The 144,179-nt window shown below is 41.2% G+C and overlaps 3 protein-coding genes and 1 pseudogene across 5 annotated transcripts; 2 read left to right on the plus strand and 2 right to left on the minus strand.

Annotated features, from left to right (window-relative positions):
• Positions 1 to 312: 312 nt before the first annotated feature.
• On the plus strand, positions 313 to 63,486 carry KLHDC10 (kelch domain containing 10). The gene is made up of 10 exons (XM_036246871.1): positions 313 to 619; positions 40,522 to 40,608; positions 52,151 to 52,372; positions 53,312 to 53,466; positions 55,244 to 55,392; positions 57,299 to 57,383; positions 58,240 to 58,306; positions 58,851 to 58,898; positions 62,007 to 62,146; positions 63,134 to 63,486. The coding sequence occupies exons 1-10, from the start codon at positions 448 to 450 to the stop codon at positions 63,341 to 63,343; spliced, it is 1,335 nt and encodes a 444-aa protein (XP_036102764.1). The 5' UTR covers positions 313 to 447; the 3' UTR covers positions 63,344 to 63,486.
• Positions 63,487 to 93,662: 30,176 nt separating this feature from the next.
• Positions 93,663 to 99,994, minus strand: LOC118620166 (annotated as a pseudogene).
• On the minus strand, positions 95,874 to 129,186 carry TMEM209 (transmembrane protein 209). Of its 3 annotated transcripts, XM_036247218.1 has the most exons (15): positions 129,108 to 129,185; positions 128,064 to 128,200; positions 127,879 to 127,937; positions 126,111 to 126,242; positions 125,390 to 125,628; positions 121,366 to 121,567; positions 112,876 to 113,051; positions 112,192 to 112,263; positions 107,846 to 107,942; positions 106,508 to 106,633; positions 103,670 to 103,767; positions 102,630 to 102,744; positions 102,437 to 102,534; positions 100,583 to 100,656; positions 95,874 to 96,281 (listed from the first exon to the last, which is right to left on the minus strand). In XM_036247218.1, exons 1-15 carry the CDS (start codon positions 129,108 to 129,110, stop codon positions 96,227 to 96,229), a joined length of 1,683 nt encoding a protein of 560 aa, XP_036103111.1. In that variant the 5' UTR covers positions 129,111 to 129,185; the 3' UTR covers positions 95,874 to 96,226. The 3 variants fall into 3 exon arrangements, 2 of the variants coding, with proteins under 2 accessions (XP_036103111.1, XP_036103113.1); XM_036247220.1 differs by lacking the exon at positions 95,874 to 96,281 and having other exon boundaries at positions 100,578 to 100,656; positions 102,437 to 102,499; positions 129,108 to 129,186; XR_004957378.1 differs by lacking the exon at positions 95,874 to 96,281 and having other exon boundaries at positions 100,596 to 100,656; positions 102,437 to 102,550; positions 129,108 to 129,186.
• A 3,384-nt stretch (positions 129,187 to 132,570) lies between these two features.
• On the plus strand, positions 132,571 to 141,583 carry SSMEM1 (serine rich single-pass membrane protein 1). Its single transcript, XM_036246165.1, has 3 exons — positions 132,571 to 132,753; positions 138,684 to 138,738; positions 141,093 to 141,583. Exons 1-3 carry the CDS (start codon positions 132,571 to 132,573, stop codon positions 141,581 to 141,583), a joined length of 729 nt encoding a protein of 242 aa, XP_036102058.1.
• Positions 141,584 to 144,179: the final 2,596 nt, after the last annotated feature.

Below are 144,179 nucleotides of genomic sequence, written 5' to 3' on the forward strand. Positions count from 1 at the left end.
CTATTTCGGATGTCAGTTCTCACGGTTGGAGTCCCGAACCCTGGACAGCCAGGAGTGCCGGTGTCGCCCGGGCTCTTTCTGCGGGCGTGGCCTCTCTCGCTCGGCTTTCGATTGGCCCGCCTGCCCCCGCAGGAGTCGCCGCGACGCGGGCTGGCTTCCGCGGTGGATGCGAATGAGGAGTGGCTGCTTCTGCCTTACTCTCCCCCCACTTTTTTTTAACCATAGCTATGGTTACCACGTCTCTCCCCGCCTCCCTCCACCTGCCAAGAAGACGACTGGCCATTGGCTGCCTGTCACTAAGTCATCCGGTCATTGGTCACTGGTAAAAACCGGGCGCTCCCCCTGCCCCTGTCTCCCGGGTCTCTAGAGGAGCCCAAGAAGGAGGCTCGGCTAGTGCCGCCGGGCCAAGGGCTGCCGGGACCGGGCTGCGGCAATCGTTAGCGGGTCATGTCGGCCGCCCAGGGCTGGGACAGGAACCGCCGGAGGGGAGGAGGCGCCGCGGGCAATGGTGGCGGCGGCGGAGGTAGCGGGGCCGGCGGGGGCAGTGGGGGCAGCGGGGGTCGGGGGACTGGCCAGCTCAACCGCTTCGTGCAACTCTCCGGACGGCCGCACCTGCCAGGTGAGTCGTGGGACGTGGTCCTCTGGTCTTGACAGCTTGCGGGAGCGGCGGGAAGGTGACTGCTACCTTTTCTTTCTTCCTGGCTCCTTTTCTTGGGAGGAGGAAAGGCCCCACATACACATCGCAGAGGGACCGGGGCTTAGAGAAAAGGAAAGGTGTTTTTGAGGTCAGGGAGGGAACAGGAACACCGCGGGGGGGAAAGTATTTTTGCTCAGTTGAAAGCTTTGTGCTGAGAGTTGTGTTTTCAAAGGAGAGTCCACTGTCTCATTGACATTCCCAAGTGTTTCGCTCACTCGGCTTCTAGTCTCGTTCTTTTCCGCAGTTTGATCTTGTAAAAGAAAGATATTGGCTTCTAGCTGTGGAAATTAATTTTCAGAGGGTGCTAAATTGGGGAGAGAAGGGGGAAGAGCGTTCCGAAGAGTGACTTTGTAAAAACCACCTCGAGTGTGTAAAAGTTCGGCGTTCTGATACAAGAAAGGAGGATTAGGCGTGGGGGGTTGTAGGAAGGTGGTTGGGAAACAGCATCAAGAGAATTAGGGAAAACTAGTTACATTATTCATATTTTGGAATGTTCAGAGACAGAACGGATAGTGTGACTGGATTTTAAGGGGAGATAACGAAGATCAAGAATATGCTGATAAAATTATGCCTTGTCTATTCTATAAAAACAGCTGGTTAAGAATTGGAAAAATGTACCCAATATGATTATTTCACATTTTGGCCCACAATTCCCTATTCTCGAGTTCAGATGCTTTAAAAAACAAAGACAAATCAAATCGATGTGTATGTACGAACAGTTGTAAAGATACATTTGTACGTAAATATTCATTGTAGTAGAAGGAAGGTAGGGAACTAAATACCACACAGAAAGTCAAATATTAATTGGGCAATCTTATTTTTACCACAAAGAGAACTATCAGGATGATGTGTTAATCATTCACCATGTTTTTGGTTAATAAAGTTGAAGTTGATTTTATCAGTGGTATATTTAACTGATGAATTTTGAGAACATAATGGTTTTTGAATTATGTTTATTACTGTGCCTTGTACTTCTAAGTAGTCAAAATTGTTATTTGAGTAATTTGAAGATAACAAAGGGAATTTTACACATTCAGTGAGACCGTTGCTTATGTTTGTGATAAGGTTATTGATGTGTGCTAGAAATGCACATTAGCCCATGTTTATGCGTCATTGAAATGAACACTTAAGTACTTTAAAGTATTCAAATGTATAATATACCAGGAGTTGGTTTTGAGTTGATAGTATCAGACTGGATATTTTACAATTGCTAAATAGTACGTGATTTTTAACATGAAAAAGAAAAAAGAAGTCTTTTTTCTTACCCCAAATTAATAGTGAAAACTTATACTTTTGTGTATTGACAAATTAGAAGATAAATCTCTTACGAAAGGCTATCACCAGCTTGTTTTTTATTACTGCAGTCTTTAGGTCTTTGATCTTAGATTAATTATACAATGAGCTTCATAGGCATTTCCAGGCTCCAGTAACCTGGTTGATGCACTTCCTCACTGTCACCACCTGATGGCAGTAGAAGCCATGATTTCTGATAAGGGGCCTCGGTGTGGAGCTGTTATTTCAGTATATCCTTAGCACCCAAGCCCAAGAAGGGCCATTTGTCCAGAGGTAAAGATAAACGTGTTTAAACTGTGAGAATTCATGCAGTGGGGTCATTAACCTCTTCTTTCAGCTTTCTTCTCCTCATTCTTTCTTCCCCAAGTATGTCTTTTCTTCATTCTCAGAATTGAGAACATCTGATATTACAGTATATACTTTGAAATTGTTTCACACCAATGCTTAATTTTTCTAAGTATTGCATTTAAGCTTCCCCTCTCCGTTTGATAGAAAGGTTTTATTTTGAGATGTTTAAAAAGATTTTAGGTGATGGGGAGTGAAAGAAATATCTAGGACTGTTTTATGGCTGACCCTGGAAGTAAAAAATAAACAAATAAATAAATGTTTGAGTCTTTGTAGCTAACATTCTCTTTCCTTTGAACTCTAATCCCATTTTCAGTATTTCATCCTTTCCTACCAAGATGTCCAGATACTGAGCACCCAGCTTCCTTTCTTACTTTTTGCACATCTACCCTCCATCCAGCCCTCAGTGAAACAAAACAAAACAGTCTGGTCTTCCTGGAGCATTCTCGCTCTCTTTCAGTGATAGCACCCTTATCCATGCAGTTATGCAAATAGGAAGCTTGGGCATCCTCTTTAACATTTTCTTTTCCATTGCATTTCAGGTGTAATCAGTCACCAAGTCCTGTTTCTTTTATTTCTGCCCTAACTCCAGTCCATGCAACCATCATCTGTCACTTAGGTCTCCTTTAGGAAAAGATTTCTAAGCAGTCTTCCTGCTTCTACTCTTGCCCAAAATTCGTACAGCATGCTCGTCTTCTGCAAGCACAAACCTTTTCCCATCTCTGTTTACAACCCTTTACTAGCTTTTCATTGCTTTTAAGATAAGGCAAAAGTCCTTAATATGGCCTAAAAGGCACTACATGGTTCTTAGTTAACTCTCCGGTTCATCCTACATCATATGGTCCTGCCCTTTGATCTTTTTCCACCTCCTTAGACATATCATGCTCCCTTCTGCATAGGACCATTGCACATGCTATCCTATCATTCAGGAACCCTCTTACCTACCATTCTGTTCTCTCTCTTTCTCTTTTTTAAACTTTTCTTCCATTGGATCTCAGCTTGATTACACTATGTTTTTTCAGGGAAGCCTTCTCTGACCTGATTTATTCTCTTCCACACTCAAAGCATCATGTGGTTGTCCTGGGCATACTTACCATTTGTGTGTGATTCCTTGCTATGCATGAATCAATACTTTTGAGATACACACACACACATACATATATATTCTTAAATTATAAATTAATGCATTGGCATTATGTGTAAGCAGTTTGTTTCTTGTCAATTTGATTTGATTAACGTGGTTCATTCCCCTATAGGCCCCCCTGACTCTGGACAAATGGATAAAACCAAAGTTCTTAAACATAAAAATAGTGGACTAGACTCTTCATGGTGACAGTACAAATGATATTTTGTGAAACCTTGTTTGAGCTGCTTGTTGCGTGTTTGCTGTCTCCTAAAATACAGTAGTGACTGTTTGCCCCATCGGCCAAGAAATTTCATAGCTTCTTGGTCCTGGATTTTTACTAACTATAATCTCCATACACACAGTTGAAGAATAGGGAACAGTGCTTTTTGTAGAGGCGATATGCAGTGGTAGAGCTCAGGGGCAAGGAGATGATGGGGATAATGGAACCGAAGTTAAGATTGTGATTTACTGTGTGTTTGATTAAATACTATGTATAGTATTAGCTGGGAAAACAGTTAAAACATTGTTGCTAATGTAGGAACTGGAAAACTGATTTAAAAAAAAAAAAAGAGGAGGGAAAATATACCAATTGGTAAAGCTGCATAAAAATAATAATGATATCTTAAAATTTAAAAATGCAATATATGTTCATGATATAAGATCTAAGTGGTACAAAAGAGCATATGATAAAAGGCAAGTTTTCCTTCTACTTTTGATCCCAGCTAATTTGCTTCCTTCCCTAGAAACAACCAATGATAATTTTTTTTTTCCGTATTCTTTCCAGAAAGATGGAGGGGGTGGGGGAAGGGAGGAGGATGGTCACATTTCTTTGTTTGGCTGGGTATTTAAAATGTTTGCAGTTGTGCTATTGCAAATGATGATACAATGAATATTTCTGTACAGATATAACTTTATATGTTGAGTAAGTTTGTCTTTAGGATAAATTCCTAGAAGTGTAGTTGGGAGTCAAAGGATATGTACTATTTAAATTTTGACAGATGTTATCAAATTGCCCTCCACAGAGGTTGTACCAGTTTATGTTCCACTATTGGTGTTGGAGTGCTGGCTTCCCATACCCTTGGTAATAGAGTGGGTTATCAGACATTTTAAAATTGCCGATGTAGTAGGTATATTTTTTTCTATCTTTTCAGTAGGTGTAAGAACTATGTTTCCTTTTTTATAGCATGTTTATATTTTTTATTCATCTGGATATATATTTTTTGTTCATTTTTCTTTCTTTTTAAATCCTCACCAGAGGACATTCTTTTGTACTTATCTTCAGACAGAGTGGGAGGGAGAGAGGGGTGAAGAGAGAGGGAGAAACATAGATGTGAGACACATCGAGTGGTTGCCACCCACATGACCCCAACTGGGGCCGAGGACAAACCGCAACTGAGGTACATGCCCCCAGCGGGAACCGAACCCGGGCCTCTCTGGTCCGCGGGCCTACGCTCTAACTGCTGAGCCAAATTGGCCAGGGCTGTTCATTTTTCTGTTGGCATGTTTAATACTGTTTATGGGAACACTGTTTTTAGGAAATTTTTTGTGTCTTTGATATATGTTGCAGATGTTTTTCACAGTTTGTCACTTGGCTTTTGACTTTGTTTAATAGTATATATTTTTAGCAGAAATGAAAAAATTTACAGTTGTAATTATCAATCTATTTTGGATTTTAAGTTTTGTGTCATAATAAAGGTCTTCCCTATTTCAACATTATTTCTAACTAAAATGAAAATGAAAATTCTGATTTTTTTTCCCTGGTACTTTTATGGGTTTTTTGTTAAGTTAAGCGTACTTATCTGTACAAAATAAGTTGTGTAAAGTATAGAAGTGTATAGGAATCCAGCTTTGCTTTTCTTCCACGTGGCTACCCTGTGTTGAAATATTGTCTATAGGTGTACTTAGTTCCTACATATAATTTTGGGTTCTACAGGACTTTTATTGTTTCATTGATAAATTTACCTATTTATACCTAATGACTTCATTCTTTGATCATAGTCTTCTCTCAGTCTACTTCCCAGGGTTTTCCTAGACATTCTTGTTATGTTTATTCCTTGGTATTTTCTCTTTTTTGTTGCTATTGTAAATGGAGTTTCTACTTCTATTATATCTTTTTTTTTTATCCTCACTCAAGGACTTTTTGCACTTTATCTTAAGATACAGAGTGGGAGGGAGAGAAGGAGGAAGAGAGAGAGAAACATCGAAGTGAGACACATTGAGTGGTCGCCACCCACACGACCCCAACCGGGCCGGGCACAAACTACAACCGAGGTATGTGCCCTTGGCGGGAACCCGACCTGGGCCTCTCTGGTCCATGGGCCGACGCTCTAACCGCTGAGCAAAACTGGCCAGGGCTCTATTATATCTTTTATCTTGTTTGAATATGGGAATGTTATTAATTTCTGAGTATTTTGTACATAGCCATTTTTGTAATTCTAGTATTTTCTGTAAATAGTCATAAAACGATAGTTGTTACTCTGGCTGGTGTGGCTTGGTTGGTTGGGTGTCCTCCCGTGCACCTAGGGGGAGTTGCTTGCTTAATTCCCAGTTAGGGCACATGCCCTGGTTTCTGGCTTGATCCCCTGGTTGGGGGTGTGCAGGAGGAGGTAGATGGATGTTTTGCCCTCACATTGATGTTTTTCTCTCTCTCTCCCTTTTCTTTCCTTTCTATATTTCAATAAAAAAAAAATCTTTAAGAAAAAAATTGTTGTTTTTCTAGGGTTTTGCACTTAAACAATTATAAATTACCAAATAAAGATAGTTTTATCTCTTCCTTTATAATTTTAATACTTCTTTCTTTTTTTTTATCAAGTTGATTTGACTAGTACTTTCCAAAAATATTAAACAATAAGATAGTAGTGGATCTTTATCTTATTCCTGACTTCAATGGCATATTGTTATTGCTTTCCTATTAAGATTAGACCTGACTTTAGATTAAAGTGTACATATTTATCATGTGGAGGTATTCAGCTGTTACCATTTTATTAAGATTTTTTAATGTAGAAGCAAGTTTTGTCAAATGCCTTTTCAGCCCCTATAGGAATTAATGTAATTTTTCTCCTTTGATCTACTATTGTAGTGAATTGTACTAATAGATTTACTGTTACTGGACCATTCTTGCATTCCTTAGTCCACTCACTCTGTAAGCCTGTATTATTTTAAACATGCCGTTGGGTAATGTTTGCTAAACTTGATTCAGAAATTTTGCCTCCTGATAAGCTAAGTTGCTTCGTAGTTTTCTGTGTTTTATCTTTGTTGAATTATGCCACTTTTATAAAAATAACTTCAAACTTTTCTCTCTTTTTCTTTGCTTTTTTCCCCCTTTTCTTTCCCTCCGTGGTTAAATGGCATCGAAGTGAAAGGTTTGGATGAATTGCCAATGAAATTATTTGGACCTTGAGTATTTTGGGGAGATAGTAGCTCTTTAGCAATTATCTCTACTTCTATGATAATTTTTTTAAAATCCTCATCTGAGGATATTTTTCTATTTATCTTCAGATAGAGTGGGAGGGAGGGAGAGAGGGGAAGAGACAAGGAAACATCATAGATGTGAGAGGGACACATCAACTGGTTGCCTCCCGCAGGACCCTGACCAGGGCCAGGGAGAAACCACAACTGAGGTGCATTCCCTTGGCCAAAATCGAACCTGCAGCTCATTGGTCCATGGGCCAATACTCTCTCTGCTGAGCCACACCGGCCAGGGCAGCTACTTCTATGACAATTGAACTGCTTACAATTTATATCTTTTGGAGAAAGCTTTGATAATTTATATTATCCTAGAAAATAATCTATTTCTTCCAAGTTTTCAAAATTATTTGTGTGAAATTGAGCAAGTTTTTTTTTTTTTTTTTTTTGGTTAATCCTCACCTGAGGATAATTTTTTCATAGATTTTTAGAGTGGAAAGGGGGAGAGAGGGAAGAGAGAGAGACACACATCAATTGGTTGCCTCCAGTACATGCCCCCAACTAGGGCCAGGGATCGAACCTACAATCCAGGTATGTGCCCTTGAGCAGGAATCAAACCTGAGACCCTTTGGTGGGAGGGCTGATGCTCTTAACTACTGAGCAACACAGCCAGGGAAGAGCAAGATATCCTTTTATGAGATAAAACAATTTCCTGTGTTCTGTGATTACATTATCACTTTACTCATTATCACTTCTTATTTTGTACATGTAAAGCCTTGAGCCTTTTTCTTTTTTTAAAATATGTTTATTATTATTATTTTTTCTTAGAGAGAGAGGAGGGGAGAGAGAAATAGAACATCAATGTGAGCCCTGGCCGGTTTGGCTCAGCGATTAGAGCCTCGGCCTGCAGTCCCGAGAGACCCGGGTTCGGTTCCTGCTAAGGGGCATGTTTACCTCGGTTGCCGTTTGTCCCTGGCCCTGGTTGGGTCGTGCAGGTGGCAGCCACTCAATGTGTCCCTTTCACTTCGATGTTTCTCTCTCTTTCTCTCCCCCTCCCACTTTATCTGAACAAAAAAGTGGAAAAATGTCCTTGGCTGAGGATAAAAAACAAACAAAAAAAAGAAACATTGATGTGAGAGAGAGAAACTGATCTGCTGCCTACACGCCCTCTACTGGGGATTGAGCCTACAACCTGGGCATGTGCTCTGACTGGGAATTTAACCAGGACCTTAGTCCATGGGACAGTGTTCAATCCACTGAGCCACACCAGCTGGGCGCCTTGCCCCTTTTTCTTGTTTAGAACCAGCTCTTGGATTTTTAAAAATTAGTTCTGTTTTCTCTTTTCTTATTTATTTTTTTCTTTCATTGTTTTAAATCCATCCTTTAGTTTTTCTTGGGTTTATTTTGTGGTTGTTTTTCTCTCTTCTTATGTTGGATGATTAATGTTCTTTTCATTCTTTCCAAGTGTTTAAATTATAAGATTTCTTTTGAATGTTGCTGTAGTTGTGTCCTGTAGGTTATAGGCTACTTGTTACAGTTATTTTATAAATAGCTTGCAATTCCATTTTTTATTTGTTTTCTCTAGCACAAGAGTAGTTAATCTGCCCTGGCTGGTTTGGCTCAGCGGTTAGAGCACTGGCTTGCGGTCTGGAGGGACCCGGGTTCAGTTCCCGCTAAGGGCATGTACCTCGGCTGCAGTTTGTCCCCAGCCCTGGTTGGGTTGTGTGGTGGCGACCACTCGATGTGTCCCTTTCACATCGATGTTTCTTTCTCTCTCTCTCTCCCTCCCACTCTATCTGAACAAAATGTATATATATAAAAAAAATGTCCTCGGGTGAGGATAAAAAAAAAAAAGAGTAGTTAATCCCTTTAAATGTTTTTGTTGTTAATCCTCACCTGAGGGTATTTTGTCCATTGAATTTTTTTAGAGAGTGGAAGGTAGAGAGGGAGGGAGGAAGAGAGAGAGAGAAAAACATTGATATGAGAGAGACACATCGATTGGTTGCCTCTTGCAGGACCCCAACTGGGGCTGGGGATTGAACCTGAAATCCAGGTACATGCCCTTGACTTGAATCGAACTTGAGAACCTTTGGTTTGAGGGCTGAAGCTCTAACCACTGAGCCAAAGTGATGAGGGCCCTTTTAAACTTTTTAACGTTTCCATTTATGTTTTTAATAGCTTTATTGAGATATAATTTACATACAACACAACTTACCATTTAAAGTGTACAATTCACTGGTTTTTAGTGTATTCAGATACATGCAATTATTGCCACGGTCAATTCTAAAACATTTTCATCACTTTAAGAAGAAAACCCATATCTTTTACCTGTCACTCCCTTATCCTCCTGCTCATCTTCCCCTTCCCCAGCCCTAAGCAACCACTAATCTACTTTTCGTCTCTATAATTTTCCCTATTATGGACTTTCTCATATGAATGGGATCATATATTTTATGGGGTTTTTTTTGTGATAGCCTTCTTTCACTTTGTATAATATTTTCAAAGTTTATCCATGTTGCCCAGGTGGTGTGGCTTAGTGGTATAGCGCTGACCCATGCACCAAAAGGTTGCTGGTTCGATTCCCAGTCAGGGCACATGCCCAGGTTTCGGACTTGATCCCCAGTAGGGGTGTTTAGGAGACAGCTGATCGATGTACCTCTCTCATAGATATTTCTCTCTCTCTCTCTAAAAAAAAAAGTCAATAAAAATATTTTTAAAAGTTTGTTCATGTTTATGCACAGGTATCAGTATTTCATTCTTTTTCTTGGCTAAATAATATTCTTTTGTATGGGTATGCCCATTTTTTTATCCATTTATCCACTGATGGACATTTAGATGGTTTCCACTTTTGAGCTATTATGAATAATGGTGCTATAAACATTTGTGTACAGATTTCTGTGTGGACATATGTTTTTATTTCTCTTTGGTATATACCTGGGAGTAGAATTGTTCAGTCGTATGATAATTCTGTGCTCTGTGTTTAACCATTTGAGGAACTGCCAACCTGTTTTCCAAAACAGCTGGAATTTTACATTCCTACCAGAAGTGTATGAGGGTTCCAATTTTTCCACATCGTTGTCAACACTTGCTGTTATCTGACGTTTTTATTTGAACCATCCTAGTGGATATGAAGTGGCATTTTATTGTAGTTTTTGATTTGCATTTACCTGATGACTAACAATGTTGAAACATCTTTCCTTTTCTTCTTTCTTTTCCAGATTTTTTGAGGTATAGTTGACATTGAGCATCTTTTTATGTGTTTGTTGACTAATTCTATGTCTTCTTTGGAGAAATGTCTATTAGAGCCTTTGCATAATTTTTAAAAATACGTTTTAATTGATTTTTTAGAGAGAGAGATAGAAACATCACTGTGAGAGAAGCATTGATTGGCTGCCTCCTGCACGCCCTCTACTAGGGATCAAGCCCACAACCTGGGCATGTGCCTTGACCTGGAATCAAACTGGGACCTCTCAGTCCATGGGATGATGCCTAATCCACTGAGCCACACCAACCGGTTGTCCTTTGCCTAACTTTTAATTGGATTATCTGTCTTTTGATCATTGACCTGTAAGGGTTGTTTATATATTCTAGATATAAGTGCCTTATTAGATATATGATTTGTGAATATTTTTCCCATTCAGTGGTTGTCTTTTCATGTTCTTAATTGTGTCCTTTGAAGCATAAAGTTTTAAAATTTTGATGAAGTGCAGTTTATCTATTTTTGTTGGTCTTGCTTTTAGTGTCAGATCTAAGAATCCTTTGCCTAATCTAAGGTCATGAAGACCTATCCGTGTTCTTTTTTTAAATTTTTATAGTTTCATAGTTTGCCCTTATGTTTACGTCTTTGATTCATTTTGAGTTAGTTTTCATGTGAGGTAAGGGTTATCTCAACCTGCTGTCCTATTGTGTTGGCCCCATTTGTTGAAAATGCTATTCTTTTTCTATTGAATAGTCTTGGCATTCTTATTGAAAGTCAGTTAACCATAAACATATAGGTTTATTTCTGGACTCAATTTTATTCCTTTGCTTTACATGTCTGTCCCTGTGCCAGTACTACACTGCCTCAACTGCCATTGCTTTGTAGCAAGTTCTTTTTTAATCTTTATTGTTGAAAGTATTACAGATGTCCCCCCTTTTTTCCTTAATTGACCCCCTCCTGTAGCAAGTTGTGAAATCAGAAAGTGTGAGTCCTCCTGCTTTATTATTTTTCAGGGTTGTTTGGGCTGTCCTGGGTTCCTTGCAATTCCTTTTAAATTTGAGAATCATCTTGTCAATTTGAAGAACTTAGCTGGGATTCCTGTAGGGTTTGTGTTGAATCTGTACATCTGTTTGGGCAGTATAATAATAATGTTATGTCTTCCATTCCCTGAACGTAGGATTTTTTCCATTTATTTATATCTTTTTTCATTCTTTCAGTAATGTTTTATGGTTTTCAGTGTTCATTTATATCTTGCTTGTCTTTCTTAGTCCTGTTGTCCATGTCCCTTACTATGTTTTCAGCATAGTATTACCTGCAATGAAGATTTCATTTCTGAGTTGGTTTTATTTTTTCCTTCTGTTTTTTTTCTGCCCTCCGCCTGCTTATATTTCATCTCTTTCTGTTGCCTATTTTCCTTGAGTTAAAATTTCTTAAATCTTTTCTGCCCTTGAAACATCTTTAATTTTGGTAAAGCTCATTGTTTTCCAACCCCTATGACCAGCTCTATAAAAGGAACATAAGCTCATTAAAATTTGGAAAATATTAAAAACTTGAAACAAGGGGAAAACCATCTATTGTAATTCCACTTAAAGACAACTATATCAACATTTTGATATTTTGTTTCCCTTTTCGTTCTTTATCAATGAATGTTTTATTTACTACTATGTAAAAATTACATATCTCTTGTAGTAACGGGGTTCTCTTAAAGCTTCTTTTACTCGTAAGCATTTGTTTATATTTTCTGTTATTTTATCCAGTAGAAGAATCTGTTTCTCCTCGATTTATCATATGAATAACCTTTTAGGGTTTTTCCTAGCTGATGTCCTATTTTACTTCTCGCTTTCACAGCCAAGCTTTGAGAAAAAAATTGACTTTACTGTTTATTTTAATTTCTTTTTTCCCCCTCTTCAATCTATTGCAGTCTCACTTCTGCTTTCATCGTTCTACTCACGTGCTCTTGCTAAGGTAATAACTTCCTAATTGCTAAATCCTTTAGAGATCTCCTAGTCTTCATCCTACCCAACCTCTCTAGATTTTGTTTCGACTACCTCCTTAGTAGAACATGGCAATCCACATGATTAGACAAAGTCTTTATTTTTAAAGAGCTCTTAGTTATCCTTTTACTTCTTGAACTTGTCATAGTTTTCCTTTATCTGCTTTTTAATGTTGGTATTTTAAAATATGTCTGTATTTCTTTCTTACTCTGTTTTCCATAGCTGATATCATAATATCCTGACAATGCCCAAATCTGTCTCCAGTGATTCTTTTCCTGGCCTGTTTGCCAATGGATACTAGACATTGACACCCAAGTGATTGATGAGTACCTTATTATTATTATTTTTTGCATTTATCTTCAGATAGAATGGGAGGGAGAGAGAGGGAGGAAGAGAGAGAGAGAAACATCAGTGTGTGAGAGAGACATATAGAGTGGTTGCCACCCACACGACCCCAACCAGGGCCGGGACAAACTGCAACCGAGGTACATACCCTTAGTGGGAACTGAACCCAGGACTCTCTGGTCCATAGGCTGACACTTTAACTGCTGAGCCAAACCGGCCAGGGCACTGATGAGTACCTTAAATTCAACATGTTCAAAAACAATTTTATACTCTTTTCTGCCAAACCTACTCTTCCTTCTGTACTTCTTATCCTGATTTAATGTCTATCTCAGCAATTTAGTGACTCAAGCCAGAAACCTGGAAATCACATTAGATTTTTTTCTTTTGTGTATCCCTTATCTAATTGGTCCCAAAATCTTGTCAATTTTTTCTTCTTACCCTATCTGTCCTGTTTAACCCTTTCACCTCTCCGACCTTATCAATTTCTTTTATTTTGTGTTTCAGCTATATAGAAATATTTGCAACAGATAGTTGCCTTAAATTCTTGGAACAAGGTAGGTTAGGAAAGATTGAAACAAAACAAAACATGCTCTGGCTAGTATGGCTCAGTTGGTTGGGCATCATCCCATGTACCAAAAGGTTATGGTTTTAATTCCCAGTCAGGCACATGCCCGGGTTTTGGGCTTGATCCCTGGTAGGGGGCATGCAGGGGGCAGCTGATTGATGTTTTGTTCTCACATCTATGTTTTTCTCTCTCTCTAAAAATCAATATAAAAATCTTTTTAAAAAATGCAGTTTCCTGCAATACAGGAAATACATTATGTTCAGGATTCTCCACATACCATTTCTTCTTCTTAGAGTGCCATTCTCTTCATTGTCTTTTTTTTTTTTTTTCTTTTTTTTTTTTATCCTCACCCGAGGACATTTTTTGTTCAGGTAGAGTGGGAGGGAGAGAGAGGAACAGAGAGAGAGAGAGAAACATCGATGTGAAAGAAACACATCGAGTGGCTGCCACCCGCACAACCGACCAGGGCCGGGGACAAACTGCAACCGAGGTATGCGCCCTTAGCGGGAACCGAACCCGGGTCTCTCAGGACCGCAGGCCGACGCTCTAACCGCTGAGCCAAACCGGCCAGGGCCTCTTCATTGTCTTTTAAGACCCACCCAAGTATACATTATATGGTTTTTTTCTATTCTCTCTTTTAATACAAATAGCTTATGTGTACTGAGTAGCTACTTTGTGTCTCACCCTGTTCAAGGTATTTTATAAGCATTAACTTATTTAATCCTCATTCTTGTGAGGCAAGTAACTTTTTCATCCCCTTTTGTGATGAGGAACTTAGGCTTAGATAGAAGCTGCATAACTTGCCCAAAGTTTACACAGCTAATGAATGTCAGAGTTAGGATCAGACCCAAAGTGTTAGACTTTAAATCCCATGCTCTTCTTTGGGCCACCACCTTCCTTTGTATATATAAAGGAACGCAATACTTATACTGAATTGTAACTTATTTTGAACTTACTTGCTTACTAACCATGGGCTCTTTAAAGGCAAAAATAATGTCTTTCTATACTATCCCTTTCCACAGAGACTGGAACATTGCCCAGCTTAGAGTAGGCTTTTAGTAAATGTTTGTGAATGAGTTAGTAATTGTCATTGTCCATAGGTATTCATGCAAAAGAGTTGAGCTTAGGTTATTATATATTATATACGTCTAAATATATTTTTAATTTAGGACATACAATTTTTGTATGGCTTTTCTAAATACTTTTTTTCAAGTACAATTTTATGTTAAATATTGTCAGAAATAGTTGTAACATCCTTCCGTCTGTGCCTTGATTCCATCCCTTCTGCCTTTTCAGAACTTTTACATTATTATCACTTTTCTGTCCTGTGTCTTCAACCCCTTTCTCTCCATTGCATCATTACTATAGCATTTGAGCTTGCTCAAGCGCTACCTTTTCTGATCTCTTCCTTTTCTTTTATAGCTTAATTGGTGAAAGCATTAACCAAAGTTGCTGTCTTCATTGCCATGCCTTGTCATCATGTCTTTGAAGCAGGTCTTGCTAAAGTCACAAATGACTTAGATGTGTTGTCAAATCAATGGACATTTTAAAATTTTCATCGTACTTGATCTCTGTTTTGAAACATCCCTTACCCTTGGCTTTGCCGGGCTTCTCTAACATTGGGTTTGGTTTGCTTTTTATGTTTTTAATTCATTATGGTTAATCCTCACTTGAGGATATTTTTCCATTGATTTTTAAGATAGAGTGGAAGGGAGGGAGGGAAGGAGTGGGGAGGTAGAGAGGCATTGATGTGAGAGAGACACATTGATTGGTTGCCTCCTGCACCTGCTCCAACTGGGGCCAGATATTGAACCCGAAACCCAGGTACGTGCCCTTGACTGGAAATCAAACCCATGACCCTTTAGTGAATGGGCAGATGCTCCAACCACTGAGCCACACTGGCTAGGGCCTCCTCATTTTTAAAATTAATTTTTCCCCCCAATTTTTATTAATTTATTTTTGTTACAGATGTTTCTCCTTTTTCCCCACTAGACACCCTCCTCCCCATCCTGCCCCCCTAAATTAATTTTTTAAAACTGATAATTACGCCCTGGCCGGTTTGGCTCAGCCATTAGAGCAAAGAGTTGTGGGTTTGATTCCAGTCAAGGGCACGTGCCTCAGTTGTGGTTTGTCCCCAGCGCTGGTCAGGTCATGTGGGAGGCAACCTATAGATGCATCAGTTGTTTCTCTCTCTCTCTCCCTCCACTTCCCTCTCACTTTATCTGAAGATAAATGAAAAAATATCCTCACTGAAGATTTAAACAAACAAACTAACTAAAATTACTACATAAGCATGGTAAAATTAAATAGTATACAAGGGAGACAAAATCTCCTTTATACCCTGGGTCCCTAGTTTTGTAGTCTCACCCATTTGTTAGAGTTTCTGGTGTATCTTTTCAGAGATAGAATGTGCACATATATGCATATAGGTATGTGTTATCTTTAATTTTAAACAAATTAGAGTACAACATAAAAGTGTTCTTTCTGAACCTGTCTTTTTAAAAATTTTACTAAAAATATATTTTGGGGGTTGGTCTATATTAGCACATTTAGATTGACTTGATTGCATTGTATGGATGTACAATAATTTACCATCCACACAAATGATAGTTATTTAGATTGTTTCTGGTCTTCTGTTTTAAAACATATCTGCAATGCATGGTGATGAGTATTGCCGACTTACTCTTTAATTTGTGTTTTTAAAGTTTTCTTTAAATTATAAAACTTTTAAAAACTCACATATTTATTCCTTTATTTTACTCAACTTTTTCCATCCAACTAGTCTTTAAGTCCTTATGTTTTATTCCCATAGTAATATTAGTAGCAAGGCACTTTTATAAACCTTTACTCATAACCCAATGAGGAGTAGATACTGTTATTGTCCCCTTTTCATAGAGAAGGAAGATGAGACTGAGGGCCATTTAGCTGGCAAGGGACACAGCCAGGATTTGAACATGGGCAATGTGGTTCTAAACTCTGCTCTTCACCACTGTGCTGTGCTCTTCTCTGCTGCCGTCTTTCCCAGTTCTCTGTGATACTACTGTAATGCAGGCCTCCACAGCCTTAGACTGGACTATACTAATCATGGTTTTGTCATTCCCAGTGTTCATTTCCTATTCCCAGTCTTCCTTTTCCTATATACCAAAACAAGATTAATCTTTGAAAACACAACTAGAATTATTGCTTCCCAGCTCAGAAGTGGCTTCTTGTTGCATTTCAAGTCCAGTCTGATCTCATGCTCTTCTGTTTTATATTTGCTATACTGTTAGTGAATTTGCTCCAAGCTTTATCTAATATGTGATCATTGAATTGTCTGTAAGACTAAATAGTGAAATTAGAAGTGTGATGACTAGCAAAAAATGAGATAAGTAGTCTTTGGAGTTGAATGGTGCTTTTTTTGAGTTGTTTCCCTTTTTTACCCATAGTAACTCCTGCCATATGGTTTCAACAAACTGTCAACTCAGTTAATTTAAATCAGATGTGTAATTGATCAAATGTTAACCACAAACATCTTGGTGTCACATAAAACACATTCTTTAAAACACGAAAAAAACCACAAACTTGATGGAGGAATATGAAATTTCTAAAGTGCACTCTAAACTGGGTACTTTAGAAAGAGGTAATATATTTAGCTTTAAATATATGTGCATATAGAAAACAAAATATTGAGAAAACCTTTCAGGAAGAGAAATAACTTCTTAAAGCTATATCAACATTTTCCTACTCAATTATGATTTGAAGTTTGAAACTTATCTCTGCATTTATAGAAAAAATACTTCAATGCAAATGTTTGTGAAATGTTATCTTTTGAAATTTTTTATTTATGAATAAAGAATAGTTGTTCTGCCCTGGCCAGTTTGGCTCAGCAGATGGAGCGTCGGCCTGCGGTCCAGAGAGACCCAGGTTCGGTTCCCGCTAAGGGCATGTATCTCGGTTGCAGTTTGTCCCCGGCCCTGGTTGGGTCATGCGGGAGGCAGCCACGCGACATGTAACTTTTGCGTTGATGTCTGTCTGTCTGTCTCTCTCTCTCTCTCTTCCTCTCTCTCCCTCCCACTCTATCTGAACAAAAAATGGGAAAGTGTCCTCGAGTGAAGATAAAAAAAAAGTATCCTAAGTGAAACAAGCCAAGCAGAAAAAGACAAATACTCATGATCTCACTTACTTGTGGAATATAATGAGGAATAGGGTAGACCCAGAGATGTGGAAGTAGGGTACAGACTAACAACTCTCAGAAGATGGGGTGGTGGGGGGAAAGAGGAGATAAACCACAGAACTTACATGCATGTACGCATAACCATTGGACACAGACAACAAAGCCTGGGATGAGGTGGGGGGGATGGGGAGGAGGGTGTCAATGGGGGAAAAAAAGGAGAAACATCTGTAACAACAACAAAAAAAATTAAAAAAAAGAATAATTGTTCTTTCTGAATATAATGCTTTATGCAGATATCTTACTAGACATCATGTCTACTTTGATATTATTCGTATCTGACATTTTTTAGTTTTGTATTTAAGATATTCTTATTGGCTCTTTGCTTGTTACATTAACAGAATTATTGATTTTTTAGACTAGTTTGTATTTATTTATTTAAATGTTTTTATTGATTCTTTTTTAAAGAGAGAGGAAGGCAGAGAGAGAGAAACATCAATGTGAGAAAGAAACAGCGAATGGCTGCCTCCTGTACGCCCTGTACTGGGAATCGAGCCTGAAACATGGGCATGTGCCCTGACCAGAATCAAACCAGCACCTCTCAGTTATAGAGCTACCTACCTGTCTTTGGTGCTCCTTAAAGGAGTGGATTGCAAAATGTTAGTTCATTAGGCATTGTTAAATGTATTGATTAAAAATCTGTTTTCATATTTAGTCTCCCATGTCTACATTCACCCAGTACATAGTCTTTTTTTTTTCTCTTTCTCTCTCAGAGATGTTTTTCAGGAGAGAGGTTATTCTCTGGATACTCAAGTTAGAGTGCAAGAAATCCAGAAGCCAGAAAAGACCCAATAATGTAGTCTGATTCTTGAGTGAATTATTACTATAAAATTTTATTTCAGTATAATTAGGATACAAAATTAGTTGTTAGTAAGGAAACTGACTGGGTTATTTTGTAGGTTGTAGGGTGAATTTCTATACTCATTCTTTTTTTTTTTTTTTATCCTCACCCAAGGACATTTTTCCATTTTTTGTTCAGATAGAGTGGGAGGGAGAGAGAGGAAGAGAAGAGAGAAACATCGATGTGAAAGGGACACATCGAGTGGCTGCCACCCACACGACCCAACCAGGGCCAGGGACAAACTGCAACTGAGGTACGTGCCATTAGCGGGAACCGAACCCGGGTCTCTCTGGACTGCAGGCCAATGCTCTAACCACTGAGCCAAACCTGCCAGGGCTCCTTTTTTTTTTTTTTTGGTACATGCCCCTAGCAGGTACCTAACCCAGGACTCTCTGGTCTGCAGGCTGACACTCCAACCGCTGAGCCAAACCGGCCAGGGCTCTATACTCATTCTTTTAAAAATTAAAGTTTTGCTGGAGATAAAAAGGAAGGAGATGATACTAAATTAAGAAAACCAGATCTTCTGGAAGTAGTTTACATTTCAAGACAGGCACATTGACACAGCTGCACATAGAGTACAAATGTAGGCAGTCTTTTTAAAAATCTTAAACATAAAAACAATCTATAAACAATAAAAAAGAAACATTTTATCTTTTTCCTTTTTCCCTCTCCTGAAACTCCTTAGGATCATAAAATGTTAAAATTGAAAGACCTTGGAAATCATCTTGCCCTAATTCTACTCAGTGTGGGAATCCCTTTTTTTTTTTCTTTTGTTAAATCTTTATTGTTGAATATATTACAGATGTTCCTCATTTTTCCCCCATTGACCCCCTCCTCCCCACTCCCACCCCCCTCCCGCCTTTTCCCACACTATTGTCTGTGTTCATTGTTTATGCATATAAGTTCTTTGGTTTATTTCTTCCCATCCCCCAACCCCTTTCCCTTTGAGGTTTGTCAGTCTAGCAATGAATTTGTACGTCTTAATCCCTTCACCTTTTTCACCCATTCCCCCAAGCCCCTCCCATCTGGCAACCAACAAAATGTTCTCTGTGTCTATGAGAATGTTTCTGTTCTATCTGTTCATTTTATTTGTAGATTCCATTGTTGATATGTATTCATTGCCATTTTGTTTGTTCAAATATTTTATCTTTTTCTTCAAAAAGACCCTTCATCATTTCATATAATAACGGTTTAGTAGTGATGAACTCCTTTAACTTTTTCTTGTATGGGAAACTCTTTTTTTTTTTTTATCCTCACCCGAGGACATTTTTCCATTTTTTGTTCAGGTAGAGTGGGAGGGAGAGAGAGGAACAGAGAGAGAGAGAGAAACATCGACGTGAAAGGGACACATCGAGTGGCTGCCACCCGCACAACCAACCAGGGCCGGGGACAAACTGCAACCGAGGTACACGCCCTTAGTGGGAACTGAACCCGGGTCTCTTGAGACCGCAGGCCGATGCTCTAACTGCTGAGCCAAACCTGCTAGGGCTGGGAAACTATATGGCCATCGATTCTAAGTGACAGCTTTGCAGGATAGAGTAATCTTGGTTGTAGGTCCTTGCTTTTCATCACTCTGAAAATTTCTTGCCACTCCTTTCTGGCCTGCAAAGTTTCTTTTGAGAAATCAGCTGACAGCCTTATGGGAACTACCTTGTAGATAACTAACTGCTTTTCTCTTGCTGCTTTTAAGATTGTCTCTTTGTCTTGAACCTTTTGCATTTTGATGATGATGTGTCTTGGTGTGGGCCTCTTGGGGTTCATCTTGTTTGGGACTCTCTGTGCTTCCTGGACTTGTATGTCTGTTTCCTTCACCAAGTTAGGAAAGTTTTCTGCCATTATTGTTTCAAACAGGTTTTCGATTTCTTGTTCTCTCTCTTCTCCTTCTGGCACCCCCAAGATGTGAATGTTGGCCCGCTTGAAGTTGTCCCAGAGGCTCCTTACACTATCCTCATTTTTTTGGATTCTTTTTTCTTTTTGCTGTTCTGATTGGTGTTCTTTTGCTTCCTTATATTCCAAATCAATGGTTTGCTTCTTGGATTTACGTTGAATCTGTGTAAATTATTCTTTATTTCAGTTAGTGCCTCCTTCATTTCTAACTATGCTGTTGAATCTGTGTAAATTATTCTTTTTTTTTTTTTTATCCTCACCCGAGGACATTTTTCCATTTTTTGTACAGATAGAGTGGGAGGGAGAGGGAGGAAGGGAGAGAGAGAGAGAAACATCGATGTGAAGGGACACATCGAGTGGCTGCCACCCGCACGACCAACCAGGGCCGGGGACAAACTGCAACCAAAGTACGTGCCCTTAGCGGGAACCGAAACCGGGTCTCTCCGGACCGCAGGCCGACGCTCTAACCGCTGAGCCAAACTGGCCAGGGCTGTAAATTATTCTTTATTTCAGTTAGTGCCTCCTTCATTTCTGACTGTGCATCCTTCATTTCTGACTGGTCCTTTTTTATGCTCTTGAGGCCCTCACTAAGTTCACTAAGGTTCTCACTAAGTCCATTGAGCATCCTTATAAGCAGTGTTTCGAACTCAGCATCTGTTAGGTTACTTATCTCCATTTCGCTCAGTTCTTTCCTTGGGGTTTTGTTCTGTTCTTTCATTTGGGACCTGTTTCTTTGTCTCCTCATTTTGGCTGCCTCCCTGAGTTTGTTTCTGTGTATTACCTAATGAGAGGTATGGGGCTAGCTGAGACCAGATGCTGCTTGTTTGAAAGAACTTAGGAAAACCTGAAGCAGGATCCAAGACAGGCCAATCCTGTGGTTAAGCAAGTGGCAACAGCTTGGGTGGGCCTAAAAGTTGGGTGGGGCGGGGCCTCAGGGAATCACCAGGGCGGGGCAACCAGTGTGAGCCAGGTTGCTGGAGTCCCAGATATGGCAGCTGTCTGCCGCCCCAGGGAAGGGCTCACCAAAGGAACAAAGGCCTCTGACTGCACGCCTGTCCCAGAGAAAGCCCCCTCTCCAGCCCTCGCTCCAGTGCCAAACAGCTCAGTTCTTCCCTGTATGTCTCTGGTGCCCCTGGAGCTGCCTCCCCTCCAAGCTTAGAGGGAGAGAGTCTGATAAGTCCGTGCGTGGGCCCTTTAAGAGGAGCTACCTGGGGCTCCAGCCACCTCCCTGAGCCTCAGTTCTCACTAGTTTTTCCAGCCAGAAGTTATGGGACTTCTCTTCCTGGCACTGGAACCCTGAGCGGGGCACCTGGTGTGGGACGGGGACCCCTCAGTCTTCAGGGAGGACCTTCCCAGCCTAGGTGTCCTCCTGATTTTTATCCGCCACACATGGGTGTGGGACCAGCCCCTCCGCCCCTCCTACCAGTCTGGATGTGGCTGCTTCTTTAATTCCGTAGTTGTAGGACTTCCATTCAGCTCGATTTCAGGCGGTTTTGAATGATGGTTGTTCTGTAGTTTAGTTGTAACTTTGATGTGGTTGTGGGAGGACGTGATACCGCGTTTACCTACCCGCCATCTTGACTGGAACTGGGAATTCCTTTTTTGAAAAAATGTTTTCATTGATTTTTTTTTTTTTTTAGAGAGAGAGGAAGGGAGATTGAGATAGAAACATTGATGTGAGAGAGAAACATTGATTGGCTACCTTCTGCATGCCCCCCCCTACTGGGGATCAAACCTACAACCTGGCCATGTGCCCTGACTGGGAATAGAACCGGGACTTTTCAGTCCATGGGACGGTGCTCAGTCCACTGATCCGCATTAGCCAGGCCAGTGTGGGAATCCTTTCCACTATAATCTTTTTGTTTCCTAACCTTTATTTTATTTTTATTTTTTAGTTGATTTTAGAGAGAGAGAGAAACATCAATTTTTTTTCTACTTATTTTTGCATTCATTGGTTGATTCCTTTTTTTTTCTAAATCCTCACCTGAGGATGTTTTTTCCATTGATTTTTAGAGAGTTGGAAGGGAGGAGGCAGGGAGAGAGAGAGAGAGAAAGAAACATTGATGTGAGAGACACATCGACTGGTTGCCTCTTGCATGTGCCCTGACCAGGGCTGGGGATCGAACTTGAAATCCAAGTATGCGTCCTTGGAATTGAACCTGCAACCCTTCAGTGCTTGGGCCGACACTCTAACCACTGAGCCACACAGACCAGGGCCGTTGGTTAATTCTTGTATATGCCCTGATCTTGGTGTATCGGGACAATGCTCTAACCAACTGAACTACCTGGCCAGGGGCTAAACCTTTATTTTAAAGAGTTGTACTTATTTCAGCCTCTTAGATTCATGGGCTGCTTATTGCTTTGTTAAGAGAACTGTCGGGTAATTTATTGGCTTTAATTATTATAAAGAGTTGCCATAAATTCAACTGCAACTTTTATGAGTTTCTCCCAGCTTTCTCTTCTGGTAGAATATGGAATAAATTTATTTCTTCTTCCATTTAACTACCCTTTTGAAAATAACTATCACATTCTGGGTCTAAATTCTTTTTTATTTTTTAACCTGGGGTCCATCAATTCATGAGTCTGTGGCTGGTCTTCAGGGGATTATATCGTATGTAAAATTGTGAGTATATGTGCATTTTTCTGGGGAGAGAGCCAGTAATTTTTATTAGTCTCAATGGAACCTGATTCCCCACCAGAATTAATATGGCAGACCTACTGGGATGAACCAGGCAATCTGCTTCTTTTGTCTTTGTTGTTATTGTTTTAATTATTATTTTTAATAAGCTTGCAATAAGCCAGCTAGTCCAGAATCTCTGGAACCATTGCACTAGGTAAGGTCTAAGATTCTTGGAACATTTCTAATTTCATTGAGAATTGTAGCTTTAGAGACCATCTGGTATCCATATAGTCTGTGGTGTATTTACAGTTAGTCTATCAAAAGATTCAACTGGTCCAAAGGGTGGGGTTATATTTAAAAATTTATTTCAAAGTCTTGGCAGCCATCACAAACATTAAGAATGTGATGAGGACCCTGGCTGGTTTGGCTCAGCAGTTAGAGTGTCGGCTGGCAAACCAAAGAGTTGCAGGTTTGATTCTGGTCAAGGGCACATACCTCAGCTGTGGTTTGTCCCTGGCCTTGGTCAGGGTTGTGCGGGAGACAGCCAACCAATAGATGTGTCTCTCTCACATCGATCATCGATGTTTCTCTCTCTCCCCTCACCTTCCACTCTATGTAAGCATAAATGAAGAAAATATCCTCAAGTGAGGATTAAAAAAAAAAAAAGGCCCTGGCCAGTTAGGCTCAGCAGTTAGAGCATTGGCCTTCGGCCCATAGAGTCCTGGGTTTGGTTCCCGCTAAGGGCACGTACCTCTGTTGCAGTTTGTCCCTGGCCTTGGGTGGGGTCATGTGGGTGGCAGCCAATTGATGTGTCTCTCTCACATCAATGTTTCTCTCTCTCTATTCCTCCTTTTCTCCCTCCCATTCTATTTGAAGATAAATGCAAAAATGTCCTCAGCTGAGGATTAAAAAAAAAAAAAAAGAATGTGGTGAGGCCCTGGCTGGGCAGCTCACATGGTTAGAGCATCATCCCAGTATGTGAGTTTGATCCCCAATAAGAACACCTATAAGAATCAACCAACGGACGCATAAATAAGTGGAACAACAAATTGATGTTTCTCTCAGTCTCTCTCTCACTTGGAAAAAAATGAATAAATGAAAATATGATGCTATTATTTTTTTATTATTTTAATATTTTATCGACTTTTTATAGAGAGAGGAAGGAGGCGTGAGAGAAACATAGGTTTTTGTTGTTCCACTTATTTATGCATTCATTGGTTGACTCCTGTATGTGCCCTGACCAGGGATACTGCAATCTTGGCTTATTAGGATGATGCTCTAACGAACTGAGCTACAAAGCCAGGGCTGATGAGGATATTTTAAATCAAGAGTGTTCCCAGGATTTTTATTTATTAGATTCAGATTTTATATATATATATATATATATATATATATATATATATACACACACACACACATATATATGTGTATATATATATACTTATTTATTTATTTTTGTTGCAGATGTTTTTTCTTTTTTCCCTCATTGACACCCTCCTCCCAATCCTGCCCCCACCCAACAATATTGTCTATGTCCTTGTTTATGCATATAAGCATATAAGTTCTATGGCTTATCTCTCCTCTCACCCCACGTCCACCTCTTCTGAAATTTGTCAATCTGTACTCCACTTCCATGTCTCTGGGTCTATTTTGTTCCTCAGTTTGTTTTGTTCATTATATTCCACAAATAAGTGAGGTCTGTGATATGTGTCTTTCTCTGATTGGCTTGTTTCACTTAGGATAATACTCTCCAGGTCCCTCCACGCCTTCTCAAAGGATAAGAGATCTTCCTTTCTTACAGCTGCATAGTATTCCATTGTGTATGTATACCACAGCTTTTTTATCCACTAATCTACTGATGGACACTTGGACTGTTTCCAGGTCTTTTTTTTTTTTATCCTCACCCGTGGACGTTTTTCCATTTGTTCAGATAGAGTGGGAGAGAGAGAGAGGAAGGGAGAGAGACATCGACTTGAAAGGGACACATTCACAACCAACCAGGGCCAGGGACCAACTGTAACCGAGGTATGTGCCCTTAGCAGGAACCGAACCCGGGTCTCTCTGGACCACAGGCCGACGCTCCAACCGCTGAGCCAAACCGGCCAGGGCTGTTTCCAGGTCTTAGTGATTGTAAATAATGCTGCTATGAACGTAGAGGTACATATATTATTTCTGATTGGTGTTTCAGGCTTCTTAGGGTATATTCCTAGAAGTGGGATCACTGGGTCAAATAGCAGTTCAATTTTTAATTTTTTGAGGAAACACCATATTGTTTTCCATAGTGGCTGCACCAGTCTGCATTCCCACCAGCAGTGTACACTAGAGTTCCCTTTTCTCCACACCCTTGCCAGCATTTGTTTGATGGTTTATTGATGGCAGCCATTCTGGCAGGTGTGAGGTGATCTCATAATTGTTTTAATTTGCATTTCTCTGATGATTACTAATATTGAGCTTTTTTTGGGGGTATGTCTCTTGGCCATTTGTATGCCCTGCTTGGAGAGGTGTCTGTTTAGGCCCTCTGCCCATTTTTTAACTGAGTTCTTAGTCTTCCTTTTATTGAGTTGTATGAGTACTCTATATATTTTGGAAATTAGCCCTTTATCTGATGTATCGTTGGCAATTATGTTCTCCCATATAGTGGGTTTCTTTTTTATTTTGATGGTTGTTTCTTTTGCTGGGCAGAAGCTTTTTAGTTTGATGTAGTCCCATGTGTTCATTTTTTCCTTTGTTTCTTTTGCCTTAGGCATTATATCAGTGAAAATTCTTCTGCATGTGATGTTTGAAATTTTGTTGCCTACATTTTCTTCTAGGAGTTTTATGGATTCTTGGGTCACATTTAAGTCTGTTATCCATTTTGAGTTTATTCTTGTGTATGGTGTAAGTTGGTGGTCTAGCTTCATTTTTTTGCATTTAGCTGTCCAATTTTCCTAACACCATTTATTGAAGAGGCTGTCTTTATTCCACTCCATGCTCTTGCCACCTTTGTCAAATATTAATTGAACATGATGACTTGAGTCAATTTCTGTGTTCTCTGTTCTGTTCCATTGATCTATATGCCTGTTCTTGTGCCAGTACCAGGCTGTTTTGATTACCAAGGCTTTATAGTAAAACCTGAAATCTGGTAATGTGATCCCTCCTACTTTGTCTTTCTTTTTCAAGATTGCTGTGGCTATTCAGGGTCTTTTTTGGTTCCAGATAAACTTTTGAAGTTTTTGTTCTAGTTCTGTGAAATATGTCATTGGTATTTTGATGGGGATTTCATTGAATCTATAGATTGCTTTGGGTAGTATGGACATTTTAATGATGTTAATTCTTTCAATCCATGAACAAGGTATATGCTTCCACTTTTTTATATCTTCCTCCATTTCTTTTTTTGGTGACCTGTAGTTTTCTGCAAATAGGTCCTTTACTTCTTTGGTTAAGTTTATTCCTAGGTATCTTAATTTTTTTTCTGCAATGGTAAATGGAGGTTGCTTTTTTAGTTTCTCTTTCATTGAGTTCATTGTTGGTGTACAAGAATGCTGTCGATTTCTTGACATTAATTTTGTATCCTGCTACCTTGCCAATTTCATTTATTAAATCTCATAGATTTTTGATGGAATCTTTAGGGTTTTCTATGTACAGTATCATGTCATCTGCAAATAATGACATTTTCACTTTCTCCTTTCCAATTTGGATTCCTTTTATGTTTTCTTCGTGTCTGATATCTGTGGCTAAGACTTCCAGTACTATGTTTTTTTTTTTTTAATCCTCACCCGAGGATATTTTTCCATTTTTTGTACAGATAGAGTGGGAGGGAGGGAGAGGAAGGGAGAGACAGACAGAAACATCGACGTGAAGGGACACATCGAGTGGCTGCCACCCGCACGACCAACCAGGGCCGGGGACAAACTGCAACCGAAGTACGTGCCCTTAGCGGGAACCGAACCCGGGTCTCTCCGGACCGCAGGCCGACGCTCTAACCGCTGAGCCAAACTGGCCAGGGCCAGTACTATGTTAAATAAGAGTGGTGACAGTGGGCATCCCTGTCTGGTTCCTGTTTGTAAGGAAAATGCTTATAGTTTTTGCCCATTGAGTATGATGTTGGCTGTAGGTCTTTCATATATGGCCTTTATTATGTTGAGATATGATCCCTCTATTCCCACATTGCTGAGTGTTTTTATCAAAAATGGGTGCTGGATTATGTCAAATGCTTTTTCATCTGCATCTGTTGATATGATCATAGGGTTTTTATTTTTCATTTTGTTTATGTGGTGTATCACATTTATTGATTTGTGGATATTGTACCAGCCTTGAATCCCTGGGATGAATCCCACTTGGTTATGATAAATTCTTTTTTTGATGTATTGCTGGATCTGATTTGCTGAGATTTTGTTAAGTATTTTGGCATCTGTGTTCATCAGGGATATTGGCCTGTAGTTGTGTTTCTTTGTAGTGTCTCTATCTGGTTTTGGAATTTATATTATGCTGGATTCATACAATGAGTTTGGAAGTCTTTTGTCTTCTTGGAATTTTTTAGAATAGTTTGAGGAGAATGGGTGTTAGATCTTTGAATGTTTGATAAAACTCCCGATGAAGCCATCGGGCCTGGGTTTTTGTTTGCTGGGTTTCTTGATTACATCTTCAATTTCCTTAGTTGTTATTGATCTATTTAAGTTTTCTATCTCTTCCCAGATCAGTTTTTGGATAGTATGTATTTCTAGAAATTCGCCTAGATTATCCAATTTGTTGGCATATAATTGTTCATAGTATGTTTTAATGATCCTTTGTATTTCTGTGGTGTCAGTTGTTACTTTTCCTCTTTCGTTTCTGATTTTGTTTATTTGGCTCTTCTCTTTTTGTTTCTTGGTGAGTCTGGCTGAGGGTCCATCAATCTTGTTTATCTTTTCAAAGAACCAGCTCTTTGTTTCATTGATCTTTTGAATTTTTTTTTTTTTAGTTTCTATGTCTTTTATTTCTTCTCTGACCTTCACTGTTTCTTTCCTTCTACTTGCTCTGGGTTTTTCCTTTTGTTAACTTTCTAGTTCTTTGAGTTGGAAGTTAGAAAGTCAATTAGGCCCTGGCCAGTTTGGCTCAGCGGTTAGAGCGTCAGCCCGTAGACGAGAGTGTCCCGGGTTCAGTTCCCACTAAGGGCACATACCTCCGTTGCAGTTTGTCCCCGGCCCCAGTTGGGGTCATGTGGGTGGCAACCAGTCGATGTGTCTCTCTCAGATTGGTCTCTCTCTCTCTCTCTCTCTCCCTCTCTCTCCCTCTCTCTCCCTCTCTCTCCCTCTCTCCCTCCTGCTCTATCTGAAGATAAATGCAAAAATGTCCTCGGGTGAGGATTAAAAAAAGAAAGAAAGAAAGTCAATTAAGAATTTTTCTGCCTTGGCCAGTTTGGCTCAATGGTTGGAGCATTGGCCTGCGGACGAGAGAGTTCCAGGCTCGGTTCCCGCTAGGGGCACATACCAAAAAAAAACCCAAAAAACAATTTTCGCCCTGGCCGGTTTGGCTCAGCAGTTGGAGCGGCAGCCTGCGGTCCAGAGAGACCCGGGCTTGGTTCCCGCTAAGAGCACGTGCCTCAGTTGCAGTTTGTCCCCGGCCCTGGTTGGGTCGTGTGGGTGGCAGCCACTCGATGTATCCCTTTCACATCCATGTTTCTCTCTCTCTCTTTTCCTCTCTCTCCCTCCCACTCTATCTGAACAAAAAAATGGAAAAATGTCCTCAAGTGAGGATAAAAAAAAAGAACTTTTCTTGTTTCTTTTTTTTTTTTAACCTCACCCGAGGATATTTTTCCATTTTTTGTACAGATAGAATGGGAGGGAGAGAGAGGAAGGGAGAGAGAGTGAGAAACATCGACGTGAAGGGACGAGTGGCTGCCACCCACATGACCAACCAGGGCCGGGGACAAACTGCAACCGAAGTACGTGCCCTTAGCGGGAACCGAACCCGGGTCTCTCCGGACCGCAGGCCAATGCTCTAACTGCTGAGCCAAACTGGCCAGGGCTTTCTTGTTTCTTTAGGTAGGCCTGTAGTGCTATGAACTTCCTTCTCAGGACTGCTTTCGCTGCATCCCATAGATTTTGTGTTGTTTTGTGTTCATTTTTATTGATTTCCAGGAAGTTTTTAATTTCTTCCTTGATCTCCTTGGTAACCCATTTGTTGTTTAATAACATGCTACTTAGTCTCCATATGTTTGAATGTTTTTGCTGTAATTGATTTCTAATTTTATGCCATTGTGATCTGAGAAGATGCTTGATATGATTTCAGTCTTCTTAAATTGTAGAGATTTACTTTGTGTCCTAATATGTGGTCTATCTTCGAGAATGTCCTGTGTGCAATTGAGAAGAATGTATATTCTGCTGCTTTGGGGTGAAATGTCCTGATTTTTTAACCTCACCTGAAGATATTTTTCCATTTATCTTTAGACAGATTAGGAGTGGAGGAGGAGGGGGGGGGAGAGAGAGAGAGAGAGAGAGAGAGAGAAACATCAATGCTAGAAAGACACGACTGGTTGCCTCCCACGTGACTGGGGCCGGGGATGAACTGCAACCAAGGTACGTGCCTTTGGCAGGAATCAAACTCAGATCTTACTGGTCTGCAGCCTGACACTAACTGCTGAGCCAAACTGGCCAGGGCTGGGGTGAAATGTTCTGTAAATATCAATTAAATTCAGCCAATCTAGTTCATCATTTAAGGACTCCGTGTCCTTGTTAAATTTCTGTCTAGAAGATCTATTCAGTGGTGTCAGTGGAGTGTTAAAGTCACCCACTATGATTGTATTGCTATTGATCTCTCCTTTGAAGTACTCCAGAAGTTTTAAAATATATTTTGGTGCTCCTGTTTTTGGTGCATATATGTTTACCAGGATTATATCCTCTTGTTGGATTGTTCCTTTTAATATTATGTAGTGATCTTCTTTGTCTCTTATTATGGCCCTCATTTTGAAGTCTGTTTTATCAGATATGAGTATCGCTACACCAGTTTTTTTTTTTTTTCATTTCCATTTGCCTGGAAAAAATTTTTCCATCCATTCACTTTCATCCTGTGTGAGTCTTTTGTTGTGAGGTTGGTCTTTTGTAGACAGCATATATATGGATTGTGCTTTCTTATTCAGTCAGTTACCCTGTGTCTTTTGATTGGGGCATTTAAGCCATTTACATTAAAGGTTACTATTGATAGATACTTATTAGATGCCATTTTTATTTTATGCCTGTGTTCTTCTCCCTCTCTCTATTTCTTCTTACAGTAGTCCCTTTAGCATATTTTGCAGTGCTGGTTTGGTGGTGGTAAATTTCATTAGCTTTTCTTTGGTTTGTGAAGCTCTTTATTTCACCTTCAATTTTGAATGATAGCCTTGCTGAATAGTCTTGGATTTAGGCCCTTGCCTTTCATTACTTTGTGCACTTCATGCCCGTCCTTTCTGGCATGCTGTATTTCTATTGAGAAATCAGCTGACAGTCTAACAGGAGCTCCCTTGTAGGTAACTTTCTGTCTCTCTCTTGCTTCCTTTAAGATTCTTTTTTTGGCATTGGCCTGTGGTCCAGAGAGACCCGAGTTCGGTTCCCACTAAGGGCATGTACCTCGATTGCAGTTTGTCCCCAGCCCTGGTTGGGTTGTGCGGGAGGCAGCCACTTGATGTGTCCCTTTCACATCGATGTTTCTCTCTCTCTTTATCTCTCTCCTTCCCACTCTGAACAAAAAATGGAAAAATGTCCTTGGATGAAGATTAAAAACAAAAGATTCTTTCTTTGTCTTTAATGTTTGCCATTTTCATTATGATGTGTCTAGCTGTGGCTCTTTTTGGGTTCATCTTGCTTGAGACTGTCTGTGTTTCCTGGACTTGTGTGACTTTTCCTTAGGGAAGTTTTCTGTCATTATTTCTTCAAACAGGTTCTCTATTCCTTTCTCTGATTCTTCTACTTCTGGTACCCCTATGATGGGAATGTTGTTATGTTTTGTATTGTCCTAAAGCTCCCTTAAATTCTCCTCCTGTTTTTTCATTTTTTCCCCCATTTGCTGCTCTATTTGGGCATTTTTTTCTACCTTGTCTTCTAATTCACTGATTCAGTCTCCAGTTTCTTCTAATCTACTATTGAATCCTTCTAAGGTATTTTTCATATCAGCTGTGTTGTTCTTTATTTCCTCTTGATTTTTATTCATAGCTTCTACCAAGCTGATGTAGTTCCCATTGAGCTCTTTATAATTCTCATTAAGTTGCTTTTAGTTCTCACTGAATTGTTTGAGCACCTTTAAAAATCATTGCTTTGGCCCTGGCCAGTTTGGCTCAGCGGTTAGAGCGTCGGCCCGTGGACCAGAGAGGCTTGGGTTCAATTCCCGCTAAGGACACATACCTCGGTTGCAGTTTGTCCCCAGGCCCGGCTGCGGTTGTGTGAGTGGCAACCACTCAATGTGTCTCTCTCACGTTGATGATTCTATCTCTCTCTTCCCTCTCTTCCTCCTGCCCTATCTCAAGATAAATGGAAAAATGTCCTTGGGTGAGAATTAAAAAAAAAAAAATCATTGCTTTGAATTCTTTATCTGACAGATTGCTTTCTTCCATTTCAGATAGTTCTTTTTCTGGTGATTCCTCCTTTTCTTTCATTTGGGTGTTGTTTCTTTGTCTACCCCTTTTTAACCATCTGGTTGTTCTAGACCTGGTGCGCGATGTTGGGATGTGTAGGCGGATTGGTGTGTATCAAATAAAGCTGCTGTACCTCCCAGACTGCTCTGGTGCGTGGCACCTCTTGTCTGCTGTGGGTCCTAGAGGATTGACTGCTGGTGACTGGTATTGGTCTGTCCTGGTAGGCACTGCTGCTGGAGCTGTGGGCCCCACTGGTGCCACAGGCAGCTGTATTGCGCAGACCCCTCCGGTGCCACAGGCAGCTGTATTGCACAGGCCCCACTGGTGCCACAGGCAGCTGTATTGCACAGGCCCCACTGGAGCTGCGGGCCCTGCTGGTGTGGCAGGCAGCTGTATCGTGCGGGCCCCACTGGAGCTGCAGGCCCCCCTGGTGCCCAAGGCAGCTGTATCACACAGTCCCCACTGGAGCCGCAGGCCCCGCTGGTGTAGCAGGCAGCTGTATTGCGTGGGCCCCACTGGAGCCATGGGTCCGGCTGGTGGTGGCTGGGGAGTGCTGCTGCCTGATGGGGCTTAGTTCCTGCTCAGCCTCTGCTGATGCTGTTGAGGATGTGTCTCAGCTGCCAGTCTGTGCTGCTCCTGCCTGAGGATGGATATCTGCTCCAGAGCCTCTGTTGCTGGGGGTATATCTCGGCTCTGATCAGGCTGCTGCTGTGGGGGATGGTGCTGGGCTCCCAGCCACTTGGGGCTTCTGCAGCAGGCACCTTGACAGCACTGCTACTGTGTACTAGTCTGTGTTGACACAGTGGGGCCCACTGGTCTGATGGTGTGAGGTGCACTGGTGGGGTCAGGTCACCGGGCCCTAGCCACTCCTGCTGCCTCCTCCCAGAAAAATCAGGGATCTGCCAAAATGGCAGGGTCTCCTGGCCACACAGGGAGAAGCGCCCTGACGAACCACTTACTATGGTAGCCAGCTGCTCCCCATCCACAGCACAGGAACTTTCTGCCCTGCATTTCTGCACTGCTCAAGGTTGGTCATCCGTACTCCACATTCATTCACATTCTCTCTCACACTCTCACACACTCACCCTCGCTCCAGTCCTGCCTGCTGCCATCATCAAAGCTGATGGGAAGTCCAGATTTAATATTTTAATGTAGCACAGGTTTATGAATTATAATACTTTTTTTTTTATCCTCACCCGAGGACATTCTTCCATTTTTTGTTCAGATAAAGTAGGAGGGAGAGAGAGGAAGTGAAAGAGAGAGAGAAACATCAACATGAAAGGGACACATCAAGTGGCTGCCACCCACACAACCCAACTAGGGCCGGGGACAAACTGCAACCGAGTTACGTGCCCTTAGCAGGAACCGAACCTGGGTCTCTCTGGACTGCAGGCCGATGCTCTCACCGCTGAGCCAAACTGGCCAGGGCTTATAATACTTTTTGATTAATTTGTAATCTGTAAAATGTTTAGGTTGTTTAAAACAATCATTTCTAAGGAAGGAGAATATAGCTTAGAATTCAGTTATTTGTGAACACTGGTTTCAAATGCCACTTCTAGCCGTGGCTGGTATAGCTGAGTTGGTTGGGCATCATCCTGTGCACCGAAAGATTGCTGGTTTGATTCCCGGTGGGGGGTGTGCAGTAGACAGCTGGTCAGTGTTTCAGTCTCACATCGGTGTTTCTCTCACTCCTCTCTCTCTCAAAATCAATAATTTTTTTTTTTTGGTATGTGCCCCTAACGGGAACCAAACCCAGGACTCTCTGGTCCGCAGGCCAATGCTCCAACAGCTGAGCCAAACCGGCCAGGGCTCAAAATCAATAATTAAAAAAAAAAAAAAAAATCAAATACAATGTCTGCATTTTTAAACAGTTTGAGCCTGAACAGGAGGAAGGCAACTCCTCCTGTGCCCCTGTTTTCCCCTAAGACAAAACTCCTCAAGGAACAAGCCTGTTTTTTCAGTAAAGTAATATTTGAATAATTAATTATATAAACCAAAATGAGCCCCCCCCATGTGGCTCAGTGGAGGTCACAGTTTGATTCCCCATCAGGGCACATGCCCGGGTTGCTGGCTCGATCCCCAGTAGGGAGCGTGCAGGAGGCAGCCCATTGGTGTTTCTCACATCGATGTTTCTATCTCTCTCCCTCTCTCTCTAAAAAAATCAATAAAAACATATTTTTTATAAACCAAAATGACAAAGCACAGGTTAAGATTTGTTAACGGGCCATGATTACTTAACTTTTCCTTTTTTCTTGTTTTGGTACGTGCCCCTCGCAGGAACCGAACCCCCAGACTCTGATCCAGAGGCCAACGCTCCAACCACTGAGCCAAACCGGCCAGGGCAAATCACTTCACTTTTTTTTTTTTTTTTATCCTCACCCGAGGACATTTTTCCATTTTTTGTTCAGATAGAGTGGGAGGGAGAGAGAGGAAGAGAGAGAGAGAGAGAAACATCGACGTGAAGGGACACATCGAGTGGCTGCCACCCACACGACCAACCAGGGCCGGGGACAAACTGCAACCGAAGTACCATACCACAGTGCCCTTAGCGGGAACCGAACCCGGGTCTCTCTGTACCACAGGCCGACGCTCCAACTGCTGAGCCAAACCGGCCAGGGCTCACTTCACTTTTATAAAAGGAGCCCTGGCCAGTTTGGCTCAGCGGTTAGAGCTTTGGCCTGTGGTCCAGAGAGACCCGCTAAGGGCACTTATTTCGGTTGCAGTTTGTCCCCGGCCGTGGATGGGTCGTGCGGGTGGCAACCACTTGATATGTCCCTCTCACGTTGATGTTTCTCTCTCTCTCTCTTTCTCCCTCCCACTCTGCCTGAACAAAAAATGGAAGAATGTCCTTGGGTGAAAATGACAAAAAAGGAAAGAAGTCTGTGATAGCCTACTTTTTGCTACAAATGTCAAAGGAGTAATGTCAAAGAAGTTGCTCTCCTCTCCCAAGATTCTGGTCTTATCCCTCAATATATCATGGTTAGCCCAAAGTGTACCATTGTGCAAACTTTTAAAAAATACCTTTTTTCAGGTAGGCATAATCCTATGGGTGCATTGGGGAGTAGAGTGCAGACTGGATTTTAGCCTCCACCCTACGTAGCCACTTGGCGTGGAGCTCTTATACAGTAAGGATCTGCACTACCGTGCAGTGATTCTAAATCCAGTATTAATTTACTTCTCTTTTGAAATTCTTTATAGATACTGAATTGTATAAAGTGATAGGACCATACCACAGGCCTACCCACCTAAGTCAGAATGCCTCGATCGTGTTCTCTATTAGTAGTCTCATTATTAAAATATTATTTATTGTTTTAGATCCATCATTTTGAATGCAGTCTGCCCTATATCCGCATAATGAGTTTTATTTTAATTTTTATTTATTTTATACTTTTTACTTTGAGATATAGTAGATTCACATGAATTATAAGAAATAATACAGATAGAGCCTGGCTGGTTTGGCTCAACAGTTAGAGCGCCGGCCTGTGGACCAGAGTCCCGGGTTTGGTTCCCGCTAAGGCCACGTACCTGAGTTGTGGTTTGTCCCTGCCCCAGTCGGGGTCGTGTGGGTAGCAAAACCACTCAGTGTGTCTCTCTCTCTCTCTTTCCCCGTCTCTCCCTCCCCACTCTATCTGAAGGTAAATGCAAAAAAAAAAAAAATGCCCTTAGGTGAGGATAAGAAATAAATAAATAAATAAATAAAATACTTTATTAAAAAAAAGAAATAATAGAAATAGATCTATATACTGGTCATCCAGTTTCCCTGAATGAAAACATCTTACTACTATTGTACAGTAAACACAACCAGTGTATCTACTTAAATAAAAAATATATATATGTATGCATATATGAATACTTATATATACTTACACATACACACACATATATATAAGGATATATAAAAACATATCCTTAACCAAGGATATGTTTTTATTGATTTTTAAAGGAGAGAGAGGGAGTGGGGCAGGGAGAGGCGGGGAAAGAGAGAAAGAAATATTGATATGAGAGAAACATCCATTGGTTGCCTCCCATACACACCCCAACTGGGGATCAAACCCTCAACCTAGGCATGTGCCCTGACTGGGAATCAAACCCGCAGCCTTTTCAGTGTCAATGCTCCAACCAACTGAACCATGTGGCCAGGGCCAGCAAATCAACTTTGATACCATCTACTGACCTTACTCAGCTTTTATTAGTTTTACAGGCATTCGTGTGTGTGTGTGTGTGTGTGTGTGTGTGTGTGTGTGTTTGTATTGAATTCTAAACAATTTTATCATATGTGTAGATTTGTGTGACCACCTAGTTAAGATATAGAACAAATCAATCCCAAGGCTCCCTCATGTTACCCTTTATAGCTACAGCCACCTCCCTTGGCAGACTTCTGGCAACCACTAATCTGTTCTCCATCTCTATAATTTTGTCATTTCAAGAATGTTATATACATGAAATCATATAATAGTTAACATTTAAAATTGGCTTTTTTTTTCTTTTTTCTTTATTAATGTTAGAGAGAGGAAAGGAGAGAAAAATAGAAACATAGATGAGAGAGAACATCGATTGACTGCCTCCTGCATGCCTCACTCTGGGGATCAGGCCCACAACCTGGGCATGTGCCCTGACCAGGAATCGAATCTGTGACCTCTTGGTGCATGGGTCAGTGCTTAACCACTGAGCAACACCAGCCGGGTGGCTTTTTTTTGTTGTTGTTCATTCAGCATAATTCCCTTGAGAGCCATCCAACTTGTTGCACATATCAGTAGTTTTGATACTGAATAGTGATGCCATGGTATAGATGTACCACAGTTTGTTTAACCATTCATCCATTGGAAAGTTGTTTACAGATTTTGGCTATTATGAATAAAGCTTCTATGAGCATTTGTGTACAAGTCTTTGTTTGAGCATAAGTTTCTTTTTCCCCCAGTTTGCTTGATACTGAATTTTATTAAATGCCTTTTCTGCACTTATTGAGATGATCATATGTTTCTTTTCCTTATTCTGTTAATGAGATGAATTATACTGATTTTTGAATATTAAATCAGCCTTACATTCTTGGAGTAAATTTCACTTGGCCATAATGTATTCTCCTTTTTATGTAACTTTGATTTGATTTGGTAGTATTTTGTTTAGAATTTTTATGCCTATGTTTATAAGGGATATCCTGTAATTATTTTTAATGTCTGTATCAGATTTTGATATCAGGGTTCCATTAGTCTCACAAATGAATGTCTCTGTTCTCTGAAAGTGTTTGTATAGATAGGTATTGTATCTTCCTAAGTGTTTGGAGTGAAGCCATCTAGTATTCTTAATCTTTTTTTATACATATTTTCCATTGATATGTATATTAATCACTTTCTATATATTTCTTCTGAACAAAACAAGGACTTTATCATTCATCTGCTTTCCCTTCTCCCAACCACTCTTCTTACCCTCACAGTTATTCCTGTCAATGTCATATGATATTGTAGTTTTGAATATTAGTAAGCTTTTGTGTTTTTTTTTATTTCACATGGGCACTTAAAGGCTTTACTGGTTTCTCTGCTATACTCTTTTCTTATACCTTGTTTATTATTCTTGGATTATTATTTTTTTATTCCAGATATATTTATTTGAGCAGTTCTTTCACCAGAAGTCTGAAGGAAGCAAAATTTTTGTGTCCGTGTACTTTAAAAAATGTCTTAATTTTACTCTCACACTTGAGTGAGAGTTTGAGTAGGTATAGAATTCTGGGTTTTAAAGTATATCCAGTTGTCCCATCTGTTGAAAAGACTATTCTTTCCCCATTGAGTCGTCTTATTACCCTTGTTATAAGTCATTTGACCATAGACATAAGGATTTATTTATGTGTAGACTCTCAATTCTTGTCCATTAATATATATGTCCATCGTATGCCAGTACTACATTGTTTTGAATAATGTATCTTTGTAATAAGTTTTGAAGTCAGGAAGTGTGAGTCTTTCAACTTAGTTCTTTTTCAAGATTGTTTTGGTTTTCTGGGTTCTTTGCATTTCCATATGAAGTTCAGGATTAGCATTTCTGCAAGAAAGGCAGTTGGAATTTTGATAGAGCTTGCTCAATTCTCTTTTATATTTTAACTTTTAAAAATGATTTTTACTTATTTTTCTTTTATACTGTATTTTGATGAATTTCTTGGCTCCTCTTTCAGATTACTAATTTAATTTGTTCTTTATATTTTTTTCAGTCCTTATTTAAGTTTTTTAGTTCAGTGATCAAAACTTAACTTCCAAGAGTTCCAATTGGTTTAATGCATTTATTTATTTATTTATTTATTTATTTTAAAGAATAATTTATTGTTTTTAGAGAGAGAGGAAGGGAGAAGAGAGAAACATTGATATGAGAGTACAACATCGATCTGCTGCCTCCTGCATGTCTATGGTGTGGGATCGAACCCACACCCCAGGCACATGCCCTTGACTTGGAATTAAACCCAAAACCTCTTGGTGCACGGGCCAGCACACTAACCACCGAGCCACACTGGCCAGGGTGAAGTTTGGCAGTTTAAATACATAACAATTAAAGCTTGAGTAAATAGAACTTCACACCAGGAATATGTATCTACATGAAATTGGAAAAGCATATATTTGTGATGTTGCTGTTTTCTCTTTTATTCCTGCTCTTTGGGAGGAGAAAGAAAACATGGGTTCTGAAGTCAGTGTCTACCTTGTGTGAATAACCGCCAGAGTCAACATTAGCCTTTGCGTGTTGGTTGCTGAGAGAGAAACCGGCCAAAGATGTCTGACAGAGCTCTGAGAAAAGATCAGAAAAGGGTTTTTGATTACAACTTTGGTTTAATAAATTTCAATGATATTCCCTCAGTGTTATTCTAAATTTGTTTTATAATTTTCCAATATAAAATAATATGTCATAGAAATTTGGGATAATATAAAAGAAGTGATAACCCTCAACCCCAGTCACAACCACTGCTAACACTTCAGTATATTTCTTTATAGTATTTTTTTAAATTATAGCTTTAAAACAAAATTAAAGTAATATGATATTGTTTTTCTTCCAGTCCAAAAGTAAGGCCTACTCAATGAGAAAACTTGGAAAATAAAGACCAGCACTAAGGAGAAAAAATAAAAAGCACTCAAAATAACCACCCAAAGATAACCACAATTAAAATTTGATGTATATCCTTCCTGTATTTTTCATGAATATATACACTTTTTAATTTATTAATATAGTATCATAATCTAGTACTATTTTGTACTTTGCATTTTTTATTTGCAAAATAAAAATTGTGAATGTTTTTGTATGTTAGTAAATATTCTTGTATATACTTTTTAGTGTTACATAGAATATGAACATATTTAAGTATGTTTATTTGGCATACTTAACTATCTCCCTATCATTGGACATTGAAAGTGTTTCTAATTTTTTACCATCATAAATAATATTATAGTGAATATCTTTGTCCCTACATTTTTCCATGCATCTGAATGATTGTTTCTTTAGGAATAAATTCCCAGAAGTGGAATAACTGGGTAAAAGGGTATGTACATTTTAATGCTTTTAGTACATAAAAATGTCAAATTTTAAGCTAATCACTTGTTATATTCTGTCTTGTATTGCTATATAATTGTTTTATGTGTCTGTCTTGTCTCCCTAATTAGAATATAAGCTTCTTGAGGGCAAGGAAAGTTTCTTATACATCTTACGTATCCTTTGACAGTGTGTGATTTACAATGTTGGAATTATGAATAATCAACAAATATTGTATTAATTTAAACCTGTGGTTTTACAGGCTTTTGAATGTCATAAACCTGTCAATTTCAAAATATATGTATTGGGGGATACACATAGGCTTGCAAATTTTCTATTTTTTCAAGAAAGGATATTAAAAAACAAAACCCACTGCCATTTCCTACAACCTTCATCTCATAAAATAAAGAATGCTTAATAACAAAAAGTTTCTAATCTCTGAAACATGGACAGATTTTTAAATGGAACATTGTAGCTAAAAAATCAAACAAACAAACAAAAACAGACTCACTGCCTTATCCATATTTTTTTCATTTGTATTAGACTGGTGAATCTTTACCTTAGCCAGTCAGTGCTCTGTAACCAACATTTGGGAACTACTGATTCAAAAGACTTAGAGGATTAAAAGATAAAGCCTTTTGCAAAATAAACTTCTTTCCCTTGCCCACAAGCCTGTCTTCTTCACTATAATAAGTACACACATGCAGGTAATGCCATTTTTAATTACACAGAGTTTGTGTATCTCAGTGTACGAGTGTTACTGTAAACAAACCAGACCTTGCTGATGAACAGCAAAATATATTTCCAATTTCCAAAGCCAAAATATGAGCTTTCTAAGAAATTTGAGACAGGTTAAATGTGATGTAGTGGAAAGAAGGCAAGTTTTTGAGTTAGACAGCCAAGGTTTGAATCCTGACTCTGGCATTGTCACTTATTTTCCTTGTAAAATAAATATCATCTTCCTCAGAGAGTTTTTATAGCCCCAGTTATGGCAGTTAATTCACTGTAATGAAATTATTTGTGTAGACATCTGCCTTCCTCACAAGACCATGAGCTCTTGAGGGTAGAAGTCATAGCTTGCTTTCCCTACTCTATAGCCTGGTCCCAGGCCCAAGGCATAGCAGGTGCTTAATGAAATGGCCGCTGAATCTATACATGATTGTTGTGAGGATTAAATGAGGTAATGTGTGAAAGCTCTTTGTAAACTTTAAACTCTATACAAATGTTAATTGTTTTTATTGCCAATAAGAGCTATCTTTGGGAGCTATCAAAATTTTGGGAAGAAACAAAATGACCCATTTCATAGTTCTATAATGTTTCACATTTTTCTTCTATTATATAAGAAAACAAGTTTTAACTGGGTTAGGGTGGAGTTAATTTGCTTCCTGGGAAGGCAGATGAATCCCCCCACTTTTGGCCAGTGGAAGTGCCAAGAGATTATTTCGTATTTAAAGAATGGTACCCATTGCTTTATCCTCTTAACCATATAACTTATGAAAGGATACCAAACCTGGAAGAGAACAGGAGCCTACATTAATTTTAATCAGTACTTTTAAAATTTTATTTTTACATTTACTGTCTTTTAAAAATGTCTTAGTTTCTAATTCGTTTGTAAAGCTTGTGGTGAATTTTTGCCACAAGATGGCATTGGTGATTATTGAATGCATGTTCTATTGACCCAGAATTCTGAAAAATGGGGCACGTAATTGTTTGTATTCTTTTGGGGATGAGTTGAAAGCTTTCATCACTGCTTACTTACTAATTAAATTTTGTTTTGACTCCTAAAGCAGGGTTAAATGCTACTTTACATCACTTCTTTCTGTATTCAAGTATTGTTTTGTTTCCTGTTTTTCTGTCTTTATAACTACAGTAACTATGTATTATTTGCCATGTGTTGTATGTGTCTGACTTATTGCTGATAATTGTGGTAACAGGTAAGAAGAAAATACGATGGGACCCAGTTAGGAGGCGCTTCATTCAGTCCTGTCCCATCATAAGGATCCCTAACAGGTTTTTGAGAGGTGGGTGTAACTAGCAAGAGATCTGTGCTTCATATGGGTTAAAGGGAACTTTGAATGAATTTTCTAAACTCAAAACTCTGGTTTTTAGAAACTGTCTAAACAGCTAAGATTAGAATAAGAAAAGTCTAGAACTTAATTTTAAGCCTGTGTTTCATATTGACCACTGTTGGAATTGTAATTATAAGTTTTAGGGAATTAAGATCATTCAATATGCATTAGATGATAGAACTAAATCATCTCCCTGATATCACTATTATTCCACTTGACCATATTAAAAAGAACTTTGAATAATTTATAAAATATGGGTGTGGGAAAAACTTTTGTAAATATGATTCTAAGGAAAAAATAAAGATTAATTTATGTGACTATAAAATTAAAAACCTCTTATGTAAAAAATCCATAAATAAAAAGATATAAGGGGGAAGTATTTGTAACAAATGGTTAATATTATATATAATATTATATATAAACAGTTCTTATAAATCAATAGTTTAAAAACGAATGCCCACTAGAAAAATAGCTAAAAGAACATGAATAGCTACAATATTTATTAATACATACAAAAGAAAATGCAATAAATATGAACAAATATTTATTTTTACAATTGTTACGAACATGATAATTAAAATAATAGACATTATTTTCACCTATTAGATTTGCAAAGACTAAAAATAAGAATGCCCAGTGTTGGCAAGATTATGAGAAAATGAAGCTCATATATTGAAGGAGGTATAAATTTAACACAGCCTTTTTGGATTTCATTTGCCAATATGTATCAAAAGCCTTAAAAGTGTTCATATTCTTTGACCTTGTAATTCATACTTTTAGAAATGTTGCATTCCTTCTACTTTTATTCATTAAAAATTATTTTTTATTTTTTATTATGTTTTATTGTTGATAGTATTACAAATGCCCCCCATTTCCCCCCCCATTCCTTCTACTTTTAAAATTTTTCCACAAAAATATACTCCACAGTGAAAAAATAAAATCTCAGAAGAGAGTTGAAAACTGGTTCACGCCATCTCTAGATTAACAAATGATCAGACAAGCATGCTTAATGTTATAATTTAGACTTTGTTAAATTATTTATAAACCAGTATATTTGATTTTGGTAAGAAATTATTTTTTTAAAAAACTAGAAGAAAATCTTGCAGCTGCTATAGATGTTTCTTTATTGAGTACCTAACCTGTTTTTAGCAGCCAAATTCCAAAACATGAAAAGAACAAAATCTATCTTAAATAGGTCAAAATAAGATACTTAGGATGGTGTACTACCCTTTAGCATAAATAAATTATTTTACTGATACAAATTAAGAGGTAATTTTAGTGTTATGTGACGGAAAGAATATTGTGCACACACGTGGCCAAGCAGGTACATTTAATTCTATAACATATTTTTCTTTTTTTGATTTATAAATTAGAATGTTAATTTATTATTTACAATGAGAAAGCTATCTTGGGGTGACTAAATTTAAAGATAATTAAGAAATTGATTAGGATATACAATTTAATATCAATGTTGTACAAATATAAACATTAAAAAAACAAACAAAGGAAATAGTGAAATAATGTTATATCTAGATGATGGGATTTTATTTTCTTTGGTTGTATTCTCTGTTTTTTCAATTTTCTAATCATGGAAAAAAAGAGATTAGCACAGGTAAGTTTTATACCTTTGATCATTCTGTAAGCCCTGAGTTACCTCAAGCAGGGGCCGAGGAAGATGCCCTGGCAGTGCTGAGAGAGCCAGGCGGGGCAGTGACAGCACTAGCGAGTGTCCGGTGGCCGCCTCCAAAGCAGCGCCTTGTCTTAGCGCACACCTTCTTTGGCCTGTTCGTGGTGTTTGGTGCTGTTGACCCATCTGCACCTTCTTAGGTTTTTCTCTTCTTTTGGGTTACTTTACCGTACAATCCTAGATGTTTCCTTCCTACTTCTTTGATTGTTCATTCTGTTTTCTTCACTAGCTTCTTTCTTCCTACCCACTAAAGGTGGGTATTGCTTCAACGTTCTGTCCTCTCCATTCTCTCTTTTGGTTATCTCATCAGCTTTCACAGACTTAACTATCTTCGTTCGTTCGTTCGTTCGCTCATTCTTTCATTCTTTCAATATTTCTTGATTGCCTCCTAAGTGCAGGCACTGTGCTAGCTTAATGATCTAGAGAATAGAGAATCAGGTAAAGAATCAGTTACAGAATAATTTGAGTGTAATTCTTTGTGATAAGTGTCCTGATGAGGTAGAATGGTATGGGAGTATACAGAAGAGGTAACCTGGCCCTGCTCATGGGAGGGTGGAGAGAGAGGATGTTTAGGCCATTAGGATGACTTTTCAGAAGAGGTGTACTGAAAGGCTGAGTGGGTGTTAGCAGGGGAGGGTTGGAACATCTCAAACCATAGGAGCAACCAGCTGGAGTAAAGGCAGTCAGGCAGAAGAGCATGGTCTTTCTGAGGACTGTAGGAAGTTCAGCTTCGTGGGAAAGTGTGGAGAGAAGAGGATGGAGAGCGCCCAGTTCAAGTGGAGCACCACCCGAGGGGAGTTTTCAGGATCTGTTTGTTTTTTTTAATTAATGAAGAAATTTAATTGAAAGTCCAGTTACGAGGTTATTATAGTCATCAAGGTGAGGAATATTGGCACCTACAACTAAGGCAGTTGTAGTAGGAATAGAGAGTGGGAACTGATTTTAAATCTAAGGAAGTGGAATTAGATGAGACTTGACTAATTAAAGATGAGGAGGGAAAAGTCGAGAAAGCTTCCACTTTCTGTGTGAACCATTGTGCTTGTCATCGGGTGCTATGTAGATGGATGGAGGAGCAGACCGAGGGGAAAGATGACAGATTCAGTTTAATCTCCCCAAACCAATACTAGTATATCCTTGAACACTCAGTCTAAGAGTTATTTCCTGGGAGACCTTTGAAGGCCCATCTCTTTGTTCTGATGGCACCCTGTGTACCCGCCTGTATCATAGCACTTATCACACTGAATTATAGTTGTTTGTTTACTTGTTAACGTCTGCCATAGACTGTAAGCTCTGTAAGGGCAGGGACAGTGGGACAGTGCCTTTGAGTGGAATTGAATTATTTTTAAGGCCACTGACAGGGAATAGGATGGGACTGCAATGTAGTATGTTCTCAACTTCTCTCTGGTGGTGGTGACAGTAAACTAATAAGTTGCTGAGAATATGAAAATGCTGTTGTTTAGTGTTTACTTAGATTTAAAAACATATAACTATACTTTTGAAATTTCCACTTTCAAGCCTCTCATTTTGGGAATCCTCCACATTACCTCTGTTGATACTGATTGAACACCATTGCATAGTGCTTGTTTTCTGCCACTAGAGTCTTTCACCCAATCCTGTTTCTTCTCAAAAAGATACTTCTACTAATTAAAATTGTGTGGTGTGAAAACAATGAGTTTCCATTGACGGACCCAACATACCCATTTACCTTTCCATACTTCTCAGATATCACTGAAAATGACAAAACTGACATATGAAAAACAATAAATCAAAATTGTTTTGAAAAATGGAAAAGGGAGCTAGATTTGAAGCTAGATTACCAAGGTCTGAATCCAGGCTCTACCATTTACCAACTGTGTGACTGTGGGCAAGTTGCTTATTTCAGGGGGCTTAATTTCCTCATCTGTAAAATTAGGATGTTGATAATAGTACCTGCTTCCTAGGGTGGTTGTGAGGCCTAAGAGAGAGAATATGAGCAAAGCACTTAGAAGAGTTTTTCCATTTAGCCAATGTTTTCCATTTAGCCAATTCATGTTAGCTGCTATCATTCTTATTGCTTATACCAGAAAATTGGTGGGATTTCAGGATAACAGAAGCAGTTGGAACTATAATGATTGGGAAACAAGAACAGAATAAAATGCAACCTCAAATAGGTGCTCCTGCTGCATGCTAGAAGTCAGGAGACTTGCCTTCTGAAACTCTAAGCCTAGAGTCGGCAAATGTGGAAGGAAGGAGAAGGTTTGAGGAAGATGAAACAGCAGGGCAAATAATTAAGGGACTGTCTCTAAAACAGGTGTTTCCCCTACTCCTTCTCTCTTCATATAAAGAGCTCTCTGGCAATAGCATTAGATCCCAGGATTAAGCTAGAGAACAGCTCTTTGACAAAGTCGGGGATTTGGGGAGTGTTGACAAGCAATGCTGTCATGAATTGGGGCTGGAGAACGGGTATGAGCTCAAAACAGAGCTTTAAGTAACGGACCGCCACCACAGAAGGGGTGAGAAGGGTAGAATGGGGGGGGGGAGGAAAAGAAAGGGCACTCCATCGAGAATTAGGGCCAGACCATCTAAAAGACCAGACCATCTAAATGCAGCCTTCCTTATGTTGGCAATAGTAAGGCAGACTGCTTTTTCTCCACCTCTAAAGAGAAGCCTGTCAGTGTACCCTTACCTGCAGAGACCCACAGGCAGACAGATCTCTCATTTGGAAGTTTGGAGATGGAGTAACACAACTGTTGAGGAAATCCCCATCTCTTATAATTGTCAGTCAGTGTAGTCCTGCATTTATTAATATGAACAGATGATCAAGGCCCACCATATATTTGAGGGAAACTAGACTTGAAAGAGGTGACTAAGATGAACAAATAAAACAGCTGACCATGGTAGAAGCAGATTGGAACTCTAGGAAGTTCTGAGCATAAGAGGTTTCCTCGGAGTCAAAGAGTAAATTGGGTCCATAACCAAAAAACCAGCTGCCATGAAGAAAAAGGAATGATTAAAGAATTAGTTCTGTATTGAAGACTTGATTGCTGAAATTAAAATGCAGTTGGGGGCTTAAATAATATATTGGCTTAAGACTGACCTTTATGAAAATAAAGCAAAGGAAGTGTACAGACCATAAAGCAAGAAGACCAAAAAAGAAAGTAGATGAGGAAAATTATGCTTTGTGGATCATTCTTTGTGATCCAGTATCCATTTTATAGAGTTACAGAAGGAAAGACAGTGGAAGGGAGGAACTAAATAAAGAGTATTTTCCTACATTGAAGAAAGACTCTGCGTTTTCAAGTATAAAGGGCCCACTAAGGAACAAACTGGAAAAACAAAACGAAAAGCTTCTGTCTATACATTACTGAATTATTTATGATTCCAGTGATAAAATACAGGTTACATAGAAAGACTCAATTTTCATAGCACTATTTACAATAGCTAAGATCTGGAAGCAGCCCAGGTGTCCATCAGTAGATGAATGGATAAAAAAGCTGTGGTACATGTACACAATGGAGTACTATGCAACTGTAAGAAAGAAAGATCTCTTATCCTTTGAGATGACATGGAGGGACCTGGAAAGTATTATCCTAAGTGAAACAAGCCAAGCAGAAAAAGACAAATACCACATGATCTCACTTATTTATGGAATATAATGGACATAACAGTCTGAGGAATAGGGTAGACCCAGAAACATGGAAGTAGGGTACAGACTGACAACCCTCAGAAGAGGGGGTGGTGGGGGGAGGAAAGAGATAAACCACAGAACTTATATGCATGTACGCATAACTGATGGACATGGACAACAAAGCCGGGGATGGGGCAGGGAGGATGGGGAGGAGGGTGTCAGTGGGGTAAAAAAGGAGAAACATCTGTAACAAAAATAAAATAAAAATTAAAAAAAGAAAGAAAGACTCAATTTGCAGAAGCAGAATGGTGTTGTATTTCTCACCTGCAGACTGTTTTGCCTTCATTGTTCTGAGGGGCAGTTAGTTTGAAGGCAGAATGGTACCCAGCCTTACTAATGTTTAAGTGAGGGTCAAAATAAATAAGAACTCTGAAAGTTTATGACACACAGTCTTTGTGAGAAAATTACTTGAAGAGGTACTCCTGGTAAAATGAAAAACAAATCTAAGAAAGAGGAAGTTTTGGATATAAGAAGCAGTAGTGTGCAAAGGAACAAACAGTAAAACTTAGAGTTGCATCTAAATTAAGGGACTGTGAAGCCTAGTATAAAAGTTAAGAAAATATTTCTAAATATATAGAATAATAATATAAGTATATATGTGTGTATGTATGTATCTAACATTCTGTAACATTTCAGATGATTTAAACAAATTGGGGGTGGGAAGAAAGTAAAACTGCTAAAGATCTTTAAAATTTTCGTTTTGGAATTTATAAGTATAGTATGTGCTTATTAAAATGTAAATAATATGGAAATACATAGAGTGCAAAGTGAATGTATCTCAAGCATACATACAAATGTGTACAAATCAATAAGAAAAAGGCAGACACCTCAATAGAAGAATATATTAAAGGTTTGAGCAGGCACTTCCCAAAAGGAACAGTCCAATTGGTCAATAAACATGAAAAGGTGCTCAACCCCATTTGTAATGAGAGAATTGCATATTAAAACCACAATGAGATAGTTCTACAAACCCACAGGAATTGCTAAATTAAAAGTATAAGACCAATACCAAGCTTTTATAAACAAAAGTTTGGCCTTACCTAGTAAAGGTAAAGCTTTCCATACGTTCTGACTTAGAAATTCCATATCTAGATATATAGCCAACAAATGTGGACCTGAAAACATGCACAAAAATGTTTATAGCAGCCCTAGCCGATTTGGCTCAGCGATTAGAGTGTCAGCCCATAGACCAGAGTCATGGGTTCGGTTCTGGTCAAGGGCACACACCTCAGTTGAGGTTCTGGTCGGGGTCGTGCGGGGGCAACCATTTGGTGTGTCTCTCTCACCTTGATGTTTCTCTCTCTCTCTATCCTTCCCTCTCACTCTATCTGAAAATAAATAGAAAAATATCCACAGGTGAGAATTTAAAAAAGAAAATGTTTATTGCAGCATTAAGAGCCACTAATTTGAAACAACCCAAATGTCTATTCATACAACATAGACTGGATAAATTGTGGTATATATTTATACAAGGAAATACAATTTGACAATGGAAATTAACAGGCGACCTCTATCCACAGCAACATGGATGAATCTCAGAAACTTAATTGTAAACAAAAGAGCCCAGAAAGAAAACATACTATATCATTCTGTACAAATACACTTCAAAACTAGGCCAAAATAAACAATATTTTTTAGGGATGCATACTTAGGTATAATAAAGCTATTAAAAGAAAGCAAGTTTTATGATTGCCATAAAAATCAGGGAACAGGTTTCCTCTGGAAGTGAAGGAGGCGGGATGGAGGCGGTTGTGATCAAAAGGGGCAGGTGGGGGTTAGCTGGGTGCTGGCAATGTTTCATTTTTTGACCTGGATAATAATTACATTACCTTTTAAAATAATTTGTTAAGCTATGCATTTATAGTTTTGTATGCTTTTACCCATGTGTTATATTTCACAGTAAAAGAGGTTAAATAAAAAAGCAAAGGTCCCACTTCACCGCTTTACTCTTCACCTTATTCCTCTTTCCAGAAGTAACCACCATTAATAGCCAAGTTTATTTCCGAATGTGATTTATTTTTAATTATGTTAGAAAATGAAAAGTTTTTATTTTTATGAATTTTTATTATGGGCTTTTAAAAATGATTAGAAGTGCCCTGGCTGGTTTGGCTCAGCGGTTAGAGCGTCGGCCTGCGGTCCAGAGAGACCTGGGTTCGGTTCCCACTAAGGGCACGTACCTCGGTTGTAGTTTGTCCCCGGCCTTGGTTGGTCGTGCGGGGGCAGCCACTCAATGTGTCCCTTTCACGTCGATGTTTCTCTTTTTCTCTCTCCCTTCCCACTGTATCTGAACAAAAAAATGGAAAAAAATGTCCTCGGGTGAGGATTTAAAAAAAACCCAAACAATGATTAGAGGTAAGGGGACATAGATCTTCCTAGGGGAAAAAAAAAAAAGGAAGCTTGATTATTTCAGTAAAATCAGTGAAGTGGAAAAATGAAACAAAAAGAAAATTATTAAATATATATATATATATATATATATGATGACAGGGATAAATCTAAACAAAAATAAAATAAATCAAGATAAAATTGGGTTTATCTGTGGGATGCATTTAGTTTACTGCTTTAATAGGTTAAAGGAAAAAGTATGATTATCCTGATATCAAAGAAAGCATTTAATAAAATTTGATACTCAGTGTGTTCATTTTAGTTAAAATGCTACAAGAAACCAATAGCAAAGATCATATATAATGGTGAAATATTACCAATATCCTCATTAAAGTAAGAAACAAGACAGCAATGCGCATTATCATCTTCATTATTCAACCTTGTTGTAGAGGTTTCAGTCAATATAATAGAAGGTGAGAAAGAAAGTAAAAGAAAGTAAAAGGCACATATATTGGAAAGAAAGAACTGAAAGTTGTCATTAAAGCATGGTATGATCATCTGCTATAAAATTCAAGATAACTAATGATAAATTAGCTAGATAAAACTTAAACTTGCAAAGATAAATTACTTTTCTATTTATTAACAACAAACGAAAACAAAAGAGATATTCACAGTTGTGTGGAGAATTATAAAATACTTAGAAATAAAAAACGAACACAAACTATACTGATGGATATAAAAAAAGATGAGGTAAATGGCTAGAGATTATGTTCCTTCATGGGTTGTCCCAAGTACAATCCCTAAGGGACTTTTAAATTTTTTTATTTTAATTTTGATATAATTTAAGATTTTCAGAGAATTTATAAGAATGGTGAAAGATGCTTCTGTATACTTCACCCAAATTCCCCAAATGTAAACATTTGATCACATTTGCTTTTATTCTGTTCCCTTTCTTCTCTGTCTCCCCTTCCCCCTTTGTATACATAATGTATATATGCATATATGTTTGTTGTTGTTAATCCTCACCTGAGGATATTTTTCATTGATTTTTAGAGAGAGTGGAAGGGAGGGGAGGGGAGAGAGAAAGAGAGAGAAACATCAATATGAGAGAGACACATCGATTGGTTGCCTGCCTCATGACCCCAACTGGGGCCAGGGATAGAACCTGCAACCGAGGTACATGCCCTAATGCTCTTTTTATTTTTATTTTTTATTTTTTTTATCATCCTCACCCGAGGACATTTTTCCATCTTTTGTTCAGGTAGAGTAGAAGGGAGAGAGAGGAAGAGAGAGAGAGAGAGAGAGAGAGAGAGAGAGAGGGAGAGAGAAACATCGACATGAAAGGGACACATCGAGTGGTTGCAACCCAGGTACATGCCCTTAGCGGGAACTGAACCTGGGTCTCTACGGACCACAGGCCGATGCTCTAACCGCTGAGCCAAACCGGCCAGGGCTGCCCTAATGCTCTTAACTGCTGAACCAAAAGAGCCAGGGTTGTGCATATACATATTGGTTTTCCTTTTGAACTATCTGACAGTGAGCTGCAAACATAATGCCCCTTTACCCTTAAATACTTTAGTGTCCATACCCGAAAAAGAAAGATATTCTCTGGGGAATTGCATTATAAATAATGGATAATTATTATATATGATCTTTGCCCTTGGGAACTTATAGTCTATTTAGAGAAGAAAAGCATTAATGAAATGTGTAGAGAAAAATTAAATTTTAAAAAAATATGTGTTTTTATTGTTTTTTTAGAGAGGGAGGAAGGGAGAGAGAAACACTGGTCAGCTGCCTCCTGCATGCCCCACACTGGGGATCAAGCCTGAAACCCGGACAAGTGCCCTGGCCAGGAATCAGACAGGACTTCTCAGTCCATGGGATTGTAGCTCAATCCACTGAGCTACACCAGCCGGGCTAAATTTGTAAATTTGTTTAGTGTTTCTGTGTGCCTTAGACTTGGTGGTTGAAAAGGTAAATACAAGTACATACCTCTTTCCTCAAATAACTCACAGCCACCTGGGGAGATACATTTATAAACCAAGAAACATTTTAACATAATAGGAAATATAATAAATCTACGATAAGGAAGCTGAGACTCAGTGAGGGTCAGTGACTTGCTCAAGGTAACAGAAGGAACCTGGATTCAAATCTAGACATTTATAGGAGCTCTTGCTCTTTCTTCCACACCACACTTGTTGTGTTTCAGGATTCCTAAAAAGAGAAATTGAGTTCTTTACTTGAAGTAAATCATAGCCCATGAGTAAATTTTCTGACTATAGTTTGCCTAATATTATGTTTATTCATGTATTTACACAGTTATGGTGTAATAATCTTATTAACTGTACATGTATATCCCAATATTTGAGTACTAGGGTACTGAACTTTAAGGGCCCTAGGGTTTTTGTTTGTCTGTTTGTTTGTTTTTGTTCTTTGTTTGTTGATGAGAAAGAGCTGTGTGGCCTGGACTTGGAGGCATTTCCACAACTAGGCATTGAAGGGTGGGTAGACCAGGCCCAGGTCTAAGGGAAGGACTCAGTTTCCCAAACGGAAAGACAAACAAACAGGCAGGAGCATGAGAGCCCAGGACAAGACTATGTTGTGAAATGCTCTAAGTTGCTGGTTGAGGACTTTGTACTTGAATAGTAAGGAATTAAAAGACTCAGGACTGATAGGTTGGACTTGAGTGATTCAGTGATTCATGGTTTGTTTGTTTTCTGGTTTTTCTAGATCTGTGCAATTTCTTTTCGGTTCTTTTTTAAAAGCATATCCTAGGAAGTGGAATTATGATTTTAAAAATGAATATATAAGGCCTATGTTAGGTTGGTAATAAATGTGTATCTATATCACAGATGTTTATTAGGTGTCCAGCATTGTCTTATATTAATTAACATTATACTAGTATCTACTCCTAATATGTGACAGTGGATCAGTCTTTAGGGTAATAGTCAACTATAGTAGCTTCCTACCATCCGATATATATTTAAGCATCTTTGGTTTTACAGCTATGTAACGGTTTGTGTAGACTGGTATAAAAATTTATAAGGATAATAGAGATAATGTAAAGTTTTGGGATTTTTTTTTAATCTAAAATAATCCCAAAATAATTTTTAGTGAACTGGTTGACATAATTTAAACTTCAGAAAGCTTTCAAATATAAATTATAAAAATAGCTTTTCTTAGTGTGGAGCTCTCACTTACAGCTGTTTGAGATAAATGTAAGGATATTTTTTGTTAACTGACAATGTCTGGAGTGGTAATTAAATTCTACATTTTGCTCTAACTCTTTGAAAACCACTTTTCTTTTTAAGTGTATTATATATTGTGGAAGAATCATAGGTTTTATGTGTGTGTATTTTTTATTTATACATGACTCATTCACATTTGTGATTATATTTATGTAGTTTTCTAATATTTTCAGTTAAATTTAGTTGGCCTGTGTTTTTTCTCCTCTAAGGAAATAAGAAAATGTGTCCTTTTATCTTTTGAATTATTATACCCCTTCTCCTTCTTTCTTGAAAATTCCAAGTTATCAGCCATTTTCTTGAATTTATAATGCTATTTTACCTCCCTTCGGAAAAATCTTTTTACAGTTATCAAAATCTGAAAGTAGTCATATGAAATAGAAATGGAGACCAGATCCTTAAAATCTTTAGTGTGTGTGAATATATAAAATAACTTAAACAAATAAAAAGTATATCCATGTTATAAATCTTCCCTGATCCCCTTTTAAAGCTAAAAAGATTGTTACCAAGTTTTGTTTGTACTTTTATTCTGCTGGGCCATCTGTGGAAAACTGTCCTTTTTTCTCCTAGGCCACAGACCTCCACCAGCACGAAGTGGACATCGTTGTGTGGCAGATAATACCAATCTATATGTGTTTGGAGGTTATAACCCAGATTATGATGAATCAGGAGGGCCCGATAATGAAGACTATCCTCTCTTCAGGGAGCTATGGCGGTATCACTTTGCTACAGGAGTATGGCACCAGATGGGCACAGATGGGTACATGCCCCGGGAATTGGCATCTATGTCACGTGAGTGCAAGCAGTTGTGAACTTCTGACTTTATGCAATATCAAGAGATCCAGTTCAGTGTCACATGTTCTTTGTTAATAATTAATAATAACACTGTAATATGATTAAAACCTGTTAATGGATAGTTCACGCATGGTATCAGTTCACTTCTCATAACATCCCCATGATGCTGGTTCTGGATATTCTGTGCAGATGAGGAGACAGGCTTTAGAGGCCCCTGGGTGGTGGCTAGGAGGGCAGGCCTGGAGCCCGCGGCCTGGCTTTGAACCCAGCTCGGCAAGGTTCTTTTCAGGAAACCTTCAACAAGGATTTATAGCTCTTACCACTTCTGTTCCATTGTCTTTAAAATTGGAGATGATAATAATAGTTCCGACCTCACAGGGCTATTATGAAGATTAACTTAGGGAGATTAAATAATTGTCCTAGGGTCACATGGGAATTTGAACCTAGCTTTTTGCTGGCTCCAGAGCCCATGCTGTTGACTCTTATACTATATCAGTTGAAGAATTTGTTAAATGCCATTGAAATAATACGGTAGCATTATTTTGGAAGTATTTGCCATCAGAGAAGGAAAGAAGGGGTGTGTGTGTGTGGGTGTGTGTGTGTGGGGATGTAGAGAAGAACACCAAAGTTACCAACAGGATATTGGTGTTTCTTTTTATCTGTAGTTCATATCATTCAGTATTGTTATACACAGTATTTCATTAATTCCACAAATAGGTACTGAATACTTGTCACATACCAAGCAATGAGTTAAATGATATAGTCCCTATATTAGACCTTTTTCTGAAGAACTTTGTAGTAGATGTCAGTGGTTTGAGCTATCTTCTGAGAGCATTTAAGCAGACATTGTTTAGTTTGTCATATATTCTGGGTTTATGTGGGAACACATTTTAGGTAGCCAGTACATAAATGGGATTTGTGCTTTTCTTTCCTCAGTTGTGCTGCATGGAAACAACCTGTTAGTGTTTGGAGGTACAGGCATCCCGTTTGGTGAAAGCAACGGCAATGATGTCCATGTCTGTAATGTGAAGTATAAGAGATGGGCTTTGCTCAGCTGTCGGGGGAAGAAACCTAGTCGTATATATGGACAGGTACCAATCTATGGCTGGTCATGGTGGATGTACTTGTTTAGATTTTTCTAGTTCTGGGGACAAACAATGTCAGAATCTTTGTATTACTACCAATTTTTTAAATGGAGAGTAAACTCGTTGTGTTTGATATTTGATTTTTCAGTTCTGGTGTAAAATGGCAATTTGTAAATCTGGTATCTCGCCTTCTTCTCTCTTTTTTCCCACCCTTTTTAATTTCTAATCCAATATAGGTTATGATCTAGACCAGAAGGGAAGTTTCTTAAATGTCAGGACCCAACCCCCCACCTTCACTCCCACCCCCAACAAGAGATTGGGCTACATATGGTCTGGGTCCTGTCATCTTCAGAGTGATAGGATTCTTTGAAGAGCTTTCTGACCTAAGTAGCAGAAGATGTTTCCCTGCACTTGGTTAAGATCTGAGCTAAAACATAGATTGTGTAGAGATTAGTTTCCAACAAGGTTCAAGTGCTTCAAACCTAGGTTTGAAAAGTTATATCCAAAAAGGTAGGGTACAACTCACCATACATCAGAGACCCTTTGAGAATAATGGGCTAAGCTTTAAATAACCAATCTTTGGTTTTTTACTTAACTGGCTGGCATCAGTACTGATAAATGGCTTCTGGCTATGTGTTGAGGTACATACTGGATAATCCTGGATCCCACAACAAGAGGCATTTAAACTCCAAGAAATGACCATAACAGTAGCCAAACTTACTTTGAAGAAGAGAGTCTGTGGAGAATGTCAAGTTTTGGGGACTGACTGCCAACTCTAGATCTTACCTAAGGATTCCGGTGGCTTACTCTTATATCTGTTCCTTCTGCTTGAGAGCATTTTTTTTTTTTTTTTTTTTTATCAGACTGCTTAGGAAGAGAAGCAGTTTTCAATGGAAACGCTCATATCCATTTCTGCAAATTCTTTGATTGGCAAGAAGCCCTATTGATCATTTGACCCCCTTGCCTATGTAGATGGAACTCGCTTTCCAAATGAGCAAACTTTACCTTTCTAAAAATAATCTCTGGCCCTGGCCAGTTTGGCTCAGCGGTTGGAGCGTTGGCCCACAGACCAGAGAGACCCGGGTTCGGTTCCCGATAAGGGCACGTACCTCATTTGCGGTTTGTCCCCAGCCCCAGTTGGGGTTGTGTGGTTGGCAACCACTGGGTGTGTCTCTCTCACACTGATGTTTCTCTCTCCCTCTCCCTTCCTCTATCTATAAATAAATAAATAAACAAACAAACAAATAAAAAAAAATAGTCTCTGTGTTCTGTAAAATCTTTAGTCCTTTAAGAGTCTGGTATTTTAGAAGGTTAAAAAATACAAGAAATATAAGAGAATGTCATAAAACCTGATTTAAGGGCATATGATAAGTTTTATGTTCTTGCCCTGGCCAGTTTGGCTCAGCAGTTGAGCGTTGGCCTGCGGACCAGAGAGTCCTAGGTTCAGTTCCCGCTAGGGACACATACCACAAAAAAAATAAATAAGTTTACGTTCTTTTTTTTTTAAATTTTTTAAATTGATTTTAGAGAGAGAGGAAGGGAGAGGGAGAGAGAGATAGAAACATTGATGAGTGAGAACATCGATGGGCTACCTCCTCTGCATGACCCCCACTGGGGATTGGGCCCACAACCTGGGCAAGGGCCCTGACCAGGAATCGAACCAGCAAAACCTCCTGGTGCATGGGTTGACACTCAACCACTGAGCCACACCAACAAGGCTAAGTTTACATTCTTTAATCAAGTGCTGATGAGTCAATCTTGTTTACCTTTCCTCATTTTCCAGGCCATGGCTATCATCAATGGCTCTCTTTATGTCTTTGGAGGGACAACTGGCTATATTTATAGCACAGACCTGCACAAATTAGATCTTAATACCAGAGAGTGGACACAACTGAAACCAAACAACCTATCCTGTGATCTACCAGAAGAGAGGTGAGGTTCTGGAATCAGAGCATATTTATTCTTTCTTCCTAAGATTTGATTTTTTTCAAAATGTTGGTAACATGGTTTGAAGAAAACCCTTTGGCCTGGTTAAAATAGCTTACTGGTTGTTAGATCCTAGTTCATCATTAAAGAAGAGTCTCCGGATAAGGGAGTGATATTTCTGTCTGAACTATAGAATTTTTTTTTCACATTATTTTCTCTTATATTTTAGTTTTTCTGCATTAGTTTTTCTTTGAAGAAGAAACCAATGGTAGCAACTGTAACTAAATTTCATATCACAGACAAAACAATTACTTTCTAGTTACTTTTAAATTCCCTTCTTAACTTGCATATTCAGATTCATTGGCTCATTTGCTCACAGCTGTTATCATCAGTATAGGGCTTAGTGCCATGCCTTAGTGATACTTAGTGAAAATTGATTGGATGGATGGGATGGAGGAAGGGAGAGAGGAAGGGGGGGATGAATGGAAGAAAGAAGGGAGGGTGGGTGGAGGATTCTTCATTTTAAGTGCTTTGTTAAACACTCAAACATCACATAATTCTCTGGTTGCCTTCTAGCAGGCCCTAGATCTCTCCCTTTTTTTTCCCTAGTAGCAGTTATTGCTTCTGAGAATGAAACTCAATGGAAAACTTAGAAAGATATTTTACCCCATAGTTTAAAAACAAAGATAGTAAACAATTTTTAATCATTCTGTTTAAACTAATCCAAGATATCTTTGTTGTCTTTAAACAAAATGGCATATAGATGCTAAGGAAATTTTTATCTTTATTTTATTATATTAGTGGGCTGATATTGCAGAACTGCCATGAGAGGACTTGGGAAATGCACTGTTCCTGGAATAATTTTGGTGTGATTTATTTTATCAGCACCAGGGCCTTCAGGGAAAGGAGGAAATAGATGAAGTTTTCAAAGCATTTTAACCTGATTGCCTTCTTTGAACCATTTTATGGACATGTAAATTGCTTCAGCTTGTAGCTAGACTACTTGGATAAACGTTGTGGTAGGGGTTTCACATTATAGCCACAGTTCTATGTAGCATAGAATCGTGTCATTTTTCTGGTATCTTTGTATCTATTAAATAAGTATTTTAGTTTGAAAGCCCACAGTCTAGGATTTTTTAATTAAATGTAGGCAGATTACTTTTTAAATCACTATAATAGCTTCCCTCCTTATGCAAAGTTATCACAAAAAGATTACAGAAAATCTAGAAAATACAAATAAGCAAAATGAAGAAAATAAAAAAACAAAATATAAACTGAGAGATAACCAGGGTTAATATTTTGGATGTAACTTTATGATCATTTTTTTTTTTCATATTTATATATGTATAAAATTTTAATGGAATTATAGCCTATCTGCTCTTATGTTAACTCTTTTTCAGTTAGTGACACAAAAACAACTTTTCTTTTCTTTTTTTTATCCTCACCAGAGGTCATTTTTGCATTTATCTTCAGATAGAGCAGGAGGGAGAGAGGGAGGAAGAGAGAGAAAGAAATATCAGTGTGAGAGAAACACATTGACTGGCTGCCACCCACATGACCTCAACCGGGGCTGGGGACAAACTGCAACCAAGGTACGTGCCCTTGGTGGGAACCGAACCCGGGACTCTCTGGTCTGTGGGCCGACGCTCTAACCGCTGAGCCAAACTGGCCAGGGCACAAAAACAACTTTTCAATATATTAATCATTCTGTATGCCAACATTCTTACTGGTTACATACTAATCTATTTTATGTATATTCTATAATTTATTTAACCAGTTCACTATTATTAAACACTTAGATTATTTCTAATAATTTATTATTATAAATAATGATGCAATAAGAAGCCTTACAGCTAAATCTTAGGTAGATACTTTTTCACTTAATATAAATATATTTTATTGTATATTTCAGATACAGACATGAAATTGCACATGATGGACAGAGGATTTACATCTTGGGAGGTGGTACTTCCTGGACAGCTTATTCCTTAAACAAGGTATTTTTTTTTTTTTTTTAAAGAGAGAGAAAAATAGGGAGAAGTATAGAGGGAGGCTAAGCAATATAATTCTGTTACTGTAGATATTTTAATTTTTGCAACGGTTCTTCATCAACATATATTTTGTTACATGCTCTTTGTCACGGAAGGTTGAGCTTTGTGCCCCTGATATGCTCTCCAGTTGACAGCTGCATTATCCCACATTGAATATACTTTATGAAAATTATCCTCTCCTGCTGGATGAGGAAAGTGACTAAAAGGAAGATATAGTAGCTTGAATGGAGCAACTAATTAGAATTGGAACCAGGATTCTCAGAATGTCACATCCTTCTCATCGCCAATGCTCTGTACCTAAAAAGAACAGGCATTTTTAGGGCTATGTGTCACTAACTTTAGAAAGCTGAGCTCTGAAGGGCTTGTATTCCTCTATCCCTGTGGCATTTCTAAATGCACATATCCCAGGGGAAATCTAGAATAGGCTACAGAGCTCCTGGTCTGCTTTGGAACCTTAATGGTCTTTTTCGAGTTTGATCGAAACTGCAGTCAGGTGCTTTTTTACCAACACTTGCTTTTTCTGTTAAAAATCATACATATTCATTATAGAAACTGTGGAAGTTGCAGAATTCCAATTTTTTACTTTTTCTGTGATTTTTAAATATTGAGATAATACATGTGCTTGATTTTTAACTATTTAATGTTTTATTTTATATTAGAATTAGGAAAGATCAGCTAAAAACAAAGGAAAAGAAGACTTTCAACCAAGAATATATGTGTGTATAGGCTGTTATTTAAAATACAGTTTCTAGGCTAGCTAAAATTATTTGTGTGTGTATCTTTTTTATTTTCTCTCTTCAAGATCCATGCATACAACCTTGAAACAAATGCATGGGAGGAAATTGCCACAAAACCCCATGAAAAAATAGGTAAATTTATAATATTGACTCATTTATCTTTAACAAATGCAGTTTATACTTTTGTTTTGGAAGGGAAAATTAATTTTATTGAGTTATATGACAAAATTAAAATATTTGTTGAACTGGTATTAGAAATTACTTGCATTCCTTAGTCCATTTCTTCTTCAGCAATTGAGAGACTTTTCAAGGGGATTGCTGAATTCGGTGGAAGTGGGCAGATATGCATGGGGTAAGAAATAGGTACTTAAATCAAGATCTACCTGTCTCTTTGAGGGTAAAAGGGCTTGGGAAAGTCACTAGTAACCCCTGACCCCCGCCACCCCACTTTGTTGTCCTAGCACCTTAGCCTTGTTCCACTCCAATGAGACTTCTGATGGCTTTATGTTACTGTGAAATAAGGAAGGGTTGGAAGGGCTAGTCAATGTGTGTTGAATGCAACAAAGGGATTGTTTTTAGTGAGTTACTCATATAGTATGTCTCTTGCTATGTCCTATCAATGTTATTTCCAATCATTTTGTGAATAATGGAATTTCTGTGTTTATGTGTCTGGCAGGTTTTCCTGCAGCCCGAAGATGTCACAGTTGTGTCCAAATAAAAAATGGTAAGGTTTCTAAACAACTTTCTGGCTACATTTTTGTAATTGTATATACTGAGAATGTCTTATTCCCCCCTCGTTTATCTTCAGTCAGAGTGGGAGGGAGAGAGAGAGAGAGAAACATCGATGTGAGAAACACATAGACCAGTTAGTTGTCTCTCACACGACCCCAACCAGGGCTGGGGACCAAACTGCAATTGAGGTACATATAGGCCCTTGACTGGAATCGAACTCGAGACTCTGGTTTATGGGCCGACACAACCGCTGAGGCAAACCGGCCAGGGCAAGAATGTCTTATTTCTTTTTTTAAATCCTCACCCCAGGACACTTTTGCATTCATCTTCAGATAGAGCGAGAGGGAGAGAAGGAGGAAGAGAGAAAGAGAGAGAGAGAAATATCGATGTGAAAGAGACACATTGAGTGGTTGCCACCTACATGACCCCAACCGGGGCTGGGGACATATTGCAACTGAAGTATGTGCCCTTAGCAGGAATTAAACACGGGTCTCTCTGGACCATGTGCCGACGCTCTAACCACTGAGAAAACCGGCCAGGGCATGTCTTGTTTCTTTTTTTTTTTTTAATCCTCACCTGAGGACATTTTTTGATATTTTGTTCAGATAGAGTGGGAGGGAGAGAGAGAGAAAGAAACATTGACGTGAAAGGGGGACACATCGAGTGGTTGCCACCCACACTACCCAACCAGGGCCGGGGACAAACTGCAACCAAGGTACGCGCCCTTAGCGGGAACCAAACCCTGGTCTCTCCAAACCACAGGCCAGTGCTCTAACCCCTGAGCCAAACCGGCCAGGGCGCATGTCTTACTTCTTAATGCTATCTCTTTAAAAGTTGCATAAGTTTGGGAAGGGTCTGTTTCTTATAGTTTCAACTTAAAGGGAAATCCATAAAGTTATACCTATCTCAGCAATTTTTATAAAGTAAACTTGTATATTTGGGTTCCTTCAGTTATCAGAGAACTAAAAAATTATTGATAAATAAGCTTTTATTATACCACCTGATTTCAGCACCCTTTCTCAGCAGATGTCAGTGGTTATGGTGGAGAATACTAATAATCTTAACATACAATGGAGACCTCAGTGAACATTGTATTAAAATTGTAATAATTCCTTAAGAATGTTATATCATAAAGTTTATTCTGTTCTCTGTCTCATGAACAGAATTCTCAGCTCATTCTTGGGCCATATTACAACAAAGGCATTGGATGGCTTCAGAGAACAGCTGTAGTTGTTATCTGAGTGTGATAGATGACTCCTCTATGGATAACCTTTTTGTCTTTTAATTTACAGCTTATTTTATAGTTTGATATAGCACCTTAAATGTTTTTCTGGGAGGAAGTTGTATATAACCGAGTTTGATAGCCTGTATCCTTTTAGTGGCTTAGTTTGGATTTTCCTGGGATTATGCTGCTGTCTCTAGGACAGAGGTTCTTTTTATTATGCTTCTGCTTTTTGGATGAGATTTATAGATAGTGACATTGTTTAGCTTTGCCTCTCTAAGAATGGAGCTGTACTTTTCTTGAATCCTAGTCAAAAAGGTTTCCTGTGTATTTTATAGTTTAATTAAGTATTGGCTTAAACTTGATTAAGACCTGAATTAAGACATCTATTATTTTGATTCTTTGAGACCAGGACCCATACAAATGGAATTCAGCCTTTGTTCTGGGCATTTAGTTTGAAGGTTCACATAGTTGTCTATTTAGTTATAACTAACTGAAATGCAAAAACAAAAACAAAACAACAGCAAAGAAAATTTTTTATTTCGGGAAGGTTCCTCCCCACCCCCTGACATAAATAACCATACACTCAAATGGGGCTTCAGACTGTCCTCTTTGGGCTGAAGTGGGCGTGGAAGAGCCTCTTTTGTGAACATTTCAACAAAGGTTTCTCCTTGGGTTAAATGTCTGCATAAAGAACCTTTGTCTCTATGGGTAGATAAATGTTGATCCTTTCCAAGATGTTTTTTAAAAGAAGAGTTCGCAAACTGGTGGTCTGCAGATGTGTTTTATTTGGCTCAGATGTGTATTAAATTTTTTTGAATTACTGGCTAACACTTAAAAATCTAAATGTTTCACTTTTAAAGAAATCCAGACTTTTTTCTTCCCTGGGAACCCAACGTGTGATACCAGATTTCTTGCATGATTACATGAGGTGTCCAGTGGAAGAACATAGTTCCTCTCAGCTGAGGAGCTTTGCTCTTTTATTTACTTATTTATTTAATTTTATTATTATTATTTTTTTATCCTCACCCGAGGATATTTTTTTATTTATCTTCAGATAGAGTGGGAGGGAGGGAGAGAGAGAGAAACATCAATGTGAGAGAGACACATCCATCGGTTACCTCCCACACGACCCTGACCAGGCCAGGGACAAACCGCAACTGAGGTATGTGTCCTTGGCCGGAATTGAACCCACGATTCTTTGCTCCAAGGGTTGATGCTCTAACTGCTGAGCACACTGGCCAGGGATTATTTTATAGAATAGTTTATTGATTTTTAAAGAGTGAAAAAGGAAGAGAGAGAGAGAAAGAGAGGGAGAAAGAAAGAAAGAAACAAGCATCGATTGGCTGCCTCCTGCATGACCCTTGCATGCCCCCCACTGGGGATGGAGCCTGAAACCCGGGCATGCACTCTTAACTGGAAATCGAACTGGCAACTTCCTGGTGCACAGGACAACATCCTGTCAACTGAGCCACACTAGCCAGGGCCAGATTTCTTTTAAGGCGATTACTGACCTTAAGTCTGGCATGATATTGATTAGCTGGAACCTTATTGCCATCTCCCCTATAGAGCATGTGCAATACCGTTTGTTCCTGGAACATCTTGCTCTCTCACTTTCTATGATTGGCACCCATAGGTATTTGAATTTGAGAACCCAGACATGAAGCCTCCTTAGAGTCTTGCATTCTTCATTCTAGCAAAGATCCCAACATAGTGTCCAAACTCTACTAAGGGACAAGACAGCAGCATGAGAGGCCCACCCAGCGGAATCCTCTGTGGGCTAGGGAAATCAGCTGAACTGGCCCAGGTCAGCTAGCCATGTGCTAGAGTTGTGGCTCATTTTCTTTGTGTGATCTTGGCATTCTCTTTTTTTGATAGATGTGTTTATTTGTGGGGGCTATAATGGAGAAGTGATCCTGGGAGATATCTGGAAATTGAATCTGCAGACTTTTCAATGGGTAAAGCTCCCAGCTACCATGCCAGAGCCCGTTTATTTTCACTGTGCAGCTGTTACACCAGTAAGTTTTTATTTTCATATCTTCCTTACATAATTGCAGATGCTAAGGAAATATTTTTTGAGGATACATTCCAAAAAAGAAAGATTCTGATATTAGCAGACCTTAGGTTAAGAATGTGTTTTTAAAATGTTCTTCCAAAGCTAGCTCTTCTTTTGAGAAAGTGGGAGAAAACATCATATACAAGTTTGAGAGAGCGCACACATGTAAAAGCACAGCATGTGGCACTCAGGCCCTGCCGTGGTATCAAAGAGGTTTCCTAGGAGGGCAGAATAGATTTACCCCATGCTGCCATGTTACTGAAGAGTCTGCCAGTTTTTGTTAATCTTCACCTGAGGATATTTTTCCATTGATTTTTAGAGAAAGTGGAAGGCAGGGAGAGAGAGAGAAAGAGGAAAAAACATCGATGTGAGAGAGATACATCGATTGGTTGCCTCCCGAAAGACCCCAACTGGGGCCAGGGATGGAACCTGCAACCCAGGTACCTGTCCTTGATTCGGCATTGAGCCCAGGACCCTTCAGTCTGAGGGCTGATGCTCCAACCACTGAGCCAAACCGGCCAGGGCTCTACCAGGTTTTTTTTTTTATCCTCACCCAAGAACATTTTTGCATTTATCTTCAGATAGAGCGGGAGGGAGAAAGGGGGGAAGAGAGAGAGAAACATCGATGTGAGAGAGAGACACCGAGTGGCTGCCACCCACACAACCCCAACCGGGCCGGGGACAAACTGCAACCGAGGTACGTGCCCTTAGTGGGAACCGAACCCGGGTCTCTCTGGTCCATAGGCTGACGCTCTAACCGCTATGTAGTTTTCCCCTTAAAAACTCATTTATTATTTAAACCAGTCTTAATCCCTGCACTGTGTTGAGATCAGTGAGAAATTTTTTGTTTGACCTCATTTTAATTCAGCCTACTGTGAATTTTTCCTTCCGCTATAGTATGTTTCTCTCCCATTTGAATGCATCCTCTTTGACTGCCATTTGTTCATAGGCTGGTTGCATGTACATTCACGGAGGAGTGGTGAACATCCACGAAAACAAACGGACTGGGTCACTGTTTAAGATCTGGCTGGTGGTACCTAGCTTGCTGGAACTGGCATGGGAGAAGCTGCTTGCGGCCTTCCCTAATCTAGCCAACCTCTCCCGAACACAGCTTCTGCACCTTGGACTCACACAGGGACTCATCGAGCGCTTGAAATGAAGATTTCTGGACTGTTCATTGATACTGGAAATGTTAATTTAAAGAGACTCCTTTATTTATGGGCAGTGTAGAATGTGCTACAAAGAGGACTGGTTACCCTGATCTAGGCCTTATTCAGAAAATACATCAGATGCCTTTCTGTACATTGGTTTTAAGTTTATGGAATCTCACTTTCCCTTGTGCTTCTTTCTTTGCTTCTCCCTCCCACCCAGCACACACATGCGTATTCTCTCTTCCTTGATGGAATTGAAGGAAAGTCTGAAAGTACCTTAATAATGTTATGAATCGAGATAAGATAAAGAATTTTTTAAAGAAACATTCAACATATGACCATGTCAACCAATGCTCTATAAATTAAAGCAACATCATCAATGAAAACAAAAATGTAATTTAAAAAATTTTAATCCTGCGACTAGAACAAGAAGGCTAACCTTGAGAGTCTTGCAGGTTGTATGTAAAGCTAGATGTTTAACTGTTTTCAAAGATACACCTGAGCAGCTGGTTCTAATGGCTGCAGTAGTTGACATCTTGCTTCATAGATACCCAAACCTAATTTTTGACCTGGGAGGAAATTTAAACAGCTCAGCAGCTCTTGATTAGTGATTTCTTTTCTCATCCTTATGGTGCCAGCAATGGTTAGAGTTGCTTGTCAAAAGACTTATGTGTGTGTTGTAGTTGTGCTGTTTGTTGTTGCTCTTAGAAATTATGACACCAAAAATGTTTCAAATCAAGAAACTATGGTGGTCAAAGTTCTTCGTTTGAGCAGTTTTGAAATTCTCCTGTACTTTATTAATGGTTCAAGTATCTCTTTGACTTCTTCATGGGGAATTGTAGACCCTAAATACGTGGCACAAATGCTGTGGGACATAAGTGTAAGCTCACGCGAGGCCAGCGGAGCGGGGAGGGAGGGCTTCTGCCCGGCTGTGAGCTTTGACTGTCGCGTTGACCCTTTCCTTTCTGAACTGTTTCTTCTCCAGCTCTGGGCCATGCACTTGCCGTTTTCTCAGGCTACAGGTTTTATCTCTAGAAAGCCAGTTGGCCCTTGGTTTTTCTCTCAGCTTTTTGCCTCCTGTTCTGTCTGCTTTAATGTGCATGGTGCTGCAATTACCTAGTAAATGGATAAAAGGTCTTGCGGGAAAGCCACAGGCTGTCCTTCCTGAAGAACTAAGCATCATTTTCAAAACAAGCATGAAGAAGGAATGAAACTGAGGAACATTCGCTTTTTGATGTGAATTTTTAGTTCTGGTTTGTTTTGTGTTGTTTTTTTAATTTAAAAAAAGAAATTACCTAAATTTTCACTTGCTTTGCCATCAGGCTGCTAGAGTAGTTCAGCCAGTCAGTGAGACAGGAGCATTTGGAGGCCTTTGGTGTAGGAAAGGTGCTACAGGCGCCCAGTGCTGGTCACCCCACTGGTTACCTCCGACCGGAGACTCAATGGGAGACTTAGGACACATTTTTCCTTTAAGTGCCTCTTTTTCACTTAGCTTTTTTCTTCATCCCAGAAGGGATATCTTTAGCTCATGTGTGGATTTATAATCACCTTTGAGTTATGGCTAAAAAGGTACCATCTACTGTTCAGTTCTGGGGAAGAGAAAATTATGGCTTCTAGACTTGAACTCCTAATTTGCAGGCCTTATTCTAACATCCCATCCATGTTGGGTTGAGTGTATGAAGCCTGTGTTCAGCAAGGTCCTGTAATAACTATTCATCTCTGAGTTTGGGTCCTTTGCAGGGGGAGCGGCAGGGAAAGGAGCAACTCCTCTAGAGGTCCCACCCCCTCGTGCCATGACCGGTCTGGCATTTACATACCCGCGGCTAGGCTTCAGTGAGGAGCTCTCCAGAGCAGGTCGGTCTGAGCAGCCCCATTAGTTCAGTACAAAGTTTTGCTGCATGACTCCAGTTTAGTCTCTGGATTATTGGGGGAAATACGTCCAGAATTAAACAAGTCATGCTGTCTGGGGTGGTGAAAGGGTGTTTGTCATGGATTTGTACAGGGACCAAAGACTGAACACTCACTCCCAGTGCTCCTCCTTCTGGTTCTTGGGATATACGCAGGTCTGTAGTTCTACAGCAGGGAGCTGGACAGTCTGATTCAAGCCACACTTGCTAGCATCCTTTTTAAAGCCTTCTGAGGCTGGTTTTCTTTGAGGTAGACTTTAGAGGCCTGACATCCAAGACCTTGTGTGTGATGATGGTTTCATAAAAGTACATATCTTTGGTCTAAACTGTCTTCTTTTAATATAACACTAGTAAAAGTGATGTAGTATGGCCGACTCTGAGTGGGTGGAACTACATTTGATGCACATGTTCCGGATGCCAAATGAAACTGTGTGTATGATGACTTAAATGGAGGTGACTAGAATTTTATAGAAGGGGTCACCGGGCATTTTAGTATATCTGTAACCAGCTTTTAAAGTTATTCTTTAACTTTAACTCTGAATTCCCGACACAGTTACTTGATTTAGGAAAGTGTATGCCTGCTGCTTCTCCGCCTCTTTGAGGTACTCCCTGTTATCTTACTGCAGTCCTGTAAATGTAAGTGCAATATAAAGAAACACATATGGATATATACAGATTATATATAGGTTATGACTATAAAGCAGGTAGACGACATTCTTGTATCCGTTTGGGGGAAGCCAGCTCATGACTTTAGAGTCAAACTATAACCAGAATTTGAGATGTAATCGGTTGGCTTAAACCAACTCTTGGTAGAGCTGGATTTTCAAGTCTGTTTTTTCACTCCAATCCTCGGGTTCATGAGAGTTGAGACTTTCCCCAGGTATCTTCGTGCTGTCTCATGTTTGCATATCTGCCCACATTTCTCTGCCCAGGAACAAGGAAGTCTATCTGTGAGAGTTTCCTAAGTGGAGAAGTAAAACCTGGTATTTAACACTATCAGTTCTCCCGTGTATATACTAATTTATCTGTGAATGTCATACTTTAAGTAAAGAAAATCATGCTTTATTAATTTAATAAAGTGTTTTCCACATCATAGAAAAATCTATAAAACAATATAGAATAGATTGAATTTTTAACTATTCTTCAGGGGCCAAACTGAAACCCTTTCCACTGGCAGAATCTCTTTTTTTTAGGGCCCTAGTGACATGATGTAAAACTTTGCTCTAAACTGTTCATGTCTATTACATATCTAGATTTAAAAATATAGTAAAATTAACATTTCTAAGCAAAAGGTATATTAATAGTGACCTTTGGTTACCCAGAGTAGCAAGAGTAAAGCACAGATCATTGAAATCCATAGATAATCAGTGTTTCAACTTTTCTGTCAAACACTGATTCATATATAGTTTTTCTTTTCTACCCCTTTCCCATAAGCACCTCCTTTTCAATGGATGGGGCTATGAGTAGTTAGAAATGGAAAAGGAAGAATCATGGGCGGGGTTAGAAACCAGCAGACTTACAAGCAGCCTGATTGGCTGTAATTGGTCAGTCTGCTGACAGCTCTCAAATGCTGAAATTAGGACCCATGGGTGGCAACCCTGAGTTAGACCTCTTCTCTCCTCTGCTTGGCGTAGTTTCCTGCCCTGAGTTCTAGGCTGTCTGTCCTCTGACCACCCGAGAACTCTCAACGCCGGTGGGAAGAAAAGGCAGTATGTGATGCAGAGGAAAACCCATCATTTGAACACATTTGTTTGGCTCTTGACATATACTTCTTTCCCCTGTTCTTGCAGGAGCCTGTTTCTTCATTTGGAAATACCTTTTCCAGCCATATTGCTTGGCTTATAGGAAAGGTTGAATTCTCCTCGAAAACTATGTTGTCTTAATTCTGTAAAACCACTTTGTCTTTAGGTGGTCATACAGATGTCTGGACGTGGCACAGGTTACTGAATCGCCTACCTGTCAGCGCTCTGATGTAGCACAGAAAGCCATTTTCCTTATTCTTCATTGTTCTGCATTAAGCTTCAGGGTGGGTGCGGGTTTATGGTCTCGTGATCATAAGCTCCAAAAACTGTCACTGTTAGCTTACATTGCTTTGGTTCCCCAAATGCCTCGGGACTCTAGGAGCACTGGCAGGGCCTGAGGCAGGCTCAGTCCAGTTCTGTGACCTCCGCCTGCGTCGCCACCAGATCACACGTGTCCCTTCTAAGGTCATTGGAGTCAGTGGAAAGCAGCCTCCTCTCTTGACTGGTATTGAAAAGAAGTTCTGAGTTGTGCTTCAAAAGTGGTGCCATCTTTTTAGTATAATTTTCATATTTTTTATTTTTTTCACTTTTTAGAAGTTTTTTTAAAGGCCCCACTTAGTCAGTGTACAGGGTGAGTCAGAGGAAGTTTCAACAACTTAGTGATTGCTGTTGTACTTGTGGCATATTTAGAATACAAAGGAGGCATCAGAAACACACTGACGTTTTCTAAAGCCACTTCCTTGTACAGAGTCTGAGCAGGGACAGCGCCAGGCATCTCCCTGCAAGGCACCTGCCAGTGAGGGTTTTCGGGAAGAACCTAGGCAAGAAAGGGAAACCTCTCCCACCCACATCTGAGGGTGAGCCTAGGCTTGGCTCTTCGTCCAGGGTGTGCGTAGGCCACACACGATGCTTGCCTTACTATAAAGCTATTGCCATAGTCCTGTTAAATAGTGTGGAAGTCCTTTTGCAGTCTGGTGTGCATGCCGTATGATCAGGACAGCTTTTCCACCTTACCTGGTTTCCTACAAGCAGGTAGGAAATATAGTGAATTTACCCTACAATGTCCAATCTGTATTTATGTACCTTGTCAGTGTTTTGCTGTTGGTTTTCTAAAACAATCTGATCAATAAATCTTATCCAAATCTATTTGGTTCAAGGCTACCTTGATTGTCTGATGGTAATTTGTGGTATGTGAGCTCACCTATGTGACCTAAGTATCAGTCCTACCTACCTTGCCCACCTCCTTTATCACCCCACCAGGGTCCACTTTTCTCTGTAATATCTGTGGGTCATTCACCTTCTACCTCCACCCACTGTGGGGTAGCTGCTTTCTGCTGACCATCTGGAACTCCTGGACACACCATAATCCCCTCAGCAGAGCACTAAGTCCCTCCAGGACATCAGCAAGGGTGTGACTATGAGACAGGACACACTCCCTTTTCCTACCCCACCCTATATATTCCCCAGACTACCACTAGATACGTTCGTATGGATGTAGCAACACTTTTCTGAAGGGTTGGAAGAGCCACAGAGAATTGAAAGAGAAAATGTGAACCGTTATAGACAGCATCATGACTGCCTTTATGATTCAAGTGAAAAGCCCCAGGAGGAGCCCTTCACAGAGGTCCTTTGGGGATGAAACCAGATTCTAGTTCTGGCTTTGGTCTCCCACGCACCTCCCTCTGCAGAACCAGGGATTGAATTTGCAACCTCTAATGGGATCCCCTCTCCCAGCAGTGCTTTTCCATCTCACATCCGGAGTAGGTGTCCCTTTCAGAGCTAACATTTTGTGATTATGACCGAAGGCTTGGAGCAGAACGGTGAGCATCATACGTAAGCAGCAGCACCAGATTGGACCTGCGTTAGCTCTTCACCCTGATCTTGGTATGAAGGTCGTTGATCCTACTGCAGTGTGAGGTCTGCAAGAGCCAGGCCGTTCCTTGGTGAGGCCACAGCAGTGCGGCCTGCGAGTGCGCGCCGGAAGCGGAGTGTGCGTGAGCAGGGCCAGCTGTTGGCCCGCCTGTGACCCGCTGCTTTCCAAAGCATGGGGCGTGCCTGTTAAAAGAGCCGATTCCTGGCCCGAATCCCATTAGTAGGTGAACTATTTGAACAAACTCCTGGGTTGATTCTGATTTAGCTGGTTTATGGCATGTGGGAGTCAATGCCCCACAGCTGAGTAACTGCCTGGTGCTGCCCAAGATGACCAGGAGCCCTTGTACCTTACTTGGCACTGTCATTCTTTTAAAAAAATTTTATTGAATTTTTAGAGAGAGAGAGAAAGAAACATTGATTGGTTGCCTCCTGCATGTGTCCCGACGGGATCAAACCTACAACCTGGGCAAGTGCCCTGACTGGGAATCAACCCTGTCACCTTTTGGTTCACGGGATGATGCTCCAACCAACTGAGCCACCAGGGCATTACTGTCATTTCTAATTACTCAGCAGGGAACTAGAGCAAAAGCCAGAAAGAATGCTTCCCAATCCTTCTTCGGTTAAAACTCTGTAAAGATGGCAGACTGGCCCTCCACATTTACTTCCTCTCTCTCTTGGAGAATCACTAAAATAATAGTAAAATGACCTTACTTTTCCTATCCCTAAAATGGGGTCAATAATAGTAACCTGTATCTGGACATTACTGTGTGGCTCAAAGGAGCAAATATGTGTAAATATATGTGCTTATAATGCTGCCTGGCATGTAGTGAACATTATTAGGTGTTCACTATTATAGTTCTCTACAGCTGATGGAACAAGAAATAATGGTGAAATATTTACTGAAAATTACAGAGTTAACCAACCAATCAAGAAGTTAAATATAAGAGGATGAGGCAGGGAGGCAGAATGATGTGAGCTGAATTCTCGTCTTCCTTAGCGGGAAGGTAATATATGGAAGGTCTCAAATCGAAGCAATAACCAGGAGAGAGATTAATTAGAGATGTACAGGTAGGTATCCAAAAAAGCCCAAACAGCCAACAGTAATGAGATGGGTAGGGAGGTAAAGGCCACAGGGACTGCTGTTTTTTTAAGTACGTTCCTGGCTGTTTTTTTGCTCTCCCCTTTATAAAGCAGAACCCTTCGCAGCTCTTTCAATTTAGCTCTTCTTCAGGATACTGTAAATCTGGGTCCCTTCCAAACAAGTCAGGTTGTAAAAGATTGGGTGTTTCAAAAGGTGGAGCTGAGGTGTTAGTATTTTAAGTTTCTTCGTTGATTCAGTTGTAGCCTGACTGATTTCAGGGGAATCTTTAATTTAAACACCAATCTTGGAAACTAGTAGAAGGAAAAAAGTTCAGAGAAGGAGGGAGGGACATTTTTATTGTCACTGTTAATCCTCACCTGAGGATGTTTTTTTCATTGATTTTCAGAGAGAGTGGAAGGGAGAAAGAGAGAGAGAACCATCAATGTGAGAGACACATCAATTGGTTGCCTCCTGCATGCGCCCCAACCTGGGCCAGGGATTGAACTTGCAACCTAGGTATGCACCCTTGACCAGGAATTGAACCTGCGACCCTTCGTTGCTAGGGCCAACGCTCCAACCACTGAGCCATGCTGGCCAGAGCAGGAAGGAGGGACTTTTAAAAAAATACACAACCTCTCAGGGTTTCAGTGTGGTTTTATCCTGTCACCTATAGCCTTGTCCTCACTATCCTATCCATTCATAAAATTAAGCAGGAATATTTTTCCAGAGCAGAACTTTTTACTCCATAAACACAGCAAGGTGAGAGGAGATAGTTTTTCTTTTTTTTCTCTAATTGTTTTTTTCTTTATTGATTTTAGAGAGAGGAAGGGAGAGGGAGAGAGAGATACATCATTGAGAACTGGCCACCTCCTGCCTGCCCCCCCCCTTCCAGGGGATCAGGCCCACAACCTGGGCGTGTGTCCTGACTGGGAATAGAACTGGCAACCTCTTGGTGCATGGGTCGACGCTCAACCATTGAGCCACACCAGCCAGGCGAGGGTTTCTGAGTGACATACAAAGTGAACCCAGCAAATCTATCCATCCTGCACAGGCCTCAAAGTTACAAATGCAGAAGTGAGTCACTTTTCTCAGATTCTCAGATACAAAGTGTCCAAGCTTCTCTCCGGCCATCAGCTCCACAGGAAGACCTCAGCAGCGCACGTGGGAAAGAAGATGCCAAGCTCTGCTCAGCCAGGAAGGGCAGCACCAGCCTGGCCCTCACCAGGCTGTGGAGAAGGACAGAGACAGGTGGGGGCTCTAGCCGCTATTTCGGGACCTCACACCAGGCTTTAGAGCACTATTGCAAATGGCAACTGTGAAAAGAAGAGAAAACAGCTGTCATTCAGTCTGTCACCGTAGAAGGAACAGACTGGTCAGTTCATTCTTCTTGAACCTTCCACCTAAAGCTGTCTGGCTATTAGAGCTGAGGTGGCTGTCCCCATGACTGCCAAGGGTGTTTGCAAAATCTCACCCATACCACTATAAAGGAGCAAACTTATTTGCTATGCCACCCACAGAGGAATTTGTCTGGGGTCCCATTTTCCTCTCTGAGCCTCACCCTGGAGGAAAAGGTAGAGTATGTAGGAAAATGGCCAGGATCAGATCATGGTTCATAATGGCAACATCTGCCCCTTGCTCCCCCTGCACTGCCCGGGGTCCCTTGAAAGTAAGAGGCCAGACCTGCCATCCACAAAATCTGAACCATACAAATGCTGACCTTGGAGGTTGCTCAGCGGCATGTACCCGAGGGGTGCACTGGGGCATCGGGAAGGAACCCCAGCCCTGCTTGGTCTCACCAGGATTGCAGAGCCCAGCCTCTGCCTCCCTGCGAGCCAGCCATGTCCATGGTTCATTTCCTCCTCAGCAACCCGGTGCTGGAATGCAAGCATGGAGGTCTTACCCCCATTGCACAGATTGGTAGTCCAAGACAAGCCAAATTAAGTGGTTTGCCAGGGGGGTTAGCCAGACCTGCAAAGCTCCAAAAAGGGTGGCTCTTCCTGCAAATACGAGAGGTTTCCTTTTTAAGAAATGTCACCCTCGGGCTGGGCCTAGCCGCAGGCGGCCAGTCGTTCCCAAGAAGAGCCAGAGACCTCCACGTGCGTCTGGAGAACCGCATCCCGCTCCCTGGGGGTGGGGGGTGGGGGGTGGCGGTGGGGCTACAGCCGCGAAGACAAGGGGTCTCCGAAGCCGGCTCCCCTCCGGGAGCGAGACCCCAGTGCCTGCCGCCCTCCTCCCCGCCTTTGCCCGGTTGGCCGGGGCGGGACGCTGGCTGCACAGAGGCCGGTCCGTCGGAATCTCTCCCGGAGCAGCACGGGGCTTGGGCACCCAGGCGTCGCGAAGGCAGGTCGTGTGGCTTCTCTGCCTCCCCCTAGCGGGGAACAGAGGCCGGTGGAACTCCGCCAGGAGGAGGTGGCCGCGCCGGGCTCCCCGCTCCGCGCCCCCTACCCCCGGGGAAGGTGGTGGGGGGCCGGCTGGGAGGCCCGGGCTGGCACTCACCCCTCTTGGCCCGTTACTCGCCGAGCACCGGTGCGCGCCAGCCCTGCCCTCAGGGAGCTTCCCTGTGATGGGTGCGGGGCAGCCAGCCCGGGGAAGGCAACTAGCGGCTGATGTCACTAGGGCCGCTCTAGAGACCGGTGAGGAGGCGCCCGGGGACCCAGTAAATGTGCACGAGGAGCTAGAGAGCGCATGAAGGAGAACGTTATCGCTTCAGGGACCAGAACCTTCCGCACACGCCCGCTGTGTTCCGGGAGGGAAGGGGCACGTGGCCGCGGCAAGGGGACCGGGAGGGCCCTGGGAGGCGAGCGCGGCGAGGAGCCGGCAGACGCTTGGCTGCGCCTGTAAGAGCCGCGGAGCCGGGGCCGGAGAGAGCGCGGCCCTCCTGGCGCCCTGGCCGCCGCAGGGAGGAGCCAGCCCCTCGGGGGCACCCGGTGGTGGGCCAGGCCCCAGGGCAGGGCCGCTCCCAGCTCCCCCCGCCCCCCCCTCAGCCGGGCACCCCGTGCAGGGAGCGGAGGCCCCGCAGCCCGGGGCAGCACCACAAAGGCTTGGCGAACCCCCAGCCCCGCAGGGAAGGCGGCCGCGTGGAGCTAAGGGGTGGGGCTGAGGGCTTGGCCAGAGTCGCCTGCAGACTAACGCCGCCCGAGGGCCCAGAGCCTCCCCGGCAGCCCGCCACGCCCAGCTTGAGAGGCGCTCGGGGCCAGGGGGAGAGCCACCCCGAACCAGAACGAGCTGGTTTAGAGTGGCTGGTTCCCCCTCTCCCCCGCCCACCGCCCTTCCTCCTCCAGCGACAGGCTGGTTTTTGCCGCAGCCTCTGACCAAGGTAAACAGAGCGGGAGAAGGGAAAGAATGCTCTGTTTCCATGGCAACCCAGAGGGCAGCCGATGTGCTCTCGGATGTCAGTGTGACTTGGGGGAAGAAAAGGCTCACTGGAAAAACAACGGGGAGGAAGCCCCTGCACCGTGCTCGGCGGGGCTGGTTCTGGAACTCGCTACCGGCCTGGTGGGCCAGGCGGGGAGAGGAGTCAGGCCCCTCAGAGGACGGCAGATGAGCAGGACGGCTGGGGACACACCAAAATGCTACTGGGACGACTGTCGACGTGTCCCTCAGTCCTCACACCCAGGGAGCAAAAAGCAGAGCCTCCCAAGCTCACACCGACCGCCCCAGAGCCTCCTGCGGGGCAGCTCAGCTGAGGGGTGGCCTGTCCAGAGCCGCGGGGTCAAAGACAGGCTTTGTCTGGAACAGACCCACACTGGTCTCCACTGCAGGGGAGCTGAGGGTCGCTGCTGTTCTCTGTGCCCCTCACAGGCCCCCTGGGCTCTCCCTGTCCCTCCTTAGACCCTGGAAGGCTGACACCTCAATCATGACTGTAAAAAGTCATTCTTTTGCTGAAGGGGTGAGCGTGACGCAAGAACAGAATAACTTCTGCACAGGGCTATGGGTGTGCGGTCACAGAGGTGTGCCCCCTCACTCCTCCAGAGGACAAGGACAGTATTTTTCACCATGTCACTCTCCAGCTGCTGACCAGAGCCCTGTCACACACTGGGGTCTTCTCCCTGGAGCAAAATGAGGGCATCAGAAACCTCTTCCAGGTTCAAGGCTCGTATCTGTTACACCACAGACTTGGCCGAGAGCCGTCCTCTCGCTGTTAGCGCTCACCTGTGTGTGCAGGGATGGGAAGACCCCAGGACACGGGGGGCGGTAGGTGGCGAGGTCCTGCCCCAGGAAAACAGAAGGAACCTGGAGGTCTTCGCCCCAGAGCAGCAGCCCAGCAGCAACGCTAAGCGGGCAGCCAGCGGGAGATGCCCTTGAACCTCCGTTCCCAGGCCAGGGAAAGGCTCTCCCACAGGTCTCTCCGGGTGGGCCCTCAGGCGCTGTGGTCGGCCTGGGAGACGCCTCAGCACCGATCCCATGGGTGGGAGGGGACACCAGGGAAGGAAAGGAACAAGGCAGGCAGGCCGCTTTCCCCTTGCAGAACACCCCTGGATTCCAAAGGCTCTGACCTTAACTCCTGCCACTGTCCCTCGACTCACTCCAGGCCAATCAGAGCACCTCTCTGCGCTGCCTTCGCCAGTCCGGCATGGGAGCATGGCAGGGCCTTGGCACTCACACAGTTCAGTCTCCCGGCTCCTTTGGTTCTGTATTCAAATGTCATCTTTTCTTTCTTTTTTAAAATCCTCACCCAAGAATATTTTTCTATTTATCTTCAGATAGAGTGGGAGAGAGAGAGAGAAACATCGACGTGAGAGGGACACATTAACTGGTTGCCTCCTGCACGACCCCGACCGGGGCTGGAGACCAACTGCAACCGAGGTACGTGCCCTTGACCAGAATCGAACCCGCAACTCATTGGTCCGGGGGCCAACGCTCTACCGCTGAGCCAAACTGGCCAGGGCTTAAATGTCGTTTTTTTCAGTGAGACAGAGCTAGGGCAAGGATGAGGCGAGTCAACGTGGTCTTCTCTGATCCCTCTTATAAATTGTATACACCTCCTTCCCGTACTCCCTGTCCTCTTCCTATGGAATGAAACACTATCTCAATATTTATCTTGTTTATCATCTGACTTCCTCTATTAGAATGAAAGCACCACGAGGGCATGACTTGTCTCCATCATGTTTCTGTTTTGTCTGTTTTCCCCAGACAATAGACATTGCTGAATAGATGGACAGATGCATGGATGGATGGATGGGTTGGGTGGGTTGTGGGTGAATAAATGGGGCCACAGGTTCAATAGGATCTTCTTGTACCTGTTCTCAAAACAAGTAAGAGGTGTACTGCAGCCTCCAAAGAGGCTGTCGAAGCGATCTGGCACACATGCGGTGCACGGGACTTACTATTGAAAAGAAGAAGCCTTGGCCGGTTTGGCTCAGCGGTTAGAGCACCGGCCTGCGGTCTGGAGAGACCCGGGTTCGGTTCCCGCTAAGGGCACGTACTTTGGTTGCAGTTTGTCCCTGGCCCTGGTTGGTCGTGCGGGTGGCAGCCACTCGATGTGTCCCTTCACGTCGATGTTTCTCTCTCTCTCTCTGTTCCTCTCTCTCCCTCCCACTCTATCTGTACAAAAAATGGAAAAATACCCTCGGGTGAGGATAAAAAAAAATAAAAAAAGGAAAAAGAAATAAAAAAGAAAAGAAGAAGAGCTGCCCTGGTCGGTTGGCTCAGCAGTTAGAGCGTTGGCCTGCCAACCGAAGGGTCACAGGTTCAATTCCCAGTCAAGGGCACGTACCCGGGTTGCAGGTTTGATCCTGGCCCTGGTTGGAGACATGTGGGAGGCAACCAATCCATGTGTCTCTCTCACATCCATATTTCTTTCTCACTCTCTCTCTCCATCCCTCCCTTCCACTCTATCTAAAAATCAATGGAAAAATATCCTCAGGTGAGGATTAACCAAATAAAGAAGAAGAAGAGCCCTGCTGGGTGGCGCAGTGGTTGGAGCGTTGTCCCATACACCAAAAGGTTGAGGGTTTGGTTCCCAGTCAGGGCACGTGCATGTTTCTATCTCTGTCCCTTCCTCTCTCTTTCTAAAAGTCAATAAAAGAACGTGTCCTCAGGTGAGGATTTAAAAAAAAGAGAAGAAGAAAACAACTAGCTTAAACAGAGAGAATGAAGGTGGATGCTGCTGTTTATTCCAGGCCCGGCAGCCCCAGCAGGCTTTCTTTCGGATCCCTCCTGTGGGGCACATTGATGGCACGGTCGGTCGGTCGGTCGGAGAGACTGAAGTCTCCCTGAGGTCCAGGAGCCTGCCCCTGGGTAAAGCGGGGTTGGGGGACAATAGCCAAGGTGTGCTCCTGCCCCTACCCCATGCTGAGGATTGGTGGGATGGGGGGGGGGGTGACTCACTGGGAGGTCTCTGCATTGGGAGGATGGTGGTGGGCAGGGGCCATTCTCTCAGACAAGGAGCCTTGACACTCGCCACAGAGTCTCCGCCTGTTCCTCTGTTTCTTGAGGCTGCCGCCGTTCCCCTCCTGGGCGTCAAGTCCCTGTAGCTAATCAGTAACAGCAGGTTCTAGCAACCATCAGTCAGTCAGAACTCCCACTTGCAGCGTGAGTCACCTTCAATTTCCTGCCTGCCTGCCTCTTTCCTGATTGACCTGATAAATTCAGGACAGCTTTTATTGCTTTTGGCAAAAAACTGCCATTGAGATTTACAGAGCCAAAAGCTGGTACAATGTAATCTTCATAGTAATTTACACAGTGAACTTCAAAAGATGAAAAGTTAGCATTTCAGAGGTAATTTCATAAAAAGGATTATCAGATTAATCACTGTGTCAATTTAATAGCAGTGTCTAAAATAATTAATTAGCTTTCTTGGAGTCAGCAATGCAAAAAGGGACTCTAAAAGGCATAAAAATGGTTGTGTCACACAGTATGTTTTGAGCAATAGATCTCGAGAGAATTCATGTTGGAGCCACCCTGTGGAATGTCTGGCGTGGATTCTATGGCACAGACATAGTCATCAGTGTGTGGGGGGAGCTCTGGGAGCGCCCACGTCTCTCAGGGGCTCTTTGGACATGACTGGGGAAGCTTGTCTGCCCCCGCCGAACAAAGGCTAACCTGCCACGTGTTGAATTGTCCTGCAACACCTGGAAAATGTGTCCAGCCACACGTCATGTTGACAGGCCCTCTGCTGAGAGCCAGGTGTGAGTTGCAGCCCACTTGTGAAATTACTTGTGAGAGCTCAGAGGTGGAATAAAATCAACTGGGCCAGGGCTATAAACAGTCTGGAGGGTTCCATAGCAACACGGCACTCAATCAGCTGCCACATGTCTGGGCAAGACTGTGTCCTCGGCAGGAGTTATGTGTCTCCTGCAAAAAGAGATGTTGCAGTCCTAACCCCTAGTTCCTCCGAATGTGACCTTATTCAGAGACAGGGTCTTTTTTTGCTGTTGTTAATCTCACCCAAGGATATTTTTCTATTTCTCTTCAGACAGAGTGGGAGGAAGGGAGAGAGGGAGAGAGAAACATCGACATGATAGGGACACATCGACTGGTTGCCTCCCGCACAACCCTGACCAGGGCTGAGGACTAACCGCAACCAAGGCACGTGCCCTTGACCAGAATCGAACCTGAGACTCTTTGGTCCACAGGCTGATGCTCTAACCACTGAGAAAACTGGCCAGGGCAGAGATAGGATCTTTGCAGAGGTAATCAAATTAAAATGAAGTTATTAAGGTGGTTCTTAATCCAACATGATGTGTCCTTTTTTTTTTTAATCCTCACCCGAGGATATTTTTGCATTCATCTTCAGATAGAGCGGGAGGAAGAGAGAGAGAGAAACATTGATGTGAGAGAGACACATCAACTGGCTGCCACTCACACAACCCCCACCTGGGCCCAGGACAAACAGCAACCGAGGTATGTGGCCTTAGTGGGAACCGAACCCGGGACTCTCGGTCCGCAGGCCGATGCTCTAACTGCCTAGCCAAACCTGCCAGAGCTGACTGGTGTCCTTTTCAAACAGGGAAATTTGATCCCCCACCCACCCATCCACACAGAACTGCATGTGAACATGAAGGCAGAAATTGGGGTGATACTTCTACAAGCCAAGGAACACCAAAGCTTGTCAGCCAATCACCAGAGCTCGGAGAGAGGCGTGGGGCAGATTCTCCTTCAGCCCTCAGAAGGAACCAAGTCCCCTTGCTCTCGGACTGCTAGCCTCCAGAACTGTGTGACAACACACTTCTGTTGTTGAAGCCACCTAGCGTGTGGTACTTCCTTATGGCTGACCTAGGAGACAAACAGCGGGGCATTGTATAGACATGAGGGTCCTTGTTTTTAATGTTCCTGTATTTTTTTTTTAGAGCAGTTTTAGGTTCCCAGCAAAATTGAGAAGAAGGTACAGAGATTTCTCATATACTCCCTGCCCCCACACAGGCACAGCCTCTGACTGTCAGCATCATGCACCAGAGTGGTCCCTTTGTTACAGCCGATGAACCTACACGGACACATCATCCTCACCCAGAGTCCGTGGTTCACATCAGGGTCCACTCTTGCTGGTGTACATTCTGTGGGTTTGGACAAATACATAAGGACGTGTCTCCACCATTATGGTATCATATAGAGAATTTCCACTGCCCTGAACCCTCCCTATTCATCCCCCCTCCCGCTAACCCTGGCAACCACTGATTTTCTTTTAAAAAATGTTTTTTATCCTCACCCGAGGACATTTTTCCATTTTTGTTCAGATGGAGTGGGAGGGAAAGAGAGGGAAAGAGAGAGAGGGAGAGAGAGAGAAAGAAACATCGACGTGAAAGGGATATATCGAGTGGCTGCCTCCCGCACAACCCCAACCAGGGCTGGGGACGAATCACAACCGAGGTACATGCCCTTGACTGGAATAGAACCTGCGACTCATTGGTCCACAGGCCAACGCTCTAACTGCTGAGCCAAACTGACCAGGGCTCTTTTTAAATTTTTTTTTCTTTGTTGATTTTGGAGAGAGAAGAAGGGAGAGGGAGAGAGAGACAGAAACATAGATGAGAGAGAACATTGATTGGCTGCCTCCTGCATGGCCCCCACTGGAGATTTGGCTCACAATCTGGGCACGTACCCTGACTGGGGATCAAACCGGCAACCTCTTGGTGCGTGGGTTGACACTCAACTACTGAGCCACACTGGACATCACCCAAGGACACTTTTCAATTCATCTTCAGATAGAGCAAGAGGGAGAGAGGGAGGAAGAGAGAGAGAAATATCGATGTGAGAGAGACATATCAAGTGGTTGCCACACACACGACTCCAACTGGGGCCAGGGACAAACTGCAGCCAAGGTACATGCCCTTACCCGGGTTTCTCTGGACTGCTGGCAGGTGCTCTAACCGCTGAGCGACCCGGCCAGGGCACCACCTGTTTCTTTTACTGTTTCCATCGTTTGGCCTTTTCCAGAATGTCATACATAGAGTTGGGATCATATAGAATGTCACCTTTTCAGATCGGCTTCTTTCACTTAATAATATGCATTTAAAGTTCCTCCATGTCTTTTCACAGCTTCATAGCTCATTTCTTTTTCGTACCAAATAACATTCCATTGTTTGGATATATCAGAGTTTACACATTTTTATATTGTTCTTAAAAAAATTTTTTTTTTCCTTTATTGATTTTACAGAGAGAGGAAATGAGAGGGAGAGAGAGATAGAAACATCGATGAGAAAGAACATCAATTGGCCGCCTCCTGCATGCCCCTCCCTGGGAATCAGGCCCACAACCTGGGCATGTGCCCTGACCGGGGATCGAACCGGCGACCTCTTGGTGCATGGGTCGATGCTCCACCACTGAGCCACACCGGCCGGGCCCAAATCATCATCTTAAATAAGGTCCACAGATGGTTCTGTTGTAAGAGCTGCTGTGACCACACCTTGGGGACCACTTAGGAGCTCAATCCAAGGCCCTTCCCTAGAACCCTCAGGAAGGGAACATTAAGGGGGAATTTCCCACTGTCCCAGCCTCCTCCACAGGGCAGTGCCCTGCACGCCGATGCCTCCCCACACGTATACCACACCCCCCTACACGTATACCACACCCCCCTACACGTATACCACACACCCCTACACACCACACACCACACCACACACCCGTCCTGGCTGGAGCCCTGGAAGGAGCCTCATCTGTGACCCGAGGCTGGGCAAGTGCGCTGAGGCCGCGAGGCGGCGAGCAGGTGAGGGCCGGGGCTCCTCGCAGGCTCTTGTCGCTGGAGCCCACCTGCGTCCGGCCTCGCGCGGGCCATGGCTGCTGTTCCTGCCGCGGCCCTGCCCTGGAACTGCCTCCCGCCCCGGCCCTGAGATTCATCGATCTCATTCTGAGACGGAGACATAGATACCGGGAAGGAAAGTGATTAGCCAAAGGTGAAAGCAGCCAGGCCCTGGGCACGTCGTGTTTAATCAATTTGCGGAGGGACGAGGAAGGGCTGAAATGTCACTGAAGCGCGGCGGCCGCTGGGCAGGGACAGAGGTGGGGCGAGGCGGGCCGAGTGGACAGAGGCCCGTGAGTGCCCCACGCCCCACTAGGGAGGGCACAGAGGCTTCTGGCAGGAGGGGGCGCACATAAGTGACCACTCATCCTTGGAGCCACTGGCCAGCTGTGGAAAGGCTGACACCTGGCTGTGGCGCCGAGGAACCGGGCCAGACAGAAGCTCAGAGCAGCTGGTGGAGCGGGTGCTTGAAAAGCCACAGGGACCCAGAGGAGGGGAGGCCGCATTCACCTTCCTCCCTCTCCCTGCCCAGGGCCAGACGGACACAGGCCAGCAACAGCCTTGCGGAGGGGTCCCGGAAGTCCTGCATTTTCTAACCAGTCCCTCCCCGGACAGACAGACAGGCGACAGGCTTCCTCTGGCTCTCACTCACAGCCTCGCCCTCTGCCCTCAGGCCGGCTCCAAGGCCCGGAGAGCTCAGGTGCCCACCCAGGCTCCAGCCGGGACCGGGAGGGGGCTGTTGCCCTGAATAGGGTGTTCTAGAAACATGGGCCTCGTCCTGGCGGCTGAGGACCAGGAGCCAGGGAGGAGGGGCCCGGCGGCTTAGGGAGCGACTCCCAGCTCCCGAGCCTACAGTAGAGGACGAAGGAAAGTGGGCTTTCTCTTGCCCACAACTCCCACGTTACCAGAAAATAGTGGTCAGCAGCCTGGGCGTCAGGAGGGGCAGGGACAGCGCTGTGGAGGCTGAAAGCACCTCAGCGTGGTAGGCAAGAGCGCTTTCCTGCCTGGGGACAGGGACGTGCCCTGGCGGTACTGGCTGGAGCCCTGCCCCCACCCCTGGGGCCCGTTTTGTCCGCTCGCTGAGGGCCATCAGATGAGGGAGTGAAGGGTACACCCTGGCCACTTCTGCTACCCTCACAGCTCAAAGCTCTTTAGAAACCCTAATTCTTCCGTATGTGGTGGGGGAGAAGGGGGGGGACCGAGAAGGGTAGGGCACTGAGGCTGGAGGGCGGGGCCAGGGGAGGAGTCAGGCCGGCTAAGTCAGGGCCTGCCCCAGAGGTCTCTGAGCGCAAGGCCCAGAGGCAGTGATGCCAGTGCCTTGGGATTCAAGCCAGGAGCAGGTGGACATTAGATCCTAGGCTCCGGCCCCCAGCTCGTGAGGCCCCGCAGATAGTCTGGTACCTGTCCTAACACCAGCTGCGCAGCCTGGCACCAAGGCCTGCACCAGGAGAGCCCGTGATGCATGCCTGTGGCAGCCCAGGGGACTGGGTGCATGTCCCAGGCCCTGCTTGCTAATCACTCCCTCTCCGTCACCTTGCATTTTACACAGTCTTCCTTCCCCAGGAGAAAAGCAAAAAGCATGCCCATCTGACACCTTGCCTGCCTGCCCTGTGACACGTTCACCTGTCCGCACTGCTGCCCTGCACCGTGCAACGTCCCCCACCCGTTCCCTGCTCCCACCTCCACCAGGGAGAGGTCCAGCGTGCGTCCCCCACCCCATCCTGTGCTGTGAAGGTGAGCTTGGCACCTGGTAGGCAGGCTGTGTGTCCTCCTGCTCACTCCACACCGAGAGCACAGACCACTAGCCTGAAGGCCTCTATGGAGAGATGCAGCAGAGGACGGTGGCCAAGCACGCCCCTCTCAGGCCTCCGCGACTGGTGGCATCTTCCCTACAGAGGGCCAAGAACAGATGGCTCCTGGTTTTGTCTCTGCTTTGACCAGAGGCTGGAAGAAGGGACCAGCCCAAATAGCTCCCAAAGGTGTCAAAGATGCGCCTGACCTGGCACCACAGAGCCAGCCTGACGGGACAAACGACCCCTTCCTGCAGTGCAGCCAGGCTCTGCTGGGCAGTCTGCAGGCTGGACTGGGACCAGCACCAAGCAGGACACTGGGCACTTGCAGGCCCTTCTGGGCTTCTGTAAAATGAGACGACCAGCTGTTTGATCCCCAAAACCACTTCTACATGTTCTAAGCCGTGACAAGAAAAGAAAAATCTCCCCTCCGAGCTGAGCAGGACCACCTGCCGGCAGTGTTCCACACTGGAGACGGCTCCTCGGTCCCATCAGGCTAAACGCAGAAGTGGCTTCACAGGCCTGCCACCTGGACAGGCACACAGGACCCTGCACGCAGAAGGCCCTGTGCTTGTTGAACGCTCTGCTGTGGCCGGCCGTCTTTAAGCTCCTGAGCAAGGGGCCCTGCACGTTCACGTTGCACGGAGTCCTGCGAATTGTGTGGCCGGTGCTGCTGCATGTGCTTAGGGTGGTCAAGGAGAAGCGGCGTGGACGTGTCTGCAGTGCTCTCTCTGGATTTGGGCACCTGGAATTCAGAAGCTGGACATTTCCTCATTTTCAGTGCCTGGGCAAGGGGGTGAGCGTGAGCCAATTAAGAAAGAGCTTGGTGAGAAATCAACTGGTGAAGAGGACGGTGAGTCCTATACGCACAGCAGTTACTGTCCTGGGAGTCAGGCACGCGCTTGGCTGTGGGTTTATTCAGACATCTCCTATAGTGACAGACTGCAGCTACTGCTGATATCCATCCTCTCCCTTTCCATACTGCTAGGATTATTAGCTGGCCACGGCCATGGTGAACAAAAACTACTTTCCCCAGAATCCTTTGCAGCTGGATGTGTCCATGTGACTACGTGCTGACCAACAGGATGTACCTGGGAGTGTCTGCCACCATCCAGGAGCCTTAAGAAACAGTGGGTGTGTGTCCTTTCTTCCAAGTCGTATGGCAGAAACATTTTTTCCCCTTTATTGGTTTTTAGAGAGAGAGGGAGAGAGAGATAGAAGCATCAATGAGAGAGAACATCGATTGGCCGCCTCCTGCACACCCGCACCGGGAATCGGGCCCACAACCTGGGCATGTGCCCCGACCAGGAATTGAACCGGTGACCTCTCGGTGCATGGGTTGACGCTTAATCACTGAGCCACACAGGCTGGACTTCTGTCCCATCTTTAAAGGGGATGCTGGTGGGGAGCACACAATGAGTAAAATCTCAGGTATGTGCAATGAAGAAGAACTGAGTGGGGTCAGGGGGATGGTGAGCAACAACGCTGCCATTTTAGTCACCTGGACTGAAATCTCGAGTTGTGCACACCAAGTGCCCAAGTTGTGACCATTCCTTCCACATATGCTCTCCAGTCTTTTCTGCCACCTCTGGAGGCCAGTCCTGGGTTACCGAGTGGCCCCCTTTCAGGTCTTCCGGCCTGCAGGTGCTCTGGCTTCTGTCCGTCTTCAAGACAGTGTCAGGCACCTTCCTTAAGCACTGCTTGGACTTAATTCTCCTCTCAAAAAGCTTCAGCGGGCCCTGGCCGGTTTGGCTCAGCGATTAGAGCATCGGCCTGTGGTCCAGAGAGACCCGGGTTCGGTTTCCGCTAAGGGCATGTACCTCGGTTGCAGTTTGTCCCCAGCCTTGGTTGGTTGTGCAGGTGGCAGCCACTTGATGTGTCCCTTTCACGTCGATGTTTGTCTCCCCCCCCCCCCCTATCTGAACAAGAATTGAAAAAATGTCCTCGGGTGAGGATTAAAAAAAATAATAATAAAACCTTCAGCGGCATCTCTACAATAAAGCCTGCAATCCCTTGCCCCATCCCCCATGGTCCCCTAAATACATCTCAGTTTGGAGTCTGCAGTTTTCCAAAGGTAGTGCCTCCTCTCCTGTCTTAATGCCTCGAGTCTTGCTGCCTCCTCCTCCTACTGAATTCAACTGCCACTTGTCCCATGAAGTCTCTCCTCTGTTTCTCATTCAGCAGAGCTTTCTTTTCCTTTGACCTACAAAATTCTATTTGCACCCCCCCTTTTTTTTTAAACTTTTTTTTTAATCCTCACTTGAGGACATTTTTCGATATATTTTGTTCAGATAGAGTGGGAGGGAGAGAGAGAGAGAGATCGACGTGAAAGGAACACATCGAGTGGCTGCCACCCGCACGACCAACCAGGGCCGGGGACAAACTGCAACCGAAGTACGTGCCCTTAGCGGGAACCGAACCCGGGTCTCTCTGGACTGCAGACCAACGCTCCAACCGCTGAGCCAAACCAGCCAGGGCTGCACCCCCTTTTTAAATGGGCCTTTTCAATTGTAAAAGCAATATAACATTGAGAAAAGAATTGAAAATGAAAATACAATCATCCATACTCCCATTTCAACAAGTGAGTTCATATCTGAGTGGGGTAGAAGAGATGGTGAGTGAGAAATATTCTTTTCTAGTCCTTGTGATCTGAATGTATATTTTTATATAATTGTAACCACAGTGGACAGACAACTTTGTTTCCACTTCTGCCCAACATTTTCCCCATCTTCCTCCAGTCTTTTCAAAGTTGTAGGAGTTTTAAAAAGAGGTCACACTAAGTCTGTGTCTCATTCAAGGATGTATCTCACAGAGTTGATCTATCACTGGGTATCTGGATGGGTTTCGTTTTTGGTATTATAAATTAGAAGCTTTTTTTTTTTTTTTAATCCTCACCCGAGGATATTTTTTCCATTTTTTTGTACAGATAGAGTGGGAGGGAGAGAGAGGAAGGGAGAGAGAGAGAGAGAGAAACATCGACGTGAAGGGACACATCGAGTGGCTGCCACCTGCACGACCAACCAGGGCCGGGGGAAAACTGCAACCGAAGTACGTGCCCTTAGCGGGAACCGAACCCGGGTCTCTCTGGACCACAGGCCGATGCTCTAACTGCTGAGCCAAACTGGCCAGGGCATAAATTAGAAGCTTTTTGAGAGATAAAAAGGATACCTTAAATCTTCTCTGTATTCCTGCAAGTAGCAAACTACTTCAATTGATATTAGGTGAATAGTGATAAAATGCACACAATCAACATCTTTAGGCATGACTTTTTTCCTGTTGATTATTTTCCTAGGATATATTTTCCTGGGTTCAATGAGCCAAACAATAACAATATTTTTGGGGGAGTGCAGAGCATTGCATGTTGTGGCAGATTGTAGTTTTTCAAGAATGGCCACATTGCCCTGGCTGTTTTGGCTCAGCGGTTAGAGCGTTGGCCCATGGACCAATGAGTTTTGGGTTCAAATCTGGTCAAGGGCATGTACCTCGGTTGCAGTTCATCCCTGGTCCTGGTTGGGTCCTGTGGGAGGCAACCCGTCAATATGTCTCTCTCATCAATGTTTCTCTCTCCCCCTCTGTCTCTCTCTCCCTCCCACTCTATATGATGATAAAAAGAAAAATATCCTTGGGTGAGGATTAAAAAGAATGGCCACATCAATGTATGTCCCATCCCACGTGCTGTGATGTGAGACATCCCTCCATGAGAGGTGGGGCCTACGTTCTCTCCCTTTGAAACTGGCCAGTTCTTTTTTTTTTTTATCCTCACCTGAGGACATTTTTCCATTTTTTGTTCAGATAGAGTGGGAGGGAGAGAGAGGAAGAGAGAGAGAGAGAAACATCGATGTGAAGGGACACATCGAGTGGCTGCCACCCGCACGACCAACCAGGGCCGGGGACAAACTGCAATCGAGGTACGTGCCCTTAGTGGGAACCGAACCCGGGTCTCTCTGTACCGCAGGCCAACGCTCCAACCGCTGAGCCAAACTGGCCAGGGAGAAACTGGTCAGTTCTTTGATCAACAGAGTGCAGTGCAAGCAACAGCCTCCAAGCCCAGGTTGCAGAGGTAGTGTGTTCTGTCCCCCTCCTTCCTCCTTTCTCAAGGTACTTGCCCAACTCAGTCACCACATTATGAGGAAGCCCAGGCCACATGTGGACATTTTGTCCACATTCCCAACTAGGCCCCCAGTCAATACCAGCATCAGCCACTAGACATGTGAACGAACACGCCTTAGCATGACTCTTCTGGTCCCGGCCACTGTGGAGCACACAGGAGCCATCCCGTTGCGCTCTGTCTAAACTCCTGGCCTACGGAGACAGATAGCAAATGATTACTATTGTGCTGGGGTAATTGTTAGGCAGCAGGAGTGACTAAACACACAGGTAGTCCCATGTTGTGTTCCTACTAAAGGGCTGTACCCATGTGCGGTGCCACCAGCAGTGAGGGGCGGGGGGTGGCAGATGCACCACACCCTCAGGAGCCTGGTCTCTCTGTGGGCACTTACTCCACACTTTCCAATCTCATCTCCACCTCTGAACAGTAAGCAGCGGGAGGAGCTACATCACTGCAGTTTTGTTCCCAGTTCTGAGCACGCACCTGGTAAATGTTTGCGAGTTTGTTCAAAGTGTGGACACCTAGGGTATGCATTTGTGAGGCTGCCCTGGCCAGGCCAGCGAGGAACATAGACCAGGCTAAGGCTACCTTGATTTCCCCATGAGAGAAAGCAGATTCCAGAGAAGCAGCTCAGAAAATGCTCTAGTCCAGTGAGATACATACTTGGAGAAAACTGTTGCTTCAGAGAGAATAATGGTGCCTGTGCCAGGATCAGTGTCCCAGCCCTCGTGCCTTGCATTCACCCCGTACAGCTCAGTGCAAGGACTTGTGATGCCACCGATTTTGCATCCTGCTGAGAAACTACTGGCAGATAGGTGTCTAGATGGCTACCCTCCCCATCCCCAAGCCATGTACATACTCTCTACCACTGAATGTTTTCAGAGCCCAACGACGAGGAAAGCTGGTGATGCAGTGGGCCCTCTGGCCTTCTTCTGCGGTAGAGCCGATCGCCAGCCCTTGCTTCTCTTCTCTGCCACACTCCTGCTCACCAGCCCGAGGGCTCTCCATGGTCTCCAGCATGGAAAGCACACTCACTAAAAATTCCAGTCCAAAAAAAGGCTTGCGTTTCAAGCGGATTCTATCTACTTAACCCAATTGTTCATTCAAAAAATATTTACTGAGCACCTAATACACACCTGCCCTCCAGGACAATTCTAATAGAAATGTCTATTGTTTACAGTTCCATCCAAGAGACCTGCAGCTTCCCTTGGATATTTGTTCTAGCTTTTGCCCTGCTGTTGCACCTGCCAGGATACGGGCAAGTTACAGACCCCTCTGTAATAAACTCCTGGAGTGGGGATGGGGAGGGGTCTGTGGGGAAATAGAGATGTGAGACGGGAAAAAGCAGCCACTCACTCAGAGTAATATAGTAGCTTCAAGAAGTATAATTTCTCTGGCTACAGAGAAAATATCTCGTCTTATTTAGGAGACACTATCCTAGGGTGTGGACTTTGCCTCCAAATTCTGTCCAAGGCACTTGGTCTAAGTGGAGTCTAACCACCACTTTAAGGTATTTAACTCCAGGAATTTTCAAGATGGCATAAAAAAGACTTTTAAAGAGCTCAAGCAGAACATCTAACTGGAAGCAGAGCATTGCACTGACTTTATCTTTAAGCGTGGTTAACAAACCTGAGATAGAGCCATATAACACTTTCTCAGACCCCCAGGTTTGGGGGCTGGTAGCCTTGGTGCAGACTTCTTTCTGCCAAGTCTCACTTTCCTGAGTTAGCAGGACTCCTCTTCTGCCCCTCAGGCTGTCCAGTGGAGGATACCCCTCCCCATGAGGAACACAAGGGGCCTTTCTTTGGAGCTGGAGCTCAGCAAGCTAATGCCTATATCCTGGGCCAAAACTATCACAGAGCTGCCTGCTTCCAGTTTACACACCATGTGTTGGAGGAAGAACCATACCTGGCTGCTGCTCCTAAAAAAACAAGTTTTGCCCCCAACAGAGCAGATCACCACCTTCTGACTTTCCTCCTATGGGTTGCAGTTCATGAAAGCAGAGTCTGATTCAGGGTTGTTATTTTTTCCCTCTTGTTTGGAAATGGGAAAGGAAGGAGAATGTGTTTTCTTGGTAGACCAGAAAGCCCAGCCTCTAGGACACAAGGGCGGTACTGTTTGACTAGGGAACGGCCGGGTCTGGGGCGGGGGGAGGGCAGAGGAAGGAGCCGGCAGGGACAGCTGGGCAGGGACAGCTGGGGTGGGTGTGGGTGGGTCAAGGCCATGAAAATCTGTAGCTCAGCATGACCCAGGAATAGGACAGTGGCATTACAATGCTAAAGGGGCCATTTCCTAGTTTTACCCTAATAATCGAAAGACTTTTATTTACTTTTTTTGTTTTTGTTTTATCCTCAGCCCAGGACATTTTTGCATTTATCTTCAGATAGAGCGGGAGAGAGAGAGGGAGGGAGAGAGAGAGAGAATCATGGATGTGAGAGAGACACATCGAGTGGCTGCCACCCACATGACCCCAACCGGGGCCGAGGACAAACTGCAACCGAGGTACATGCCCTTAGTGGGAACTGAACCCGGGTCTCTCTGGACCGCAGGCCGACGCTATAACCGCTGAGCCAAACCGGCCAGGGCCGAAAGACTTCTAAAAGCCTTTTTTTCTTGTTTAACTACCTGAAGGCAGTATCATCCGGTATTTCCACGTTCAGCTTCTCAATGACCTGAGGTACCGGGAATGTCTTGATGTTAATTAGAAGTCAGTGTAGGGTAACCGACTGCCCAATCAGTGACAAGGCTCAGTCCTCCCATTCCAGCCCGTTTGGGCCACTGGCTCTTCCAGTTACACAGACGTTGGATAATTCACTTTGTTTTTGGGGGGCATTGAAAAAATTCACTTCTAGCTTTAAATTCCATCCATAGCAGTGTCTGGGGTTGTCTGTGACTTTGCTATGCAATACCCTTGGGGTCACTGCTGTCCTGCATGCCCATCCTGCTGTATGGGACTCATCTTCCTAGTCGCGAAGGAGGTACCACCCCCAGAGAATCCAGGACCTGTGCCCCCGGTGAGTGTAGTTCATTCGCTGTGGAAATGAATCACTGAGGCCAACCAGGGAGCAAGTCAGAGAGGTGGCTCGGAGCTAACGCCTAGTGACCCTGCAGGTTCAGCAGGGGGCCACTGGCATTCCCAGTGAGAGACGCGGCAATGTCACCGGGGCCCAAGCAGCACCGGCGCTGACCGTGCAGACCCCTCTCTCAAAGCAGCAGTCAAGGCCCCACACAGATCCTTCCCCAAAGCCTTCCCGCCAGACAGCTCCGTCCTCTGCTGCCTGCGGACGGCTGGGGGCAGTGAACAGTAGCTTCTCCTGTCCCTCACAGCGGGCACTAGCCTCCGGGATGGTGTGCTGCGGCTGAGTGCACAGTTCGCCATGGGAGTCCCAAGCACATGGATCGGCTGTGTCCTTTTCCTAACATCGTTCTTCATTTTCAGGCAGCCCCTGCTGCAGCCGTCCAGTCCTGGGAATGCTCCTTGTCCTTAGCCTAGCCACAGAAGGAAAGCCAGGGTGCTGGGCTGCTCAAAGGGTGTCTGTCCTTCAAAGAGAAGAATGCAAGCCTTTCTCAGGAAGTAGCTCTAAGTCTTTCTCAACCGCAGCACACTCATACTGGTACAAAACTCAGTTCTTTTATGAAGATGAGGCAAGATATATGGTCACACTGTTAGACTAGAATTCACTTCTGAATCCACTCATATGACTGAGCGCCAAAAAAGGGGGCACAGATCTAATCCCCCTGGGGGGAGAAATGACTGCAGCTGGAGTCAGGACCAGCTCTGGAAAGAAGCAGGTTTATTAGGGTGAAGTCCCTGGGCCGCGGTGGACTGTGGAGGCGGCAGGGCATCCCCAGAGTGATCATGATGGCCAGCAGGTAGCTTGCAGGGAGCCCAGCAAGGCGCAGCCTGCAGCAGCTGGAGCCAAGGATCTAGGTGGATAGGCTAGCTGGGACCAGATTGTGGAGGGCTTTAAATGTCAGGCTCAGGAATTTATCAGGGGAACGAAATGATCAAACAGGTGTTTTAGGAAGATGAATTTGAAGAGAATGTGCAGGATGAATGGGAAAATCTGGAAGCATGGCAACAATTCGGAAGCTGTGAGATGAATTAGGCTGTTGTAGTAGTCCTGTGTGAGTTGATAAGGGTGTAAACGAGCACAGTGGCAGCAGAAATGGAAGGGACAGCTGCAAGAGACATTGTTAAGAACGAATGGATGAGGTTTGCTGCCTGATTGGATTGGGGACCCAGGGAGCTGAAGGCATCAAAGATGATACCAGAGTTTTGAGTGTGAGCAACTGCTGATACAATGAACAGCAAAAGGGGTTAGAAGAGGAAGAAGGTTTCAGCAGATGTGAATTCAGTACCAGACACGGAGTCTGCAGGATTCCTACGAGGAAATGTCTGACAGGTCACAGGAAACGTAACACTGGAGCTCAGAAGAGACGTTTTGGTTGGCGATGAACTTGAGAATCCAGCGCAGAGAAGTGATAAATGAAGCTGTGCAATGAATATGATCTCTAAGGAAAAGAATAATACAGTGAAAACAGAGGACCAAAGACTGACCTTTAAGGAATGCCACATTTAAAGGTTTCTATTACAAACCTGAGTTCAGAAGTGCCATCCACATGCTGTATGTCTTCACCACTAAAATATCAGTTTGTATCAGTTTGAGAAAGCCAAGCAACATAGCATTTTTATGTCTCAGCAGGAACTAAATTATGAACACCTAACTATGCCCCTAAACATATTTGGTTAAATTCAAGGCTGGCATTCAGAGAAAAAAGAATAAATGGTACAGTGAACATAATCTAGAAGATTAGTGGATTTGAGCCCACAAGGATGAGTCAAGTAATAAAAACCTGCGAAAAATAACCTGTAAAAATAAATTAATGAAAAGTAGGTATTTACTCATCTTTAACACAGGACCGAAAAATTAACCATATTTGCAGTACACTGTCATCCTGAGTGTGAATATTTAATAGAGACTACATTCAAGTATAAACTGGCTCAAACATGTGTGAAGATAAGTTAATACAGGGAAGGTACCCAGAGTACAGTAAGTCCTATTAGACTTTTTTTTTTTTTAATCTTTATTGTTGAATGTATTACAGATGTTCCTCATTCCCCCATTGACCCCCTCCTCCCCACTCCCGCCCCCCTCCTGCCTTTTCCCACACTGTTGTCTGTGTCCATTGGTTATGCATATAAGTTCTTTGGTTTATTTCTTCCCATGCCCAACCCCCTTCCCTTTGAGATTTGTCAGTCTGGCAACCAATTTGTATTTCTTAATCCCTTCACCCTTTTCACTCATTTCCCCAAACCCCCTCCCATCTGGCAACCAACAAAATGTTCTCTGTATCTATGAGAATGTTTCTGTTCTACTTGTTCATTTTGTTTGTAGATCCAATTGTTGATATGTATTCATCGCCATTTTGTTTGTTCATATATTTTATCTTTTTCTTCAAAAAGACCCTTCAACATTTCATATAATAACGGTTTGGTGGTGATGAACTCCTTTAGCTTTTTGTTATCTGGCCATCGATTCTAAATGACAGTTTTGCAGGATAGAGTGATCTTGGTTGTAGGTTCTTGCTTTTCATCACTCTGAATATTTCTTGCCACTCCCTTCTGGCCTGCAAAGTTTCTTTTGAGAAATCAGCTGACAGTCTTATGGGAACTCCCTTGTAGGTAACTAGCTGCCTTTCTCTTGCTGCTTTTAAGATTCTCTCTTTGTCTTGAACCTTTTGCATTTTGATGATTATGTGTCTTGGTGTGGGCCTCTTGGGATTCATCTTGTTTGGGACTCTGTGCTTCCTGGACTTGTATGTCTGTTTCCTTCACCAAGTTAGGAAAGTTTTCTGCCATTATTGTTTCAAATAGGTTTTTGATTTCTTGTTCTCTCTCTTCTCCTTCTGGCACCCCCATGATGCGAATGTTGGCACGCTTGAAGTTGTCCCAGCCGCTCCTTACACTATCCTCATTTTTTTGGATTCTTTTTGCTGTTGTGATTGGGTGTTTTTTTGCTTCCTTATATTCCAAATCGATGGTTTGCTCCTTGGATTTACCTACTCTACTATTGAATCTGTGTAAATTATTCTTTATTTCAATTAGTGCCTCCTTCATTTCTGACTGTGCATCCTTCATTTCTGACTGGTCCTTTTTTATGCTCTTGAGGCCCTCACTAAGTTCGCTGAGGTTCTCACTAAGTCCATCGAGCATCCTTATAAGCAGTATTTTGAACTCAGCATCTGTTAGGTTGGTTATCTCCATTTTGCTTAGTTCTTTTCCTGGAGTTTTGTTCTGTTCTTTCATTTGGGACCTGTTTCTTTGTCTCCTCATTTTGGCTGCCTCCCTGTGTTTGTTTCTGTGTATTACTTAACGAGAGGTATGGGGCTAGCTGAGACCAGATGCTGCTTGTTTGAAAGAACTTAGGAAAACCTGAAGCAGGATCCAAGACAGGCCAATCCTGTGGTTAAGCAACTGGCAACAGCTTGGGTGGGCCTGAAAGTTGGGTGGGGCGGGGCCTCAGGGAATCACCAGGGCGGGGCAACCAGTGTGAGCCAGGTTGCTGGAGGCCCAGATATGGCAGCTGTCTGCCACCCGAGGGAAGGGCTCACCAAAGGAACAGAGGCCTCTGACAGCCGTCTGTCCCGGAGAAAGCCTCCTCTCCAGCCCTCGCTCTAATGCCAAACAGCTCAGTTCTTCCCTGTATGTCTCTGGCGCCCCTCGAGCTGCCTCCCCTCCAAGCTTAGAAGGAGAAAGTCCGATAAGTCCATGCGCGGGCCCTTTAAGAGGAGCTGCCTGGGGCTCCAGCCGTCTCAGCCTCCCTGAGCCTCAATTCCCGCTGGTTTTCCAGCCAGAAGTTATGGGGACTCTCTTCCTGGCACTAGAACCCTGAGTGGGGTGCCTGGTGTGGGACGGGGACCCCTCAGTCCTCAGGGAGGACCTTCCCAGTCGAGGTACCCTCCTGATTTTTATCCGCCACACGTGGGTGTGGAACCAGCCCCTCCGCCCCTCCTACCAGTCTCGATGTGGCTGCTGCTTTAATTCCATAGTTGTAGGACTTCCAAGTGGTTGTGGGAGGACGCAATACCGCATTTAGCCACCAACTTGACCGCAAGTCCCCATCCCTATTAGACTTAACATGCAAACAAATATCTGCCTTTTTTTTTTTTTTTTTTGGTATACTAGGCAAAGTACTTTATTAACTTGTTTCAAACTTTATTCCCAGGCCTCTTCAGCTTAATTAGCTGAAAAGAATGATTTATGTATAAGCAAATACTGAAAACAACTGCAATGTCCAGGGGGGTTGGGCTAAAAAATATTAGAGATCTAGATTTTGTCAGATCCATAAACAAAATTTGAAAAAAGCAGTCATAGCCCTGGCCAGTTTGGCTCAGCGGTTAGAGCGTTGGCCTGTGGTCCGGAGAGACCCTGGTTTGGTTCCCACTGAGGGCATGTACCTTGGTTGCAGTTTGTCCCCGGCCCTGGTTGGGTTGTGTGGGTGGCAGCCACTCGATGTGTCCCTTTCACGCCAATGTTTCTCTCTCTCTCTTTCCTTCTCACTCTATCCGAACAAAAAATGAAAAAATGTCCTCGGGTGAGGATTAAAAAAAAAAAAAAAAAAAAAAAGGAAAGGAAAAGGTAGTCATAATATAAAATAGCAGCTCCCAGTAACTTCTTCAAGATTATCTTCTTCAGAAGTTGACTCAATTCAGTTTGCTTCATTCTTGGAAGCCTCATCAAAATTCTCCACAAGATCTGGAACTTCATCCTCCTCCTCTGCAGTAGCAAGTGGTGCTTTTCCATCCACAGATTGTTTGGGCAGAGCTTCAGCCATTCTCCTTAGACTAGGCAGACTGTCTGCACCGAGCTGATTTAAGCTGCTGGGTAGCATTTCTGTCGGCTGCTGTGTCTCAGTGTGGCCCGTAATGGTGGAGGTGTCCGCTGCCGGAGATGCCTGCACTGTGGGGTTGTGGAAGTGGATCACTGTTCCTTGGTTTGTGACCATATTTACCTCTTCCATAACAGAGATACTGTTGACCCCTACCTTCTTTAAGGAGAACTGAAATTTTCTATCATCTGCTGTAGCTGCTCCGTGAACCCCCTTCTTTCTACGAGCAGTTCCTTTCCCACCAATGCGCACCTGTGCCTGCAGTTGGCAAGTTTCTCTTGGTTCCTGATAGTTTCTTTCATCTTGTTCGAGAGGAGATGGGGCCACGCATGGGCCTAAGGGTTGGCACTCCAATAGCTATTCTTTTTATGCCTAACCTTTTTACATGTATATTTATAATATATTATACTTTTGACAGTCATTTAAAAAATAAAATATTCTAGCTTTGAACTTTTGGACTAAAAGCTGCCTTAAGTCCCATAAAGAAAAAAACATTTTGTTTATTGCTAACATTTTTCTCTTTATTGCTTTTAAGAAAGAATATGCACCTGAACAGTCTAACAGCAAAGCCACTTATCCCATGACACCTTTAATAACTACTGAAATAGAAGACTTAAATCTTAACATGTCCTTATATTTCACGTTTAATTGATATTTTCTTCTAAAAGATCATAGCAAGCATATTAACATATATCAAAAGCAGTTAAAAGATAGAAACTCCCATCCTGTGGACATGGCTTTTAAAAAACAGAAATAACTTTTTTTTTTTAATCCTCACCCGGGGACTCCCCCACCCCCCATTTATCTTCAGATAGAGCAGGAGGGAGGAAGAGAGAGAGAGAAACATCGATGTGAGAGAGACACATCGACTGGTTGCCACCCACACGACCTCAATGGGGGCTGGAGACAAACTGCAACTGAGGTACGTGCCCTTAATGGGAACTGAACCCAGGACTCCCTGGTCCGCCAGCCGACGCTCTAGCCGCTGAACCAAACTGGCCAGGGCGAGAAACAACTTTAAAAAAGAGACTTTATACTATTATACAATTGGCTGCTCATATAATACTGACATGCCGTTATTCTAAACATACTGGCATTAGTTATTTGCAGGTGATGGAAGCAGTCTAATATGTCAATCCAGAAAATACAGGCAATTTCTGGCTGGCCTTAAGAGATACTACGTATACACATAAAAACATAAAGAGGGAGAGAGTCAAGCAAAACTTATAACCCGGTAACTTCTTACTCTCCAGATATTTTGAATATACCTAAAAAAGTTAAACATTAGATATCATATGATTTTTAAAAAACCTTAAAATCATACTGTATTATGGAATTAAAATTTTAAAATAGAGGACAGAGAGAAGCCTCTTAGAAAATTTTACCTATTTGACTCGAGTTATTAAAACCAAAGCAGCCCTGGCCGTGTGGCTCAGCTGGTTGGAGTGTCATCCTGTGCACCGAAAGGTGGCTGACTTGATTCCTGGTTCAAGGCACATGCCTGATTTGCAGGATTGATACCCGGTCTGGTCCGGGTGTATCGGGAGGCGATCAATCAATGTTTCTCTCTCACACTGATATCTGTCTCTCTCTTTCCTTCTCTGTTGCTCTCTCTCTAAAATCAACTTTCAAAAAACATATCCTCAGGTGAAGATGAAAACAAAATCCAAAACCAAAGCAGTAGTTGTCTTGATGTCCTCCACTTCTTAACTAAGCCCCAAATGGTTTAATTCAATCAGCCAAATCCACGAGTAGACTTTTCAAACACAATACTGTCAAACCTCTTTCAATAATATTTTAAAAATATACATGAACTAATACATTACTTAAGTTGATCTCATTTTAAAAATGTGTTTGCCAAACACCGGGGAAGAAGAAAGATTAAAAAAAAAATAAGTTAGCAATTTTCTTGTTTCTTTTTAAGTATTTATACTAAATAATGTAATTGAAAAATCAACTTTTGTGGGGAAAGAATTGGTAGATGACTCTTCCTTAGAAGTTACAATGAGAAAGAACTCATATTTATTTAGTTAACGGGGACTGCACTGTTTTGGGTCAACAACAATCCTGAAGAGTTGCAGTTTTGTAAACAACTGAAAAATCTGAAATGTGATAAAAAATCAAGGGCAAAGTCTATTGGTGTAGAAGACACAGGACATACTTTCATAAGGAAGTTTCCAAAACAGCTATTTTTCGTTCACTCCAGAGTCTGTAACACACACACGTGTCATAAAACAAAAGAGGTGGTGATTCAGAGACGTGTAGATTCAACTTCTGATTCAGTCAAATAAAAGTCCAAATGTTTGGAATCAAATGATCCCACTACTCGCCAAAAATCCACAAAATATTCACACCAGATAGACCAAGATTAACTCTCCTATAAAGAAAAAAAAAAAGTTTTAGTGGAATTGATTGCTAAGCATTGAAAGTCTTTCCTCAAATAAATAAAATAAGGAGTACATGTTTAATTGATGACATTTAATGCTATTCTGTAATAATTTATGGTACACATATTTTATCAGGCGAATTCTAGTAATAGTAATTACTTTAACTGTGCTTAAAACCTGAATTTAGAATAAATGGATTTATAGTGTTGAAAATTAATTTTTCAGTGGATCTCAAGAACAATTATATCAAATAGTGTTAACAGCATAATTTTAGTAGGTAAAATAAATGTGTAAATGACATTTTTTAAAATGGAGAATATAGAGACAGGTGGTCTTAGAGAATTTTACCTATTTAACTTGAGTTAGGAATTTTCCAATTATTAGAGATGCTTTCGTGGATTTGCATATAACAAAAAGAAAATCGACTTCTACTCCGGAGTGTAATATAACTATATTTAAAGCATGAGGGGAGGAGGAGAAGACTATGAGAGAGATAAATTACTCATCTAACAGAGTGAGAAATCAATCGACGACGCCCAACACTGAAGAATCAAGGGAGGGCTGCACATTTCTGTTATTTGGAACCACAGGAGTGATAGCAGGAGGGAAAGCTGGAGTTTCAAGTGGTGGACTTTGGGAAGTGGGCTTGGGTAACACAGGGAACTGCTTATTTCTGTCATTAACTTTTAGCACTATATGATTTTTAAAATTATGAACATGTATTCATTTTGATAAAAAATTTAAAATACATACTACAAAAATGTCCTTCAAAAAATGTAATTTCTATTGGCCACATTTTTCTATTTCTTCATACCCTCACTGACACTGCAAATGATAAATCTCAATTTGATAGAGAAATGTTTTAATTTGGCCTTGTTTTGTATAAGGCTAAGCATCTTTTTGTGTTTATTAACCATTTGCACATTTTCTATGAAAAAGTCTTTCATGTCTTTGACTATTTTCTTCCTTTTTTGAATATGTTTTTATTGTTTTTTTTGAGAGAGAAGGGAGAGCGAGACAGAACCATCGATGTGAGAGAGAAACATCCACTGCCTCCTGCACACCCCGTACTGGGGATCCAGCCGGAAACCCGGGCCTGTGCCCTGACTGAGAACTGAACCAGGACCTCTCAGTCCATGGCTGATGCTCAATACACTGAGTCACGCCAGCCAGGCTCTTAGACCATTTCTCTTTTTATTTTCTAATTAACTTCTTTTCTTTTCCAATTATGTGACGAATATTAACTTGAGTTTGCTGTATGTGTTGCAACTAGAATGCTTTGTCTCAGTTTGTCATTTAGCTTTAAACTTTATTTATAGTGTCTTGCACTGAACACTTAAATTACTGTGCAGTCAATTCTGTCTAGATTGTTTTCCCTTTTGGAAGTTAAACATTCATCTTATTCCAGTAATGGCACAAATATGTGGCATTAAATTGAAAATGTTTTTGGATCAATCTGCTGATTTATGGGCATGATTCTAAGTGGACTATATTTTAACCACTCGCTATTTCCTTTAAGTGATAGGAGAGTTTTTAACCATTTGATTATTTTAGAATATATTAACAAGATTAAGCAATCATATTTTTTAAAGTTAATTTCAAAGTTTTTATCCTTGGTTAAAAAACCCCAAATACATAAAACACAAATTAGTCTTAGTCAAAAATGTTTCATTTTCTACAAACAAGTTGCAAATTTAAAGAAGATAAACACTTCAAAAAACGGTATCAATTTGTTTTTGGCCTCTGAGTAAATTATCATTCCTTTGAGTACTTTGAAAGTGTTTACATTTTCCTGCATATGACAAATTGTATATGGCACTCAATACAAGCATCATAACAAATCATTTATGAATCAAATATCAATTTGGATCCACAGAGGAAAAGATAAATGTTCAATTAAAACAAAAAAACTAAAAACTCATTATTTATTTAAAATATTTCTCAAGTAATTTTTTAAATCCTCACCCGAGGATACATTTATTGATTTTAGAGAGAGAGGAAGGAGAGGGAGAGAAAGAATATCAACATGAGAGAAAGATGGACCGGTTGCCTCCCATACCCACCCTGACTGGGGATCAAACCCACAACCCTTTTGGTTTATGGGACAATGCTCCAACCAAATGAGTCACCTGGCCAGGCCCTAAATTAAATATTCACTTAAAAATAGTCTTCCAGCTTTGGCTGGTTTGGCTCAGTGGTTAGAGCGTTGGCCTGTAGACCAACTGGTCTTGGGTTCGATTTCCGGTCAAGGGCACATACCTGGGTTGCAGGTTTGATCCCCAGCCCCAGTTGGAGTCATGTGGGAGGCAGCCAACTGATGTCTCTCTCTCTCCCTCCCTGTCCCTTCCACTCTAAAAAAAAAATCTATGGAAAAATATCTCTGAACGAGAATTAAAAAGTCTTCCAGAAATTCTGTTGCGTGAAGAATTATAAATAATATATTTATAGCATACTACATCCTTATAATATGTATGTATGCATATACTGATAACTAAATACTGATATAAATTTTGTTTAATTTAATCCTTACCTGAGGATATTTTTTCCACTGATTTTTAGAGAGAGTGGAAGGGAGGGAGGAAGGGGGATGAGAGAGGGGCAGAGAGAGAGAGAGAGAAACATCAATGTGAGAGACACATCGATTGGTTGCCTCCTGCACATACCCTGGCCACGGCTGGGGATTAAACCTGCAACTCAGGTAATATGCCCTTGACCAGGAATCAAACTGGAGACCCTTCTGTGTTCAGGATGATGCTCTATCCACTAAGCCACACCAGCCAGGGCAGTGCTAGAAATTTTAGAAAAAAACCCGTGTGTTTATTGACATAGATAAATATCCAAGATATACCATAGGTTAAAAAGCAGGTCACATGCCCTGGTCGGTTTGGCTCAGCGGTTAGAGCGTCGGCCTGCGGTCTGAAGAGACCCGGGTTCGATTCCTGCTAAGGGCATGTACTTCGGTTGTAGTTTGTCCCCGGCCCTGGTTGGGTCGTGTGGGTGGCAACCACTCGATGTGTCCCTTTCATGTCGATGTTTTTTTCTCTCTCTCTCTCTCTCTCCCTCCCACTCTATCTGAACAAAATATCAAAAAATGTCCTTGGGTGAGGATAAAAAATAAATAAATTAATTAATTAAAAAAAAAATAAAAAGCAGGTCACAGACTAACATGGTTGGGTACAATTTTTTAAACAGAATAAAAAAAACAAAAACAAAATCAATTTATTCCCAGAAAGTAGTCTGGAAACATATACCCAAAGTTATTAACACTGGGTAGCTCCAGAGAGTGTGAAGAAGAGTGAGAGAAGCCGGTTGGAGGGGAATTTTCAATTTCTAGTTTATACATAGCTGTACTGTTTAAACATTTCTAAATCAAGCATGCCTCAATTACAAAAATTTGTAATAAAAAAAGGAAGAACCAATTTAGATGCCTCACAAAAGTAAATTTACTATTTAATCTTTCTTACATTAAAAATATATGATATAAACTCATAAATGTTTGTATTTGTTTATAAATTTCTGTTTGTGTCTTTTTAAGTCTTTGCATCTAATATGTTTAACGACAGGAACCTGGGTGTGTCTCTAGAGCAGTTCTGTCCAACAGAAAGAAACATAATGTGATGTGAGTCACAAATGCTTTGAAGTATACATATAATTTTACATTTTCTAATAAGCACCTTGAATAGCGGTTCTCAGCCTGTGGATCACGACCCCTTTAGGGTTTGAATAATCCTTTTGCAGGGGTCGCCTAAGACATAACAGTAGCAAAATTACAGTTATGAAATAGCAATGAAAATAATTTTATGGTTGGGGTTCACCACAACATGAGGAACTGTATTAAAGGGTTGCGGCATTAGGAAGGTTGAGAACCACTGACCTTGAGAAAGTTAAAAAATAGGCCCTGGCTAGTTTGCTCAGTGCTTAGAGCGTTGGCCCGAGGACTGAGTTGCAGGTTCTATTCCAGTCAAGGGCACGGACCTCGTTTGCGGTTCAGTCCCCGGCCCTGGTCTAGTTGTATGGGAGGCAACCAATTGATGTCTCTCTCTCACATTGATGTTTCTCTCTCTCTCCCTCCCACTCTGTCTGAAAATAAATGGAAAGATATCCTCGAGTGTGGATTAAAAAAAAAAATCATATAGTGCTAAAAGTTAATGACAGAAATAAGCAGTGCCCTATATTACCCAAGCCCACTTCCCAAAGTCAACCACTTGAAACTCTTGCAGAATCTTAAAGGAAGAAAATCATTAAATAAATTAAGTACTTGTGTTTTTTTTTTTTAAGCACAAATACCTACCCAAGCATTCCTGATTCTTTGGTCTTTATGATGTAGAGGAACATTAACAATGTATGAAACATATTATTTCGGCCCTGGAACAAAGAAAGAAAGAAAAAAAAAACACCAGCAAGATTTAAACCAAACCAAGCAAAAGATTCAGTCTGATAGGTAAATGCAGATCCTATCAATTCACAGTCTACAAACTGAGAATTCCACGTAATTCAGCTTTTTATTCATCCCTTGAAGAAGTGCCTACTTTGTGCTATGAGAGGATCCATGTAATCAAGGAGCTTAAAGTCAGGTAGCAAGGCAGACAGTAAACTAAGAATTACAAAAAGTGTGATGAATGTTATGAGGGGAGGCGAAGATGCCACGGGAATACAGTGGGCCTCTGACCCCGACTGGTGAGCCAGGGAATGCCTCCCTGAGGGAGAGGTTTTTAAGCTGAGACCTGAACGATGAGCAGAAAGTAAACAGACTGAGAAGTTTCTACATGTGGGGAGCAGCACACACCAAGGCCTGGAAGAGCTGCTGTGAGGCTGGTGCCCCTGTATACAACACACAACAAATGCTCTATCCCCCAAATTAACAGCATAAACAAAAGTGTGGGTATTACAGACCTTTAATCACACTTCAATTATATGTTAATAACAATATAAGTAACAGGTTAAACATAAATTTATTTTATCTATAAGTGACTACAAGGCAACATTTTGCTAGCCCTAAAATCAAACAATTATATGTCATTTCTGGTCTATAAACTAGCTCCTTCCTAACTTAGATTTTTTTTTGTTACGTACCCCTAGTGGGAACCAAACCTGAGACTCTGGTCCGCAGGCTGATGCCCCAACCGCTGAGCCAAACCAGCCAGGGCTAAATTAGAATTTTACTTTTGGACTCTGGGCTAAAGAAATTACCCAAAATGTAGATAGCTATATGCATAAAAATGAATATTCAGCAATATTTATGATAATGAAGAATTAAAAACATTAAAAATGTCCAACAACAGGAGAATGGTTGAATAAATTATGTTATAATCTTATGTTTTTTATAGCCATTAAAAAGTGTATTTATGAAGATTTTTTTTTTATCCTCACCCGAAGACATTTTTGCATTTATTTTCAGATAGAGTGGGAGGGAGAGAGAGAGAAAGATAGAGAAAGAAACATCGATGTGAGAGACACATCAACTGGTTGCCACCCACACGACCCCAACCAGGGCCAGGGACAAACTGCAACCGAGGTATGTGCCCTTAGCGGGAACCGAACCCAGGACTCTCTGGTCCATGGGCCGACGCTCTAACTGCTGAGCCAAACAGGCCAGGGCGTATTTATGAAGATTTTTAATGGCATTGAAATTATGTTACAAAGTTAATTTTTTAAAGGATATAAAACTACATGAATGATTTCAACACACAGAAAAGTACAAAGAAAGACCAAAATGAAATCTAACAGGAGCAATACACCAAAATACTAACAGCTCCTTCTAAGTAATAAAACGAGTGGTTTTTCTTTTTCTTAGAGAAGAAGGGAGAGAGAGACAGAGAAACATCAGTGAGAAAGAGAAACATTGATCAGCTGCCTCAAGCCCGCAACTTGAACATGTGCCCCCACCAACTGGGAATTGAACCAGTGACCTCTGAGGATGATGCTCAACCAACTAAGCCACACTGGCCAGGGCCCTTTTCTTTACACTTTTCCCAATTAAGCATATAATACTTTTATAGTTAAAAATGGGGATATGTAAGAAACATATTTTCCCTAATTTAAAAAGTTTACCTATTTCATAAACAAGACATTCCAATTTTTAAAATATTATCAAAGCAAGTCATCCATGACATTCTATAATAGCAGCTTCTACATTTAGAAGTACCTTTGGAAGATTGTAGACATGACGCTGGTAGATTAGCTCATAATGGGGAGGGTTGATAGCACTCTGATAAATGCAAAAAACATTCTCATTTGTCACATCTGTAAAGGAAATATGCTACATGAAAAAACAAACAAAATCACTAGATGTATTTCAGGTAAAAAGCTTAACTCATTCTTTTAGAAGAGGCTTATACCTGGTTTGTTTGGTGTCTGAACAAAGTGCTGAGAAGTAAATGTTTTTCCGTCAGGGTATTTAGGATGCGGAGGTAATCTGGAATCAAGGTAGGTGCAAAACACATGCATGATGATCTAAAAATGAGGAAACAATATTTCAAAGTCAGTATAAAAATCTATCATGAATGTAGCCCTTAAAAATCAACTGTGTTTATGACTCTAACTTAAAAATTTTTCCCTAAAGAAATAGCAAAAATGCTTTCAAGAGGTTATAAGATGAAATGTATAAAATGAAAAGATAAGACATTCTTAATTTTCTGTTAAGTGGACCATTCACACCCATATAGCTAATGAACAGAAAAACCAAGATAAAATACACATTTATTCAATTCCCAATTTGAATATCAACATTTAAAACTTCATTTTTATACATAAGTCATTATAAAAAAATAAAGAACATGATTTTGAAAAACTCTTAAATGCCTAAAATGTTTATACTCTTTGGTCTTATAAATCTAATTTTAGGAATCTTTCTTTTTTTTAATTTATTTTATTTTATTTTTTTTATCCTCATCCGAGGACATTTTTCCATTTTTTGTTCAGATAGAGTGGGAGGGAGGGATAGGAAGAGAGAGAGAGAAACTTCGATGTGAAAGGGACACATCGAGTGGCTGCCACCCGCACGACCAACCAGGGCCGGGGACAAACTGCAACTGAGGCACGTGCCCTTAGTGGGAACCGAACCCGGGAATCTCTGGACCGCAGGCTGACGCTCTAACCGCTGAGCCAAACCGGCCAGGGCAGGAATCTTTCTTAAAGTAGTACTTCCAGCCCAGCTGGTGTGGCTCAGTATTGCAGCACTGATCCATTCACCTGGAGGTCGCTGGTTTGATTCCTAGTCAGGGCACATACAAGAAGCAATCAATAAATGCATAAATAAGTGTAAAACAAATTGAGGTTTCTGTTTCTCTCTCCTTTTCTCTCCTCCCCTTCCTCTCTCTCTCTTTCTAAAATCAAACAATAAAACAACAAAAATAAATAAATAAAACTGGAGGCTTACAGCAGAATCGGTGGGCAGGTCTGTATCCCACTTGCGTCCTTTGAAGTCTCCACCTCTATTCCATCGGAAGGAGCTCATACAGCCTCCTTGAGAAAGTTCTACAGCAACAAAGGTGAAATTTAAAAAGCTAAGAATAAGCAAAAATTAGGGGAAAAATGGCTAAAAGAAGCACATTATCTTTTTTTAATTTTTTTTTTTATTATTATACATTTTTGCACTTTATCTTCAGATAGAGCGGGAGGAAGAAAGGGAGGAAAAGAGAGAGAAACATTGATGTGAGAGAGACACATCAAGTAGTTGCCGGGGCTGGGGACAAAATGCAACCAAGGTATATGCCCTTAGTGGGAACCAAACCCAGGACTCTCTGGTCTGCAGGCAGATGCTCTAACCACTGAGCAAAACCAGCCAGGGCAAGAAGCACATTATCTTAAAAACCAGATCAAAAGACCCACAATATAAAGAAATATAGAACATAAAAGATTAACTTAAACATCACCAGAAGAATCATATAAATCCAAAATGTGAGCTAAGACAAATATTCTACATTCTTAAAAAAGTCAATGTTGCCCAACTGGTGTGATTCCTGGTCAGGGCACATGCCTGGGTTGTGGGCCCAATCCCCAGTGAGGGGCATGCAGAAGGTGGCCAACTGATGTTCTCTCTCATTGATGTTTCTCTCTCTCTCTCTCTCTCTCTCCCCCCCTTCCTCTCTCTCTAAAGTCAAGAGAAAAAAATTAAAAATAAATAAAAAGAGATATTAATTTTTTTTAAAAAAGATCAGTGTCATGTGGGAAAAAGATGGCAGAACTGTTAGAGACAGATGAAAAAATCTGAAACAATACGTGTAATGTGTGAACCTACATTTTATTCCTGGTTAGAAAAAAAAGGGTATATATAACATTCTTTGGACAACTGGGAAATCTGAGTATGAACTGTATGTTAGATACTATTATATAAATATTTTTAATTTTTAAGGTCTGATAATTGTATTGTGGTAATGTAGGAGAATTTTTTAAAGAAATTCATGTGCTGACCCAGCTGGTGTGACTCAGTGGTTGAGCATGGACCCATGCACCAAGAGGTCGCCAGTTCGATTCCTGGTCAGGGCACATCCCAATGACGCCTACAATATACTTTCAAATGAGACAGAGAGAATCAAATATGAAAAATGTTGATAACTATTCAATCCAGAAGGCCCATACAGCGTTTGCTGTACTTTTGAGACTTCTCTGTATGTTTGATACATATTAATACTTTATGTATAATTTGTACATATATACACACACACATACTTTTTTTGGCTATTCAAATAATTTGCTACCTTTGAGGCAATCTTGCCAAAAAATTGTACCCTGAATTTTCAGGAAATACAGAGACCAGAGAGAGGGTCACATAAAAAGTACACTATGGGGATGTATTCATCAAAATCCATACCATGGAAAACACTACAGGACATATAATCCAGTTCTTTCAACAAATAAGATGCAAAGAAAAAAAATGATGGATGGGAAACCTATAGCTTAAAAGAAACTTAAATATAGCAACCAATTACAACATGTGATAATATTAGAATCCCAATTCAAATAAACGGTACCAAAAAAAGTAAATACACATTTTAGGAGATCGTTGGAAATTTGTACATGAACTGTATATTTCATGATATAAAGAAATTGTTAAAAAATATTGGGTGTGATAATTATGGCTTTTTTTTCTTTATTGATTTGAGAGAGAGGAAGAAAGAGGGAAAGAGAGATAGAAACATCAGCTGGTCACCTCCTACATGCTGCCTACTGGGGATTGGGCCCACAACCTGGGCATGTGCCCTGACCAGGAATCAAACTGGTGACCTCTTGGTGCATGGGTTGATGCTCAACCAGTGAGCCATACTGGCTGGGCATGGCTATGTTTTTTTAAAGGCCTTCATCTTTTAGCAGTATATACTGAGATATTTATGGATAAAGTGATAATGATATATAGGATTTGCTTCAAACAACACAGAAAGAGAGGAGGTAGACGAAGATACAAAGAGGGCCAAGGTTGCCCAGAGACTGATGGTTATTGGGACCGGGTGCTAGGTACGAGAGGGTTGAGCATACTGTTGTGTCTAGTTTTACGTATAGCTGAATTCTCCTTATACAAAAGATTTTTAAAAGTCATGATAAATGCTTATTCCTGAACCTCAGTCAAACCTAGGGGAAGAAAGGGTGCATCATATTTTCAAATTAAGATTTACAAAATATCTGAAGCGTGAAATGCCATTTCTAAAACTTGTTTTAGTGATGAGAACATTTTACAGAGTTTGCCCAAATAAAAATAGAGAGGCAAAAAGGGAGTATGGGAGTGTCAGGCAGGCTAAATTTCCCGATTCTCAAGTCACTTCCTCAGATCAGAAGATAACAGAAATATAAAAAAGGAACACAATAAATATGATATAAAAATGGAAAGAAATAAGAATCAACTTTCTGAAATTATTATATAGAGTGTCAGAGTGGCACCCATTCTTGGTAGTTTAAGAACAGAAAACAAATGACATATTCACTTGAGCCCATTTAGCTCATTTTTAAGTTTCTCTATACAGAATACAATTATTAACTAACATATTCAAGGCTAAGTATATTATTTTAACAATTCTTAAACATATAAAACATAAAACCCAAAAGCTGTTCAAGTATAAGCCTTAATTAAGCCATAATTATATTTTTATAAAATATAAGATCATATTTAGTGATACTTTATTAATTTTTTCAAAAAAATGTTTTTCCTTGTTACCTTTATTTATAAAATCTCAAAGTAGTAGTAAAAAGTTCTCATTTTTTTCCTCTTCAAATCAATAGTTACCTTTGATCCTTTCAAACAAGTATTCCTGGTTCGGTGTAAGATCTAGATACTGCACGATCGTATTCAGAGTCGGAATGAGAGGAGCTTTGACCAGAGCAGCTTGTTTCAAGCTGGTAATATTAGCTTCTGTTAAAAATAAAACACACATAACACATTGTTATTCACTCAGGTCTCTAAAAAAAACTCAAAATGCTCTTCCCTAAATAGATGTTGAAAGAGTAAATGACAGCAATAATAGTTTATCTTAACAATTTGCATTCTCTACTTTACTTACAATTTATCTTATAATTTCTGACGAGGTGGCCAGATATCTAATTGTCTCTTTCTTCCTCCCTCTATCCCTCCCCCACTCTCTCCCCAAAAGAAGCAACCAGATCCATTCTAGAAGATCTATAAACAACGAATACACCAAAGGTATATATACATAAAAGAAATATAGTCCAGTCATAAAAATAATACTGGACAATACTTAACAAAATAGAAGGGGGTGGGGGGAACGACAGATAACAGAAACAGTTTGACACCAATAAGAAATATATACACACATATGTAGTGTATTTCCTCAACTCATAAATATACATTTTTCATGTTCTTAAATTATGAGATAACTTAAAATTGATACACACACACAACACACACACAAACAGACAGTATCATATATTTTTCTTAAAACATAATAACTAGTTGTGACCAAATTAAAAGTGGTTATCTCTGGAAGCAGAATTATGAGTAATATTGTTTTTTGTGTATTTCTGTACTTTTCAAATTTTCTACTTCAACACACACACACATATATGTATAATATATATATATATAGCTTTTGTAGTCATAAAGCAATATTGTTCTTTTTTTAAAAGCACACCATGTGTTACAACATGGATGAAACTTGAAAACATTGCATTAAGTGTAAGAAGCCAGTCACAAAGGACAACATACTGCCTAATCCCACTTTTACGAAATATCCAGAAGAGGCCTATCTATAGAGACAGAAAGGAGACTGGTAGGTGCCTCGGGCTGGGAAATGGTGGGGGTGGGAAAGCAGAGGTGACTGCTAAAGCATATGTGGGGTTTCTTTTCCAAGTGATAAAATAGTCTTAAGGTTGATTATGGTGATGGTTATACAACCTAAACCTTTGTATTGTAGACTTTAAATGGATGAACTGTATGATAAGTAAATCATATCTCAATAAAACTTAATATTAAAAATAAACCATGTATTTAGTTTTTTCCTTTACCTCAAGGTAAGAAAGGAAGTTGTTAAAAGCCCATTACAGAAGAAATTTCCACTTGGCAGATTCAGTGACAGTAAATCAAATGCTGGGCTCTATTTTCACATACCTCCTATCTGCAGCTCTGGACACCCCATGCGTCTCATCTGTGTGCTGACAGACTCAATCTCTTGTACAAGTGACACTAATATTGTCTCATTGATCCACTAGGAAGAAATGAGGTAGAGATTTAACACACATAATTCCAAAGCATAATTCTCAAATAATTATTCGTAAGACTCTAAGATTTTTTTACTGTTGTGTACTTAAATATTAACAGAGCATAGTGAAAGAGAATGGAAGTAGCAGCTACCTGAAGTCTAGAGAGAGTTCAGTAAATATGCTATTGGAGTGTAAGTTAATTAAGTTATAGTCTTAAATTACGTATACCGGTTTTTTTGTAAAGAAAATATAAAACTTTCAGTTATGTTAAGTTTTCCTTAAATGTTTCTTTCTATGCTTACACTTAAGCTAAAAGGATAATCTTCAGTTTACGTTTAAGGGTTATTATTCATACATTTATTCATGTAGTGTTTATATTGGTTTGTAATTAGTAAGACAGTTTTCAAACTAACATAACTGATTAACTCTCAGTAGGCTCACCAATTCCCTAACCATGTAGAAAACAGATGTATTCTATTTGAAACAGGCTTGTGAATATTACATATTACTTTAGAACTAGGAATTTCAAATGCCACTTTGTATGGCTAATATCAAACTAATTCTGGGAAATGAAAAGACTGTCTAAGGAAATAGCCCATCTGGTTTATTTGTATTATGGGGTGTGTGTGTGTGAACTTCAGATGAAATACATGTCTACTATTCCTTAAAAGGAATTCCAAAAAACTCTAAATTTCAGAACACTGTAGCCTAAGGGATCCAGATAAGGGAGTGATTATATTTCTTTTAAGCTAATACCCCTGACCAAGACTTTATATTTTAAATATATTGACATTTTGCCCTGGCTGGTGCAGTTTAGTGGTTAGAGCTCCTCTCTCCCCGACCCACCCTCCCTCCTACTTTCTCTAAAAGAATCAAGGAAGAAAGCCTAGCCTGTGTGGCTCAGTGGTTGAGCATCCACCCATGCACCAAGAGGTTGCCAGTCCGATTCCTGATCAGGGCACATGCTCAGGTTGTGAGTCAAATCCCCACTGTGGGGCATGTAGGAGGCGGCCAATCGATGTTCTCTCTCATCGATGTTTCTATCTCTCTCTCCCTCTCCCTTCCTCTCTCTCTAAAATCAATAAAGAAAAAAAGTTTTTAATTTTTTTTTTATTCTCACCCGAGGACATTTTTTTGTTTTTGTTTTTTGCATTTATCTTCAGATAGAGTGGGAGAGAGAGAAGGGAGCAGAGAGAGAGAGAGAAACATCGATGTGAGAGAGACACATCGACTGGTTGCCACCCACACAACCCCAACCAGGGCCGGGGACAAATTGCAATCAAGGTACATGCCCCTAGCAGAAACCGAACCCGGGACTCTCTGGTCCACAGGCCGATGCTCTAATTGCTGAGCCAAACCGGCCAGGCAAGAAAAAAAGTTTTTAAAGAAGAATCAAGGGCCCTGGCCAGTTTTGCTTAGTGGTTAGAGCATTGGCCTGAGGTCCAGAGAGACCAGGGTTTGGTTCCCGCTAAGGGAACGTACCTTGGTTGCAGTTTGTCCCGGTTCCAGATGGGGTCGTGTGAGTGGCAATCAGTTGATGTGTCTCTCTCACATAGATGTTTCTCTCTCTCTCTTTCTCCTTTTCTCCCTCCTGCTCTATCTGAAGATAAATGCAAAAATGTCCTTGGGTGAGGATTAAAAAAAAAAAAAAATCAAGGAAAAAAATCCTCAGGTGAGGATTAACAAAAATATATTGACATTTTAGACAAGCCTGTAAGTGGAAATAATTCTAAGATAACATTTCACTCATTCATTCTTCCACTCTTTTACTGCAACAAACTGATCAAAGGGGTTCAGGAGATGTAGGCCCCATTCCCAGAAAGTCTGACTGGGCTTCTAGGGCTGGGCTTAAGAATTTTTATTTTAAAAAATCCATCCCAGCTTCTGATTCAAGAAAGTAGGCTGCTATTTTTCATCATTCCCTCTTGATGCACTACTGAAATTATTATTATTTTAAATATATTTTTATTGATTTTTTTTAGATAGAGAGGAAGGGAGAGGCAGGAGAAAGATAGAAACATCAATGAGAGAGAAACATTGATTGGCTGCCTCCTGCATGCCCCACACTGGGGATTGAGCCTGCAATGCGGGCATGTGCCCTGACCAGGAATCGAACCAGTGACCTCTTGGTACACGGAAGGACACTCAATCACTTAGCCACACTGGCTGGGCATACCCTATTTAAATTATAATAAAAGAATAAAAGAGGAGTACGAGTGATTTCAACATATTTCTAGAAGATGCAGAGCTGCTGAATGACTGCTGGAAGATGAAGGAAAAAGCGGTGGCCTCCACTAAGTGGATATGCCTGCAGTGGGGGAGGGGCCAGTGTGCCCAGCAGAGCCTGGGACATGCAGGCACTACAGAGGGCATGAAAAAGAGGCATGGTTGAAACAAGGGAACTAACTCACTCTGTACATGGAAGAACTGGCCTTCTCAACCTCCAGGCCAAAGATAGAGAGGGTTCTTCTTTAAAAAACTGCCCTGGCCAGTTTCGCTCTGTGGTTTGAGCATCGGTCCATGGACCAAAGAGTTGCGGGTTCGATTCCAGTCAAGGGCATGTACCTTGGTTGCGGCCCTGGTCAGGGTAGTACGGGAGGCAACCAACTGATCTCTCTCTCTCTCTCTCTGAAGATAAATGGAAAAATATCCTTGGGTAAGGATTAAAAAAAAAAAAAATCAAAGAAATTGATATATTCATGCATATATTATCTTCTCTCCCTAACTGAAGTTTTCTGAGGTCAAGGACCTCATTTTCTTTTTAATCCTCACCCGAGGATATGTTTAGAGACATAGGGAGGGGGAAAGAGGGAGAGAGAAACATCGATCAGTTGCCTCCTGAACACGCCCTGAACAGAATTGAACCTCCAACCTCCTGGGTACAGGACAACGTTCTAACAAACTGGGCCACCTGGCCAGGATACAAGAACCTAATTTTTATTTCCCTCACATTTCTAGACACACAATAGGCTCTGACAGAAAAGCTCTTTGAAAAATAAAACTGAGATGCTAGGAAAGGGAAGAAGGCCATATTGTTCCTTTATCTACTCAAAAGACACTGATTTACTGAACACAGAAGAAAAAAAAAAGGAAACCGTTGAACGTAATTGTGTTAGCAGTGGCTGTTGCTCTCTGATGCCTGCGTCTCCTCCAGCTCACCAAGCTCTGGCCCAAGGACAAGGGGTAAGTAAAGAGGTCTCTATTCCATGGCTCATACAAAGCAGACTGCCTGAAAATCAACCAGTGGTAAAGCACCTAGTTACCAAAGCAGGCATGTGGTCTTGACCAGGATTCAAACCTGAGACCCTTTGGTTCTCGGGTCTTTGGCTCTCAAGCCAAATGGGCTAGGGTTGAATGTTTGCTTTTTTCCCAATGGGGTCAACTGTAACTTAAAAAAAAGGGGCAGAAATCAGGTATTTGCAGTTTTTCCATTTTCATTTGTGTGTGAATTTTAAAAATATAAATGCGGGGACATTAAAGCATCAATGAGAGTCAAAATGTTTCAGTGAACAAGTTTCAGCAGTTCAACTTTATAACAATATAAATAAAGCTGTTAAACTTTTTTGAACAATGCCAGCATTTGGATTTTTTAAAAAACAGTTAAATTTCTTACTGATGACAACTAAATGGTGTTTACAGCATTTTTATCATACAGGAGATTCCATCCATTCATTATACTTTTCTAACTGAGTTGTCCTACATGCAAGTACATTTTTTGTTATTGTTGTTAATCCTCATGACAGGATATTTTTCCACTGATTTTTTGTTTTGTTTTAGATAGAATGGGAGGGAGGGATGAAAGGAGAGAGAGGGAGAGAGAGAATCATCAATGTGAGAGAGACACATCAATGGGTTGCCTCCTACATGACCCTGACTGGGGCCAGGGATTGAACCCGCAACCTAGCTACATGCTCTTGACTGGAAATTGAACCCTTGTCCTTTTATGGTCTAAGGGCTAAGGCTCTAACCGCTGAGCCAAACTGGTCAGGGCATAAGTACATGTTTTTAATGTGGTCTGTTTGCTGTGCTGTTCCTGTAAGTTTGCTATTAAAATATATCACACTATAAAAAAATTTTTTTAAATGGACACCATAAGGTAAATGTCATATTTATTCTTATATATGTGCCATCCATATTGCACTTTTAATAATTTTGATATCTAATTAACAATTAACATCTCTAACTCATATTCTAATAACATACTTTGCATATTAAGAGGCACTAATACTGTCCAAGGAGTAATGTCAAACTTACATTTCTGAACTTAGCTGTCCATGAATCCATATGATCAAGAAGTTGTCTATTCATAGTCACTCTTGCCCAAACCTATTAAAAATCAGTGAGAAAAAAAATCTTGTCAGAAATCAGTCATTCTTTCCCCCAACCTCAAAAATATATAGGATACTTTAAAAAACAAAAAACTTCATAAACATCAATAATGATCTAATACGCAGTAAGTATCCTTTATGCACTTGCTGCTATTCATGCAGACATATCTTTAAAATTCCTTATGTTGGTATGTTTAAAGAACATTCTTCTTGCTTTTAAGAACAAAATAAAAGTCCAGTATTGGGTATTAAACTGATGAAGTTACAGACGATCAAATGTTCTCATCTAAATATATTTTAACAGCAAGAGTCTTACATATGTTAAGTACAAACTGATACTTCAGATACCTTTTTTATAAATGAATGCAGAAAAGTGTTTTAGGCAGGACACTAATGTCAGCTACGTGTCACAAAGAGTAAAACATACAGTGTAATTCCGTTTTAGGTATACAAAGTTAGATAGGAGCCTTTCCACTCTTTAATGCGTGCCAGATGTATGTTGCTAGTCAGTGAAAGTGGAGGCGACAGAAATAAATGTTCCAGAAATAACAAAAGATTTTAAAACAATCTGTAAAAAATAAATATTAAGTCATTTTCACTTTCCATTTACCTCCTCTGCAGCTTGCTTAGAACTGAGATCGGCTTCATCTTTGTTAGCACACGGAGCCTGTGATCTACAGGCAAGCTGATACTGAAACTTCTTTAGAGTTTGTACATAATCCCCCATAGAACGATTGTAGTTCCAGAAAGTAGGACTGGTGGAAGGCGAGGTAGAATCTGGGCTCCCTATAATGATTAATTCAAAGATTATCGGTGTGTTGTAGTAATTTTGACATCTAGAGTTAGTATGTGAACATGGGATACCCAGGCAGAGAGGTATTGGCAACCAAGGAAGACAAAGCTTCTAGCGCAGCAGTTCTCAACCTGTGGGTTGTGACTCCTTTGGGGGTCGAACGACCCTTTCACAGGGGTCGCCTAAGACCATTGGAAAACACATATTTCTTTCTTTTTTGATCCTTACCCGAAAACATTTTTCCATTTTTTTGTTCAGATAGAGTGGGAGAGAGGGAGGGAAGGAGGGAGGGAGGGAGGGAGGGAGGGAGAAAGGGGGAGAGAGAGAGAGAGAGAGAGAGAGAGAAATATCGACGTGAAAAGGACACATCGAGTGGCTGCCACCCGCACAACCCAACCAGGGCTGGGGACTAACTGCAACCAAGGTACATGCCCTTAGCGGGAACCGAACCCGGGTCTCTCTGGACCACAGGCCAACGCTCTAACCGCTGAGCCAAACCGGCCAGGGCTGGAAAACACACATTCCTGATGGCAATTCATAACAGTAGCAAAATTAGTTATGAAGTAGCAACGAAAATAATTTTATGGTTGGGGTCGCCACAACATGAGGAACTGTATTAACGGTCGCGGCATTTGGAAGGTTGAGAACCACTGCTCTAGGGGCTTCTCTCTGTTTTCTCCTCCCCAACATTATCTTTTCTTTAGAGAACATGGACTACTTGTGCTAAAAGTGAACAAGGACATTCTGAACAGTATTAAAGAGCCATAAGCATAAGTGGTTGAAAGTGTTTATTTTTGTTGTAAAATTAAGTTTGTTTCATTCTCTAAGACTTTCCATGATTCAACAAGCAAAGAGAAATGTCTTCAGGAAATAACTAGGCTAAGGAAGTTCCCTGCCTGAATTTTCGGAAGCTCTTTCTGAATGGGATAACTACAGCCTCCTATTAACATACTCCTCTTCGGGCTAGCAACTAAACTTACTCTTCCCCACGCAATACTGTGTTCTGTTCATATCCTGTAGGAATTCCTGTGTTATATTAAAAGAGTTGCAATTACAGTGCTGAATTTACTTCTAGGAAATGTAAATAGTTACATTTAGGGACTTAATCCTGTAATTGCCAAAGTAATTATCACATTTTAAAGTCATAGTTTATCTCTCTTTTTTTCTCATCTTCACCTGAGGACAAGATACACACACACACACACACACACACACACGTACGTACATACATACATACATACATACATATGAGAGAGGAAGGGAGAGAGAAACATTTACGTGAGAGTGTACATACATACATGCATACATACATATGAGAGAGGAAGGGAGAGGGAGAGAGAAACATTTACATGAGAGTGAAACATCAATCAGTTAGTTGCCTCTCGCACATGCCGCAACCAGGAATTGAACCTGCAACTCGGGCACATGCCCTGACTGGGAATTGAACCTACAACCCTCTGGTGTACAGGAGGATGCTCCAACCAACCTAGCCACACGGGCCTGGAGCCATAGTTTATCTCTTTTTCCAAATAGAACTTGAGCTTCTTGAGGGCAGGGAATATTTTTTCACTAGCACCTAAAACAGTATTTGAATAAACAGCAAAATTTCAAAGACAATTATATGATACTTATGAAGGGCTAATTTTTTTAGAGTTTAAGTAATATCAAAAATACCAATGGATACTTCATACACACACACAAAAATCACAAAAAGAAACAAGTTTATTTTTTAAACCTTAGCAGAATTTCTAAGAGGAGTGACTACAAAACAACAATTCTGTTTTGTTTATAGGTACAAAGGATGAGAAATCATGAAAGGAATATGTGAAAACATTTTAATTCTCAGCATCTAAACCTCGAAGGCCAGCCAATCTTGTGCTAGCAGTTTGGGTGAATACTAGTATGTTTCATGATGGCCTAAAAATTAATAATTATGTACAGTAAAGAAATAACACACTTGGTGTAAAGTTAAATTTTCAAGTAGGACTTCTGACAAAATTGACTTACAGCAATGAATTACCATTAAGAAAACAAGTTTCAGCCCAGCCATGTGGCTCAGTGGGTTAGAGCATCGCCCTGTGCACCTGGAGGTCCCAGGTTTAATTCCCAGGCAGGGAAGGTACCTACCAGGGTTGTAGGTTTGATCCCTAGCCCCAGCAGCGGTGTGTACAGGAGGCAACCATTAAATGTTTCTCTCTCTCTCCCCCCCTCCCTCGCTCGCTCCCACTCTCTCTAAAATCAATGAAAAAAAAATATCCTCGGGTGAGGATTAAAAAAAAGTTTCAAACCAACACAAATAATTTAATAAGCAGAGTAAAAAAGAAGGGTAAAAGACTTGATCATGATGGAACACAAAGTTATTCTATTTTAACTAATTATTTTGACTATTAACTTCAAAAATAGTAAACAAGCTTTCTGAGAAAAATTTGAGAAAAGACTGGCTTTACAAAGTTTTATATAGATTATGGATATAAGATGACATAAATAAGTTTTACTATCTGTTGTGCATTAGCCAAAGTACAAGCAAAATATATACAGCAAACAGTGACAAAACAGAAGCTCTCTGTAATGGCCACCGCCCACAACAAAACAGCACAAAATCTGTACCTGGAGAACTGCAAAGACCTATAAGCATGAAGGGATTTTGAATCCTGGCAATATAACAAAGCAGGTAACCTGAAACATCTCCCACTACACACACACACACACACACACACACACGCGTGTTTATTGTTGATATTGTGGCTGCTCTGGAGAATTTTGTAGGCTTTGGGAAATCTATCAGCTTGGATTTCAGTGGCCAAGTGGGAACTGGAAATGAAGATGTAGGCCCCAAAGAAGTAGGGAACTGGACTGAGACTTTTCTCCAATCTCCATCCCTTGCACCTGGCACAGGGCCAGGAACCTCAAAGGGCCACATTCTCAGTGGATAAGAAAATAATCTGACCACTGGCAACAGGAGATAACAAGGAAGCTTGTGTCTTAGGCTGTTGGGAGATTAATCCTTCAAGCTTAGACATTACTTAAGTTAGTTCAAAGTTAATGATACTGCTTAGGGACCTGGCAGAGGCATATACAAAACTTCTAGGAGTAAACAAGGCTTCCACCCAGCCTGCCCAAGACAGAAAATGCACAGATAAAACTGGACTGAAGATGAGCTTACCAAAAACAAACAAACAAAAACCAGATAAATCACAATGAAACAAGCCTCAAAGCAAGAGTCTACAAGACAAAAATTGTTAGTATTTCATCTCCATGAACTTTAGCTGAACTGTTGAACATAGATAGAGAAGTTAAAAACAAACAAAACAAGAAACTCTAAACTAAGTCAGGCACATTTGAAAGAGAACCAAATAAAACTCTAAAAAATGAAAAAATACAATTTAAAAAACCAATGGAATCAATTAAATAGCAGTTTAGATATTGCTAAAGAAAGAACCAACCATGTGTCCAAACTGCCTAAAACAAACTAAATGTGGGGTGAGGGGTAAACATAAAGTTATTTTACAGAAGAATGCCAAAATATTAAATGTATAAGAAATGAAAATGTTAGAAAGTCTCCATTTTGAAACCACCACCATGTTAACTTATTGGGAAAGGACTGTCAATGGATGCTAGCTAAAACCACTGGTTGAAAGGTTGGGGGAACAGTATATTCACAAGTCTCAAAGAATCATATATAGATTAGTTATTACAAAAGGGAAAAGCTATTATGGAGAAATCAGGTTGCAATCACCTTGGCCAAGTGATCCAATTTAATGTTACCAATAAAGGAACAAAATGATATCATGTATCTCTTGATGTGATACACTGATAAAGGAACACACCACCACCTAAGTTGCATTCTTGCCAAAAAATATTTAAATTGAATCTAATAATGAGAAAATAATCACATAAATCCAGATTAGAAATACAACTAGCCTGACCTCTTCAAAATGTAAATGCCACAAAAGACACACACAAAAAACCAAACAAAAAACCATAAATGTTCCAGATTAAAGGAGACAAAAGAAGCATGACAACTAAATGCAATACATGAACCTTAACTAAATTTTGCATCAGTAAAAGGGGGGAAAAAAGCTACAAAGGTCATTACTGTGTCAATTGTAGGAAACATGAAGATGAATAATGGTAGTATCTCAAGTATGATAATCATATTGCAAATAGAAAGGAAAATGTCCTTTGGTCTTAGGAGATGCACGTGAAATATTTAGGGATGAAGTGGCTCTTTAGCAAAAAAGTGGGTGTGTGAGAAAGAGTTACATGAGTGCCTGGTTTCTCACTACTGGAGAAAGAAGCTACAAATATAGAAAGGGAGAAGAGGCCAGAATAAACCCCAGCAGCTGGATTGGAATTGGAGGTATTAGTATGAACTCATAGTTTTTAATATATAGTTGACCCTTAAACATTGCAGGGGTTAAGGGAATTGACCCCCCCCCCCATGCAGTCAAAAGTCTATGTATAACTTTTTTTTAAATCTTCACCCGAGGACATTTTTCCATTTTTTGTTCAGATAGAGTGGGGTGAGACAGAGTAAGAGAGAGAGAGAAAGAGAGAGAAACATCGACGTGAAAGGGACACATCGAGTGGCTGCCTCCAACACAACCCAACCAGGGCCGGGGAAAAACTGCAACCGAGGTACGTGCCCTTAGCGGGAATTGAACCCGGGTCTCTCTGGACCGCAGGCCAATGCTCTAACCGATGAGCCAAACCAGCCAGGGCCAGGGCTATAACTTTTAAATCTGTCAAAACTTAGCTACTAATAGTCTCCCACTGACCAGAAGCTTTTATCCATAACATAGTTGATTAACACATATTTTGTGTGTTACATGTATTATACACTACATTCTCAAAGAGAAAAGAAAACATTATTAAGAAAACCATAAGAGAAAACATATTTATAGAACTGCACTTATTTATTGGGGAAAAAAAGTTTTAGTGGGCCCATACAGTTTAAACATACGTTGTTCAAGAATCAACTAATGGATTTATATAGATGAATGGATGTAGAAATACATATAGATGTGTGTGTACATGTATGTATATACACATATTTCCTAGCTGCTCAGCTGAGGGACCCAGAGTAATGAAATCCTATGAAGATGGCATATCAAATGCCTAAGTATTAATTTCTAAATATCATTCTCCACTAAAAGCAATTATGGCCCCTTAAAGAAACAGAATGTCTCCAGAGTTAGTTAGCCAGGAAAAATACAAAAGTAGACTGAAATATCTTGTGGTGCTGGAAAGTAAAAAAAAAAGTGCTCAAAGAATAATGGTGTCATGTCCAAAGAACACAGAAGCCAGAGGCCCGCTAGCCAAATCTGAGACAATCTAACCATCAAATGACATAATTGAGAAGAAAAAGATCCATCTTACAGTAGAATGCCAATAAAAAAATAGCCCTGGCCGATTTGGCTCAGCGGTTAGAGCGTCGGCCTGTGGTCCTGAAAGATCTGGGTTCGGTTCCCGCTAGGGGCGCGCGCGTACCTCGGTTGCAGTTTGTCCCCGGCCCTGGTCGGTTGTGCGGGTGGCAGCCACTCGATGTGTCCCTTCACATCGATGTTTCTCTCTCTCTCTCTGTTCCTCTCTCTCCCTGAACAAAAAATGGAAAAATGTCCTCGGGTGAGGATAAAAAAAAAAAAAAAAAAAAAGGTGGCTGCACAACAATGTAAATGTACTTAATGGCACCAAATTATACACTTAAAAAAGGTCAAAATGTGATGATGAAAGGAGACCTGACTTGGGGTGGTGAACACAATACAACATACAGTTCACAATACAATATATAGTTGATGTATTATAAAACTGTATACCTGAAACCTACATAATTTTTTTATTAATCCTTACCCAATGATTTTTTTTCTTTTTTCTTTTTAGAGAGAAAAGAGAAGCATGAATGTGAGAGAAAAACATCGATCAGCTACCTTCCACATGAGCCGACTGGGGATTGAACTTGCAACCTTCTGGTGTACAGGACAATGCTCCAACCAACTGAGCCACTGAGCCAGAGCTGAAACCAGCTATATAATTTCATTAAGCAATGTCACCCCAATAAATTCAATTAAAAATAGTTAAAATGATAAATCTTATGTATATTTTACCACAAAAATGTTTAAGCATAAAAGGGGTAAATATTAAAAGAATGACAGAATTAGAAAGCCACTATGACAATCAACATAGTAATAATTAATTTTGAATAGAATCTCAAAAGGATGTTAACACTAGTAAGTCAAAATCTGATGAGAAAGAGGATATCTGTATAGTTTCAAAGTAGTTCCCTACAAAAATACCTATTATATACAAATTAATTTGTACAAAATACTTAACTAAAACCTATGGGGACAGAAGTGTTAAAAGTATTGGGATAAACATAGATGTATCTGGCAAATGCTAACCAAATGAAAACAGTACAGCTGTGTTAATGTCATACAATTACTCTTGAAGGCAAAAAGCCTAAGCGATAAAGGGAGTAACCAACCAGAATGATATTAACAATTCTGAATTTACATTCACTTAACATAATCTCACAGATATTTGACAAATTTGACAGAATTACAAGGAGACATTTAATGGGAGACAATCAGTGGGAGTTTTTAACACTCTTCCTTAGTAACTAATAGATCAAGCAGACAAAATTAATTAAACAAAAAATTTAAGAACACCATCAAGAAGCTTACTAAATGAACAAATACGGAGTCCAATATTTGAGACTATGCATCCTTTTCAATATATCAAGAACCATTTATAAAAAGCAATCACATAGCAAGCCTAAATGCAAGACTGAAAAAAAAAAAAATACCCAAAAATCAATAGGATACAGATCAGAATCTCTAGCCACAGTACAATCAGCTTAGAGAATAGAAAAAAGATAACCAAGCCTTTCATTTCATATATTTGGAAATTAAAAGCAACATTAATCAATAATAATATTTCCAAACAACTCCATAGGTCAGAGAAGAAATAAAAATAGAAATCAGAAAATTTCTGGCTATGACGAAGACATGTAGAGGATTAATAAGTTGTTCTTTGTATTATACTCTATAATTTTCAGTATACTTGAAATATTTCAAAATTTAAAAAGAAAAAGCATGTATTGACAAATAACAAGATAATATTGATTTGTTTCTTTGACATTTGTGGCAATTCCAGGAAAAATTCTTTTAAAAATCAATGGAGAGATTTAAGTGACACAAAGAGCCATGGTCCAATAACTGGCTTCCTCATTGTAGCCACGCTTTAGCACCTAATGTGCTTTCTGTGAAAGTTCCTGAGGGGGAAAAATCATTACTCTGCTCAATAACCTAATCTGGTGTCAAATAATTGACTTTGTAATAATCAAATCCACCCCAAATAGATTAAGATTTTCTAACAATGTTTCCCAAGGTAAACTAAAGATAAGTTTAAAATGTTCTGAAAGCCCTGGCCGGTTTGGCTCAGCGGTTGGAGCATCTGCCTGCGGTCCGGAGAGACCTGGGTTCGGTTCCCGCTAAGAGCACGTACCTCGGTTGCAGTTTGTCCCCGGCCCTGGTTGGTCGTGCGGGTGGCAGCCACTCGATGTGTCCCTTTCACATCGATGTTTCCCTCTCTCTCTCTTCCTCTCTCTCCCTCCCACTCTGTCTGTACAAAAGATGGAAAAATGTCCTCGGGTGAGGATAAAAAAACAAAAACAACTAAAATGTTCTGAAAAACAGCAGCACCTCCAGTGTAAATCCATGCTCTGCCCTTCATCCTTCCAGGCCATACCAACCTTCCCAAGGTCTACTGAAAAGGAGACAACTATCACTTCAGTGAGCTTTCCTATGTACCACTTCAAAAATATTCGATAGCCTTAATTTTTAAATATAAAAAAGCTTTCAATCTTAATGTAAATAAAAGGTTCAAGATTTCTCAGTTAGGTCAGCTTTACTTCTTTTTTCTATCTTTGATTTTAGAGAGAGGAAGGGAGAGGGAGAGATAGAAACAGCATTGATTGGCTGCCTCCTGCATGCCCCCAACTGGCAATTTGGCCCACAACCTGGGCATGTGCCCTGAACGGGAATAAAACCGGTGGCGACCTCTTGTTGCATGGGTCAACCAGAGCCACACCGGCCAGGCTTACTTTACTTTTTAATTTGGTGAACTTAACTCTGATGGCATAAAATATAAAAACAAAATGTACTTCTCTCCTATGCTACACAAGGTACATAAGTAAAAAAGACTTAAACACTCACATATAGGTAATGAAAGCAACGAAAATAATAGATTAAGGATAATGTAGAGACACCAAATACATATATGTTAGATATAAAAAGAACATATACATACCCAACTTTACTCTGTGCTGTTTCTCTTCTTCACTTCTGAGAAAAGTATCCAAAGTTCGTAGGTCTGTCATGTAGTCTTGTTTGTCAGTAGGGGAGTTATAGACAGAGGGTGAAGCACGGTAGCGGGATCTCAATCCACTGCTCTCCACTGGTCCAACAGTGGTAGGGTATGGAGAAGGAGGAGAGGGACTAAAGCTTGCCAACTATACAAAATAAAAAACTTTATTTAATTGAAATTTTTGTTTTGGCTTTTGACTTTCAAAAACTAATACACCAATAATAAAATCCAGAACACTGACAACACCAAATGCTGACCAGGATGGGAAGCAACAGAAACTCTCATTTATTGCTGGTGGGAATGTAAAATGGTACAACCACTATGGAAGACAGTTAGATGGTTTCTTACAAAACTAAACACTCTTTCTTACTTTGCTCCTTCATATTTACCCAAAGGAGTTAAAAACTTATGTCCATACAAAAACCTGCACAGATATGTTTATAGCAGCTTTACTCATAATTGCCAAAACTTGAAAGCAACCTACTTTATTTTTTTAATCCTCACCAGAGGACATTTTTTTATTTTTTGTTCAGATAGAGTGGGAGAGAGAGAGAGAAACATCAACGTGAAAGGAACACATCAAGTGGCTGCCTTCTGCACGACCCCAACCAGGGCCAGGGACAAACTGCAACCAAAATACATGCCCTTAGCGGGAACAGAACCTGGGTCTCTCTGGACCGCAGGCTGATGCTCTTACTGCTGAGCCAAAGCGGCCAGGGCAGAAGCAACCTACTTTAGTAGGTGAATGGACAAACTGGTACATTTGAACAATGGGATATTATTCAGCACATTGAACGGAGCTATGAAGCCATGAAAAGACATAAAGAAACCTTAAATACATATTACTAAGTGAAAGAAGCCAATCTGAAAAGGCTACATACAGTACAATTGCACCTATATGATATTCTGGAAAAAGTAGAACTATGGAGACAATAAAAAGATCAGTTGTCAGGAGTTAGGGTGGGGAAAGGATGAAGAGGTGGAATACAGGATTTTTAGGGCAGTGGAAATACTTATATTGGTACGTATACCAATGGTGGTACGTATTTCTCCAAACCCATAGAATGTACACCACCAAGAGTGGACCCTAATGTGAACCATGGACTCTGGGTGAGAATGATCTATCAGTGTAGGCTCATCAACTGTAACAAATGTACCACTTGTGTGCCTAACACTGACAGCCAGGAAGGCTATGCCTGTGTGAGGGCAGAGGGCAAATGGGAAATCATTGTACTTTCCTCTCAATTTTGCTGTAACCTAAAACTGTTCTAAATATAAAGCCTATTTTTTAAAAAAGTAATATATGCATGTTTTAAAAAAAACCAAGCACACTTAGAACTTTGTCACCCAGAGATAATATAATCCTTTTTCACATTTTATGTATTTCAAATCTTTAAATGTATATGGCTGTCACTATATTATTTTCACATAAATGACACAATACTGTTTAATTTTTACTTTTATATCCTCGTTTTATTTAAAGCTATCTAAGCATTTTCCTATAAAAATCCTTTAGAGCCCTAGCTCTGGTTGGAGTGTCATCCCGTGTAACAGAAGGCTGCAGGTTCAGTTCCCAGTCAGAGCACATATTAGGTGGTAGGGGTTGATTCCCAGTTGGGGCGCGTGTGGGAGGCAACTGACTGATGCTTCTCGCTCACATTGATATTTTTTCTCTCTCTTGCCCTCCCCTTCCTATCTCTTTCATGAAATCAGTAAAAACATACTCTTGGGTGAAGATTAAAATTAATTAATTAATTGATTAATAAAAAAATCCTTCACAAATATTATTCTTACACCCAGCCAGTGTGGTACAGTGGTTGAGTGTCGACCCATGCACCAAGAGGTCACCAGTTCAATTCCCAGCCAAGACACATGCCCAGGTTGTGGACCAAATTCCCATTTGGGGGGCATGCAGGAGGCAGCCAATCGATGTTCTCTCTCACTGATGTTTCTCTCTCTCTCCTCTCCCTTCTTCCCTCTCTACAAAGAATCAATCAAGAAAAAAATTTTTAAAACTTTATTCTTATTAGCTATATAGTATTTCTTGCACAAATATACCATAATTTATTTTTACCTTTTCTTCTTTTAGACATTTATTGTCCACAATTTTTGGCTACTGTAAATATTATTATTATCTTTGTACATAAATCTTTAATTTTTTTTTTTTTTCCTCACCCGAGGACATTTTTCCATTTTTTGTTCAGATAGAGCAGGAGGGAGAGAGAGGAAGAGAGAGAGAGAGAGAAACATCGACGTGAAGGGACACATCGAGTGGCTGCCACCCTCACGACCAACCAGGGCCGGGGACAAACTGCAACCGAGGTACGTGCCCTTAGCGGGAACCGAACCCGGGTCTCTCTGTACCGCAGGCCGACGCTCCAACCGCTGAGCCAAACCGGCCAGGGCAAAACAGTAACTTTTTATTTTTCTATTTTTTTATGTTTTTAAAACAGTAACTTTTTAAAAGCCACATTTACCTAAAGGCTATGAATAATCACTATATATATTTTTCTTCATATTTAACTTGTACAAAATTTTCTAAATTCTATTACTTGCTAAAATTATTATTGAACAACCATCACTATTGAATTTCATTACAAACAAATATTATATAAAAGGGTAAGGAAGCCCTGGCCAGTGTGGTTCAGTTGGTTGAGTGTTGTTCTGTGCCCCAACAGGTAATCAGTTTGATTCCCGATCAGGGCACATGCCTATGTTTCAGGTTCAGTCCCGGTCAGGATGTAGGCAGAGGCAACCGATCGAGTTTTTCTCTCACATTAATATTTCTCTCTATTCCTTTCTCTCTGAAATCAATAAAAACATATTTATAAAAAAAAGGGTAAGAAGACTGTGTGGATTTCAGTTCCAAACATTTCTCATTTAATTAGCAGCTGCAGAAATGATGGTCTAACTGGTGAGAGCACCTGAAAATGTGACTACTGCCCTTTTCATGCCCCTCTTATATATTCTTATGCTTCAGGCAGGAATCATAATTTCAGACTTGTCAATTTTGATTTTATCAAGACTAAATATCAGAACAAAAGCCCACTGTATAGTGGGAGTTGGAATGAAGATTTCTAATCATTCAGTGGAATGTGCCCATACTCAAGAGTCAAATTACATGACAATCCCAGCTTTTAGCCTTACGGGGGTGGGGAACCTTTTTAGTGCCAAAGGCCATTTGGACACTTATAGCATCATTCTCCGGCCATACAAAATTATCAACTTAAAAATTAGCCTGCTATATTTGGTCAGGCTAATTTGGTGAGGCATGTGATGTTGGCTGGTATTGATTTCTCGGGGGTCTCATATGGCCCGAGGGCCAGACGTTTCCCATCCCTGGCTTAGAAGATACTTTTAACATGATGAAAAGCATTAAAATTCTATAAGGATACACAAAAGTTTCACATAAAAAAGCAAAGAGGGAAAACATGAGTAAAGGAAATTGAAGTAAAAAATTACAGTTTCACCCGACTGGTGTGGCTCAGTTATTGAGCACTGACCCATGCACCAAGAGGTTGCCGGTTCATTTTCTCATCAGGGCACATGCCCAGATTGTGGGCTGGGTCCCCAGTGGAGGGCATGCAGGAGGTGGCCAATCGATGTTCTTTCTCATCTATGTTTCTCTCTCTCTAAAATCAATAAAGAAAAAAAATTTTTTTAAAATTATCGTAGTTTCAACATATTTTAAAGACTGCAGAAAAATCCTAGGTGGTGAACCTCAGATCATTATCTTTACAAAAATCTCCATCTTGCTTTCATTTTAATATGTGATATAAAAAACTTTTAATTAGGTGTCAGGAAATCTGGGTTTATTACTAGCTCTTAAGTGGGCAATTTGGGTAAGTCATTACCCACTGTTCCTCCGTTTCTTCACTGATAAAATGAGGAGTTTCGACTCACTAGATTGTCAAGGTACCTCCCAATTCCAAAATAATGTGACTGGCCAAGAGAAAAGAGTCATTACCTTATTATAACCACTGATGGGTGAGTAGGTCACTGCTGGGCTATAAGAACCACTGCCACCTGATGACAGACCTTGTAGCTGAGGGCTGTATCCAGTCATACAGCTGGTGGTGAACTTGGGGCTGGTATTGGGTGAACGAGATGGGCTATAACTCAACACACTCTGACCCTGAATTGAAGAAGGTGGAGAGGGAGGAATTTGGGTTGCTGCCAGATCATGGGGAGGAGTAACCTGTACAACTAGAAGAAATAAATAGATAAATAAATGGCAAATAAATATATGTATATATAAATACAATTTTTATGAAAACAGATTTAATGAACTGAATCTTTTTTTTTTTTTTTTTCAGAAAAAGGGAGAGTAATAGAGAAATTGGTTAAGTTTCATAAAGTATTATTACCAAAAGACACAAATTAGTTGTTTACCATTTCCAGAGTTGAAAATAAGAAATCGGCTTCAATGCAGCAAGCACTAGTATTTTAATTGTAATTAAACAACAGAACAAATATTCATGAGGCTATTGATTGCTAGTTCCATTTAATTTATACAAATAGGAATGGTAGTCATTGGTCTTAAGACAATTTATTGTAGACCTGCTTAATATAGTTGAACCAGATGGCCTAAGTCCCTTCCAGCTGTGTCCAGGAAAAGGGAAAATTAAACTGAGAAAGAGTTATTGCCAACCTTTCCCCCACCATTGCAAAAGATGTAAAACACTAACCAGCTGTTTTTAACCCTAAAAGTGTTTGCTGTCCAGGGCTAACGACCAGACTTGTTGGTGCCACAGTGTATTTGAAGTATCTCCAAAAATCAAATAAGGCATTTAGGCTGAAGAGAGACGCAAGGGCAAGCTCTGTAAAAGAACAACAACAATTATTATTATTATTTTAAGGGGAGTGGGACATTTAAAGGGGGAAACAAAACTCTATACTTCAGCAAATTAAAAACAAAAAAATAGAAAACTTCTTATTCATCTTATTACCACTTAATGAATGTTCATTATGTGTGGGGTACTTTCTAGTGAGTTTCAAAATATTATCACTAATCCTTAGAACTTATATAATAAACATTTTACCTTTATTTTATTAAAAGAGTTTTTTTCCCCTTCATTGATTTTAGCGAGAGAGAGAGAGACAGAAACATTGATGAGAGAGAACATCAACTGGCTGCCTCCTGCATGCCCTGTCCTGGGCATGTGCCCTGACCAGGAATCGAACCTGCAACCTCTGGATGCATGGGTCGATGCTCAACCACTGAGCTACACCGACCGGACTCACCTTTATTTTATTTATTTATTTATTTATTTATTTATTTATTTTTTAATCCTCACCCGAGGACATTTTTTTCTATTTTTTGTTCAGACAGAGTGGGAGGGAGAGAGTGGAAGAGTGGGAGGGAGAGAGTGGGAGAGAGAGAGAGAGAGAGAGAGAGAGAAACACCGATGTGAAAGGGACACATCGAGTGGCTGCCACCCACACGACCCAACAAGGGCCGGAGACAAACTGCAACCGAGGTACGTGTCCTTATCAGGATACCGAACCTGGGTTTCTTTGGACCGCAGGCTGCCGCTCTAACCGCTGAGCCAAACCGGCCAGGGCGGACTCACCTTTATTTTAAAGATCAACCAACAGTTGTAGAGAAATCAAATGACTTTTGCAAGAGCACACAGCTGATTACTGAAGCCATGATTCTAACTCAGGTATACAGATTCCAAAACTCTTGCTCTTCCACTTTCCATACCACTTTTACCACAGACTTTAGATTAATGTGTGTATTAGACGGTGGAGTTTCCTTTAACAGTCATTAGAACTCTATACCCAAGGACTACTGAAGAGCAGACAGAAGCAGACATCAGAGATGAAGAAATGAAGAGACTGAGGTAGGCATCAATGTTGTAGAAATCTGATTGGTCTTGAAAGGTGAAAAATTAGAGAAGTAGGAAAGGCATTTTTTTTTTTTATCCTCACCCGAGGACATTTTTCCATTTTTTGTTCAGGTAGAGTGGGAGGGAGAGAGAGGAACAGAGAGAGAGAGAGAAACATCGATGTGAAAGGGACACATCGAGTGGTTGCCACCCACACAACCGACCAGGGCCGGGGACAAACTGCAACCGAGGTACGTGCCCTTAGCGGGAACCAAACCCGGGTCTCTCAGGACCGCAGGCCGACGCTCTAACCGCTGAACCAAACCGGCCAGGGCGGGAAAGGCATTTCAGAGAGAGTAACAAATAGAAATCTCACTACCCACAAACCATTTTACTTCACAGAACTCATTATTACCTAGAATTGTACTGTTTAATTTGATTGTCTCCTGTACTGGACTGTTCCTTCCATGAGGGAAGGGACTTTGTTCCCTTCCTGCTGCATTCAGTTTTTGGAACATAGTAGGCACTCAAATATTTGTTGAAAGAAGGCATGGATACTAAGTTGAATTAAATCTGAATGCAGTTTTTCATTAGTAGTGACTCTAAATCAGTGAAAATTACTTACCAATATACCAGAGGGGCCAGTATGTCACATTATAATATGAACTAATCAATTTTCCAGTCCTGAAAAAATTAGAAAGGCTTTTCAATGTCTTAAAACAAAACAAAACAAAAATACACCCCAAATCAAAACAAACACAAAAACCATTGGCCTCTTAAAAATGTTTTTTTTTTTTCTAATTAACTTACATTTCAGTATATATCATTCCAGCCATTGATACATTTAGGAGTCCCCAGGCTAAAACTACTTTCCTAGCTTCTGTTTCTTTTCTCATCTTGATGGTTCTGTCAATAAGGGAAGCACTAGGGCTTGGCTCCCCTTGCATCTATTAAAAAACACAAAGCACAAGAATTAATCAAAAGAAACTACTCCATTTAAGAAATCACACGTGTGTCCTTTATAACAGTAACTAAAAATTGCACATACGTTTCATCTTTAAAATGTCTTTCCAAAAATTTTTGCATTTTAATATTAGTATATGAAAAGGGAACCCCAAATTATAACCTCACTGACACTATATTGTAATCAACAAAGAACTGGCTGGTCACTTCAGAAAACTTCATACTTTAAATAAATAAAAATGTCTTTTGTAATTTAAGTGTTGATAGTTATGTCTGCCATTACTCTGTATCGTTTCTGAAATATGTCACAAGGACAAGCCCAAGAGCTAATTTAAGAAACTCAAAATACCAAGTTTTGGGAGAAACTATTGGATTTAAGCCGGAAGCCGTTTAAGGCTTCCCTAAAGCCTTATGCAGAAACCATTAACTGCCTGTGACTAACTGTTTTCAGACGGATACAGCCAGAGGTCTCAGTTTTTTGTTTTTGTTTTTTTCAAGTTTTAGAAAGACCAGTATTCACGATGTGAGGAGGATGAGCGCGAGTGGGGACAAGTATGCATTCAGCTTTGGTTTACATTGAGACTTATATTTCCTTTGTTTTGCTAGGCCTCATCTCTTGCTGACAAGTTTAAGATTTGTTGCAGTTATATGGAGTCGTATCCCAGAGTACAGAGCAGTACCCTTCCCGCCTCCCAGCCGGAGTCCAAACTCCTCTCCCCGAACAAACTTCAGCAACCCCTATTGCTTCTTTCCTCCGCTCCTCTACGGGAGGCGAGACCTGGCCACATGCCCCCCTTTGGCTGAGCCCTCGGCAGACGGGCACGGGCGGAATTCCCACGGCCCGCGTGGACTCAGCATCCAGGAAGCACAATAATGACCCCAAACACGCACCATGATCTTAGGCCGGAAGCCGCTGACTCGCGCCACTCTCCACTGCACATGCGCGAAGCCAAGAACTAAGGCGAAAGAAGCCGGCTGGCAAGTCTACGTTACCGGAACAGGCTATCTTCTCGCGAGAAGAGAAGGATGGGGGAGGGACGGGGACTGAGAACGTTACCAGGGAAACACTCTTGGAATGGTGGCTAGCGCTCAGGTGCGGGGAGAAAGCTGATCAGTAATGATTCAGACCAGGTTCTAAACCTTCTATGTATAGTAATAACTATAAGAAGCCAAATTTCTTTGTATTAATATAATTTTAGCTTTGTTAGGGCATTTATGGACTTACATTTTAAAACATTTTATTAAGTAGAGTGGCTAATTTGTAGGATAACGTGGTAACGTGTCCAGACTTCATCAGCAATGACAAAGCATTTCTCACACCTCTGTTAAAAAAAATTAACTAATCATAAGAGAGATGCAAATTAAAATGACGGTGGGGTAAAAAAAAAAAAAAAAAAATCGTGTTCTAACCCCATGTCAATTCTCAAATATACGTGTAATGAGGGTGCAGCGTAACAAGCAAAAAACCAAAAATGTGTTTTGTTAAAGTTGTTAGTAGTTTTGAGAATGTTTTTACACTTTAAATTTCCTGCATTTTTTTGGAAGAACTTGTAATCCTGAGGAAAAGTTTATAAAGTTCAGTTTGGCTTTATTTAACAAATACAAATGCCTTCAGGGTGCCACTGAACCATGCGGGGATGTAAAAGGAAAAGCTCCGTGGTTACCGCCGGGAGGAGCTGGCGGGGGAAGGGGGTGTTGCGGGCAGGGGCTGTAGGGGCAGGTGAGGCGAGGCGCGGTGGCCCAGCTCCGATTCCCTGCTAGCTCCCGGAGGAGGCGAAGAGGACTAGGCCAGACAGCTATCAATGGGCAGGGCCTGAGGACTTGCCCTTGAGGATGCAGAGAAGCGTGCCCCTAATCAAAACTTCATGCCATGTCACGATAAAATAGTGGGTTGTTATATCATGCAGGTCCCAATGACCAAACTTTTTCCTAAAGTGTTCCTAAAGTCAAATAGAATAAAACGAGGTTTCCTTGTGGTATTACATATTAATGAAAAAAATGAAGGTATGCTGTGCTCTTGAAGATCTAGCCGATTCTTTTAGAGTGGGAGTTTTATAATTTTTAGATTGCCTTAGCAGCACTGGTGTTTTGCTCTAGTTTTATTTTTATTAATTAATTTATTTATTGTGTTTAAAAATATTTTTTTGCCCTTTATTGATTTTAAAGAGAAAGGAAGGGAGAGGGAGAGAGAGAGAGAAACATCCACGAGAGAGAACATTGACCGGCCGCCTCCTGCATGCCCCGCGCTGGGAATTTGGCCCACAATCTGGGCATGTACCCTGACTGGGAATAGAACCGGCGATTTCTTGGTGCATGGGTCGTTGCTCAATCACTGAGCCACACCGGCCAGGGTTATTAATTTATTTTTGTTCCAGATGTTTCTCTGTTTCTCTTTTTTTTTTTATCCTTGCCTGAGGATGGAGATATATATATATATATATATATATATATATATATATATATATATATATATATATATATTTGCATTTATCTTCAGGTGGAGCGGGAGGGAGAAAGGGAGGAAGAGAGAGAGAAACATTGATGTGAGAGAGACACATCAGCTGGTTGCCACCCACATGACTCCAACCGGGGCTGGGGATGAACCGAAACAGGTACATGCCCTTAACAGGAACCGAACCTGGGACTCTCTGGTCTGAGGGCCCATGCTCTAACCGCTGAGCAAAACCAGCCAGGGCAATGTTCCCCCCCACCCCCACTCCCACCCCGTAGTTTGCTCTAGTTTTAGATTGAGAAATGAACTAACTTGAAAACTGTTCAAAGTGAAAGGGTTCTATGTGCAGTCAAACTGAGAATACTAGATTCCTCCTTACCCTATGTCTGGCTCTTTCCTAAGTAGAAATTGTATACATTTGATGTAACTCACAACAGACACATGGACAGTTTCCCTCTTAATGTAATCGATAGGTTACTGTGCATTTATTAAAGGCTTAAAAAGGAACACTACTACTACTACAGTTAGATTTATCCTTGGCATTATGTATGAGTTTCCTAGAGTTGCCTTAACAAAATACTACAGATTAGGTGGCTTAAACAGCAAAATTAATTTGTTTCAGTTTTGGAGGTTGAAAGTTAAAGATCAAGATTCTAGCTGAATTGTTTTCTCCTAAGATTTATCTCCTTTGGTTTGCAGATGGACACCTTCTCTCTGTGTCCTCAATGGCCTTTTTTTTCTGTGCTCACACATCCTTAGTGTCTCTTTCTCTTCCAATAAGGTCACCAGTCATATTGGATTAGGGCCCCACCTTTACGATCTCATTTAACCTTAATTACCTCTTTAAAAGTCCTGCCTCTAATTAAAGTCAAATAGAAGCTTAAGGCTCCAATATTTGAATTTTGGGGAACACAGTTCAGTCTATAACACATTAGAATTGTATATGTTAATTTATAATCATATGAGACAAAAAAATTAGTTCTTCAGAGATTTAGATTTTAAAGACATTAAAATACTATATTTAAAGAAAATACAGTACAGTTGACAGTTGATCAAGGCCCAACCCCTGCGAAGTAGAAAATCCAAGTACAACTTTTGACTCCCCAAAAACTTAACTACTCTCAACATTTGCAAAGGTTTGTGTCCCACAGATACCAAAGTCTGAGAATGCTCAAATCCTTTATATAAAATGGCATAGATTAATGCATACAATCTGCTCTCTGCATCCTTGGACTCCCAAATGCAGATAGCCCTGGCCAGTTTGGCTCAGCGGTTAGAGCGTCGGCCTGCGGTCCGGAGAGACCCGGGTTCGGTTCCCGCTAAGGGCACGTACTTAAATAAACTTGTTTATCCAAAAAAAAAAAAAAAAAAAAAAAAAAAAAACACTACAGGTAGTCTTGGCCTGGTAGCTCAGTTGGTTAAAGCAGCAAACTGATGCAAGGTTACCAGTTCAATTCCAAGCCAGGGCACATACAAGAATCAGCCAATAAATTTATTATAAGTGGAACAATAAATCTCTCTCTCTCTCTCTCAAATCAATAAAACATTTTAAAAATGTACCACTACAGGTATTTACTGAAAAAAATCCTAATAAGTGGACCCATGCAGTTCAAACCAATGTTGTTCAAGGGTCTACTATTTATACAAATTTCAGTGGAAAATAATTAAGGCAGAACACACTATAATAAGCTATGGGGAAAGACCATAAACTTTCACAAAAGTAATTTAGATAAATCTTCCCAAAATCTAGAAGTCTAAGAAGTGTCTGTCAGTTCCTGTCATAGTTGCTGAAGTGTATGTCATAATAGGTTGCCAAGGAAGTTGTCATACATGTGGAGTGAAGTACTTCCCAGTCATTTTCATCCCTTTGAGCATGTTTTATTTTTGAAGCAAGAAGCCATCATGGGAAAACTTCTTTCCTTATTTTGGGAGGTGGATCCTCCCCCCATATCTTTAAGTTTTACCATTCCAAATCAGGATTATGAGTGCCGCCAGGATGACTCCTGTGGGACAATAGGGATCTTCCTCTTTTGGTATTTTGTCATTATATTGGTCTTGATGATCTTCTCTCGTGCTTCTATCTGGGTAGGATATCCTTTTTCATTTTAAATAATATGTTTATTCTAGGGGGTTTTCATAAAATAAATTCACTTTGATGAAACTACTTTTTTAAACTTTGTTTTCTAGTTTTAAAAATAATGCAATCTTATTCTGAAGAATCCATGAATATAGAAAAGGATGAAGAAGTCTGTTTAAACTACTGTAATTCTCTCTTTTAGAGATAACCACTGTTGACATTTTGGAGTATGTTCTTCTAGTTTCTTCTTCTTTCTATACCAATGTATATCTTTCCATCTCTCTATCTTTGATTTTACATGTTTGACATTGTGTTATAGTATATATTTTTGTATCCGGCTTTTTAAAACTTTACATTATATTGTAACACTTTCCCAAATTATATTCACACAGCAGCATTGTTAGTGACGGCATACTTTTGTTTTGTCTGTGGTTGCACCATAACATCTGCAATTTTGAGATACTGAGGTTGTTTGCACTTTGTCTATATGCTGTATAATGCTGGGATAAACTTCCCTACTGGTTAATGACCTCAAAATTCTCTGTGTAGCCAGGGAATTCTAATCACCGATACAAAAAAAAAAAGTTGTTGTATTTATATAATATATGTTGTAGCATTTGGGGGATTTTTGAATGGGGCAATACACTCTCTGAATAGAATACGCTACAGAACTAAACTAAACTAAACTAAACTAAACTAAACTAAACTAAACTAAACTAAACTAAAGTTACTGCTCCAGACCACCTACTAGCAGAAAAAAAATACCCTCTTCTTAGGAATGAGGTAGCCCACTTTATCAGGATTGTGATGTTCCAACATATAATGGGTAACTGAGCTCTTGTCAGTCACTGACATGGAATCCTTGCTGGCCATTAATACCAGGTTGATGATTAATGAAACCACCATAATTTAGCATTACAGCCAGATCTCTGGTCTGGTGGTGGTCAGCTAGACTGACTGCTATATCAGTTCTAGATGGAGAGGAGGAGGTTTGTTATGTCTATGCCAGCTGGATTCCATTATAATAATCAAAGACTCTTTCCCTCACCACCTCTTCCCCCTAAGAAGTTTCATCTAAAGTTTAAATGCTTCATAAGGTAGATACTTTGCCAAAAGGAGATTTAGAAATGATAGCTTATATGTATCTTAGACTCCCTAGCTAAGTATATTGAATTTGTCTGGTCTGGCAAGAAAGGCTACTTTAGAAAATTAACAAAAAATTGAAATTGATTCCTGGCAATTTCATCATGAAGACCAGTTAAGAGGCCTAAGCTATATTCTTCTGCTCCCTTGCTTGTGTCAGCTCTTTGGAGTCATAGAGACCTGAGCTTCAAGGACCTCAAGATTGCATATGGTCCAGTCTCCTGTTTGTAAGCAAGTAAGATATCAGTATCTGTCCTTTTTTAAGATGATAAGGCCCAAATAAATTAAGTGACCTGTCCAATCTCTCACAAGTGGTTAGTGACTGGGCCGTAGACCCAAGTTTCCGGCCAAATCATTTGTTTACTTCAAAGCATGGTTGAAATGTTGAATTAAATCTATTCAATGCTAATTAAAATCATAATTATCGTAAGGGTTCATCTTTTACTTCCCCTTATGGCAGCTAAAATTGGCTGAACTGCTTCTTCTAAAGGGTCCCAGATTTGAAATCTAAGAATCATATGAGGACTAGTCAAGGATGATGGACTTTTCCCTTCACTTTGAACTTCATTTTCTCTGCTAAACTCTGAGCCTTTATTTACATACCTTGAAGTAAAGGCAAGGGCGAGATGGAAATGTGGTGGTAAATAGCCTTAAACATGAAGCACACTGATTCCCTGGGAATTTGCCACTTGTTTTCGTCTTGTTAAAAAAAATTTTTTTTTTTAATTGGAGAGAGAGAGAGAGAGAGAGAGAGTGAGATGGATGTGAGCAAGAAACACCAATCGGTGGCCCTGACCCAGGATCAAACCCACAACCTGGATATGTGCCCTGACTGGAAATCAAACCCACTGCCTTCTGGTGTACAGGACAACAACCAACTGAGCCACACAGGCAAGGGTCGGATTTGCCACTTTTGAAGATGCATTTACCTTTTGCTTTCAGAGGCTATATATACTATGTTTAGTGTATATATTTGTTTGGTGTTTGTTTGGACTGCCAGTGCTGGAATTTTCCCTAATACCAGTACAAGCTCCTCATTTTACACATGTGGAAATTGAGCTGAGCTGATTAGTGGCTGAAAGGCAGAGCAAAGCCCATTGAATCTGTCCATTGTTCACCTCAGGGCAGGCCCTGCTGCTCTTCTTACTCACTGAGTCACAAAGATAATTAATACAATGCTTTTGGTGGCTACTGTTCACATGATTCCTCTTGATGCAAAATCTTTCTTTTGATTTTGACTTGATATCAAGTCAATGCCATGGCCTGTTTGGCTCAGCGTTAGAGCATCTGCACGGACCGGAGAGTCCCGGGTTCAGTTCCCGCTAAGGGCAAGTACCTCGGTTGCAGTTTGTTCCCGGCCCCGGTTGGGGTCGTGTGGATGGCAGCCACTCGATGTGTCTCTCTCACATCGATGTTTCTCTTTCTCTCTCTTCCTTCCTTTCTCTCTGTTGCTCTATCTGAAGATAAATGCAAAAATGTCCTCAGGTGAGGATTAAAAAAAAAAAATTCTGATATCAAGTCAAATGTGGACACTTGTGAAAATAATATAAATCTAATAAGTGTTTTACTTTTATTAAAAAATATATTTTTAGCCCTGGCCGGTTTTGCTCAGTGGTTAGAGCGTCAGCCCGTGGACCAGAGAGGCCCAGGTTCGGTAACGTACCTCTGTTATGGTTTGTCCCCAGCCCTGGTTGTGGTCGTGTGGGTGGCAACCACTCGATGTGTCTCTCTCATGTCAATGTTTTTCTCTCTCTCTCTTCCTCCGTCTCTCCCTCCTGCTCTATCTGAAGATAAATGCAAAAATTGTTATTGAGCCCTGGCCGGTTTGGCTCAACAGTTAGAATGTTGGCCTGTGGTCTGGAGAGACCCGGGTTTGGTTCCCACTAAGGGCATGTACCTCGGTTGCAGTTTGTCCCCGGCCCTGGTTGGGTCGTGTGGGTGGGTATCCCTTTCACATCGATGTTTCTCTCTTTCTCTCTCTCTCCCACTCTATCTGAACAAAATATCAAAAAATGTCCTCGGGTGAGGATAAAAAAAAAAAAAATTGTTCTCGAGTAAGGATAAAATATATATATATACATAAATATGTGTGTATATATATACAACACACACATATATGTATATTTTTTAAATTGATTTTTAGAGAGAGAGGAAGGGAGCGAGAAAGAAACATTGATGTATTGATGTGAGAGCAGAACATCGATTTACTGCCTCCTACAGGCCACAGGGCCCCCACTGGGGATCAAACTCACAACCTGGGCATGTGCTCTGACCCAGAATTGAACCAGCAACCTTTTGGTGCATGGGTCGACACCCAACCAACTGAGCCACACCAGCCAGGATGAAACCTAGTAAGTGTTTTTAAACACTTTTCCCCCCTCCATTACAAAAAGTATGCATATAAAATGTGGAAATTATAAGAAAGTAGAAAAAAATGAAAAAAAAGCCCACTCCAGATAACAGAAATAGCCAACAACTATTAACTTTTAGGTTTATAAATGTCTAATATTTTCATAATCATCTCTATACATGTTAAATTTAAAAGAAGGCCCCATAAACCATTTTTTATTTTTATTTATGTATTTATTTATTTTGGTATGTGCCCCTAGTGGGAACCGAACCCAGGACTCTCTGGTCCATAGGCTGACGCTCCAACCACTGAGCCAAACTGGCCAGGGCTATGTATTTATTTTTTTTACTCTTCACCTGAGGACATTTTTGCATTTATCTTCAGATAGAGCGGGAGGGAGAGAGGAAGAAAGAGAGAGAGAAACATCGATGTGAGAGAGACACATCCACTGCTTGCCTCCCACACGACCCCAACTGGGTCAGGGACAAACTGCAACCGAGGTACATTCCCTTAGCGGGAACTGAACCCGGTCTCTCTGGTGCCCTGGCCGACGCTCTAACCGCTGGGATATCCCTAAACCATTTTTTAAAAAGAGTATCTTTGCCCTGGCCAGTGTGACTTAGTTGGTTGAGCGTTGTCCCATATACTGAAAAGGACCCCTTTTGATTCTGGGTCAGGGCACATACCCGGGTTAGATCCCTGGTGGGGGTGCATACGGGAGGCAACCGATTGATGTTTCTCTCTCTCTCCCCTCTCCCTTCCTCTCTCTCTCAAAAAGATAAATAAATAAAATAAAAAAGAGGTATCTTAAAAGATGATTCCATTTTTAAGGCTTTCAGAGAATGGTTGCAATAACCCAAAAAGTAAAGAGCTATCTCATTAGAGATACTTGCCTCCCATTGTAGCAATCAGATATTAAGAAAGGAATGGGCCAAGGAGCTTAGATTGCAGTTATGACTACCCAAATATGGCCCTTTTCAACCCAAGAAAGTTTGACTTTCTACATATATTCACTTTTCCCTCATTTAGACAATTTGAAAAATTAAAAGGAAAAAAATACTTTCACCACTGGAAGTTAACCATTGCTAACACTTCTGTAATCCCTTAAAATCTTTACTTTTCATATTTTTAGCTAACTTGTGATCATACTGCATATACAAATTTGCATCTTGATTTTTAACTTAATGTAACATTTATTTCCTCATGTTACACCATACTTTTATCATAATAATTGTTACAACTATATATGATTGTATAATTATAGCATAATCTATTTAACTGTTGTCTATCTTTGAATTTTGTATTTTATATTATCTGAATTACACTGCAATGAATATGTCTGTACAGAGTTTTCTCTCTTTGGGAGTTATTTCCTGGTGTTAGATTCCCAGAAGAATTATTCTGTGTCAAATGTGTTAACGTGTTATGAGTATTTCTAAAGTTTTGATGTATTATAAAGGAGGAGGTGCTTTATATTTGTATTATTTGACAAAACCATTTTCAGCATCAAAAAGTGGGACACTGATCTGAAAAATGGGACAAATATATTTATGGAATATTGGGCAGAATATTTGAAATTGGGACTATTCAGAGAAATGCATTTATTCTAGTTGCCATATTCACAGATACATTATGGTTGCATTTTGAAGGACAGCTTCTAAAGGATTTAGGAGGTATTACATCTATGAATTCAGGCAAAGATCTGAAAGAAGTATTGATAATGTTACTTGATAAAATGTCCTTTAAAAAGTAATTTAAAAAGCTAATCATAGTACTATCAAATCTCTTTGTAAATGATATTTCTCTGAAGGTAAGTAAGTACAGGAAAACTTTGTAACCTATAGCTTCTTATCAGTATTACTTTCTCTCAAGTCTGGTCCTTTTGCTTGGTTCAAAACATTTTGTTAGATTCTGCTATCAAAGCAGGGTCTTCCTAGTGGACAGCAGAAGTGAAAGTCAGAAGCAACCAACTACGTGACTATTGTGTGTGTTACCTGCTGTTGAGTGGCTCTGACTCCTGGTGACACTATGAGTGAGTGATATCCACAATGTCCTGTTCTCAACAGCCTGCTTCGCAGCGTAGACTCAGGCCCTATGGCTTATTTGATGGAGTCGATCCATCCGATATTTGGTTCTCCTCTTTTCCTGCTGCCTTGTATTTTCCCTGCCTTCTCATGATTTGCCCCAAATAGGAAAGATTCAGTTTTATCAGTTTTGCCCCCAGCAATGGTTCAGGGTTAGTTTGTTCATCTTTCTGGAGGTCCGTGGTATCTATAGCGCCCTCTCCTCCAATGCCATATTCCAAGTGAGTCAATTTTTTCCCTATCAGCCTTCTTCACTGTCCAACCTTTGTATCTGTATACATTAACAGGGACACAGGGTGTGGATGACCTGAGGGTGTGGCTGATATAAGATCACTATCACTAATCTTTATTTCTGAAACAGATGTTTGAGAAGAAAAAGGATGAAAACAGTGGGACAAACACTTCAGAAAGTAAAGGTGAGAGTCAGTGCACATTTAGTATTGGACTTTGATGAGAGAACTATGTGCTGAGTGTGGAAAGCAAGCAACAGAGGTGAACAGCCAGGAGTGTTATAGGGTCTCCCCAGACCTGTGGCAGCTCAGTGAATGAGCTCCTTGCTTTAGTGCAGGACAACTTGGCTGCTTTAGTAGGGACTATGAAGTACTGGTAGGTAAAGCTCAACTTCTCTTTTCATTTCTCAGTATTCTCCCTTCACACAGTTTCCTTTTACACCCTTTATAGTTAGAGTTACTACAGGATTATGAGCTGTAAATTACATCTTTTTCAATAACCTATAAGCAGTGGTGTGCTGGCAAATGTTTAACAACCGGCTCTCCAAAAATCTGTATGTGTGTGTATACATTTAACTTTTTTTTCTTTCACTGATATAAAGGATGTATACTTCACAATTTACAAATAATAAAATATATAATACTCTTTATGGTAAATTCCATACAGACCCCTAATTCTCACAGAATACTTTCCTTGATTTTTACCAGACCCTTGCATCCTTAGCCAACTTAAGTCTGCAATTGATGAACAAGGGTAGTTCCATTATGAATGTTACTTTCCCTTAAAGAATAATATGAAAGAAACAAGATCTATGTTGGCACTTAACTTGGTTGTCAGTGATGTGAGTGACTTCTTTGCAAATTAGATAACAGTTTTAGAATACTCTGAAAGAATATGTCCTCATTTTTTTGGGTGCTATTCACAGTGTAGTGACTACAGTCCTGGCCGGTTGCTCAGTGGTTAGAGCATTGGCCTGCAGACCAATGAGTCTCATGTTCAATTCCAGTTAAGGGCATGTATCTCAGTTGCAGTTCCTCCTCGGCCCTGGTCAGAGTTGTGCGGGAGGCAACCAGTCAATGTGTCCCTCTCATGTCGATGTTTCTCTCTCTCTCTCTCTCACTCCTACTCTATCTGAAGATAAATAGAAAAATATCCTCGGGTGAGGAATAAAAAACAATAATGTAGTGGATACGAGAATGACACTTTTAAATGTAAATCTAGCCCTGGCCGGTTTGGCTCAGCGGTTAGAGCATCAGCCTGAGGTCCCGAGAGACCCGGGTTTGGTTCCCGCTAAGGGCACGTGCCTCAGTTGCAGTTTGTCCCTTGCCCTGGTTGGGTTGTGCAGGTGGCAACTACTTGATGTGTCCCTTTCACGTCAATGTTTCTCTCTCTCTCTCCCTCCCACTCTATCTGAACAAAATATCAAAAAATGTCCTCGGGTGAGAATAAAAATAAATAAATAAATACATACATACATAAATAAATAAATAAATGTAAATCTATGTTAGTACCATGTTCTCCATCATTTTATTTTATTTACTTTTTTGTTGTTTTCTATTTATCTTCAGGTAGAGTGGGAGGGAGAGAAACATCAATGTGAAAGGGACACATCAACTGGCTGCCTCCCACATGACCCCGACCAAGGCCGGGGACAAACTGCAACAGAGATACATGGCCTTGACTGGAATCAAACCCATGACTCATTGGTCCACAGGCTGACGCTGTACTGTGGAGCCAAACCGGCCAGGGGTCTATCACTTTAAACCAAGACAATCAACAAAACCATATACCAACACCTGACTTTTAGGGCTTATTGATTTTTACCCTACTCAAACTGATTTCAAGTCACCAACATGATGTCACTGAACATGCAGCTAGGAAGGAGATGCACAGTAGCACATCTTTACATGGTATTTCCAACCCCCACCTACAGCAGATAAATAGCTTCAAGAGTATACATCATAATAAGATGTAATAAAATAATTGGGAAGTGATGTTTTGAGTATTACATTTATTTGTAATACATTGATTTAATGGCAAATTTTGATAGCTTAATTTTTACTAATGGCTGCATTTAACAGCTACCTCACAAAATTCCTGAAAGCTTAACTATCAGGTTCTTGTGAGCTGGCTGATGCAAGACAACTCCAGCACACCTCTGCATAATGAAAAGATTAGTTTTTGTTTTCTGCTACCCAAACCACATTCATATACACACTTGACTCTTTAAGACTTCAAAGGAGAAAAAGGTCCTTCTTTGGAAAAGTTTAGAGACTTTTCCCTTGATCTTATATCAGGGTCCATGAAACTTCAAAAATAATATGTCAAGCATATATTTGACCTGGCATTTGGAAGACTTTGTGTGGCACTGGAGAATGCAGTCAGCTGCCAACACTTGCAAATAAGTGGAGAATAGTGGTAGCTTGGCAAATGGCAACTAAGATTGAGCCCCACACGTGCCATAGGCTCCCTTAGGTAATGTGAAGTTACAGTAACCAACAATGTGCCTAACTTGTTGATTTATTTCATTGATTGTTAGCAAGCAAAAATGCTTCCTATAAGTGGCAACACAGATATAATGCCTGGGACTCTTTACAAATGATGACAAAACCAAAGCAAAGCCAACTTACCCCTGTAACGAACTCAGAGATGGCTTTGGTCAATGCCTATCTTGAACGAAGACGATCTAGGCACCATTCTTCGTTCAGCCCGGTGAATCAGACCCAACGCGACAGTGACACTACTGAGTTCGACAGTGAAGAATGTGACTCGGGAGCCTCGTCGTGGAAGGAGAGTGAAAGTGAACACCCATCACCAGCCAGTATTAAGAGAAAAACAACTAAGAAGCAAAAGAATGTGGGAAGCTACCAAATCAGGGAAAAGCCCTGCCTCTACTGCAAAGCCATGAGAACCAATGAGTGGTTGGCTCACCATTTCCTTCCAAACACTTCTAAAAAAGCCCCAATGAAGGGATATGCTAAAGAGGAAAATTCTGTACCTGACATTAACACAAAATTCAGTAAATTTTGAATTGTATCAAGTCCTTACCTTATTTGAAGCCAAATGAGATAAATAAAACATGAAAAATCGCCAAAGTTCTAGGTGAGAAGGCTTTTTTTTTTTTAAATAATAAAGTCTCTCTATTAATAACAACAACAAAATGCTTGGAACCCAAGAGGTAAAATTTCAAATCAGTCTTTGTCCAAAAACAGGCCAGCGAAGTTGTTCATGGCACCCCTGGAGGGTCAAAAACCTGCATCCACTATGGGTTTATTCAAAAGAGCACAAGACAGATATTTTATCCCTTGAGTACATGTATTTTGTGTATGTCTATAATACTAATAAGGAAGCTCTTTAAAAATACATTTATGTTCGGAAATCATTTATACTTATTCATATGTTTTGATTATCTGACTGACTGACTGAATTAGGCGAAATTGGTTAGCACAAAATTGGCCCACATTTGCAGGTGACTGACTCTACCTGCAAGCTGTGTTGCTGCACGTGTGTCAGCTGGAGGCTGGTGAGGAGGAGGAGCAGCTCAGGCCTAGAATAAGATCTCTGATTCCAAAGTAGACCAAGGAGGGAAGGCAGACCCAGAAGGGTAGCTGGGCCATGAGTTGTCCATTGTTATTGTCCAAAGGACATAGCAAAATGTTAAAGAAAAAATTATTTTGACACTTGTTAAAATGGTAAGGAAGGCTTTATTCAATGCTATTGTAATAAGGGTCAAATCTATTGCAATAAGGGAGAGAAGTCAAGCTCAACTCCAAAAACAGTAGTGGTTTATAGCCGAGGAGCAGGGTAAGGGGGTCAGTAGACAGAAAATTACTAGGAAGAAACATCAAGGATGGGGATTCCTGCCAAACTGACCTAATAAGATTCTTGGTAAAGGCAGTCCGAGGACTTATACATCAAAGAGGGAGGATGAGGAACTTGATCAGATGTCAAGGGTGATCAGATCTCTAAGGTGGAGGGGGTGACACTAAACTTACTTAGCAATAGTCTTGCTAAAACTGGGCTGGGCAGGCCAGAGATAGGATAGACACCCGAGTTGAGATCTGGCCAACAAGAGAGCTCAGAGAAGCCTGATTTAAAATTTGGTCTTTGTTGCAAGTTAGCTGCAACCCAGCATTGTTGGGACTGGATTTTCCAGTTAAGTGGGGATCCCAGCAGTGGGAAATTCTGTAGGCCTAGGTAGGGGATGGCCATTCTGGAAATCATTCTCCAGATGATGGCAGAACCCCAGCTGGAATATAAAACAAAACCCAGATCCCAGAAAAGAGTGCTGGCTAGGATAGGATAAGCAGCAGAGACTCTGGTCACTAAACTAAAGTTCAAAGAAAGGCTTTAGGTCTCAGAGGAGGACTTAAGTACCACATATGATAAAGATTGCAACATAATACTAAGGACTAAGCCGTTTATGAGGGAGAGATCACAGAGCTCTGACACTGGGCTCATGAGTCACTGTGATAATAGCAGCTTCCTTAGTTGATTACAACAAAGACACCAGGAGGGCAATGTGGGAGCCCCAACCATTGGAACTAGAGTCCAATAGGCCACTAGAGTCCACCGCATGGGGGCCATTGCTGAGCTTATTTGCAGATTGTCCTATTCAGTCGCCTTAAGATTGAAATAGGTCTGAGACTGTGAGTGAAAGGCAGGACAACTTCATGATTCAGCTCAAGCATCAACCTTTTCCATGTAGACTCCTTTACTTCTCAACACCCAGCTCCACTGTGTTCCCTCAGGCAAACTCACTAGGCACCCCCTAATGCTCCAGTGCACCTTGAAAAGTCCTCCATCTCAGCCCTTAACATTTTAATGAATGTGTTTGCATGGGCAAAAGTAGGTTTACTTTTGTATGGAAAAAGACATGCAGGTTATGATTATTACAATAGCTTTATTAACTCTCTGTTTTATGTACTCACAACTATAAACCTACTTTTGCCCACCCCTTATGTATGTATGGATATGGATATGGATATGGATATGGATATGGATATGGATATGGATATGGATATGGATATACATATACATACATACCTTAAAGGTAGAGTCCATGATTTGTCACATTTATATCTGTGTGACCCCGCACAGTGCTAGACAACATGACAGGTAAATCATGCAGTTGAATCGATATACCAAGGGATTCACGGATTCAGAAGGGAGGAGCTGGGGACAGCTGCGAGACAGAGAAAACAGGGCAGGGGCCAATATCTAAAACTTAATGAATGATCATGATATTTATAACTCGATATGATTAAGACTTTATTTTGTTTATCTAAATAGCACCAAAACAAAAACCAAAACACAACAAAAATCAAGCTTAAACTATAGTAGTAAATTGCAGTGGCGAAGACTTAGACCCAAGTATTCTGGCTTCAGAGTGTGGGCTCTTAATTACTATGATTTTACCATTATTCTCTGAAGATGGAAGACCCTGACTTTAAGGTAAGTTAATCACTGCCTCCTATATAACTACGAGTGATGTCTAAGCAGATATACTCTCACCAGGAAAGGATGACTATTTCCTAGATAACAGAGTATGGACACATTCCCCAAATATTTTGCTTGTGGATTTAGAATATAAACCAATGACACTATTTTCTGGAGAGTGATTTAT

This window comes from Molossus molossus, unplaced genomic scaffold (assembly GCF_014108415.1).
Source record: "Molossus molossus isolate mMolMol1 unplaced genomic scaffold, mMolMol1.p scaffold_m16_p_7, whole genome shotgun sequence".
In the NCBI taxonomy this organism is placed as follows: Eukaryota; Metazoa; Chordata; class Mammalia; order Chiroptera; family Molossidae; genus Molossus; species Molossus molossus.

Coding starts and splice junctions, on each gene's coding strand:
- TMEM209 (XM_036247218.1), bottom strand. Junction 127,938..128,063: donor GGAATGATATATACTGAAAT/GTAAGTTAATTA, acceptor TAATTTTTTCAG/GACTGGAAAATTGATTAGTT. Junction 125,629..126,110: donor TTTAGGGTTAAAAACAGCTG/GTTAGTGTTTTA, acceptor TATTTCTTCTAG/TTGTACAGGTTACTCCTCCC.
- SSMEM1 (XM_036246165.1), top strand. CDS start 132,571: ATGGGAAAACTTCTTTCCTTATTTTGGGAGGTGGATCCTCCCCCCATA. Junction 132,754..138,683: donor TCTCTCGTGCTTCTATCTGG/GTAGGATATCCT, acceptor TTTCTGAAACAG/ATGTTTGAGAAGAAAAAGGA. Junction 138,739..141,092: donor AAACACTTCAGAAAGTAAAG/GTGAGAGTCAGT, acceptor ATTGATTGTTAG/CAAGCAAAAATGCTTCCTAT.
- KLHDC10 (XM_036246871.1), top strand. CDS start 448: ATGTCGGCCGCCCAGGGCTGGGACAGGAACCGCCGGAGGGGAGGAGGC. Junction 55,393..57,298: donor TGTGATCTACCAGAAGAGAG/GTGAGGTTCTGG, acceptor TGTATATTTCAG/ATACAGACATGAAATTGCAC. Junction 58,307..58,850: donor AAAACCCCATGAAAAAATAG/GTAAATTTATAA, acceptor TGTGTCTGGCAG/GTTTTCCTGCAGCCCGAAGA.